Source organism: Passer montanus, unplaced genomic scaffold, assembly GCF_014805655.1.
Source record: "Passer montanus isolate IOZ18808 unplaced genomic scaffold, ASM1480565v1 scaffold45, whole genome shotgun sequence".
Lineage (NCBI taxonomy): Eukaryota > Metazoa > Chordata > Aves > Passeriformes > Passeridae > Passer > Passer montanus.
In genome coordinates this window covers 2790668-2934846 of record NW_024369373.1, presented here as the reverse complement: position 1 = coordinate 2934846, position 144179 = coordinate 2790668, and the positions used below count along the sequence as shown (strand labels likewise).

At 40.1% G+C, this 144179-nt stretch overlaps 1 long non-coding RNA gene across 1 annotated transcript; it reads right to left on the bottom strand.

The window, feature by feature from the left end:
- Window positions 1-61504: 61504 nt before the first annotated feature.
- LOC120508155 lies at window positions 61505-132931 on the bottom strand. The gene is made up of 3 exons (XR_005628942.1): window positions 132902-132931; window positions 130784-130836; window positions 61505-61851 (listed from the first exon to the last, which is right to left on the bottom strand). It is a non-coding gene; the product is annotated as an uncharacterized LOC120508155 (long non-coding RNA).
- Between the last annotated feature and the right edge of the window lie 11248 nt (window positions 132932-144179).

Here is a 144179-nt window from a genome sequence, read left to right as displayed (position 1 = left end):
CTCCACACAAAGGAATTCAAATTCTGTCCCCTCTGACTTCACTACCCCTATTCTCAAGATCTGGAGCTTCAGAAGGATCCAAAGCCATTCTGGCTTAGAATAAAGGAAATCTGAACAATTTGGTCAGCTTTTCTAAGAGAAATAAAATCAAGGAAATAAAGATGAATAGCATTTCCCCCTGGAGCTTTAGATGAAGATAAAGAGGGCTTGCATAGGCCAAAGGATGTGAGCATGAAAGGTGCTGGTATTTAAATGGATGTGAGAAGGTTTCCTAGGAAACCCAAAAATCAATAGTTTCCAAAGTTTTTGGGAAAACTTGGAAAAGAGAGAGAGGAATATAAAAGTAAATATATATTAACAAATTGAAAAAATAAATCATTTTATTCACCCAGCCTTAAAAGCAAAACCCTGAGAGCCAGAAAACCTAATCTCCAGTGTTGACTTTGTACAATGTCCTTGGTGCATGATGTTGGTGAAGTTGCTGCCTCTCTCTGAGCCACAGATCCCCTCACACATGTGTTTCAGATGTCATTGAGGTGAAAGCTCCCTCTTCTTACTCATATTTCATATTTTGAGGGGTTCCAATTTCTGCTGCAGCCTGAAGCTGTTAAGTTATAATATAAAGGCAAAGCCAAATAGAAACTATAAAATATTGTTGGTTGGTTTGGTTTGATTCTTCAACAGATTCAAAAGTGATAGTCTTCATAATTGCTGTTTTCAGAGACAGATCTTGGGTTTGTGCACATCATAAATTTTTGCATTTTCATATAATATACTTTTATCAGAACACTATTTTAACTTGAAAACACATTGAGGAGGGAGTTTCAATGTACTACTCTTAGGACATGCAAATCTTAAAATCCTTTTGTGCAATATTTCCAGAAGTGTTTTGTGGATAGAACTACACAGGAATAAAGTGCTGCACATAGGATATTTTAGAAATCTTTCTTTCCTGAAAAAGCATGTAGTTGATTCCTTTGTACTACCATACACCAAAGAGGGGGGAAAAAGAAACAAATGACATTCTTCTGAACAATTTGTTTTAGGAGAAGATCTGTCTTTGTCAAATGAATGCACCCCAGTCTATAATTGTCAATTTTAAGGAATGACTGAGAGATGCCACTTATTTAAATTGAAACAAGTACTTTGCTCTGGAAAGCAGACCACAAGTAGGGACAGATTTGCAAATCAGCTGCCAAACCAATGCAGGCAAAAGACAACAGCCTTTCCACTTCACATATCCGAACAGACAACTCTGACAGTTTCTATGTGCAGTTATGTGAACTGCACACGTAATCATGGCAATTGCATGCAGAAATTGGATGCAAACTACACAGTTAATTTGGTTTTTAAAAGAGGCAGTAACCTTGCAACACTACACAGAGGAGTCACGCAGTAATTACAACGTGCTCTTCAAACCTCTTAGAGTAAAAACCAGTGTTTCCATGCAGTTGTGCTAAAATATTTTCCAGCTGTCAATGCGCCTGCACATTGATACAGAGATACTTTATTTTATTTTTTTATATCACCAGGAGAGATGGATGATTTCAATTGCTTGACAGAATGCTTGTATGATATTTCTTAATGAAGGGTATCAACAGCAGCTTGTATTGCTGGTCTAAGGGGTGCAGAGCTCTCACCAGATCCATAAATGCATTAGAGGACACAGCAAAGAGTCAATGGAGTCAGAGCATTTTGCTAGGAAGGCCTCAGCTGAGACTGGGCATTTTGCCTGGGATGGCAAACTGAGGATTAAGGGCTCTACAGGACATGTGAACTCCACTCAAAGGCAAACACAAGCATGATTAAAATTTAGCAAACCATGATGTTTGAGCCCTTGGGCAAAATCCAGTAGACACAGCTGTATTTATAGGCTGATACAAAGGAGAACTGTTAGACCTAACAGCAATTCAGCAACTCAAAGAACAGAGAGGATCTTGAGACGTTTCTGAGCTCCGAGTCTCGATCTAAGGTGCCACATCATTCTCCCAAGTACTCCCTCCAACAGCTTTGACCTTACATTTACTGTGTGGGACCCTTTTTCCTATAGATCAATGCATTAGCAATTATAATTAGACCTACAGGAAGAAACAGCATCATTCTTTCAAAGACCAGGTGCCTATATCTCTATTTATGTCATTTTGAGATGTTGGCTGAGGGCTGCACTTCAAGGCCTGTGCTGATAATGAGAACAAAAGAAATTTGGAAACAATAAGATTAATGGAAAGGAAGGCATTCTCTGGAATGACTGCAGAGAATCACATACAATGAAACACTCCACCAGTAGCAGAGGCACTGAAATAAGTGGAAATTTGAAGTGTCTCCCAAGCAAATCAGAACTGCTGCTGCCAGTTTTCTGCAGCAGGAAGCCTGTAACTTCTGGGGAAAAGTCTCTGGGGGAAACAAAAACAATGGAGACACGCTAGTTATGAAACCTTCCCCTTAGTTTCTCCAATTGAATCAACTTTATTGCTCTAAGCAAAAGCAAGAAACACACTTGGGAATAGTCATGGACAGTACCTCCGTGACAGCAGATTATGAGCTACCTCTACCCTAAAGAAAAACCATTTTCAAAATAGTCACCTTGTTCTTATTTGATGGGAATAGAGCAACCTCAGTGCTGCTTGTACAAAGAACCAAAGATCTCTTAGTTCCACCCTTCAGATACACTTGCACATCATCTTGCTGCTCAGGTGGTGCAGAGCCATGCTCTTCTTGGGTCATGTGGCTTCACTTCTAAATAGGAAAAGTGCTTTTGGGCTGGTCAAAAAGGATACCAACATCCCCTTTCTGAAAACTTGAAATCCCACTGAAATTTGGTGTTTGAAATTCCATTGAGTAGCATGGGCTGGATAGGAACCCATCTGATCTCTGTTTCACCTCTACACAGCATCCCTTGATAAACTCAACACTTAAACAGTCAACTGTCCTGAGAAATTGGGTATTTAAGGAAGAAGTATATGAAGCAGTAATTCATTACTTACAATTAAACAAGAAAGTCTCTGCATTAAACCCTGGTCCATTCTTTTGACTCTCTTTTACACCTGTTCCTCCTACATGTGGGATTTTCCACGACTGAGAACAAGTGCTTGGCAAGCTTGTGCTCTGCCCTGAAGAGTAAATGACCACAAGATAACTGGGAAAAACCACATTCCCAGCAGCCTAAGCAACACATCTGCCTTGCATGTTCTCTCCACAAAGCAATCCTGGCACTTCTCTGACTGAGGAATACTGTTAGGAAAAGGACTGTAATTCTGAAGTGATACTAACACTCTGCAGCATATCAGCGCACTGCAGGGCCTGAGCACAGCTCCAGGTAAAGAGCAGAGTGAAGGAGTCATCCTGGCAGTATCTCTGCCTCCTGCTGAGCCTCAGACAGGAGTAGGCATTCACCTGTGCTGGAGTGGCACTGGAAGGCAGCTTTTTCCCTGAGATAGAGAGCTGAGAAACACTGGATTACATGGTTGTCATCACTGCTTATTGGCTTTTGTTCTTTTCACATCGCCAGGCAGCAGCGAGTGGGTGCCACAGTGCTGTGCTTGGATGGCTGAGGAGAAGCTCATTGTTTGTTATTGCAGAAAGGCATTAAAAACAGCAAAAACAAACCAAAAAAAAAAGGGGGTAAAAGAAAAAGAGGTAGAGCAGCTTTCCTGTTGGAGCACCAGAAGCCAGGTGCATACCTACTGACAATTATGACAAACAAATACTGGAAATATTTTTCACTTAATCAAAGTAATAATATTTAGGAACAGATTCAAATTACCTTTCTGGTACCACCCACAATTCCCTTGGAACTGGTGCTGTGTTCACAGAATAAAACCTTTTTCTACACCAGTAAAAATATGCAAAAGTATCAGCAGCAAAGGTCATGTTCTTGCATTCCTGTTTACATAGATTAGCACATGTGCCAGTAGAAGCTTTAATTCTTGTAATGAGGTTTTTCACAGGGTAAAAAAAATCCAGACAAAAATATGATTGGCAAAATCTACCCTTAATATACTAGGAAAATACCTGTGATATTTGATTATGTGGCATTAACTAACTAGGGCTTATCTTGGTATTATTCTCTACTTGTGGCAGGTGAAAATCTCAGGCTAAAGACTTCACACAAAACCAGAAAAAATTTTTAAGAATACACAACATTCTGCATACTGCAAATACTTTGGGTATTCTAGAGCAGAACTCGTATGCTGGCAGAAACAGATTCAGAGGAAACAACAGTATTCATGAAACTACACCAAGTAATTAAAACTAAACAGTCAGAATCCAAATGGGGGCAGAAACAGATTCAGAGGAAACAACAGTATTCATGAAACTACACCAAGTAATTAGAACTAAACTTAACAGTCAGAACCCAAATGGGGAAAAAAAAAGGCAAGGTAAGGTTTATACCTTTATCAAACAGTAAGGGTGGGAACTCATGCCTCTTCCACCTGAAACTTTCACCAAAGCTCCTTCCTGTGCCAGGGGAAGATTGGGGATTTTATGTGTATTTGACAGCAGCCTTGGGCAGTGAGAGGTTGATCCAATCATCCAGAGTGATCTGGGAGGCACTAAGTGTGGAGACTTTGCTTTTATCCCTGGTGGAAGCCCTCCTGGATGTGAGGACTCTGTTCCACACTGTGGTCAGTGTAAAATCTGGCTCAGTTACAAGTGAGATATTTTCTTATCTGCATCAGGGCTGCCACACCACCAGCTCAATTCTCCAAGTTCCTGCACTGCCCTAAAGCCCTACTGAGGATTCAAGGATGGCTCTCAGCAGTCCTCACCACTCTAAAAGGATGACACATTGCTCTAACACCCATAATTCTAACTGCATCTTGTGCACAAGCACTTTATCATGCAACATTTACAGGGTCTCATTCTGCATTTGCTTCTTATTTTATTGTATTCATCTGTGTGCTGTTTTTAAAATACTTTTTAAAAGATTCAGAGGCTGACTTCTGTGTAAGGCAAACAGAGCCAAAGAAACTCCCTGTCCAGTTTCAGTGAGAGACAGAAAGCCACAAAAACAAAAACAAACAAACAAAAAAACCCCACAACAAAACCAAACCAATTGCAAGTCCAAACATATCATGACAGACAAGTCAGCTGGTGCACAGTCCTAGCTCTGCCCACTTCAGGAGAGCAGCAGCAGTGAGACGAGGTGAGCCACTGTCCCCACTCTGTTGCAACCTATTTTATGGAACCCTGCAACAGCTGATGTTTTTTAAAGTATTGCTTAAATCAAGAGACTGCCCAAGAACCCAAGCTTAGGTGATTTTTGTGTTGACTTTTGCTTAAGCCAGAATTTTTAGTCCACGTGGCTGTAAAGAAAAACTAGAAACTGTTAGGGGAATGCTATTATGTAAAAAGAGCCAATATTTTTTTTTTTTTTTGAAATCTCAATATCATTATTCATTATATTCCTGGTCCGTGATTTTTTATTTGTTAGAGGTAAGCAAATACAAATAGAATAATTAACAAAGAAATCTTTTAAAACATGCTCCTAAAGCTCTCTGAAACTTTAATATAACACAGTGTGCTGAAGCTGGCAAAGAATGGCCTCAGTGAAATTGCAATTTCAATACAATTAGGAAGGCTGGAAAGGAAGCAAGGGTGGAGCAATAGGATCTCTCCTTCTTTTCAGAATGATTCCATCTTCAGATTGCTCTGCCTGTGAGCTCTCCTGCAAAGACAATGCTTGTAATAAGCCAAAGCTCCCTGGACAGTAATTGCCTTTTTTTTTTCTTTTTTTGTTTTGTTTTTACCTGCCCCTCATTGACTGCACAGAAACCTGTGCAGTGGAGTACTCCTCAAGGCTTGGGGATCAAAGTGTTAAATACAATTAAAATAGAATATGCAATTCACTACAAGGGGCACACTTAAAACACATTGTAAGAGATTGAAAGATAAACTTGCTCTTTCCCCTGGCTGGTATCTTTTTCACTCACAACACCAAGTTAAATTGGTTGAAAACAGTGCTCCTTTCTCCTCTAAAAATACACAGAGCATAATAAAAAATGTAACTTGCAATCAGCCCCTTGATGTTTTTAAGGTAGTGGCAGGACCTGATACTGCCCAGAGCAGCAATGAGTTTCTGAGTCCCACACATGGCAAGAGAAACTGGAACAAGGGTTGCATGGAAAAATCCATCAGCAGAAACCTATGTGGAGACAAAACCTTTTGGTTTTTGACAGATCTCCAGAGGTCCAAGCACAGCATGTTAATGTTTATGGTAGAAGTCAGTCAGTCTCCAAGCTTATGTTATTTTGTTTTGCTAAAAGAATATGAGATGTTACAATAATTACTGGTATTTTTACTAAGCAGCTCTTCTTAGGAGCTTCTCTCAAGTGTAGCTGGTTTTAATTTGTGGAATGAGGGTGGGCATAGCTTCACATTTATAAAGCTCTAATTGAGAGCATTTCCCTCACAGAGAACAATAACATGACATTTATTTCTTAGAAGTTTTTAAAGTGGATATTTTTATTTTCATTGGCAAATTTCTGGAGTGGTTGGGTTTTTTTTTTCTTTTTTTTCCCCTCCTTTCTAAGTCCTCTGCTTTTCCAGTGTGACTAAATCCAAAATATTTGTACCATTAAGATGACAGATGACACGGCCCAAAGGCAAACACACAGGATCGTCTGTCAGGTGCTTGGCTCTGCTGTGGTTTACTGAGTGCTTTGCCAGCAAGTCTTAGCACCTTTGTGTGCTTCTATTTCCTTACCTGTAAAATTGAGATAATGACACATACCCTCTTTGTTATAAGCTTTGGCATCTCTTCTTTATAAAAATGCTACGCAGCACTAAAATACAAATATAAATGCTGAGATAACCCTATCCCACTACATGTGAAGGAGAGTTGGTCGGGGGAGGAATAGTAACCTTTGTCTCAAGGGATCTGGGGTTGGTTTTGGTTTCTAGTCTCTATTCATTTCTTTTTACCTTCCAGAATTGCCTGAAACATCTGCTGAATTGGCACAATGCGAATGGAGAGATTCCACCTCATCCTAATTTTGTCCTGATGCAAAACTGTCAATGTCTGGTGTTTTCAAAGGCAACAATTTTTTTCAGAGTGCCAGGAATAATCTCCTGCTCTTTGACTCAATCTGTAAGCCCACAGGGTTATGTATTTATTTACTTATTTATTTTGATGTCTCCAAACTAGCAATGCATGTTGCTCTACCAGACTGCATGCTGTAAAACAGTGGAAGCAAATAAACTGCAATTGTTAATGTTAATTGGTCTTACTTTACCATGTCATTTCCAATTTTTTTCAAAATGGAGATTAAAAAGAGTTGGAGAAAAAGCTGTGATTTTGTCATAAGCAATCCAGTTAGCGAAGTGAACTGAAGGGATTTGATTGTTCAAGCTCTGCACAACCAACGAACCGCACAAATTCATATTAATCTGTCTGTCCACACCCCCTCAGCCTTGTCTGCACACACTGAGGCTCCTACACTGGAGGCCTCTGGGTGTGCAGACCCACGTGCAGAAGGGCCACACTGCCCTGCACACTTTGTACCTCTCATCCATGGCACAAACCTCTGAAGGTGTAGAAGCTCAAAAGTCCATCAGCACATAACCCAGCGAGGCCTCAGGTGACCTGCTCAAACGGTGAAGACAATTTTGACTTTTCACTTGTGGTTGATGTGAGGTTTGCTTGTGGAAAACTTCCAATAATAAAACCTAGGAAATACAGTATCTTGCAGATTTGAGAACTTCCTATGACCTAAAAACCAGCTAAGCTCACCTGCCCTCCAGGACCGAGGCAGAGCTGCATCCCCACAGCACTCACTGAGTGTGGTCCCCAAACTGAATTTAAAAGACCCAAAGGAGAATGTTCCAGCCTAAATAACCTCATTCATTCAAGATGTTTTCATTAATATCCTGCTTCAATTTTCCAGTTGATAGTTTCATTGGTATTATTCTTAGCAATCCCTCAATAAAACCTTGTATTGTTTTTTTCTAACACCATGGTGTTTATGCCTCTCACATTCCTACTCACAGTCGTATCCTCGTGCCCTCAGTTTCAGCAGTTCTCAGAAACTGAGCCACTGTCACTTGGGTGCACATAAACACATCCACACATGGACACATCAACTTGGTGATTTTCTCTGAATTCTCACTCAGCCTCATCTGAGGCTCCCACTCTTGAGGGAGGTTATCATTCTGATCAAAAATTCCTGTCCCCTGCCCATCCTATTTGAGAGATTGTCGTTGCCAAGTCATTGCACCAGAAATTTTTATTTCATTTTCTGTCATTTAGCACCTCAGGTCAGCAAAATGTTCTTCTCAATTTCTCCCTCACAATGATGTTTCCCTCATGTATTGGCTTCTCATTTTCCAAACTGCACAGCACTGGACTGTCTCCTGTCCATATGTCCATCCTCTGTAGCTGTTTGGACACACCTGGCCAGCTCCACTGTCCTCTCCATCTCCCAAGAGACTGACACCCAAAGATATTGTTAGCACAGCCTGCTTTTGGGTCATTACCAGTAGCTAAGAATCAATGTAAATCCCCTCTTGGTGCCAACCTCTGCTAAACACCTCTCAAAAACACCACACATTGCTGTTAATAATTATCCTTCAACCAGTTTGCAGTCCTTGCAACACAATGTTTATACCCCCAACCAATGTGTAAACTTGTTTTGCAAGCAAGAATGTCATGAGAAACCACATCAAATGCATTACTAAAACCATCAGTAAATCCAGCAAATTGCCTTTTATCCAGTGATTTTGCAATTCTGTTTTCCAAAAGAACTTTGGAAAATCTATTTTCTATTCTTATTTTTGCTACTAAGGCTCATTTTTTCCTTCTTCTGTAGGAAAATTTCCATAGTGTTCCCTTTTTCCATTCCTACATTCCTGCTGAGATATTCCCAAGACCTTTCATTAATTGCTTAGGAAGACAATATTTGCCATAGTTTACCCTGTTTCATGAAAGCTGGTGATGAAGTTGGTGTTTGTTGCAGCTGTGGAGCAGATGTGGGCCCTGATCTCTCAGATTTTTTTTGTTCCCTCTGTGTAACAAAAGTACAAATTTTTAGGGAAATATATATGCCAACAGTTAGTAAATTGTGCCACCTGAAAAGCCTAAATATTTGTCTTTTTAGGAGTACAGGATTTACCTATAATACCTCAGTGAGCCCAGAACAGGACACCAGCTTCCCTAGATTTGTATAAGGCTTCTGTCACAGATGAAAGTCAGATATCACAAGGGCACCCTGAGTTTTCTAAGTAGCAGGCACCTCAATAATACTGACAGGAGACTGAATTATTCACAGCTGGAACACATTTGGCCCCATATGCAGATCAGGAGGCTGCAAAATCCCCAAATGACAATGTGAGGGCAGAAGCAGAACAATCACAGACTGCCCGCTCATAGCATTCAAGGCCACACATTTTGTACTATTTGATGGAAAAACAAAACTTGTCAGTACAAAAGAAATGAGGTCTAGAAATAAACAAAAAAAAATTATATACTTTGTTAGAGAAGATTCAAGCTCCCAAACCCACTAACAACAAAATTTACTGCACCTTTGAAATATACATAATTCTGTCTAGAAATCAAGTGCAGGGAAATGGAAAAAGAATATGCACAGACGGCACGATCATATGGCCAACATATGGAAATAAAACAGAATAGCTACTGCTTTTTAAGCTCCACAAGAGCGATGAATTGAAGATGAGTGAGAGACCCCTTTCTCACCCTGTTTATTTCACCAAATACCCAAGGCTTCCCCAACCCTCATGGCACAAGTAGCACCTTCCCTGTCCTTCAGATATCTGCCACTTTTAACTCATAAGAAGTCTAAGACTGTTCCATAAGTATTCTATTTTCCTAAGCAAAATCACACAAAGTACCAGATGAAAGGCAACAGAAGTATTGGTGTGCAGTCTCCTAAAAAAAATCCCCCCAACAAGCTCTCCATCAGCACTGGGCCCATCCTTAGAGCTAGATGGAGAGAGCAGCATGTGAGCATCACTGTGCTCACACACACCCCACGTGTTTATTAATCACACACAAGTAAAAGCCTGCTAAAATCGCAACATATCTGAAGCCCAGGCGAAATGTTTTAATTAAAGGAAACATATTTTCCTCATTAATACAGTGCAAGATATATCAACAACCATGACATACTCCCGTGGCATGTTATTTTCTTCTCTGTGTGCGAACATCTGTACATTTCCCCAGAAGCTGAATTTGACACATGTGATGCAGGAACAGAAATGTCTTTTCAGTGGAAGTCTAAAGCAAACAGATGTGTCAAGCATCTGCCAACAAGTTATGAGGAAGTTACTCCCGCCCTGGGACACAACCACCTATGCTGCCCTCCTTAGAGGAAAGCCCAGGTTTTGTGGAAAATTCAATTCCATACTATGAGTTGGGGATGGAAGGGAACTTTGGAGATAGCCCAGTCCAACTCCTCTGTTCAAGCAGGGTCAGTTACAGCAGGTTGCTCTGGAGTGTCCAATGCTGTTCTGAGACCCTCCAATGGTGGAAACTCCATGCACACCCTGGGGTAACTCATTACAGTTTTTGAACACCCTCATGTTGGAAAAACGACTCTGTATTTAAACTGCATTTCCCGTATTTCAGCCTTCCCAGCACGGAGAAGAGTGGCTCTGCCTCCTTTACTCTCCACCATCTGATATTGATACAAGCTGGCAAAATATCCCTTCAGCCTTCTTTTCTGCAGTTTGGACAGTCTCAGCTCTCTTTGCCTCTCCCCAAATGTCAGATTCTTCTGCCTCTTAATCCTCTCTGACCCTTCCCTGGACTGGCTGCAGTACCACCAACCCTTTCCTGTACTGGGAGCCAGCCTGGACACAGATCCTGGATGTGTCTCACCAGCACTGAGCAGAGGGTAAGAATCCCTTCTCAGCCTGATGGCCATGCTCCTCATGCAGCCCAGGATGCTGTTGGCCTTTGCTGCAGAGACACAGAGCTGGCTCAGGGTCAGCATGTCACCCGCCCACAGCCCCGTGTCCTTCTGTGAGAATCCATCTTTTAGGTAGCTCTGGTTTATAGGGACATTGTTTCCAAATCTGCATACCTAAGCTCAGGCACATAAATCCATATTGGGCATCAAAATAAAAGCAGGTTTCTATTCCGAGGCACTGCACACCTACAGCTCCCAATGGAGAAAAGTGGAAGTGTTATGATTAAAGCCTTATTTCATGTTTCCAGGTTGCCTGCAGCAAAGCCTTCATCATCAAATTGTGTATAAACGGAGTCTCTGTAAGATGCTACATTTCAACTAAGCTCTAACAAGAACCACTCAAGAGAAAAGTGCATTTCCTTCCAGTTTATTCCTTTGGTTTCAATTGTGATAAGTTACAAACCTATTGTAAGATAGATACCACACAACACAGGGGCACGCAGCTCTAAACTAATTCATCCTAAACCAGTGATCTATATGGAAGGTTAGATAATGCTGCATTATGCATGAGAATATCAGTTTCTTTATGAACAGCCCCCCACTGCCATGTGCTGAGAGGGCTGAATTAGACAGGATGAACATGATAAAGCAAAGGCATTGTACTTAGGATATCTTTTAAAAAGCACTTGCCTGTCCCTGCACTTTCAGTAGGTACCTGCATCCATTCCCTTATTAACCAGCACAGACCTCCATAAGTCCTAAAATCTCATGTTAAAGTGAATAGCAAAGGAGAGGAAAAATAAGATCTTACTGCTAAAGCCAAATTTCTGGCCCCTGGGGTGCCTACTTGCACAAGATAGTTGCAGAATGTAAATGTAGAAAGGAGCACTACAGAAATGCTTATGGATGAGGAAATAATATCATGAATTTTGTTATGTCAAGAGGGACCCTATTTATAAACAGACAAAAAGCTTCTTGGTATGTAAGTGATGGGAGGCAAGACATTGTTCATTGTACAAATGAGTGCAAAATATGATAAAAAGGAACTGTAGGGCTCTCAGGAAGAATAATGCATGTGCCATTATCATTTTGACACTGAGGACAGTAGTGCATCCATCACTACTGACTTGCAGAGAACCTGTTCCTATCCTTTGTGAATCCTGTGAGAGGTTAAGTACCTGCTATGTTTTTGGGGTAGGTCTTTGCAAGATCCTGGAGCTCCTCAGCAGCAGCACGATCAAAGCCAGGGCTTGAGTATAATAAGGCAGATTTGGTGGAGAGGCACAGGAGTCATGATTTGAATGTGCCAGATCTTGGCCTGTGTGTGCCAGAGACAATGTGAGACAATTTCACATTGCCTTGAAAGTAGCAGCAGCTTAAGGAGGGTACAGGCAGCTGTTTGCACTGCTGACACACCGGGCAGAGACTCTGCAGGTGAGATGCCTGTCTTGTGATTTGTAGCATTTTCCCCTTTCTCTCCTTAAATAAATGCAATAGCCAATCTATTCTATATTAATTTTCTTACCATTTCCTTCTGTACTTAACCCCCCATTGGACAGCACCCTGGAAAGGTGAGCATTCAAGCAAAGCTTCCAGCCTAGGGGTTGGATCCCAGGGTGAAAAGCTGCACTGATTGCCAGCTTTCAAGACATGACAGAAAGCTGCTAGGCTTGATAGACAATGTCCAATGTGAGTTTAGGCTCCAGAGGCTTAAAAATCCCAACCAGCTGAGAGTAGAAGGGTGAGCTGGCTCAGTGCTGCCACAGCATTCACTCAGAACTGGGGCAGTGGTGCTTTTCTGTACCAGCCTGTGCAGCCACACAAAGCTCCAGGAGGTTTAAGGAAAGCTAAGGCCAGTTGTGTTCCATTGATACCAGGTTCAAGATAGATTTTGGTGCCTATTCCTTCCCTCTGCCAAGGAGCAGATGCTTTTGGAGGCTGAAAACACTTTCAGATGGAGAAAATCTCCAAGAAAATATCAAAGTCAAAGTATCTGCAGGATTATGGTCCCTTCACATCTGCTGTACAATACATACACACATCAGGTTTAACTTTCCCAAGGACATTGATGGGACTTGGAAACCAAATCCCATTCAGAAGGCACACTCCACACACAGTGCTACAGCAGCCACTGCAGACATCTGTAAACAAGGGACAGTGCCTGAGACGCTGACTGTGCAATGCTAAATATATTTGTTGTTCTCTGTCATTGCTTTAATAGGAGCCACTATAAAGACATCCAGTCACTGGCTTTTTCCTGTTGCACTTTCCTAACCTTGTCAATCTTTGAGTTTGGGATTATAGCAGTGAGTAGTTTATCTCCTCTGAAGGAGTGACAAAATGCCGTGGCTCTCAGACCTCTTATCTCATAGACCCTTATCTTTGTTAGTTCCAATTGTGCCTGGGAAAAGGATGAGGAGCAGATGAACACCCAGGAATTTAGCACATTATTAGTATTTTGCTTAACCTAGGGGCAAGGAACAAAACAAGTGAGCTGAGTGCTGTGAAGTAGCGCTTAACTTTGTCTCCCGATCTCTGAATCTCGCACATTAAAGGATGGTGCTGCCGTTTGATACCTGCTGCTGCTAAGAGAATGCATAATGATAAAACCACCAGCTAAGCTCTTACATCATTTTACAATCAGGCATCTCAAAAACTGTTTATCTGATCAGCACCAAATTCTGTCAGAGCGTTGACATGTGCATTTCTAAATAATTTCAGTATGTCAACCAGAATAGACACACAGAATCAGAGAGTTAATTATCTTTGACAACTTTGCCAGCTAATTTCCTATTTATATGTACCAAACTAGGGGCCTCTTTTATCCTTCCTTGTCACAAAGAGTTTATCAATCAAATCAAGGCCTAAAATTGGCTGCCAAGGCAGTCTGCCATACCAAAGGGGAGTTTATCTGTTTGAAATCTTTCCGACTACCTAATGACAGCAACATTGACATGAAACATAATAGGCATTGTTTTTATTGTTCCTCCTCTCTCCCTGCCCCCTCCCTTTTCCCACTCACCACTGCCTGTTTGGGCGAAGGTGCAGCTCTGACTGGTCCCTGCCCTGCCCTCCTGCTGTTCCCGATTCCCAAACGTGCCCGTGTGTGGATGCAGCTGTCAGGACCAGGTCTGGGCTGCACACAGCTCACCTCCGGATTGGAGCTGACAGAACCTGCCCGTGTCAACTCCATCCTTGTCTCTGCCAATTCCAGCGCGTTTGGTGGGGAATATGAGCAATGTTAAAAGCCACCCACTCCTGCTGACAGGCATTAGATGGCACAGCTTTGGGTGCATGTTGTCACTACTTTTCCCTGACAGGCAGTTATGTTTTACTTTAATAGCCATATATCTCCTCTCCAGTTCCCTTTAACGGGGTGGAATTTTACAAGGGTACCAAGAGGTTGGCACTTTGTGCATGCTGGTGTTATCCCTCTTCAGGGAACTCCTCCTCACACACACCATACAGAAACATGCTGCATCCCACAGCAAAGGCAACAGGAAAAAATCCATGGTTCTTGCTGGTACTTTGCTAGGATTTTCTTTCTCATCCTGGCTGGGGAAAGGCCAAGAAGTTGGTAGTTGAGTCCTAATGGTCAGCTGAACCCACACAGGCAAGTTGTGCTGGAGGTGGAAAGATTCTTCACACATGATGCCCCTGATCAATCATGCCACTCTTACTAAATTAAAATATAAAGTAAAATATAGAACTCTTCAAACATTTTGAATTGTTGCTTAGACAGTCACTACTCCTAGACCAGGCTACACAGGAAAAATGATTAATTATGTGAGAAAAAGATAAAAAATGGTGCTGTTTGTATTCTTGGAAATGGGGCCTCTTTTTCTCACCAATATAGCGATGCCAACCTGAGGTGGAAGATACCTTCATGATGTGTAAAAGTAGACAAAATATCTTCTCTAATGATCTCCATGGCCTCTGAGTATCTCAAGGCTGTTCTCCCCAAAATGAGCCACAGAGCTAGAATCACATGCTTTTAAAAATCCACTAAACTCTTAAATCTGGAGACATTTTCTGTCTTTAGAAACTGGCTGCCTTACTAATTCCAAACTTTTTATCCCAAAAGCAACTTATTCCATCAGTTTCACAACATGGTGGCACTGTCCAAGCCAGTACCCCTGGCTGGAAGAGGAGCAGCTGAGCTTGTATTCTTTCTTTCTGTAGTTAAAGTAGGCATCCAAGATATGCACCCTGCCCCTTACAGGATGAGATCTCACGGAAGGTACAAAGCATCTGCAATGAAATGACTCATTGCAATGAGGTCTTGAAATCAGATTTTATGTTATTTTATTACTTACTGTCTAAAAAAAGAGGTGAGGGGGGGGAAATGACTGGCAGATTCTTTAATGTCACCCAAAAGCCTCAAGGGCCCAATTAATCAGGAAATATGTTTGGCTTTTGGACTTCAGTTGCCCATTCCCTGGGGCTCCTGCAGTGCAGGGGCTGGACATATGTTCCTTGCTCACGCTCTAAGAAATTATATTTGCATGGGGAGTGATACCTGCTAGTCCAGAATTAAGATGTCAAGACCTTCTCTCATTCAAATGCCAGCACTCTCAGCTGGAATGTGTCTGGAGAGGGCCCACAGCCCAGTGAACAGCTTGGTTCATAACCTTCACCTTCCCACGAGAGTCTGAGGGAAGATCCAGCTGTTTGGGTAACACAGTGGAATAGGAAATTAGAGAGCATGTGTTCTTACACTCTCCTCGGTTCTCACTAAAGTGACTCACCACAAATAACCCAGGTAACCACAAAAAAAGATTTCATGAACTCATGAAACTGGTACCGATTCCTCTCCAGGCCTGCTGAGTCAGTGGAGAAACCTTAACCACATTTAAAATCAATGGCAAAACTATATCAGGAAGGGTATTTCTTTCTCCCTGGGTATACAAGCCTGGGTTGGCTTTATGCTGCTAAAGCTGTGCTGGTTTCTTTGGAAACAATCAACATCAACTCTAAACTTTATGAATTTTTCTCATCTGCATTGCTTGTCCAGAAGATTTGGAACCTTTCAATGGTGCCAACAAAATCAAGTTATTTTAAGACTATTAAAAGGCTGTCTTTTATTCATAGAAAGTATTCAGGCAGCCTAGAGGAACTTTCTACAACTTATTCTGGGACACAGAAATAAACTTTTCATCTGGCAGCTGTTCCAAGGATCCTACACTTCAGAAGGTAAAACAGCAACTGCTGCACTGCTTTGATCTACTGAGCCACCACAGAAAATCCCTGTTCCAAGATCCCAGGGCCTGCAGTATGGCATGGTTTTGGGAAGAGCAGCTCTGGAACAGATCCACACAGAGACAGGTGTACTCAAAAACATTCAGTGTGTTCCAGGAAACTTCCAGCAATGGATCTCACACTCCAGCAGCAGAAAAAATGGTTCATGACACAGCTGGGGAGTGACAGTGTGGGTTAATGTTAATAATGGCTATTGTCTTTATTTCCTTGTCCCTGAAAGATAAAAACTCAAGAACATTCCTAAATATGGGGTGAAATGATTGTGTCCAGACCCCAGAGAACAATCCTTGGTGATCAATCCTGCTGTCCTGGTTGCCTGGAGTGCTGTGAAGGACTCCTTAGAATTAGTGAAGGATTGCTAAGGTTTCACCAAACACACAAAAAAAGTCACAGGCAGGAAACACTGAACAGCAAAGTCCTCATCTTTTCACTGCATTAATAAAATCACAGTTGCAATAGTGAAAGGTCTCACATACCCAAGAACTAGCTCCCACCAAGGAACTCTCATAAAAAGGAGGAGAAGCTCTGGCTTCTGCCTTTGCCAGGGCTCCCAGCACACAGTGTTGGTGATGCAGATCCTTATCCAGTGGAAGATGGGCAGAGATCAGCAATTCATTTCACATTAGCTGGTATTGAACATCAGTCATTACAACCAGCACAGCCCAGATTTGAGCCAGTGACCTGAGGGTGAAAGGCTGCAGCTTCCCAGGCCAGTGATCATTAGGTTTTGACACAACCAATTATTCAAAAACAGTCACTCAGAGCTCAATTAAAATTTCAGTAACTTAACCTTTTCTTTGCTTCTCCCTTTGCCTCTTGCACATCCTGTCCCCCAGTTTAAATAAACTGAACACTTTGTCACTGCACTATATAATTCTGTATTCAAACTGTCAGGACCTACTGTGGTCACCTCTGTCACTGTCTCTGCCAATCCCAACGTGCTTGCTCAGGCCTCTGAAGAGTATTAAATGTTCCCCCTGACAGACACTTTGATAACATCACCAAGCACACACATTGAGGCAAATTCCTTCTGACAGCATTCACTCAACAAGCTGAAAACTAAGGAGGGACACGGATTTGTTTTAGTTACTTTGTCTGTGTGATAGATGTTATAATTAACTCTCTGTCTAATACCAAAAAGCTATTGTTAAGTTTCACTGCCTTTGAAGATTCACATTTGTAGCGGCAAACCTCTCAAATGAACACATTTAGCAATGACTGCATTTTTCAGTGATTTCTTAATGTTGCCAAACAGCAGCACTGAATATTTATAGAGTTCCTGTTAAAAAATTACACATAACATTGCTTGTTTTTGCTTTGATCTAGAATTTATTGCCTATGAAGTAAAAAAAAAACCAAAACAACAGACACCCCCCTTTCTCTTGTACACCTCCACTGCCTGTTGGCTGCTTAAGACTCTGTAGAGGCAGGTCAACTCAGACTCCAAATCCAATTAAATTAATGCAACCTCTTGGACAACATGGAATCATTATTGCTGCAACCATTCTAACATTTATCACATCCACACCGTCATCCATCAGAAACTAAACGCTTAAGTCTCCTACTCTGCGTTCACCATAATGGAGGCAGTATTTCTTTTTTCTCCAGCAAGAGCAAATTATTACAAACAGACTCTGCAGCACTGTGCCCACCAACAGGGTCTGCACTGCATTTAACATGGGTGCTCCTGCCCGAGCAAACATCCCTGCAGCCCTTGGGGAGTGGTGAAGAACCAGGACTGACACCAGGTCCTGGGGATGCCACCAAAGGTGAGGTGCACGGCTGGGTAAATCACCAGCTGCAGGGACTGCTGAAGCCACAAGGACTCACCACAGCAGTGGGAACCTGTCAGGAAGGAAGTGCAAAAAAGCTGCTAATAACAGGGTAGAAGGTTATGTCAAAATAGGTCTCTGTTCAACTTCCATCGATTTTGAGTCCCTTAAACACAACTACCAACGTGTAATTTGCAGTACCACAGATGCCACTTTTGGATTTGGCCCAGGAGGTAACTTTCTGACACCATCATGGGTTTCCCAGTTATGAGAATACACTCTTTTCACTCTCTTTCTGAGACGCTGCTCTGAGGAGAATATCTCTGATGGAAAAAGCTAAAATATCCACTCTTCAAACACTGATACTGCACTTTCTGAATTACTGTTTCTCCCATTTCTCCTTGAAATGTGGATGAAGTAATTCATTTTGGATTTCTACCTGCCAGGAAGATGATAATGAACTAAGAGTGCTCTATGGTTGCCTGCTGCCCCAAGCAGCACACGTGGCTCCAGAGGATGTGCCTCATTCCTCTTTCAATATTCTACACAACCCAGCACAAGCAAAGCACCCACCAACCTCAGCACTCCTGGCTCCAGGCTGCTGAATTCACTGGTCCTGGGATGTGACAAAAGCACCTATGCAGCTTCAGTTCTGTGATTTTGAAAATCAAGATAAAAAAACAAATTGCAATTGGCATTTTTACTTCCCGCTCCCCGATTTGTCCCTTTCACTACCATTGTGGATCATTCCCACAATGAACTTCACAATACCCTCATCTTCATTAGCTCTGCAGGCTGAGCTGTTTAATGGCTACAGACACAAACAAAGGCACCACCAGTGTGCCTCGGGGCTGTCTGGCATTTTAAACAATCTGACCACAAGCTGGACATGTTTCCTATAGAGCTACTGGAGAGTGGGAGCAGAAAGGATAATTTTTCTGTACCAAGTCCACATAATAAGTTATTTAAAATTACCTTTCTTCTTTTATCATAATGTTTTTTTTTTAATCTTGAGATTGATTTTACATGAAAATCTGCCACTACCCTATAAGGAGTAAGCAATATAATGGTTTGGTTTAATAATTATTGTAGTTCTCTAGACTACCTCAAGCACAGACAACAGCCCTGCTCTGACGAAATATAGCCAAAGATTGATTACAGAGTTGGTATCCTCATGTCCTATGCTCCAGGTAGGTGAGGTATTCTCTTTTTGATTCTAAATGTGGCATTGGAGTTGTGTGTACCTCATTGCCATAGTAAATACTGTGTTCGCATTTCCACTGATAAACATTTCTTTTGGGGTTTATTCTGTAACTTGCTCATAAGAATATACTTGAAGTTTGGTGGAGAAGTTGAAGACAGCATTATTTTAAAGAATAATAATAATAATAAAATATTTCAGCTCCTTTAAACTACAAGAGTATTAAGAAAACAGAAGTTAAGCAGTTTATGAAGCTTAAATGTTCTGGGGTATTGGTATAATACTTCAAGAAAGTTCTTCTCTCAATGTACACTTCTGCAAAATGCATAACAAAACCTGCTTAAATTCAAGTTTACCCAGGAGACCAGAATGTCTCCGAATTGCTTGTCTGCTTTATCATGCAAATGTTTTCTTTATCCTATAAACATTCTTATGGATAAATAAAACACTTTAAAATTATATATTATACTTTAAATATATGTGCAATGTTAGAGAGAATAAAGCCTGTGGATTAGAATTTCTGGGCTAGTGTAAAGTGAGGAACTTCATTCAGTCCTATAACATTTGTTCAGATGTACAGCAGCATCTCTAAGATAGGACTTTGAAATTTTTTAAAGATTATGGCCATGATAGACATGTTCAATATATCCTTTCTAGGATGAAAATTATGGGTATGCATTGCATTTAGTCTGACTTTGCTGCATTAAAACTTGGTGTTCTCAACAGGCCTCAGAAACAGCTGGAGCTGTGACCAACAGCTGGCTCTGCTGCCCTGCAGTTTTACTCACAGGGATGTCTCCTGGGCCAGGGAGATTCCTTGCTTGGAGCCCAGGGATCTACAGCCCGGAGATCCAGGAGGGTCAGAATTCAAGGAAATGCTACCCAAAGGTCTGGTTGTGGCATGGAAACCTCCCTTAGCACTTGTTCACTCAATATTTGGTCATTCCCTGAGGCTCTCACTGCTGGAGGTGCCTGGAAGGAGCTGTTCTGCTGCTGGACCTCCTGCTTTCACCTTTGCACATAAAGAGAGAATTTTATTTTATTTTATTTTTGCTGAAGAGCTATCACTTGCTTTTAAAGTTATCATTGAGTATATTTTTTTATTACCAGATCTCATTTAAACTAGTGAATGCAACGGCCAATTTGTGACTTTATTTCTTCCTGCACATCCTTGCCCCCCTGAACCAAACTGCATCAGACTGGGGCGGGTGGGGGGAAGTGTTCCAACATTTGTAACATTATTCATCTTATTGTTTCTTTCCTTTCTAATATATATCTTAGCTGAAAGAAGCTGTGATTCTTGCTAGCTCTGGGACTGTTTTTAATTCTCTCCCATTTTCAAACAGATATTAATGCCTGTAATGCTGGCCAGTGTTGCACCCTTCCTCTGGATGTTGGCAGAGCTGCCTCTCAATTCCTAAAGATTATCATTACCTGCTAGATAAGGGGAGGTTTCTTTGTTTGTTATCACTGGCTGGTATAAGGAAAGATTACAAAGGATTTACTGAACAAGCTGCCCACGGGCTGAGAAATTACCTGACATGATGCTCAGGATGAATTCAAGAGAAGCCCTCTTAAAGTCTACGATTATTTTGGGTTCTTACAAAGGATTTACTGAACAAGCTGCCCACGGGCTGAGAAATTACCTCACATGATGCTCAGGATGCTCAGGATGAATTCAAGAGGAGCCCTGTTAAAGTCTATGATTATTTTGGGTTACATGGTACTATTTGCTCTTACAGTGACAATGTGACCAGCCCAAGATCTGCAGATATTTTGTTCTGCCTTTGACTCAACCTTTCTTGAGAGGAATTAAAAGTCTTGCTGCAGCATTTGTGGGTGATACCACCCAAATGTAAGAAAACCCACTTTGTTCCCTGAGTTTCAAATGGGTGGTAAAGAAGATGCTGCTGCACAGGTTAATGATTGAACTTCCTCAGTCCTGAGCAGCTTTTTAGCACACTCAATTTCAAATTAAAACCATTTCCTACCAATTTCTCTCAGTGAATGAAAAGATCAAAGACATCTGCTTGAACTCTTTATATAGATGGCATGTGCATTAATTTGTTGTCTTGTCTATTAGCTCTACATTAAAAAAAAAAAAAAAAGACCATGAATCCATAATGAGATTAAATGGTATTTTCCTACTTGGGAAATAGAGCATGTATTACAGAAAAAAAGACAGAAGACATTCTATATTTGACCCTTATGTCAAAGGACACCAACCAAACGGAGTGGATCTGTATAATTAATCCCCACTATCATAAGTAGGTTTAAACAAAAGTAAGAGATTTCATAAACGATTGAAAGCATAGCTCTACATTTCCTTTTCCTTGTGATAACACCATTAATTTAAAACAACCTAGATCTCATCAGCTACTCTATAACAATTATTTGTGGAAAATTATATCTTAATTTTGACCATGGAAAGAACTTATTTTAAAAACAGATTTTATTTTAAATGCCAGCACCAACTTCAAGACAATGCACACATACTGATAAACAGGATGAAAATAAGGTGAGGGTTCTCCTTGGGTTCTGTAGCTCTTGAGGAACCAAGAATAAGCTTTGTATCGTCGGAATTTGGACAGAGCTTTAGGGAAACAACAGACCAGAGCAAGACTGATGAACCCAAAAGATTGCACTCTCAGCCCCAAGGTACATAACTGCAAAGGCAATTCCTACCCATGGAATAAGGGACAAAATTGCATCTTTTCTAAGTAATTCTGTTTTATGCCAATGAGACAAATGGCATCTTGCTTTCTGCCTGCCAAGAAGGATCACTTTACTCACTCCCATTTCTCTATTCTGTTTTGTAGAGTCTGTCCTCATTGAATGTGCTCATTGCTACACAGGTATAATAATTATATAATTATATATCAAGTTAATACTTATGCATCTATAACTATTAGCTGAGTTCATTTTTAGAAGATCTTCATAATACTCAGCTGCTTCCTTTCTGTCCACTCTTCCCATGTGGATCCCTCTGCTCTCTCCTCCAGGTGTCCCAGGAGAGAAACTTCACAACTTAAACATACTCTCTATGCAAAAAATAGAGTAAATTCATACACTACAAACACCTGGCAGTTAACAGCTTAAGTACAGTTCTGGAGATGCAGGATTTTTCACCTCCAAATACAGACTTTTTTCCCTGTCTGCTAACTGCAGCTCTAAAGGCAAAGGGCATGGAAAATAGATTCCAAACTAGCTGGAAAGTCACATACAGCAGATAAGCACCTTGGAGACTGTAAAGCAGCTCAGATGCTTATTTATTTGCTTGAAATAGTCCAAGCAGCTTCTCACTAAGGAATTCTTTTAGCTCACTGCAACCCTTGGAACCAAAGTTGTTTATTTTTAATGTTAATAACCAACAGCAATCAACAACACAGCTCACCATCCCAAGTCCAGTATGATCCAAATACAACAATGAAACTGGAGTTTGGGAACATCTCAAATCTCATCCTCAGCTGCTACAAGTCAGAATTGTTCTATTTATTGCAAGAGTGTTGGTTTTTATCACCTGAGAATCTGACTATGTAACCCCATATTCACCAAAGAAATCTAACATTATATCAGGCAACCAGTTAAGCAGCTCTTTGTTTTTCTCTCTGATACCCTGTCTCTTCAATTGCTGGAAGCAATTAAGTGCCCACCACTTGTTTGAACAACCAAACCAAAATAATTACAAATGCATGTTACACTACAACAATTGCATATTAATAAAGGCTTGGGGCCAATTAATCATTACCATCAATATCTAATTTGCATAAAACTATTCTCTTTAAAGACTCCATGTTTGGGGTGACAGGGTTACCTCATTGATTATGCAAATTCCTCATCAAGCTTTGCAGAAACAGTCAAAAGACATAAAAAGGCTTGTCTGTTCCAGCCAGCACCCTACTGCTACCAGGCAAGACAGAATTGGGGGGGGAAAGGAGAGGAAGAAGGGGAGAAGCAGCAATGTAGACAAGTTTTAAAAAGCTAGGCTACAGTTCAGGTTTAGGAATATAAAACAAAAAAAAAAAGAATCCAGAGTGCACCAGCTAAGAAGGCACTGGGGGACTTAATTCTTGTCATCTCACAAACTCCAATTAAACAGCTTAAAACCAGTGTTACACTTTTCCATTTTACCTAGAGTTTCCTTACAGGTACATCCTAAAAGGAGATATATGCCTCTTAACCAAAGTCCTAAAGATGAACCCACCAATAACATGATGTATTCCCCTTGAGACTTGGAATATTCATTTGCTCAAAGATTTTCCTGAAAAAATACTGGCTTCTTAAGTTAGCAAATTTCTCCTTGAATCTTAGGAAGAATTCTCACAGTAACTGTGGGCGACAATTATAATAGCAATATTTTTCCACTTGCACAACTGGGCTGTGAATTAAACAGGCCACGAGCTCAAACCATTCCTGCCTGGCTCTGCAGCCAAAGGCTGTTGTCCTGTCACCCCAAAGTCCTGGCCATGGCACAGCTCAGTGTCACCAGTCAGCTGCTGGTACAAAGCAAAAGGAGCAAAGGACAGCCTGCATCTGCATCCTGAGCAGAAATAACAGTGTTTCTTGACTCCACTTATGGGATGATACAAGGAAATTAAGACTGGACATTTTCCCCAGGCCTGTGCAAAGTGGGAGCACTGCATTTTATCCTTTCAGGAATGTTTTTTCCTTCAGTGACCAGGAACTAATAGTAAATATAAAAGCAGGTCTCCTGAAGGATAATTAAACCCCCTTTTTATGGTAAAAGAAAGGCACAGCTTCATCTTTCCTCTGAGTGAGAAAACAACATGAAAAAAAAAAAAAGCCTTCAGAATGCTGAGATTCTCTATGGCTACAGGCTTTTAGGGCTGCAGTGGGGTGGGCAGCAAGATGGAGAACAGCTAGACCAGGTTTTGCACTATCCAAAGTACACATACGCACAGAAGAGGCCAAATATTTGGAAATTCAAAATAGAGTAAAAGCAACAAGGCCACCGTGTAGGGAAAGCAGAAGACTTCCCATGGCAAGTACTGCAAAAAAAAAAACCCCAGTGCAGCATATATTATACCTGCAACATACTTCATGCCCTATTCTCCATGGAGGGCTTTTCAACACCAAAATGGGGGACAAGGTGAAGAGAAGGGAGTTTAAAGTGCAAGCTGCACTCTCTGCTCCAAAAAGCACACTATGCTGATTCAAAAAAAACATTTTCAAAAATGCCTGTGGGTAAATTTGAGCTGCCCACAGCTCCCCAGGGGCAGTCAAACTTGCTGTCGAGCCATTTATGTGGATTTCAGTCAAATTCTAATTTTAGTGTTCATTAAACATGGGTAATTCCCAAGCCAATCCCTGCATCACCTACTACACATAATACCTCTACAATATAGGTCATCCTAGCTTAGAAAACATATACAGACATCAAAGTGCAACCATTTCATTATAAGTATTAACTTTATAAATAATTATGAACTTCTTAATTCCTTACAAGATGCTGTATAATCACAAATGGTTTGGGTTTTTTTTTAAAACCCTTACAATAGGAAGAGGGTGGGAGGTTATGGAATATAGGAGTGTGTGTATATATATATATATATGTACGTATATTTACAAACCACCCACTCACAGGTATTAGAGAAAGAAGAGAGGTCTAAATATGAATCTACTTCAGGCAGAAGGGGAGATGTTTCCTTGAGACATCTCGAAGACAAAGCCTGGATTCTGCTGCAATGTAAAGAAAGCCTCTAGCCTGCTGTACTAATGTGAGGTGCCCTCAGCTCCCTCACTCCTCCAAGGCGTTCTCCTGTGCAGAAATGTCCCAGTCAGCCATGGTGCTGCTGGTTTCAGGTACTTTTGAGCCACTGGGGTCAAAGCAGGGACATGGTAGCAAAGCTGTGAGTACCCTGCACCAAAGCTGACAGCTGATGGAAGCTCTCCAGAGAGGTGTATGAGGTACAGCCACATCCTTCCTTCCCCTTTTCCTTCACCGTCTCCAGCCCTGGGACACTGAGGGTGCAGGGCAAACCTTCCACTCTGTGTCTACACCAGAATGTGGCGTTTCTTTTGTGTGTCACACAGGAAGAACATGGTTTTGCTCACTTTTTTGGATGCTGCAACAGGGGTATAGATACATCTGTGCTCTCAGCAGCTCTCTGGAACTTGCGTGACCAGGCTGAGCCTTGTTACGGCAGAGGGAATTGTTTCACGTCTCCACAGAAACGAAATAGGAAGGAGATACTTCAGCACTGTACTAGATTACGCCAGAACTCATAAAATAATTAAAACTAGACAATTATGTCAGACCAAAGACATAACACAAAGCAGGGAAGATGTTGTAACAGTGGATGGAGGGACTCTACTGAAATGAACCCTACAAGAGGATACACTTCCCAAAGCACGCTGATATATACTCCAATATTAAACACTGTAATTTTATCAAAAGCATGGAAATCCCTGGTGAACTTCAGAGAACTACAAAGATACTGTCTTGGAGCCAGACTAGGGCTGAGCTGGGAAGAGATGGATCTCAGAGCAATCATGAAATTCAGTCCACTTTTTGACAGCTTGCAAGGGGGCCTGACTGGGTCTCACCAAAGGAGGGCTCTTGGTCACAGGAGCCAGGCTGGCCCTGACACAGCCCAGAGTTACTCTGGTCACACACCACTGACTGCTTCAGATGACCCCAAGAAGCCTCCTCCAAAACAACTCTCCATGAGAATCATTGATTATTTCCTCTGAGCAACATCTGCTATTAATCCAATAGCAGCATTTTAAAAATGCGCCCTTGCCCAACATTAATGTGAGAGAGTGGATTAAATATAGTTTGACTGCTTGCATTTTAACAGCTCCATAGCTAATGTTGTTTATGGGCTGTTGGGTTTCTTTTTATTAATTTATATTGATTTTAAGTGCTCAGAAAAGCAAATCCTGATGGAATGAGCTGGAGCCAGGCACAGCACTGATCAGCAGTAGGCACACATCCCTGCACTGCTGCCAGGGGAGCTCATTTGCAGCGAGCACACACCTGCTCCTCCACTGCCAGGGCCCCTCAATGTGAGCTTGTTTCTCCAGCCAAAGCAGACCTTAGTTTTCCACAAGGTGAGCCAACAGCATCCTAGAGACCAGGCTGGGGTTACCCTGCTTCTCCTGGTCTCAGTCTAACTTAAGAGTGCTTTTAATGCTGCTTGCAAAACTCAACATAGAAACACTCTGGTCTCTATTTCAGGAAAAAAACAAAACAAAACAAAACAAAACACCCAACCAATGGTAATCACAATAATATGGCAGAAATTGAACAAAAATACTAAAGTCCTAAGCAATTCACAAAATCTCTGCACTGAACTGGCCACAAAGTAATAGCAATTTGCACAGGAACTCCAGAGCTGCACAGTTCATGGCCAACTGCTTTCTATCACCTAGAAACAAACCCAGACCCTTGTTCCATCCTTTCCCTCAACACTTTTGCTCAGCTGGTGACTTATACAATCACACAACCTCGCCATTCCTAAGCAATTCAGGGTAAATGAGGCTAATCACTGCTGCTCAGTACAGCTGACTCTTATCCCTTCTCCAATCTTACTTAGGAAATTGCAGTGGGATTGATTATTTGGGATGGGATTTCAACCCCTCACACTCCTTGCTAGGTCACATGTCGTGGTTTATTTATATCTACCTCAGTCATCCTAAGGACAAGTGGAAATTTGTCAGGGCATTTGGACACAGTAAGAGTCGAGGCAAATGTAAAGGGCATTTTTAGATTTCTTCCTGCCCTGGACCTTCACTTGCCCTGGATCTGGCTGCTTTTGTGAAGTTATTGGCTAAACCAACCTTGCCACTTATAGTAGTACAAAGAATGTAAACAGTAAGTTGTGATTGATACTAAGAGCATTGCTAATTAGCTCAGAAGGACACAATTAGTAAAGAAGGAGCCAGTGGGTAAAATGGAGGGAGAAGGAAATGCAGCTATTTATAAATCCTAAGTATGCATAAATAAAACAGATAACAAATAAGAGTGGAAAGAGGAAGAGAATTGAAAGCCACAGATAAAAATGAGAAACTAAGAACCATGTAAGAGTGATAAAAGAGGTAAAGGTTTTAAGGGCACCAGAATTAATAGCAATAAGAATTTATTTTTAGTGTGTTAAAAACATATGGAATCTTAAGAATGAAATGAAAATATGCCAAAAGGCAGATATGTTCACTAACAGTAACAAGCTTTGTTTAAGGCTGCAAGAGGCACAAACATTGGCAAATTGACAAATATTTACAAAATATCACTTGCAAAGTGAAACAAACATCTAAGTTGGGCAAAGTCAAATGTGCTGAAATGTCTCTTCCACACAAGAGGAGGCAGGAAGATTTTAGGCAGCTCTCCTCACACGGGGAATGCCGTGATCTTTTCAGGCTATAAAGCCTGCACAGAAACTCTGCTTCTTTATTAATCTGTGTGGAAGCTCCCACCATCCAAGCCATGTGCTAATGGGAATGCCATCACTGCTGCAAGGTGCACTTGAGCCAATGCTAACAGAACATAGGAAAAATAAACACACAGGGAAATCCAGAATATGTTTCTGATCAAGTTGTGTGATTGCACAGAGCTTCTTCTGTCTCCTGGTTTCCCAGTTTGTAAAATGAGGAAATAAGCATCCCTCTCTGGCAAGTTTTTTAAATTAAGGAACACATGAGATGCCCTAGGACTGGCACTTTAAGAGTGTTATGCACGATGCTACACAATATCTAAATCACTTTTCTCAGGGAAGAAGGATTTACCCATCACATAAAAGCACCACACATGTTTCACAGCACTTCAAGGACAAAAAAAAAAAAAAAGCAGAAGAAAAAATCCACCAAATCCATTTAGATTTTCCATAAAAATCAGAAGGGTGTATGCCTGGCAGCTCCTGACAGCCAGTAGGCACTGAGAACCTACAGCCCTTTAAAAGCTCAGCTTAAATATTCCTTGGTTTTGACCCAATAAATTCTGCAAAGAAATGAGTAAATACCTCACTTCTGTTCCTATCATCTCAGCTTCCCTCTCTTCCTGGCAGCCCAATAGTGAATTCATTAAATTTCATTAAAATATACATCTGGTTCCTGCTTTTACAAGGCTATGAAAGCTGCAGGTCTTTGCAGACCAAAATCAGCTGTTCTCTGTTTAACAGAGCCCTTCTGGCATAGGGACTCTAGATTTGAGTCAAAGATCCCCCTTACTCAGCTGACAGTCAGCAGGTTCCTGGGGTATGAGCACTAGTTCAGCTAAAGATTGTGGAAGATTAAGCTTGGCTTGATGATGATGAAGTTTGGAGCACTGGTACTAGAAAACTACAACTCCCATAAGACATCCTGGCAGTCAGGGTAGAAGCAGATTACATGTCAAAGGGACCCAAAACTTAATTTGGTTCTAAAACCACAAACTCATGAAGTCCAAGTAGAAACAAGATCCTTCATATGGTTTCCCCAATGGAGAATGAATACTTTTGTGATGATAATGAATTTTCCTCTTAGAAAATTCCATAAATCATGTTTTCTATTAAAAAATAAATTTCAGAAAAATCTGTGGCAGAAAGTTCCAACAGTAATTGGATCCCTAGCAGGATGCTCCATGCCCTTGCCTGGTCTGTATTCACTCTCAAACACACATTGCTGGATTGAGTTGCATTGACACTGACAAATATTCCTTTTGGCAGATCCAAAATACATCATTTTGACTTGGGAGAGTCTCTGCTAAGATAGGTTCACAGGCACTTGACATTTCATCCCAAGGCTACAAGGAAGCGTGTGCTTCCTCCTTTCTTCCTCTGAAACCAAACGGCCAGGGCTCTTATCTTGGATGTGGAAATCGAGATTTAATTCCCACCCCCACATGAGCGTCAGTAAAAAATTCTTCTAAGTGACTGCTCACTGCTGGACACTCCCAGGCTATGGTCTGTCAGAACCCCCTTTTTAATACTGATAAAACAACTCTATATAGTAGAAAGAGCAAGTGTGCAGTGCCTAAAACTGCACTGCAGTTTGTAAGGCATGTACAGACCACGCTGAGAAGTGAGGGTGAAACACGATAACACTGAAATCTCACTGTCCTTCACTCCTGTAATGCAAAGTTGAGAAGCTTAGGAAATTATTCTTACCCTGAAAATGTAAAGATTATTATCACCCTTTTAAAAAATAAGCCCTTAACCTTGTTTGTAAAGGCTAAAAAAATCACTACAACCCCACTATACAGACAGACACACTGCCACCACCAGCAAATTCCAAATCCCAGCTTCTCCTTGGACTTAGATAAAGGTCGTGCCTTTGTCGCCCTGATTCAAAAGTTTCTGTACCTCAACAGTGGCTATTTTCCACCTCCTGTGACCTTGAGAAACGCTGTTCCCTCCAGACATGCCAATAGTTGTAAAACAGGGAGTGCAGTAGGAAATGGATATGGATAGAGTGAAAGTGATTCTGTTGTCCTTTCACACACCCTCCGTGAGATGTTGAATGTGTTTGAATGTGATCCATCAAGACATTGATCCCTTGGGGAAGTGGAGATGTGTAAGGAAACTTCAAGTGCTTTCTAACCAGATCTACCTCCAGCAGAATGTACTGAGCAGTACAGTAAGAAGATACATACATTATCGATAGTCCCATGTCATGGGACAAGTCACAGCAGAGGTGAGGGGAAATCAGATGTGTTCTGGGGCTCTGGAGGTTATACAGTCACTCAAAACAATTTCTCCTTGAAAAGTCACGAGCAAACTGCTCTGTTGTGGTCTCTTTAGCTACCCTGTGCTAAACTCAGCCGGAAGAAAAGGATAGAACAATGCATTTTAATAAAACATTTTACAGGAAACACTGCAAAGAGGGTATTCTATTTTGAAGCTGCCAAATTCCATAATTAAAACAAAAATGTATGATTAGTTATAAAAACGTTCTGCTTATGTTTAAGACCCAAAGAATTAAATCAAAATCCTTAAAAGCCATCACTAAATGAAGGAAATGCAGGAGCTGGCCCTAGCAGTGAAGTCTGTCACCAACACAGGCTTTATCCAGCTTAAGCCACTTCATTCTTTGATCAGAGAAGAGTGGCTTGTGTGGGTTTATTTTAGAAGGCTGGCAAGTGTCTCAGCAAGGACAGCTGTGTGCTCGGGGCTCATCTCAGGAGTAATCCCACTTCCCCCTTCCCCCTCTTGCCAAAGCCCAGGGCTTGGGGTCACAGAGGTCCTGCCAAGTGCCAGGTCACATTCTGGCCAGCAGGAGATGTCACAGGTTTTGGGTTTGCTCGCAAGTCCACTGCAAGAAGCAGCATCCAGGCCAAGGAGAGAGTGCTACAATTTCCTCATTTCCTCCAGTCCCAGCTCCCAAGACCAAGAGATGCCTCCTTCAGGCTGTGTGGCCTGTCAAACTGGGAAGAAGCTCGAGAAAGCACCTTCCAAAGGCACTGCCTCTGCCTTGTTCTCACCCTAGAACCCAGGTGCACACGGCTCCTGTGAGCCCAGAGCTGCCAGAGGCACTGCTGCCACACTCCCAGCAAAACCAGCTTGAAAGAGGGAGTTTCTCCCTGGACACCAGGTCAGGCTAAAGCCTCAGCAATCCATTCCACTGGCACAGAACATCTCAGAGCATGGCCTGCATTGGATTAGCCCAAACACTGAGTAGTAAGGTGCAGAATTAGACTTAATTGTCATTGATTGTATTACAGGACCAAGGAGTGAAGCCTTCTAAACCTTGCTTATCCACAGTGATCTGCTCTGTGGACTGAGAGGAATAAAGAGCCCTCAGATCTAACCACAAGAATCAATAGCAAACCCTTTCAGATCCTAATGGTGACAGCTTAGGACATCTCCACCCAGGCAGAAGTGCTTGCAGGATCATGCCTCTGTTTAGCTTTTGTTTTCTAAGGAGGGATTTATTGAACATGAAGCTGAACATCTTATATAGATGCTTTTCATGTTTACTTTCACAAGGTCTGACTTTTTGCAGGGGTTATTGTTGGTGATACAGGTCTTCAGTGATGGCATTTTGGATTTAAGTCAGATCTAAATTTGATTGGCTAATTTATCAGCTCTCTTTCTAAAGAACCTGGGACAAAGGAGCCCCTAACCATAAAAAATGTGACACTGCTCTTTGATTACCAGCTGGGATCTCCAAGCTCTTTTGGCCTACAAAGCGACAGTTTTTCAAAATATACAGCAACTAATATTTCATCTCAGCTGGCAAGGCTCCATAAAATGGTTTGGACCCTACAGTGCACTTAAACCCTTTGATAAACAGACTCTATAGATGGAGCAGATGGTGGTTCAGGAGTTCAAAATGCTCAAGTTTCCAGCTGAACATAAAATAACCTGTAGGCAGAAGCAGAATAACATCTGAACAGGTTGGAACTATGTCTGTGATCGTCTGTTCTACTTGTTAAATGCTGAGGGAGAGCTGGTCTGAAACAGGGATATGGGATTGGTTGGGATCATCTATTTCTATGAGAGAAAACATCCACTCCTCTACAGTCACAGAGCAGCTGCACCATTGAGTAGCCCCTTTTACAAGCCAGCCTGGTTCCATCATGACAGCATTTGGCTGTCATGCTCCCATCACTTCATTTGGAAGGCTGTAGGTAAATCTAATTGCTCCAAGGGACAGACATTTAATCTACCTTTTAAGAGTATTTACAACGACACTGAAGATTTAACCTCTCCTCATTACCTTTCAAAAGGAGATGTCTGCAGGAAGACAGGTCACAGCCATGTGTAAGAAAGCCAAGAGCTGACTGGCTTTTGAGCTGAGATGCAAAGATAGAAAAGAAGCCAAATTCTGCAGGCTGCCAGCGCTGAGTGTGCACGATGTGAGCCACAGCTCCCCATGGAGCCCACAGATCCAAAGCTTCCACGAGGACAAAGTTCAAACACATTTCACGTTGGGGAGAGGTCTGCAAGATTCACCTCAACCACACTCCTCCAGTGTTTTCCTTTTCCAGGATATAAATGATCCCTTGGAAAACATGACTAGCTGGGCAAAACGGGAGGTGCTGAGCTGGCCATGCCTCTGTGCAAGCCAAATTCCCCTCCTGGGATTCTGCTGCCCCAGAACAAGCTTCTCCTGCAGGAAACTGCCAAGTGTAGCTCCAGGAGCTGCCAATTTCCAACCAGAAGAGCTGAAAACCTTGCACAGGTCTGGACAATTTGATCCTAAAATCCCTCACTCTTTTGAGTTGTCTCTGTTAAGTCGATGGATCTGCTTACCTGGGAGCATATCAGTTACAGGAAGAAAGAACACCAATGCTGAATGTAACTTAGTGACAGCGGTTGCAAAGGGGAAGGAAAACAAAGAACTTCTCATATGCCAAATATTAAACCTTCCATTTGCATGCTTTTCTTCCTTACAGAGCTGGATTTTGACTAGCAGTGACAGCAGTTATAGTGCCCAACAGAAAAGCAGGCGTTCTGGCACCACATCACCCTAATATAAAAAATATTAACTCAGGCTTAGTAACTGTACAATTTCCTGGTGTTCTTTTAAAAATTGGGAGAAATAAAAGGATCTGTGTCAAACATGCACATCTAATGAGTCCCATGACCTAATCTGGAAAAGACTCATCAGGATACTGAAAAAAGCCAGACATCAGGCACTACACAGAGATCTCTCCTTATTGTTGAATTCCAAGGCATATAGCAAGGTACCCCAAAATAATTACCAAACCATTTGTTACTTTTGAAAACAGAAGCTTCCCAGGATATTCTGGTGTCTGTCATACATCTGATATCCTCAATTAATTCAGTGAAACCCAGAACATCATCATCCAAGTACCAGATCCTCTCTCTGCTACAGCTCAGGCCATCAGCCTGAGGAATACAGGAGTGAACCTTTGAAAAATTAAAAAAACAAACCTCTTGTTTCTGGTAGTCCTTCTTTCTCTCCTTGAATTAGCTAATATGAAAGCAGGCTTTTTGTTTTCCCTAAGCTCAGGCCATCAGCCTGAGGAATACAGGAGTGAACCTTTGAAAAATTAAAAAAAACAAACCTCTTGTTTCTGTTAGTCCTTCTTTCTCTCCTTGAATTAGCAAATATGAAAGTAAGCTTTTTGTTTTCCTTATTTAAAAAAAAAGGCAGGAAAAATGAATATTTCCAGAAATTAAATAGCAAGTTGTGTTATTTTTAGGGGGTTAGATGACAGGAGGCATCACATTTGAAAGTACTCACTTGATCAAAGAGCCCTAAAAGGATTCAGCAGTACTGAGAACTATATATCAAATAGGATTATGACAGAATTAAGGGACTGAGCCATTTATAACTTAGGGCAGTCTCCCTCTTTGAAGCCTGCCTTGGTAATTGATCCATTTTTCTATAAACCAGAACCATAGCATTGCATTAAAAATCTGTATCTATTCCAGAACTATTAGCTTTCCACAAGATAATCAGGGGAAAAGGTAACATTTGTATGTGACACTAGAATTTTCACTTGAAAAAGGAAATAGTCATGACATCTAAACAGAGAGAACATTTTTCTATCAGCATTACCGTGTCCAACAAATTCTCTTCTGCAGCATGTCAAAGCACCAGTTGTGCATTAAGGAAACATAAATCACAAAAGAAGTGGAAATTATTGTTTTGTGTTAGACAAATTGAAAAGGATATGAGTGCATCAGTGGCACTTATTTTACTTCTTGGGATGCACAAAAAGTGCTGAGAGGAAATCTAAGGCACACACAAATCAGTTCAGGTGCTCTTACTCTTGCCTTTGTTTGTGGGAACACTCAGCTCAGGAGAAATCCTGGCCCTGTTGAGGTCAAGAGCAAAAATCCCAAAACCACCAAAAACTAAAAATGGACTACAAGAAGCAACAATTCCTTGTTTGGCATTAAGGTATCCCTATATTCATTAATTTATTAGATGCATTAGTGTAACTGAAGAGGAGGAAATATTCCAGCTACAGACTCCAAAACCCATCACATTTATTTAAAGCTCTTTGTTCAGTCAAGCCAGGGTTTTATGGACTTAGTGCTGCCATGTGTCTCTATCATCCCACAGCAGGCAGGCCCCACCTTTTCAGATGATGCAGATATAAATAGGACCAACAAGTTGGCATGTCTGAAATTCAGAGAATATTTTCACCACTTAATATAACTGCTGGAAAAAAGTTAATGGGCTGACTTGTGCAGGCACTTTGCCTCATAGTTTGGTGGCTCTGACCTCCCATCATGGCCTGTGACAGGAACCTCATAAACCAAAATTCAGAGTGAGTAACAAAAATCTGCTCCTTTCCCTCTGCATGTGGCTTCATCTTAAGGAGCACCACTGCAACTAAATCCTGCCCAGATGCATGTCTGCTTACATGCACACATAAACAGGGCAGACAGGACCACACAGCTCTTTTACTGATTAATTCATTCACAGTCACCTAAATTTCCACTTTTATCAACACACACCTTGGTATGATTTAGCTCATTTAATAGGGAGTGTCTCACAGCTCTGTTATCCAAAGAGAGCAGAGGCTGTGTTGGAGCAGGAGATTCTCCCCTGCTATTAATAGAAGGTGCACCTGGCAAAATCTTAGCTGCTTCTGCACATGTATTGCATGTGTGCACACAACAAATGGAAAAACCTTTACTGTAAGAGTCCTTGTGAGGTGGCAAGGATGTACATAGACTAATTCATAGGTGAATGGCAACTGCAGATCATCTACAGCTTTAGATCCCACCTTTTCCACACTTAACTGTTGTATGTATGCTATTTACTGAGTCAAACTGCTCACCTGCCATCAAAAATTTTAAGGGTTTTATCTGCTGATTTAAGCAGGTGTAGAAACAAGATGTTAGGGGCTGCCCAGTGTGCAGCCAGATTGAGATGGGGAACTTCACAACAGGCAAAAACGTGCCTCACTCCCCAGGTTTTCTTCCATAATTAAAAAATTCTGCCTTTGAGGTGAGCAAAAAAATACACATACACATTTTAAATCTATTTAAATACAAGGAATTCTGTGGCTCCTCTGATGGATTATATACACCCATTTAGAAAAACAAACAGGAAATTTTGAATCTGAATAATCCTTCTTTCTAATGTTGGAAAAAATAGCTTTTGCTCAAAAACCATAAAAAATTGTAAGCATTCTTAATCTATGTCCAGTTATTATTCACTTAGCTTCCCAGCCAAGTTCATCCTGAAAGTCAGCAAAACCCACTCAACTTCATATTCTTACTCTTCAGACTAATGTTTCCCTCCTGCCTACTGCAGAGGTAAACAAACACCATTTGACCTTGTACTGATTTCTCTGATGAATTTCCCATTTAAGCCCCACTCTGAGGGGTTTAAGGGGGATATATGAGATCCATGGCATTCATGCAGGCCCTTTACACAGGGTTGGATTTCTCCCTTACCACACACTACCACGCAAAATTATGAAAACAATCCTTTCCTAACCATTCACTTCAGCCCCAATTACCATAGACCCCATCACAGCCAGCTGAGTTACCCCAGCAGATCCAATCTCCACCATGATCAACCCAAACTCTGCATTACATGTTGTCTGTGTTCCTCCCATTTAAAAATATTTACATAAGCTTGGATTTCAGCAACATTTACAGTTACAAAACAGCAATTTCTGTCAGGACAGCTCATCCCAGATCATGAACTGCTGCTCAAAATGTCACTGAAATTGCACGGCCATGGTTAGTTTGTTAATTCTGTGTTCTGCTTGTTTCTCTTAAAATCAAATGAAACTTGACTTGCTTATTTATTTATTTTTGCTAGAAGCCTTTCATAACAACACTGCTTTTATGGGGAAGAAACAAGAGTTGGTCTAACTTTTTGTGAACTTCTTACCTCATAGCTTTAGATTGCAAACCCACCATGTGAGCTGAAGTCCACAAACCCTACACCTGAAAAACTGTGTGGGACAGTTGACAACTCATTCCCACACTAGAGCACATCCAGGGATGCAGGGACACTGCACATGGACATGGTGGCAGGCCTTTCACTCCATTTCTCCAGTGAAAGAAAGGATTTAGGGGGAAATCCCAGCCCCAGAACACAATAAATGAGAGGACTGCCTTCAGCTTCAGTGCACTCAGCTCTAAGTCTCCTGAGTGAGATTAGCCCACATTTAATGGGCCAGCGTTAAGTTTCGAGCACTGGTGTTCAACAGGAGCAGTGTAAAACTGTGAGCTTTCCAGAGAGAGCTGATTCCATGGCAAAACTGATGCAAACTGCAGGGAAATGTTGTTATTACACTACACACAATTACACTATCACCCAGAGACTCCAATTAACAGTATAGTCTCATTGTACAGTCCTGGCTTCAAAGGGAGTTTGATTTAAACAGACAAGGCAGGTAACTGAAGCCTTAGGATATACACTGTACAACTGAGAAATGAGGCAAAAGTAATTAAGTGACTTGACCAGGATCATACAGGAAATCTTTGGCTGAGCCAGACCCTGATTCCCATTATGCTCAGCCCTTGCCTGCAGCCATAATTACAGCAGCATTCTTCTGCTCTGACCTCAGCCGAGCTGCAAATGCACGCACACGTCAAAGGCATGGCCCCATCCCTTCATCCCTGCTCCACGGCGCTGCCAAGCAAGACAGAGTCCCAAGAAAAGAGAAAAATGGCTTTCAAGTGCATTTCCACACCTGCTGGTGTGTAATCCACGAGGCTCTTTGCCTCTCCACCCCAGCAGAGGCACAGCATCCCTCCAATAACCTCACACAGCTTTGGGTCCCTTCCCCAGCCCAGCCAGGCTTTCAGCAGCCACCAGCTAATCCAGCAGTTTGAGTGTGTTAAAAGCACTGTGTTTCATGTGCTATAGATCCCAGAATATATGATTATTTTTATTTCTTCAAAAATTACATTTCCACAGGAAGTCTACTAAAAATTATTAGTGGTGGTTTGGGCAAATGCAGCCTTGAAAACATTAATTGACACTCGAAGCTGCCAACATTGTAAATTATCAGGATCTGCTGTAATTCCAAGGAAAAAAAAGAAAAGGAATAAAATGGTGAATTTCAATAACTTTACTTCCTTTTTTTCTTTTAAAAATTACTTTAGGATATACCTAATATATTTCTTGCCCCAGTTTCAACTTCTGGTGCTGTCTGTAAGGATGCCAAAAAAGCTTAATTGAAGGATATAAATACTTTTCTCCCTTTTCTCTCATCCTTTCTGTAACTGCTACCAAAGGAAAAGCTCTCCAATACAGTCTATTGTTAAAATTAAAATGAAACAGTTCGCCCTAAACTCTGGGAATACCAGACCATCAGCTACTAGAAACTGCCACAGTTCCACTAGCACTTACTGCAGCTGAGCTCTTCCCCAAAACCTCTGAAAGATACAACAAAACCAGACCTGCCAGCAGAAGGTCAATTGTCATGTGGAGAGCTTGTCTGTACAAACAGCACAGGCACAGTGCCTCTCCTATGAGCTCTTTCCTTTTTCTTACTGATTTTTGTAGTGACAGATAGGATACAAGTGCCTGGATCAGCAGGTTGACAGAGATCCACCAGCAGATAAGTGGGTTTAGCTTATCTCCTGTTAATCCAGCATTACTTAACTCACAAATTAATTCTGATATAGTTGATTGAAACAGAAGCACATTGTCTTGTGTGGGGATCTCTATGCCTTTTAATGCAGTATTTCCTCCTCTGGTGAGCACCCACTGAAAAATGAAGTCCTGTTACATCACAGGACAGTGTTACAGCCCAGGTAGTGAGGAAAAAAGCTTTGAACACTGTAAAAAAGCAGTGCTGGGTTAACCATGATCATCAATATACCTTTTCTCCACATCTCCACTGACAGAAAACTATGATTAAAACTGTAGATGACATCATCTCCTCCGGGCTGGGGCTGAGCACACACTAATTTGCCCAGTTCGGTGGGGAGTAGGGAAACAAAAAGTTTTTGCCAAAGCTTTTCCCACTGAGCTACAATTTCCCATATATCCCTGGTCTCTGGGCTGTGCAAACTTCAGCACCTCACCCATAAACCACCTATGATCCCAGGTGGAAATTCTGTGCACACTGTCCTGCACTGGCCTTCTTCCAGGCCCATGGGCATAGTGCACTTACCTGCAACCATAGGAAAACATACACATCAAAAATACACATATCAAGGACTTACATTAAGAAGACAAGCCACCTAGGAGAAGCATTACATTTTTAAGCAAGTTATTCATTATGAATGAAAGGCAAAGACTGCAGATTAATTATCCCACTGGCTCCTGCACCGCTGCTTAGCGAGATGTGACTCCTGCAGAAAGGCGACACTGCAGCATAATTGTCTTAAAAGCTCTCTGTAGCTTAGTGAGATTTAGCCTGTTAGTGTGATAAATCTGCATCAAGCAGAAGCACACAGGGCACCAGCAGAGCTCAGGTGGTGTGTGCTGCCTCACCACCACCTTTTCTGAGGTGCTGTCACCATGGCACAGACACAGAGAGATCCGACGGTGATGTTAATTTTGCAAGGTGAAGGCCCTTTGTATGATTGATTATGTTGCTGATTTAACCTTAGCATTCAGACTTAGCATATTTCAGGGCTATCCTTTACTTAAGCTTCTGAAAGCAGGAACTGTATAAAAATGTTCACATTTTCTAAGCAGGCAATTTTTCTAAGATTTATAGTGACATTCCCGTTTGTTTATCGATCTGTTCACAACGAAACGGAAATGAACACATTGCTTCCCCACACCCGTGGCCAGTGCCAGGTTAACACTTTGACATGCCATCAGGTGAGCTCAAAGCACAAATTCCTTCAAAACTAAAACCAAGATTGCCTCCAAACCTTTTAGATTAACATTACTTGCAAAAGAATCACTAGTGATCTTCTTTTTGAGGGAGATATTTACTACTTTCTGATTCTACTGAGTGTCAGAGGAGAGGCTATCATCTCCTCCCTGAAAACCCAGCCACTTCACTGCTGGGCTGCTGGGTTTGGCTTGAGAAAAGAGCATGACTTTTATTTTGTTTTAGTACTGCCATTATGAGCGTTTCATAATTGCCACGAACTCCCTGAAATCAGTTGTTTCTACAATTAGTGACTGATTACACACAGCACTAAACATTGCAGGCAACAGTTCATTAACTCCTGGTACCAGACAGCATGAAAGGACTCAGGTTTAATTCAATCAGCTTTGTCCAGAGAACTGCACACACAGCGTGTTGGGGATGGGGGGAGGGGTGTGTATGTGTGTGAGCAGAAATATTCCTGAACATCAAGAAAGCTCCCAATCCTGACCTGAATTAAATGCATCTGGATTTTGAGGTGGCCTAACCAAACCTTCAGATCTAGACAGCATTAAACACTTCAGATGAATTCTCCAAAATCAGAGAGATTCTCCAGCCTTGGCTGACCTGTGGGTTTCCCTGTAGACCAACTGTGACACCGCTTCACATTCACCTGTAAAAAGACAACTGAGGACTAAGGGTCAAATGATCTCCTACAAGGAATTATTTCACAGCCTGTCTTTTTGAAGAGCATCTATAAATGCACCATAATTAATCCAGGTATTATTTGTCTCCTTTAGGTTATGATCTGGATTCATCACATAATGGCACGTGATTTATAGCACACAACCTCTGCTACCAACCTGGGAAGCAGAGGAAAGCTCTGCATCCACACAGCCTTTCAGTTATCGACCTGGGTGTTAGTAGGGCCAAAAAGATAGCGACAGCCGCCAGTAAAAAAAGCAATCAAACAACATCCATTGACAGAACTCACCAGTCCCCATGGACTGGCTGCAACTTCTCAGTTTCAATGTCCAAATATAGTAGGGTAATCACAGGGCTGATGTATCCGCTGTCCAGTCTCCACTTATCAGCACTTTTTTTTTTTCCTCTTTTCTTTTTTGCCATGGAGATTAAAGGACTAATTCCAGAGAGGAGTTCAGTGATGGAAATGAAAGCAGGAGTAATAATACAAACAATAGTCAGGAAAGTTTTGTTTTTAAAGAACAGAAAAGAAATGCCTTGTTTAAGCATCCTGAAGTCAGATGAAAAATTCCCATTGACCTCTCAGGAGGTTAAAATCAGGTTCTTAAAGACATTACTCAATGCCCCAGGAAATACTTCAATTCATTTATGATATAATCTCTTCCAAAAGAGAGCTTTAGCAGTAAAAACAGCTTATGTGTTGTCTAGGTAGAACTCAGTTATTCTGGCTGAAAATCAAATGTCATCTTCAAAAGTCCTAAGGAGCCTCTCTCAGGCTGCACTGAGTTACTACAGATGACTCTTTATCCAGAATAAAATCACAGTAACAAGCTTGTTCACCATAAAAATCAATACAGTCTTCCAAGAGCAAGAATTAGTGTTGATGAGCCTTTAAGACCTTAACATTGTGCACTGTCCAAAAGCGAGCCCTTCCAGGGCCCAAGGCAAATCTTAGACCCACTCATAAGGAAAAAATCAACCCCTTAAGCATGTGGTGTGGATGAAAAGTGTGATGGAAATGTCTTTCCTACAAGGATCTGCATTATGGATCCACGACCTGAGGCTGTTATCTTTCTCCTGGCATGAGCAGCCAGTCCCATTTCATGCCTTACATACCATGGACAGACCTAACAGACCTCAAACTAAATGCTGTAAGCAAAGTAATAAATAGATTTGTCAACTTTTCAGTGAAAGACATTCAAATGAATGAATCCCAAAACATCAAGTAGAGACAAACAAAGGTAGCACTGATAAGGCTGTCCCTTTTGTCTGTGGTACTTCTTCAGTGTGTATGCAGACAGGTTCTTAGACTGCTTTAAACCAGTGCTGTGGGGTACACATAACTAAAAGTCTCATTGTCTCTAAAGTGACTGTAGAGAAAACAAGGAGATGTCATGGACTTCAATGCCTGAGCAAAATCCTTGTGCACAAAATAACTTCTCAGAAAAGAGCTAATGTGATATAGAAGCAGAAGGAGAGGCATTTGGTTCCAAAATAGAGGGGAAGTAAATTAGTTCAGGAACATTAGTTAGAAACTCCAATTAAAAAAACTGCATTTGTTAAGAACTTGGCCTTAGACTTTAATTCTGGGCCTCTGTAGTACTATCTATTTTTCTTTTATTTTTTCAAGCTATCCCTCCATGAGTAATAGGCATCCAAAAGAGAGATAAAAGTATGTTGCAGATCGAGAAATTGTATGAGTATTTACTGTATGGAAGCTGCAGAAACACAGACTTATTTTCCAGGCTTTTCACTAATTACAACCTCTTACATAACCACGATTGCCTGCTAGGCCTGGACATATGTTATTATAAAGCTTTCCCCAACTCATCCAAGGCTATAAACCATGGTTAGCAAATAAACCTCTCACTGAAGTTTCATGTTGCCTCCCATGTAAGCAGAGGGTAGACGACCTCATTAAGAATGCACATGACCTCTGGCTGATGTGCTGGAGCTGCCACAGGCTGCAAAGGAAGGTGCAGACACGGCTGGATTTCTGCTTCCGTCCCAATCTTTAAACGTTGGCTACTGCTGCTTTAAATATTTATAGCAGATGCAGGAAGTGTGGCTTGAATATAATGGAAAGAGAGAGATGGTGAGAAACTCATTCTCTCCAACTTTTGTTTCACTTTAATCCCTGGTTGCTGGAAGTCAGGAATTTTGATACGATATGTTAGTGCTAACAGTGGCGGCTGTAGATTTAGTAGGCTCTGGGCCCCTTAGCATAGGGTTAAATGTCAAAAGCAGAGGAGGAAGCTGTCTGCAGTGAATGTGAATTAAGTTTTCCCTTTCTCAGCAAATCAGAAAAAAAAAATTGCCACCAAAAAAAGCAGAAACTTCTGTAGCACAGCATTGTAATACCTAATGTCTACTTCAGGACATCACAGGAACAGTCATCAGTGCTGAGCTGCTGCATTACCTGTGAAAGAAACCCCTGGTACTATGGGCGCTGCCTTTGTTTCAAGGTGTTCACTCTAAATCTCATCTTGCCTTTCTAAGAGTCCATCATTTATCCCCCTCCCATTCTGGCCTTGCCACATACGACATAAATAAAACATTATTAATTATATTAATCAATGATGATGTATCCTGTTCTTATAATCAATCCCATTCATTACAGCGTAATCTCACGTAATTATGAACGAGTCAAGCTGGTAGTTTAGAGCCAATAACAGTTATTAGCCAATAATGATACTCCCCCCTCCTTACAGAGAGAGCATCTTTATCCAGTGAGCTCAAGGTTCCATTGAAGAGGACCCAGCTGATCTCAGAGATGGAAGTGCAATGCCTGAGCATGAGAAAGGTCCCTCTGAGAGTGTAACACTGCTCAGATGGGCAGATGTCACTGCCTGCACTGTCTGGCATGGGAAACTGAGGCAGGAGAAGTTACCCGACAGAAACATGCTGACATGAGGCTGGCAATAAAACCAGATCTTTCTGCTCTAGCAATAGGACAAATTCTTATCCAAAAAGCTTTCTCTAAGAGCAAACATACCCTGACTAGGCTTGACTCCAACAAGGCTGTGTTACATTATGACGACCCTGGAGCTGAGGGAACAGTAAAAAGGGGGATTTTTATGACTTTTAGAAAAGAGGGAAGATGTCTTTACCCTAATTTGTCAGTGGATTTGACAGACTCAAGAACAAGTGGGTATTAGTGACACATCCTCAAGACAAGAACTCATAGTGCCAAGCTAATTTATCCCTGACTTTCTGGATCCAGGAGAAAGGGTATTTATCTCTGGGAGTTTTGGCAGACTGAAGCCCTGAGAGATGCCCATTATGAAAGGCCAGGAGGACCTCAGGGAAAACACTCCCTCTCCGTGGGCGCTGGAGAAGGCCCCATGACAGGATCTGCTGCTGAATTCTTCCAGATGTTGAAGATAGAGCTCAGACTTGATTGCACAGCTCACTCTTGCCTTCTGTTTTACAAGGATAAAAGGGGACTCACAGGAAGATCTGCAATTACAAGACCAAACTGTGCTTTGGGTGATGACAGAGTGAAGGCGGTTGCTGGGCGGAAAAGATTCAAAATTCACCTGTCAGGTAATGGTTTTCCATTTGATTTCTTTTTCTAGGCCAGAAAGAATTTTCTCACAAAACAAGCATTGGAAAATTACAGAATCAAAAGAAATATTTCTAATCAAGCCATCCTGCAAGCACTGGAGTTTACAGTGATTACCTTCTACCCTCCCCTGGGTCTCAAATGTGAGCTCCTGAAGGGATTCTCCTCTGTCTGGTGAGAGCCGAATGTACCCACACACCATTTTCCACAAAAGTTGAAAGCAATGAACCTTGAAACCCCTGTTATCTGTCACATTTTGTCAAATAGGCCCCAACACAGAAGTCACTGGGGAAGGGATACAACAGACATATGCAGACTAAAAGGAGTGATAAACAAGCCTTTAGGAAAACAAGATAAAAAGGAAACCAGAAAAATTATGAAAGTGTATAGCTGATAAAAGAAAAAGTCTGCATTCTGAAAATTCAAAGTTTCACAGTGCTGACTAGAATTATTAGACTGAAAAATTCCAGTCTTATTTTATAGCACCAAGTTTTCTAAGTTTGAATAAAGGAAAATTTTCTGAAACCCTAGTTTTGCTCAGACCCTCTCCACTTCGTGATTTTTGTGTCAAAAAAAAAAAAAAGCTGTGTCATTATGCAATGACAAGAAAATAAGCACATGAGGTTATAACTTCTCTTTGTTCTGCAATAGAAATTTCCAGAGAAGATGGAGCTGCTGGTTATTTCCATCCTCTAATTAAGACACGTAGCAATCCTGTTTGGCCTGACATACTCTCAAAAGGAGTACAGGCATGTGGTATGTTAGAGATAGTAACTGGAACAGCTTCTCTAAAAGCCTCTAAAATTATACCAAAAAGAACACTTTGATCCCTTCTGACCTACCAGTGAGTTCCCACATTAGCAAGAAAAGCCTGACTCTAAAACCACCTGGAGATCTTGGGTCACCTGGAGCCCTTGGCTCCTCTCAGTCTGGCCCTGGCTACAAGACACAGAAATCATCCAGCATAAGATGAGTTCACTTGTTTTCACCTTTTGGCCATTTTGCTGCATGCAACTGCTTGTACCAAGCCCAGGGAAGCTGGAACTTCACACAACTGGGTCACAAAGCTTCCACCTGAACTCAAAGCAGAGCTCCAGGGGTCAGGACTAAGATTGAAAAGGCTGATAATGTAAAAGTACAGAGAACATTCCTGCAACTGCTTAATGGTGTGAATAACCTCAGTAACACAGGGAAATCCTCTGTGTAGCATAAGAAGCTGCAGTTGAGTCCCTGCCTGGCATTTGCAACTCTTGGGCAGCATCTTGCATTGTTAATTTTAACTATACTTTTGCAAAGTGATACAAATTGCTGTTCTAGGCCATTTACCATTTCATGGTCAGTCTGAGCTATTTGGGACTCCTGCTCCGAGAGGTTTCTCATGGATTTCAAGGAGAGAACAGATCATACACAGGGTGCAGTGATGAGGCCTTGAAATGGCAAAATCAGCCAAGAGCTCCAGTGCAACAGCTGAAATTGCCTCTATCTGCACTTGTCAGGGGCTGAGGGAGACCTACATGAGACCTACATCCCCCCAGGCTGCTTCTGGGTTGATGGTGAAGGTAAGACACAGCCAAAACCTGCTGGGAATGGGCACAGATGGGACAAGGCATTGCACATGTGTGTGCTCCTGTAACACACGATCCTGCCCAAAGAAGTGCTGCTGGAAAGGAATTTGTCTCCCTTCTCTTCTCACATTAAATAATCTATATTAATTACCAGGGAGACACCATGCACAGCTCCAGCCATAGGAAGGTGCTCCACACACTGCAGAGTCTGACTTTCTGAAAATACTTGTGACAGATGTGCCCTGCCAAAGAGCAAGGCCCTTAGACCCTGACCAGGTACCAAAACAAAAACAATGAGCTTAGTTACAAATAGAACCACAGAGGAAAACAGCAGTAATAGAGTTAAGCTGGAGATTCTTAAACTTCCACTTTTATTTTCTTTGGGGTTTGGATAAAGGAAAGCAGTAAGCCCAAGTTTACTGCAGTTCAAAAACCTGCAGTCCTGTGAGCAGGTGAGCACTGACATTTTCTTCCAGGTGACAATGTATCCAAGTATTTATGTGGTCAATATAAAATTTCTATATTTTAGGACCTGGCCCAAATTCTCATCCTTACATCAGTCAGCATAATTAATAAAACTTGTGTTCTTGTCTGTACAGCAGAGTTTTCTTTAAGTCTTTGTGTATAACCCCAGCACAACAGATGCAAGGTCCTTTGTAGAACCTTTGCCAACAGGGAACAGTTTTGTTTATCTCCTCACCTCAGTGATTGTCCCACATTTTTTATTCTCTCCCTAAATTTCCCTCTGCACTAGTTTCTGCTTTAACCTTTGGCACTGCATTAGTTCTTGGCAGATTCACTTTTCAGAATGAAACAAAGAGAAAATAATTTACTTGAGGGACAACAGGAAATAGTTGGTCCTTTTATAAAACTTCTTCTTCTAGTGCAGTTTCGGGGTGAGGCTTTTGTTCAGTTTGGTTTTAATACTAACCAAAGCTACTTCAGGAAGTTAGTTTCACCTTGAAAACGTAAAAAACCCTATGCTTCTACACAATAACTATTTCATTTAAAAAAATCTCTAAGCAGAGAGATTGCTACACCAACCCTCCACCCCCCATATGAAAGTATATAATAAAGTTTTCTCTTTGGGAGAAACACAGTTTTGGAATAAAATTTTATAAAGGTCTTCACTGTGCCCCTAACCCAAATGACTCAAATGTTATAAGACCCTTATACAACCAGAGTAAACCACCATGACTGGCAAGAGCAGCACTAAAAGCTGGAAAAACAAGTTTGGACAGTACTAAGCCTAAAACCCCCATTATACAAGGTACAGACAGCAACTCAGAAGCTACAGGAGCACCACTCTACTGCTCTGGGAGCTGCAGCAAGAAAAGGGGTTCTGACAAGGAAGACTCTGGTTAATCATCTTACCTGAGCACACATCCAGAGGAAAATAACAACTTTAAGGAGAGTTTGATAGGTGCCCTTCCACAGGGCATTCTACAGAGATTAGCAGAGATAACTCTTCCTGCCCTTCCCTGTGAGCAGGGCAGGAAAAGGCCCTGGAGATTAGGGCACAGTGTTTGCTTTGGTGGACCATAAAACAAACCTCTTGGAAAACACCTAGAAATCTTAACTTCTAGCTCACTTGGGTACACAGACTCAGAGGTGGAAAAAATAATTAAGGAAGGAGCTTGGAAATGTGGGAATGAAGGAGAACTCTACACTTTCTACCATGATCATTCAATCTTCTGTTCTTTGAGCATTTGAGATTGGCAATATTGCTTCCCTGATGGGCAGAACTGCTCATTAATATATGTGATACATCTGCTTCTCCATGTTGTACAGAGCAAGCAAAATCAATTCTGATTGTAAGTTTGAGCTTGCAGTGTAATAGAGACTATATCTGACAGTACTGAGCCCTATTTCCCCATTTCATAAAAAACATATGCTGTGAGATGATTAAGATGTGCTCCCCTCTTTCATTCCTACCTGCTGAAGTTTCATGTGGAAACAGGGAGTTTTTCAACTCAAAATTCCGCACCTGATATCCTGGCTTTGCTCTGCAACTGGCACTTATAAATTATCACTGATCTGAGCAGTGTGCAGGTACCTCTGCCTCACTCAGGACACTGAACTGGTGCTGTGGTGTGTCACCCTGCACTGACACCTGCTCCATGGAGTGCTGCTGCTGGGTCACACAGCCACCCACACCTCACAGGGCAAACACTTCACAACACAGCAGCTCTCTTCCTAGCTGGTAAATTAATGTTCCAGTTACTCCAGTATCCAGCAAAGTATGAGATGACACTTCTGCAGATGCCTTGGCTGCTCAGACACCTCAAGTCTGCTGCTGTAACCATTGAACTGGATGGCATTCACAGGGACAAAAAAAGAGAAGAACATCTTTAGTAATACTGCTGCATCAGTTATCTGGTGCTTGTAAACCTGCCTCCCCGACCTCTTGACAACAAGGGAAATCAGACATTTCCACAGCAGTGGAAGAACTTCTACAATTCTGTTTTATGCAGAACTCCACTTCAGGCCCTAAGGACCTGCTTTTTCATTTTATGGCTGGCCTTTTCTCTTCACCCTGACCTGCCTCTGTATTCCCAAGTTGCTCAGCCTTTATCTCCATGTAAAGAGGGCAAAAGCCTGCTATTCCATGTGCTATTCTGACAGGGAATTCCTGTCACAGGAACACTCCAGCACTGCTACAACCTGACAATGAGATCTCCCTGAAAAGTTATTTCTGAGCACTCATGCCATATTTAAATGCACTAAGTGGTGTGTTAGCTGCAGGAGGAGAGAAAAGGAATAAAGGTTAATAATTACATTTTTAAGATCCTGCAGCCTACAGGTTATCATCTGTGTTAGAGGTTGCAAAATCTTTTAGGAGTCAGTTGCTGTTACTCAGATAAAAACCTGAACACATGTATGTAAAGCCACAAGATCAAACACATCACACACTGCTCCTGGCATGTCAAAACCAAAATAAAGCCCCTAGAACTTACAGACCACACATATACAAAGATTTGAGTGAACCTCTTCATGCCTAATATTTTAAAAGCAAAAGCACCTTAAAAAGATCCCTGCAATTTTTGCATGGAAATTTAGTTTACCTGTTTATTTACCTACACAACCATCTTTCTGCTGTTTGGAATGTTGGTCTACACTACCAGTGTTCATAGATTTAAAGCTTTTTAAAATTTCACAAATTAAATACTTATCTGGGAAGGAAACTTAATTTAAATAATAATACTTTACAAAAGGATGTGGAGTAACAGTCAGGCACTGATTTTCTTTTCCACTTCAGCAGGGTGTTATGTGCTTTTTTGCCTCTGGTTCTTACTATTGCTGCAGTGCCACAATTGCTTCCAGAGCTGCTCTACATTTGCAACACAGCCCAAACCTAAGGCAAAACCAGCACCAACCCTTCTGCTCACTCCAGCAGGCTCTGGATCATGGAGGCTTATGCAGAATCCATCTCCTGACTATGGGATCAAGCTGGGACACCATAAATCTTCACAAGCCTGCACTGGATTCACACCTGTGCTCATTTAACGCTGCAGCTTCTGGTGGTGAATCCCAAACAAAGCACCAGGCTCCACAGTCAGCACCTCAGGATCTGGTAAAAACGTCAAGACCTGGTGTCATAAGTCATTCTTTTTACACAAACAGAATCCTAAACACCAGCTGATTGTTAAAAGGCCACTTACCAAGGTTTATTAAGTACATACAACATAAATCCATTTGGCATGTAATTAATTCAAAATTACATGAGCACTAAATGTGCAATTAACTCTGCGAGGAATGTTTAGGCCTTTAACTGGCATTTACAAAGGAAGCTACAAGTTTATTAGCTAGCAATTTATTGCTAAAATACTGGCAATTCCTGAGTATGTTGATTGAAATCTAACTTACTATCACTATATCATTATAGGGCAATTAAGGGTCTAAACAACACTTCCAAGTAAATTAAGAAACAATGCAAGTTTCATGCATTAATAAGAATGCTGTTAACCACACAACCAACAGGTCTTTTATCAAAGCCCAACAAGTGTGCTTTTCCTCAGCTGTGGAACCTGTCAGCCATACCCCAGCACTTTACCAACTTGTTTCCAACCTCCAAGAGGATATTAGGGATCTGCTGGCAAAATCCCACCACTGTTGCCAGACAAGTATTCCATAGGACACTGCACAGCAGATTTTGGCCAAACAGCCATGATTTAGGGCCTCTTTTGTCAGAACTACAGCACGAATAAAGCTCAGCTCAGATGCTGAAAAATAGCAGAGCAAACCAGAGGAAGGGTGTCACCAATCCCTTTGTCTGGGAAGTTTTCCTCTTGGGCCCAGACTAAAAAAAATGTTTGCAGCAGGGCAGAGGACAGGGACACATGTACCGCCCAGTCTGACTTTCAGGCCCTGAGCCTGGTGGGGAGACACATTTTATGTATCAGACACATTTTATGTATCAGCACTTCACTATGACATGGCACAGAAGTGCCCTCAGAGCCTGCACAACAGAGAAGTCTTTGGGGTTTTGTTTAAGAATCATCAACAACAAAACTCCAGCTCAAAAAGCAAACACTAGTTTACAAATCAGCTAAATCTGGCAAAAGTTTGGATTCAGGCCCATGCTTTGTGGCCTGGAGTTCTTTTTATGATGAACTAAATACTGAATCTGAGAATCCACAAATTTCTTGAAAATATGTACTTAATATGAACTTGGAGTCTAACCCCATAGTCCAAGTCTATTACTCAAGTCTATATACTCTCCTGGCTGGACATCCAGTTTATGATTACTCTTTTATCTCTGGAAAGCATAATCTGTCAATAGCAATGTCAACAGACAGCCATCTGCAGCACATATTTTTCTTCCACTTATAACCTCCACCCTGTGATTCTCCTCATGCAAACTCATAAGCAGCTCCCACGTGCCAGGACTTGGAGCCCTGCACCCATTCCCTGCTGCAGTCACTGCACATCCTGGGTCTCACACTGAGAAGGAAATTCCAGCCAAATGTACAGATGACAGCAGAGAAAGCTCCTCCATTGTCTGGGCTGAGCAATGTTTTGCCATCTAAGATTTCAGCAGCACTGGGCTTCTCACTCTTTGGTTTGTTCTTTCCCCATCATGAAATTCCGTGTTATCAGTGAAAATTAATGCCTCCGCATTTTGTGGTAGAGCAAAAGGTTAGGAGGTGCCACAGAAAAAGGGAAGAGACAAACTGTTCAAGATTATCTTTTAAAGCTGGGGGTCAGGATCTTTTGGAGGATTGAGACATTAAAAAAAATCAAATAAAGAGGAAAAAAACCTACTCCAACTGATAAATAAGACAAGTCATATGTCCCTAAAATACAGCCAAATTCCTTGGCACTCTCCTTTCCCTCACTGAGATCCCTCCAGCCAGAAGAGGCAACATCTCTCTCCCTGCCCTGCAGTGAACCAAACAGCTTCAGGTGCCAGGGCTGAAACAGCCAGACTTAGTAATTTCATATTCAATCTCCCCTCCCACAGAAAACCATTATTAAATCCAACACTTAGGAAAATCTAGGCAAAAGAAGGAAACATGTTTATTGATTTTTATTAATCTCTTCTTAATTTCAGTATTCTGGGGAAGGTTTATTTGTTTTTTAAGGAGCTTCATTTTTTGCCATGCTCAGGGAATGTAGAGTTAAATGTAACTTATAGAATTCCAGGGCCCCAGCAACTGTTAGTGTTTCTCTTTAGAAAAATCTGAATGCAAATGTTACAGGTGACATTACTTTGAAGTTCTATTCTTAGCTTTCCAGTAGATGTTTAATGACATCAGAAAACATTATCCAAGGCAATACAATTAAGCCTTCTCTAAAATCCCTGAACAAAAGATGTCCAGTCCCAGCACACATCCCAGGATGCTGGGAGCTGTCAGGTCCCTGTGCTCACCCTCACATTGGTGGGGGCAGCTCAGAGCAGGCTCAGATTTTCACTTGTTTAAAGCTGACACCATCAGCTGTCACACTTCTGGTTGCTGGGCTCACACACAGATTCGTCCCTCTGCATTTTTACAGTAACAAACTCACAGTTACCAGGTTAATTTAATAACCAGACACTTCAGGTAATGGGAGTTAGCAGAGAGAAGCTGTGCTGGTACTCTCAGAATAGCAGGATTGTAGCCCTTCTGATGGCTCAAACCACAGACTGCTGTTCCTGGGACTCTGGTATGAAGATTATGAGCAGACCAATGGAAGACACAAACTGTGGTACTCTCCTAGAAATTTCTAGTCCCAGCTTAAACCATCTTGCTTATGTTGAATTTTCATCATAAAATTACATTAAAGAACATTGGATTAATCTTGGGGTGGTGCAGTTCTTTACTCAGGGTCTGCATCAGGCTTTGATACAGACAATACACCAGGACAAATAGCCTCTGCTGAGCTTTTGTTTTACATATTATTACTGCTAATTTACATGCAATCTTCATTCAGTCCTGGCCAGGCCCTATTTTCTCAATCTCCACCTGTTCCTGTGTCACAGGGCATTTGTCTCTGGGCTGGATTGATGGAACAGTGGGGGGAAAGTTGACGGGGTGCTTCCATGGAGATTCCTAAACCCCAGTAGATGCTGAAGAGGGGTTAATATGCACAAACATATTCACAAACAACAGCAAGAGAGCAGGATTTACTGGTGCCTGCCACCAAGTCCTGAGTTATGATGAGGACTGTGTCAGTTGAGCTATTTTCAATGTTCTTTTGTTTAGGGTTGATTAGAAGTGCAGTCTGAGCTCTGCAGCTCCCACTGGCAGCCTGATAAATACAGGCACAGCAGCTTTGTTGATTGTCCTCCTCTCCATTCCCTTTTACTCCCTCTCCTTAAAAATGCATTTCCAAAACTGCTCCATTCATTCTATAGTCAGGCCACCAAAGGAAATCAGAATTTACTGGAAGGCCTTTAGATTTCAGAAGGCTATTTAGGGGAAGTAAGAGGAAAATGAAAAATCCCTTGGGAAAATCTCATCTGAAAAAAACACCATAGTGCATTCAGAGAAAAAAAAAAATCAAATACAAACATTAGGCATGAATATACCAACATGCCACTAAATAAAAATAATCCTTAGAGCTTACACAGAGCTTTCTGACTCCACAAAGCAAACATTAACCAATTAGTTAAAGCTAAAACATAACGCTAAGGTCAGCTATGCACTAAGCTGCTGCACTGTAAATCTGAACTAAGGCCAGAGCCTTAAATCATCATGCTTTGGATTTCCAGCAGCATGGCTGACAGCACACCCTGGCCTCTGACTGAACACAAAAGATGTTCTAAACTTTCAAAATCCACTTTCTGTGCACATGGACATGCTGTGTCCCAATAGAACCTGACTACTTGGCTACTACATACATTCCTTCACCAGACATTTCTATATCCAGGACAGGTTTCCCACTGCCCCTTTTCTACTAAATTTTATAGTGATTAATACTTCTGGAAGTTGATCACACTCACACAAATTCTGAAGTAAATGCTGATGCTTTCAGAGCATCTACTGCATCACCCTTGTCCCCTCAGCAGCTCTTTAGAGGAAGCAATTTCTTTGAATCTCAAAGCTTAGCAGAGCCAGTAAAAGAAAAAATCTCCAAAGCAGCTTACTGAACTTCCAAGTTCTCCAGCTCTAAAACAAACACGCTTCTATCTCTTTAAATCTGCTTCCTCATAACCACAAACATGTATGTTTTTCATAAAGCCCTGGAAATTGTACTGGGCCCAAGGGAAGGTACCAAGTGGAAACCCTGATATCTTGAGATTAGAACTCTACTAGTCCTGAGGTACAATGTGCTGTTTGTAACAATTATAATAATACACCTGTACTACCATTGTCAGTGTGGAGTAGCCACATGGGGTCTCATTAGTATTGTATTAGGACTGCATGGGGAAACGGATAATGGCCCATAATGAAAAATGCCAAATTTTCTATATAATAAAAATGAACTTGATTAATGAAAATCACTTTCAGGGAAAGAGTTACAGCGTTGTTAGAAATAAAAAATGATGTATTAATCCGACACTCTTACAGATGGTCCCAACCTCCTGACAACTGCTATTCATTTGAGATGCTATTAGCATGCATAATTATGCTAATTAAGTTGTAATTAAGCACCAATTCTTCAGAGGGCTTTTTTTGTCTATCATTTAATACAACTCAGCTTCAAAGAGTGCTTAAAGCTTTACACTGTGTTTCATGAGAAAGGGGTTCCCAAGTTTCTTAGCAAAGATTCAGCAGCTGAGCTATGGAACAGGGCCTGTAATCTTTGTTTTGGTTAAAGGGAAAACAGCAAATTGAAGCAGGGTCTGCCAATTGTTGATAAAATAATTAACATTTTCTGCTAAAATAGCACAGTTCAGACTAGGACAATTATGAAAAGGAGAAAAATGGTATAATTATCAATGGAGCCAACGCCAGTGGACTATTATGGCTGCTACCCCCTAATTTGAAAAAAATAATTCATTGAAAAGTAGATTCCCGTAAATAATAATAATGGTCCTGATTCAGATACTCTTACACATAGTGTGTACAGTCCCTCATTCCAAGACTTCTCCTGCAGGCCTAATTTAAATAACAGGGCAAATTGCATCAGCTCAATTTAAATTGATCTGAAAATCAATTTAATTAAACCAGGGCCGATCTCAGTGTGAACACTCCTGCTTCATTTTAACTTACACCTGTTTCCAATTGATCAAGGATTTGATCCAGTAGAGGAGTTCGGATAAAGCCACTCTTATTCCAGGATTTCCACTATTTTAATGTACCTTTCCTGTTTGAATAAGGTTAAATCAGATGTAAAAATAACAATCTTTTTTGACAGCTCATTACTAATATTATTATTCACACATTTGTGAAAATGAGAGAGTTGTCTTAAAAGCCAGCAGAAACCCAAGCCCCTGTTTGCCAGTGCTGGCAAATCCCTCCCTCCTTTCTGGAACAGGATTGGGTAGTACTGTGAAAGCCATATTCTCATAATTCCACATCTCCCTCTTTCTAGCACAGTAGATCTATACTCCTATTTGGGCAAAACTCTACTGTCACATTAAGCCAAAGAAATATTTTTATTTTTAACTGATTCAGCCATTTTCTTGTCTTAGGAGCAGAGCTGAAATGGCAAATAGCTACTTTATATTTTTTTAGAGAAAAAAAAAGTCTCATGATAAAAATATTAAACTATGTACTGTACGTGCAAGTTGACATTGTGAGTATCCAGGCTTGGCCAATTTCCTGGGACCCAAACATTTGGCTCTAATTCTCATTTAAACAGCCTACAGGACCAAATAATTTTTCTTTCCTTTTACTTCAGACCCCATCCCAAACATTAAATGCCTTCCCAATAAAACCTAAAGCAATGTAGTATTATTTGTCTCACATGGAATACTAAGCAACAAATATAAAAGCATATAAATATTTTTTAAAAAGTAAATGGAAAACATGCACTGTAAAATCAAAAGTCTCTGCACTAATCTTTGGATAAACACAAATGGTTGCTGTTAAGAAAATGGCCCAGAGGGGATTATCTAAAATACTGTTACACTGCTGACAACTTGGCTGTCTCTTTTTTATTATTTTATTGTATTCTTATTTAGAGCTCTATTCTATCATCTGCTGCAATTTCAGATTGGTCTTTACTTCTCAGTTAATTCAAGTTTTCAAACCCTGGCAGGGTCAACTGGCTCAGATTTCAAATAAAGGTGTAAAAAGTAGAAAAGGGTGCTTTTTAAACTGGGATGTTTTTAACATTTGGGGTCTTCAGGAATAAAGAAGCAAATTGGAGGCTGAGGGTTTGACTCTTTGAAAACAAACAATGACATTTTAAAAGCAAGCTGCACTGCTTTGAGCACAACTGATAAACTCCACTCAGCCAGATGCCAACCAGAAATCCTTTGAACAATGTCTGGAGCCAGATGATCAGATTCCTGCATCAACCAGTTCAGAATTAAAATGTGCATGATTTCCACATGCATTTTGCCCTTCCCACACATGCAGTTTTTGTTGGGTCATGCATAGGCTGAACTTCATTTCATTTCACAGCCTCGTGTGTGAATGTCCAACATCAGACCTGGGCACTTAAAAGCATTTATGGCTACAGGGAAAGCCATGGAAACATCAGAATATGGGCACATTGGGCAGTTCAGCCCAATTATTCCCTATTTTGCTAAAGAAAACACAACTTCAAAAATTCCCACTGATTCATGCTATACTAAATGCAAGGATGAGCTGAGTGAAGCAATTAAGTCTGTAACCCTGTTCTCAGTATCTTCCAAATATTTCTCACTGTAAGGCCCAATTAAAATTTACAGCATGCTTACAAATGCCATCCCTCCAGTGGGAAATCCAGCACCAGAATCCTTCAAAGTCTTTATCCTGCTGGGAAAAAAAGTCTCAGACTCTGTCCCAAAATGTTTTGTTCATTTGTTCCCCATATAGAGCTTTTCATGGATTTGCACTGCTGGCAGCTTGTCTGCACCTCAAGAAACGTGTGTTATTTACAGCAATGGCTTCAGTAAATAACTGACATCACCTACAAAAAAAGACATCCAATACAAGATTTATGCCCAAACGGAATAGAATATATAATATAGCACAGAATGCTTGAAAGCTTTTAATTCAAAATACTTTCTGCATTTGTTTTCAGTCTGCTGTGTGTCAGCTATATTGAAAACTCCCCAAACTACAAGAAGCTAGTTCAAAGACAACAAATGCAGATTTTTCTTTCAATACAGATTGTATTAAAGGACTTGTGTGTTCTCTGAATGTCAACCAACCATTGAGTATTGGCAAAAAGCAATTTCTTTAATAGCAAGGTTAATTGAAATACCATTGAAAGCTGATTTCTATTGTACAATCGAAATTAGTGGCTTTACCTGAAAAATCCAATTGGCATTGAAAAAGGTTGCTAGATGATCATAAAATGATGAGAAGAATGGTAACTGAATAAATAAAGTCATGGACAGGGACACAGAACATATAAGCAGTTCCATCATTATATGACTTTCCTTCTCAAAAGCTCTTTTCAACTCATTAAACATTTTGGAATTTTTAAAATGCTAGAAGACCAGAAAAAATTTTGATTCCCAAGCACTGGGAAAGAAGATCTCTGAAATTCAGCAATCTTAGTGAAGAAAATGCAGTGGACTCATGGCTGCATGTAAAGGCTGCCTTGTCTTTTCCTTCATGGTAAGTAGTGTTTTTCTTGTTGTTGGAATGAATCAAATATTATCTATACACCCCTTTACACTATAATAATAGTTTCCAAAAGCAAGATCTAAAACAACAGTACAAATTTGGAGCTTGTAATGAAGCCTGAAACAGATAGTTTTCCTCCAAAATTTTGCTTACATATATAAAAACACAGACTCTAACAAGCACCTGATCCAAATCCCAAAGTCAATGGCAGCCTTTCCATTGCCCTTACTGAGACTTCGAGCAGATCCATAGAATCCATTTGCTCCTGGTTTAGGCAAGAACAGAAAAGACTCTTGATCCACTGTAGAACTCTTATCCTCGGACTCGATCAAAAAATTAAGTAGCATACAAAAACCCTCTACACCAAAATTCATGTCCAAGTCTAATTCATATCTCAAAAAGAAGGAAAAATGGGATTCTATGTAATCCATTTACCCATCTTCAATACAAGAATCTTCTATTGACTGCACTGATAAAAACCAAAACCACAATTCAATTGGCTTCCTTTGAAAAACGAACAGAAAACAACCCAGAGGCTGCTTCCTTCCTTCCCCACAGTGCAAGAAAAACAGTGAGAAATGATCTTTTGTTCTGTAGCAAACTCTAAAAGCATCACAGCCCATATTGTGACACTTCCACATCAGACCCCAGGAACAGCAAACTCCTGGGAAGGATGAGAGTTGAGAGTGAAATTCTGTAACTACTCCTTCCACTGAAATTTGCCCCATGTCAAAAACATGGTGAGATTAAAAGTGATTCAATGTTAGAAACAAAGGAGTGGGATGCTTTTCAGTGATTTATTTGGGGGTACCCTGACTCCTGCAGAAGACACATGGCCTGTTTTTCACAAATAAATGCTGCTGTCCCTAATGTCAGATCTATCTCGGGAGTGGCATTTGGCTCTTTCTTATGGGAGAGAATTTTTTCCAGTAATGCACTGAGTTTATCATGAAACACAGAACAGGGGACATTAATATTCACTTTGAGAAAAACACCAGCTCTGATGATGTTTTTCTTTTTATTCCTACCACTGTTCAATAAGATTAACTCTCATCCACTGAAAAGTTTGTTCACAGTTAAACCAGAACAAATTTTACTCAGCAGAGCAATATGCCCTGAATACAAATAAAGCCCTTACACTTTTTTGATTAATGTTATTTCATTCTCCCAGGATACTGGGGAGTATCACATACTCAACTGGGAAAGTCCCATACAGAATGGAACTCATGGTTACTGTAAAATTAAGAAATGTACATACTGGGGGAAAAAGTCTGATACTGATACAACTTCAGTCATCAGGATCCCTGAGAACCATAGGAAATTATCACCATTTCTTTCATCAAATTTTAATGGTTTTAACCTATAAAAAGATAAATATTGATTTTTGCAAAATAAAATAACATCTTGGTGGTATCTTTTCTCTTAAAGGATGTTCACTTACACAAGTGCTTTATTTTGTAATTAAATCCTGGTGGTAAAGCACATTGTGATCCTCAGAGAAGGATTCCCACATAAATTCAACAAACTAAGTATTTGGTTTCCTTTTTTTTAGATCACCCAAAACATTATAATCCTTAGCAATACAAAGCCATAGCAGCTCTGCTAAGTTTCCAAGCAGACAGACATCTAGATTCTTATTTATTCAGTTATATTTGCACACCACACAGGAAAAAGAAACCACATTAAACACTACTAAGGGATCTTGACAAAGAAAAGGAGTCAGTTGAGTGAGCCACACAGAAAGCTCCTAACCATGCCTTCCACTTGACCTAGAATTAAGAGAACTGCCTAGTTTAAGAGTAAAGTTTCCTTGCTGCAAAAATAGAAAAAGGGGGGGAAAAAAGGAAAAAAAGTCTATGCTTCTTTTCTTAGTCACTCCTTCAAGGAAAATCCTGAAGCCAGAATAAAGTTTGCACTGGGTTTTAGTTACAGTTAATGTATAAGCCAACAATGTTTACTCAATATTATATAGGCTTTGCAACACACCACGGCAGTAAATTAGCTTGATATATTAGCTCTGTGCTGAGAAAATGAGACTGTCCCTGAGATCTGTAAAGCACTGCAAGTATTTCCCCCATGGTACAAAGATGAGTTCAGGTCACAGCAATAAAATCTAGGCCAACGTGCTGTGCTGCACACAGAAGAAAAACAAGCTCCAGGATCCTTGCTGCCTTCACGTACACATGTGGAAAACATCCACCGACCACCACGCTGGCAACACTTGCCAACTCCAAGGACAGGATTTTTTCCTTCTGTTCAACCCCATGCCCATCTCAAAAGAGTTCTCCATGGGGAAAAACAGCTGTACCCTTTCTGTTCTTTCCTCTTCCTTCTGATCTCCCCTAAAGATAGTTTTCCACTGAAAGGAAAAAAAAAAATAAATCGGTCTTTGATGGGAAAGAAGGATTAAGGACATTAAGTTCATTTCAAGCATATTTTCTTTTGTTGGCTGTGTCTTTTCACCTGAAGTTGCTTAGAACAGACTTGTTCTACTCATCATCAATTACTCCAGACACACCTTGCTTAAAGGTAAAAAACAAAAGGAGGCTGAGGGATCAGGATCTTCACATCATGGCACGTGCCCTATGAACCCAACTGTAACACAGGGATACCCTCTGGAAGTGATAAAGACACTCAGCTTTTTCCAGGTCCTGTTCTTCTGCAGACCCGTTTGCAAAATCAGAAAGTGACATTTCCTCCATGCACAAGAGCACCAAGAAGCTCAAAAGAGAGGTAAAGTGGTCTGAATTACTGAGCAGACAATATTCTGTAACAGCCAAGTTCTCTTAGAAAAGCTACAATTTGAAGGATGTCCCTATTTGCCAACAAAGACCCTTGTGCTACCTTCCTTTTCCATGCTCATAGTTTGCCATTTAGGTGTGAAGTGATGAACGAAGAAACAGCTCCCAGTTCATTTAAAATCTAAGACCTTGAACAGCCACTTCTCCCTAAAGTTTAACCAGAAGAAGGAAAACATTATAACCAATTCAAACACCAGTCATGCGATGTCCACAATTGTACAGCAATAACAGAGCAAACAAAAAGAGATACCTGGAAGGACATACAAGCACTACCAAGAGGTAAACTACATATTTTGCCAGACTGACATATTTTCCATAGGTAGAATATCTCAGACTCTACGCCAACTAAGTACAGAATAAAACTATTTGACTGCTGGCTTGAGAATTTTTAATTGCTCCTCCAAATCAGATGGCATAAATCCGCAGTAGAACATGGGGTAGGTGAATCCTACACTTGACAGCTGATGAGTGTTTTATTGCATTCTGAAGTGCTGTATTTATTATCTCACAAGCCTGGTGTCCTGAGGGGGAAAAGTGTGAGCTATACTGGTATTTAAGAGTACCACTGAAGCACACAGCCTTTGCAGTGACGCTGCTCCCTTCAGCAGGGGCACACAACATTTTGATTGCATCAACGTTAGCAGGGTTGTAATAGCTCCCATTTGACTACAGAACTCAAAACCTTTGTCTGTTTAACAAACAAATGTTCCTGGATTCTTCAAATTTCATGTAGCATGAACCTAGTAAATGCCAGCAGAGTATTATCCAGGTACAGAAATGTCACTGAAGCTTGGTAAGTGATTTAAACAGATGATGAACCACTTAGGTCAAAAGGATCTACCCATTTGGTCATACTTTAAATCATGGGGTTTTTTACATCTCATTTAAAGTTACTCAGTTTGCACTTCCTGCTCCACATTCTTTATTCATTTATTCAAAAATAAATAGTGTGATTTGTTGGAAAGCAGATGCTGAAGTGTGAATATCGGAGCCGGTTTAGTGCAGATATTTTTTAAACTGTGAAAACAAACCCTGACTTTTTCTAGTAAGAAAACTCAAGTGTGGAGCTGAAAATAGAAATAATGTAAAACAAAACTTGTTTATGTTTTTTAAAATTTTCTAGCAAGAAAGTATTTATGAAAAATGTCTTCACTGTGGAAAAAAAACATTGCGACCAAATAACAGTAAGACATAGTTAGCACAAGTTGGTTATGCTGTCCTGTACTGAAGTCAGGATTCATTAATTGTTTTTCCACTATCCACATCTGGTACAGCCACAGTAGGAATTCCAGGAGTCACATGGAGGTTTTGGAAATAGCAGAGGGCTGTAACAAACAGTACAAGACCAGGATTTTCCTGGGTGCAGCTTTGGTTTCCACTGGAGTCCATGGGTGGTAGGGACACTCCCGCTCCCTTTGGATGAATAGCTCTGAAACAGAAGCCAAGACGACTCTGACTCAGATATATCTGAGTATTGGATACATGTGCATCTTGTTAATGATAGCAAATAAGTCTTGGTGGCTCAAGCTAAAACCATGTGTCGTCAGGATTTACCAGCATATGAAACAGTTTCATCTTGCACTATAATTTGGAACACCATTCTTTTCATAGACTGACCCTGAGCACCACTCTCGTTTGGGTACTATTTGTACACCTGTCTCAGTAAAAATTTATTGCCTAGTCATTATTTTAAACCATCAGCACAGCTCAGTAAGAGAGTTAAAATCCATTAGCACAATATAAATATACCAGTGCTAACAGCCTCCTATCTTTTCCATCAGTAGAGAAGATATCAGATCTACTGTTAAAGGCAAATTGGGGTTATTGAGGAAAATTAAGCTCCTGCCCTGAAACAGGACTTAAATACCAAAGGAAATAAATTTAGAGCTCAAGGAGGAGACAGAAAGGGGCGACTAGAACATGAGCTAAACATCCCAGAAATGGTCACCTGAAACGGCACTGGTGTTGTATTTTTTTTTCTGGCAAGGCTTACCATGACAGCACTAAGTCAGTAGGTGCCAAATGCTCTCCCTTAAAACTCATGCATGGAAAGCTGCTATTTCCTTGGGTGTTACAAGCTGATCCCAACCAAGTCTGTCTCACAAATCAAAGGGTCAAGCAGAGGTAAGCAGTTACCTTTTTATTGCAGTTCTAGGATATTTAGTATTTTAGTTGATCACCATGTTGTAGGGTCCACAGAACTTACTTCTGCAAATAAATTAATCTGTTTTCTCAGTTTACTACACTTCATTTCTTCAAAAATATATGGAAAAAAGATAGTTTTGTACAGAATTGGTATGAGAGAGGAGCAAGTCTTCTCAAATACTGCAGTTGCCATTCACTTTTGAAATTAATACACATGGAGTGAGAACAGGAAATTGCCAGTTGTATTTTCACATGTATTATTTTTGTATGAAAATGAGCCACAAACTGACTCTGCTTTAAAGGGCACCGTGTACCCACACAGGACATTGGTATGACACATTCTGCCTTCACACTTGAAATTATTCCAGTAACCTTTTTGCATAGGCAAATGCACAGACTGACCTCCTCAGTGATATGTATAGAGAAAACCAGGTCAAATTCTGCACTTCTTGCAATTAATGACAAAATTGCAGAAGACATCAATGACTGTCCAACAGCCCTTGTTTTGCTTATTAGAGGATTCATCGCTATAGAATCAACAGAAAAAAAAAAAAAGTCCTGCTGCCATTGAAAGTGATGCAATTGGAAAACATTCAATCAAAATTGCAGAAGACATCAATGACTGTCCAACAGCCCTTGTTTTGCTTATTAGAGGATTCATTGCTATAGAATCAACAAAAAAAAAAAAGTCCTGCTGCCATTGAAATTGATGCAATTGGAAAACATTCAATATACTCCAGACATCCTGGCCCTTCCCACAGTACCACTCTCCTCCCACTCATTTTTTTTTCTTCACATAGAGAAATCCACACAACTCCAACAGCATCATTAGAGATGTCTCAACATCTACTTAGGAACAAAGGGATCTCTATTCATTAAATATCAGGATACATAAGTACATTTATGGTTTGGTTTTCCCTGAGCTGTGAGCATCCATAGGAAAATCTTTTCTTTAACTTGTCTGTCAGTGGGTGAGTTGGACACTCCCAGGTTACACTCCAGATCTTGTGCTCTGCTCTCTACAATCACGGTGAAACCTCACCAAGAGCCCAGCTCCAGAAGAGAAAACCTGATCACCCCTTTCACATCTTTCATTTGCAGCAGCCATGGCAAGTGTGAAGTCAAGGGATGCAGACTCCAACTCCCAGCCCAGGGCAGGTCTGGAGGACAGAAGAAAGATGATGTGCATCTCCATTAATTGCAGCATAGCTCTATGCACTTATATCACATTTATATTGCACTGGTATCCACCTGAAGTATTTTAGAGAGGTGTAATTGGAAATAGGTTTCCCATTTGCTTAATAGTCTTTTCTGTTCTATAGTTACTTTGAAGTGTTCATAAAAGCTGAGATTTACAGAATATTAATATTATTATATAATCACATAATCAGTCCCTGATTCTACATTTTTCCTTTCCTATATAAAGAACAGTGATAATTTATCAAATTACTGTTTCTTCCATGTTTACAACTAATTTTAAATATAACATCCAGGGCAAGATTCACTTTTTTTAACCTATTTTTGTCTGCTTTATGTACTTTTTTCAATATGTATTTTAAGTCATGCTACCAAAGAGTATATTTGAGAAGACAGACACTGCAAGGGCAGAGGCCACTTAAAAAAATGACATTAAGTTTAACATCTTTTTGAGGAGACCTGCTTAATTAAAAATGGCCTTAGTTCCATGAGGTTGCATAAAATAACATTTCAATGGAGTACTTGTGGAAACTTTCCCTGACTGTGACAGTGCTGCCAAAATCTAATTAGAGACTCATCTAGTCATATATATCAATGTTATTGTCTGTCAGGCAGCCACAATGTATCATGGTTAAGTGGATTTTTAACTGTCTAAATCAGTCTGTCTAAACAACATAAAATGGGAAACAAATCAAAAGACCAGTTAAAATCATGGAAATGACAGGTATTTATTATAAAATGCCATTTGTTGTATTAATGGGTTTAATGGCAGGGAGATGGAGCCAGGTGTGTCAGAGCAGTGATTTTCTGCACAAGGAGATGATGTTGCTGCTCATGTGAGAGACAACACTCTCAGCCTTTACAGCTAATGGCACTCAATAGGCTTTGCTGTGTCTCACCAACACCCCAGAGTGGTTTGAAGGGGCAGGAGTTGTCACAGTACTGGGCCTTCAAAGTGATACAACACATGGCCTTAGAAATCACCATGGATGCACAGTGCCAGCCAGCCTGCTCCTCAGCCACAGAAAAAGCCAATTTTTTCCCTGCAAAAATCCATGTCCCAGGCATCTTCAAGCACCACAAATCACACTCTGTGAATGGCACAGCTAGGCCAGGAAGGGGCAAGAACAGTGCTTTTATTTTAAACTTAGTCTTGATTTTCCAATCTTTAATTTTTAACTCATATTTCCTTTTTAAAGTTAAGCTTTAATCACCCCCTGAGCTGTTCAAAATGTAATCATGTTGTTCTGTGGCCTTGAAGTCACCTCTAAGGGCGACTCTCCAGCACCTCCACCACAGCAGCAGAGATGAAGCTGCTGAGGAGCTGACAGAATGAACTCCTAAGCTGCTCCTTGGCTCCACAGATACAAGAGTGACCAGCATCACCTCGCAGCAGAGGCTGCTGCCTTTGGAGAGTGAGCAGAGGAGCCCAGGCCAGCACAGGTTCTTTCCAGAACACACTGCCTGGCACTGCTCTTCTCCTCGACCCGTCCAAAACACTGGGCTTTGTTGTTTGTTTTGTTGGGTCTTTTTCTCCCTCTCAATTCAGCATTTATTTCTCCACTATCTTTGTGCTTTTTTATTTGTTCATTTTGTTCATCCTTGAGGTTGAGGACCACTTCTACTGCTTGAAGAGTGCTAAGGGCAAAGCAGATTTACAAAATCACAGAAAATACTGAGTTGGAAGGGACACATAAGGTCATTGAGTCCAATTCCTGGTCCAACCCCAATCCCACCCTGTCCGTGGGAGTGTTGTCCACACTCCTGGAGCTCAGGCACCCTTGGGGCCCTGACAATTTCCTGGGGAGCCTGTTCAGTGCCCCAGCATTCACTGGGAGAAGAATCTTTATCTAACATCCAACCAAAACCTCCTCTGACACAACTTCAGCCCATTCCCTCAGCCCTGTCCTACAGAGCAGAGATCAGGGCCTGCCCTTCTTCTTCCCTTCAGCAAGGAAGGTGTAACTGTGATGAGTCTCCCCTCAGTCTTAATTCAGTCTTTAATTTATGCCTGTAACACCCTGCAGCAGCACATTATGATTTTATGGTAATTTTCCACCACATGTATGTTGTTGGCAGAACTATTTTTTTCCTCTCTTTATAAATAAGAATTAGAAATTAAGAGTTTCAGTATTGAAAGCTTTTTAATAATGGGATTCTTATATATCCACAAGTGAGACAAGCATTCACTGACCATTGCTACTCTAAGGGATGATTTATCTTCAATATAGATCAACAAATGCCATTGACTTAGAAGTAAAAAAGAACCATCTGCAGGAGAAAACCATGCTCAACCTGCCACCAGACTCTGAAGCTGCCACTCACTGACACTGTGTTTCACTCAAACAGTCACAGCAAGGAAGGATTTTGGTTCCTGAAACTGAAAACTAAGTGGTTATCATGGCTGGAAAGCTTGTATTTTAAAGGAACATTCATTCTTATTCAATGACATGTCATGAATTTTGCATGAGGCACAGCACTTGGTGTCAGAAATTATATCAGCTCCAGCAAGGGGGACAATGATACATATGTTTGTACAAAACACATAATATGTTTTATTTAAAGTATGCCATAAATATTTTTGCCCTGAAGCAGGGTTTAAAATGAGCTCCGTAAGGTGCCATAAGAAAATGTATGTTCAGAAAGTAGAAAGAGGTGCATCTATTCCTAAATGTCTAACTTCATCTGAAAAAAAATGCTGGATATTCCCTGATAAAGCTGCCACTCCATTCTGAGATGGCTGATGCCAACAGTAAAACACGCAAGGCCACACTCCCTGTCATGGCTCACAATTTATGCACCAAACCTTTCCTCTCTCAAGAACCTGAAAACAGCAGAACACCGCGAGAAGCAGCAAATCACAGCACTGATTGCAGCTGCTTGGCATTCAGTACTATCCAGCTTGAGATAAATAAAATCATGAGCCTGGTCTCCAAGCAAAGAGGATCTTGAAAGCTGCAGGGGTGACCACGTTGGCAGTGCCACCCCCTGCCCACACAGGTAAGCCCTTGGCAGGCTGATGATGCTCTCCAGTGTCTCCACAGGATGGCTCCTGGCAGGAATGCACCTCCCGTGTCACACTGCCTTGGAGCACCTACTGCAGCTGGATTTATGTCCTGAGTCAGGCAGATAATGCAGAATGTGGATCCTGAAACTGCTCTCAGTCACAGGGCACAGAATGTGGGGACAGTTTGTGTCAGTACTGCAGGTTTGTTCAGCAGAAATTATTGAAAAGAGTAGCTCAGCCACTGAGGCATCACATCTACTGAGGGCACTCAGCTGTCTCTGGGTGGCTCAGTGTTTGAGCAAGGAGACTGAGCTGCTTTCCTCAGCTCCAGGGTGGGATCTGGATTCGTAGGGATGTACACACTCAGATGCACACATACCATGAGCAAAGCAGGAAACAAAGCCAAAATAGCTCAAGGCTGGAGTTGCACTCCATTTAGCACTAAGTCACTCTCAATAAATCAGAATTGTCTGTCTCCTTTCTCAAAAAACAGTTTTACATTACTCCACTATCCTGTTCCAGCAACCAATCCTGCTGCAGCAAACTGCAAAAGGCAGACCAGAAAGAGCCCAGGCTAAAAAATTAATGTTAACACTGAATGTGCAAAAGCAAAACACCTCCACAATAGGATGTGACAGGGATAATATTTGGGAAATATTGCTGTGTTCACAGTTGTAAATGAGGCCAGACTTAGCACTGTGGCCACCCAGCTCTTTTTAGGTGTCCATTTGCCAACACATTGATCCAAGCTTCACAAACTGAGTAAAATCAACCAGAGCCACAGGCCTCATGCTGCTGATCTCTCCCACATCTGTCACTGAGGGAGGTCCACGTGTCACTTAAGATTTCAAGCTACCAAAACAGGACCAGAAATCAATGATGGATTCTGAAAGGCTATGTATGGTCTTCCATTTTCCATTAACAAAAATGTTTAGAAATGCTCTCACATCATACCTGTTTCCAGCCAATATGTGTTTGGCTGAGCAATAATTATCTGGTTAGGCATTAGAAATAGCAGCATTTTGTTCATGGTGATTTAGGATTGACAAATGCTATCACCAGGAATGAAAATTATTGCTGGTAGATGGAAGGTGAACCTGAGGCTGTCCTGACACAAGATCACAAGAAGTCACTGATGTCAGAAGAAGCTGCAACTTGCATAAAGGAAAATTACAAATTTACAAATTAAAGAAAAAAAAAACTCTTAAAAATGCAGCAAATGGCTGACAAGTTCCAGAGTTCCTTATCAATCAAAAAAGAACTATATACAGAAAAAAGAGGGAAAGAATTCAGAGTTCCATGCTCAACCTTGCCTACAGAGAAAATCATATGACAGGTCTGCCCAATTTGACAGAAGGAGAATTCCATTTTTAAAACACAGGAGATGGTAGAAGGAAGGAACACACCCCATTGTGACACGCAGCATTCCCATTGATTCTGAACCATCCTCCCTTGAATCAATGGCAGTTGTCCCACTGACCTCCATGGAGGTTGGACTGGACCCACGGGGGAATCAATCCCACAGGTAGTAAAACAAATGAAGGCCATGGATTTCTTCATGAGCTAGTCACCAATAGAATTAAGCCAGTCAAATAGAATCAGATAATTATTTAAAATTCAAAATAAAGTTGTCTTTCTCTCTTGCCTGCACTTGTCTGCCTCAGATATATAGACATTCAGGATCTGAGCCAGCCTCATTCCATGCAAGAAATCTAAATACTCCAATCCCTGAATTTTGTGTTAGCTAACCTAACAACATTTGGTCTAGGTGGAGACTAACTGAATAAAATAAATATTCACAACGTTGGGAATTGGAGCTCAGACAGGTCTTTAAAAAATCCAACTTGTATTTGTATTTTTGATGTGCAACCTAATTAGACCAGAGCATCTTTAATTAAGTGTGTCAGCCCCAGTGGAAGCCACAGAGTTCAACACTAATAAAGCTGATAAGGTTTTTATTTTTCTGACTTAGTTTATTTAATGCCTCATCCATGTTAAGCCAATCTGTAACATATGGGCAGTTCTCCCACTATGGATTTATCATTTGGGTGTTTCTTTTTGTGAATTAATGCAATCAAACTCCTGCCAGTGTTAATTATTTTTCTTCGAGAGCAAATCCCAGAATTGAAAAAAAACACACACACACACCTGTTATTTTTCCATAGCACTGCAACTGAAAAATAATTTCAAAAATGCTGGGAAAACCCAGAATGTTTCTGGGATTGTATAAAAGAGATTTGGAAAACATTCGGGAGTATTTATATTTCTGGCCTTGTAAGATAAGTGGTAGAGGTGTTACAAAACCCAACTCAGTATCCACACAGCAAGGAACAATTATTTCACTCTTTAAACATCTCTCCCTTCGCTTCACTTTACTTCAAAGAAGAGAGTGGGAGGAAGCTAGCTAGTTGTTTCGAGTTTTAAAGAAACGTGGCAAATCACTTATGTTCTAGAACACTAAACCCAAAACCTTCTTTCTTTTCAAAAGATGTGCTTTAGCTCAACCACAAGAAAAGAACTTTAAAAGGAATATCACAAGTGAAATTGTACAGCTTATGTTACACTTCAGACTAGGCAGTCCTTGCTGCCTTTAAATCTCTGAAAGGATCTTCCAGCCAGACACCCCTGGGCAACATCATGGTGGGTTTGGATACTCACCTGGAGCCAGCAGCTCTTGGAAATCTCAGACTCTCCCTCTCCTGTCTCAGCCGTAAGATTGGGAACATTAAGTGCTAAATCTGAAACATGATTTCACTGTTTGGATTTCAACAAAGCAACTGATCATTTTCATGGCTCATTTGTGAAGATTAATTGGTTAATATCTACACAATGTTTTGGAGGTGGAAAGTACTAAACCATAGTTCTCAGTCCTGATAATCCTCAATTGCAGTTTCATCCTCTCAGCTCTGGCCTCTCCATCACTATTTTAAATCTCTGCTGTTTCATACCTCCTCCCCTTGCAGGCCAGCTAATTACCATCATACATAACAAAGGAAACATCCCTTTATAAGGGCAGATGAACTAATAAGACTTTTAATTTCTAATTTTTGGCATTCCTTGATTACTAGAGCCACAGAACACTGACTGCAGAATTGCTGCTTTTGTTCTCCAGGCACATTACTGCTGCTGCTTGGGAGACACAGAGGTGTTCATTGCAATCCTTGCAAAATTTTACTGACTCCTACATCTCATTTGGCTCCAGTATTTTGTGTCCAAATAATGCCAACTCAATATTTCCATATTGCCAGCACTAGGCAGGTGCTGCTCTGCATGGAAAGCCACTCCTGAACTTGCTTTGAGACTTTCATAGTCTTACTCAAATTCCTTCTGAATGCTCTGCTCTCCTGTGAGAGCTGCAGGAAGTCAAAAAGCAGATCACCTTATTTTTTCATCATCACTGCAGGTTTTGCTGAGGAAATTCTATACCTTCCTTGCTTGCCACTTGTCTATCCATGACTTCCACCATTTTCATCCCAGATGGCCCTCATATGTGGTTAAATTCATCTGTACATCCTGTTTAGTCATAGAAGTCTGGAATAATATTTTAATTCCTTGTAGCAATAACCTTGTTCTCACAGGGGTTGGTAAAGCATCCCCTACATCCTTCTAGGGCTGTAAAACAATCTTTATCTTATAAATGTCTGTGGCAAAGCCTACAAGTCCATGATCTGCCTGGACATAAAGTTTAACCAAATCACATAGGATTTTATTTCCATTCTCGACCTTCTCAAGAATCTACCAAACAGGTAGTATTGACCCATAGCATGGCAGCAATTTATTTAGGTTTGCTGCTGGTAATGACCATTCTCTATTTCCCCTTTTACACTTTGACAGCCTGTAAATAAAGCAAAAAATAAAAAAAGTCTACATAAACCCAGGTCTGTCCACTGATATTTATAAACCCCAGAGCAACCTCCAAAACTGACTTCCATCATTGCTGAGAGAAGCACAGCATCCTGGTACTTAATTTATGACTTTTTTACTATTTCAATTGCTGTTTATCAGAACACTTTACTTTCATTACTTAAACTGAAGAGATTCCCAAGGGAAAAAAAGTCTTGTTTTCAGGCACCGGATTTTTCTAGGTGCACACACTGCTGCTGTGAGCAAGAGCTGTAGAAACTTCCCATCTCCTCTGAAATCTGGATTCTCAACAAGGAGAGGCTTCGGCTCACAAGGGTTATTTGCTGATACTGTTTTAACAGCAGGGATATTACCACACCTCTTATTATTTATCTCAGGGATTCTAAAGCAAAGCAGCTGAAAAAATAACTACAAATACAAGGTTAGAAAAACAGAACAAGGAGAGCAAAACCACTGTCTTAAACTGTGGTTTAACTGTTTCCACAACCTTTGCAATCTCCTGCTTCGTACATGTCAAAGATACTGGGAAAACAGAAGTTATTTTATTTTGCTCTGCCACTTTTACCCATAAAATGAGAAGGTTATTTTACAAATAGAAGAGGTCTTGATTAGCTACACAATGGCAGTAAAAGCTGATACATATTCCTTTATGCATTTATAAAGTCTGGGTCAATTTCAGATTTAGGTATTATAAACACTTTTATAAACTTTTTCTTAAAACCAGTATGATACAGGATACAAAGTTCACTGAAGGACAGGAAGGGCTACAGAACCTGACTTCACATATTTGAAGTGTTCCTTTAGAGCTCCTGAAAAGCAGTGAATCAAACACACTTTAGAATCTGCCCCTCTTGAACCATGTAAGAGATCTTTCAGGAATCCAACTACAAATCACCCAGACAATCATCTGGGCAAGTGTTTTTTTAAAACCTTCTTGTATGTCTGACCTGCCCCCTCTCTCAGCCTTCCCCAGACACAAAGGTAAGTCTGAAACCCACTAAAACACAAGGTAGTAGAGTCTTCTCTGTAGGTGAGTGTAACGAACATTGGGAGCCAGAAATCTCTGAAAAAAAATCAAGTAATCAAAGTTACCACATTTCTGAAAATAACTTGTGATTGAAGCAGAGATACAGGGGGAACAAAATAAGAAAAAAAGAGGGAAAAGCCCTGCAAACCCTCATGTAGTAGCTTGCTAACACAAAGCCAATATAACAACAAACAAAAGAAGAATCCATTTGGAAAAACTGGTCCAGTGGGGAAATACCCCACAGGGGGAGGGCTTATAAAACTGCCTGATAAAGGCACAGGCTTCTCTTCTCAGGACCTGAGAACAATTTATTCTGCATGAAGTTGTTCCTTTTAGACATTCTATTTATTAAAATACTCCATCAAATTAAGACTTTTCTAACAACAAAGCACAGAAAGTCAATACTGATGTTACTAAAAAAACAGGAAGTGAGATGGAACACAGCAAGCACATTCACTTCCCCAATGACTCCCATAACTGCTGGGCGAAATTTGCCACCCAGGATGATTCTTAAAGCTTTAGCTCCAAGACTCCCACTACAATTGAGAATTCCAGCTTTTCTCTGCCAGTGAAATATGCTCCAACCTTGAGTGGTTCAAGATGAAACCTCATAAATATTGAAGCATAGCAAAATTCTCCAAACAAAAAAAAATATTGGTTTAAATCCAGGTTTATAATGTTATTGGTGAATAAACTAAAGCTTTTACAGTTTAAACCACCACTTGCTCTTCTGATATTCCTCCCTCCACTTGAAATCCTTGCAGTAACAGAAAGGAAGGAGGGCACACCAGCTTTTGCAAGTATTATAGAGTCCCTAGATGTGCTATTTCAGCTTGCTGAGAAGAAACACAACTGGCCTCATGCAGGGACCTCACAAGTCATGTGTGCAAGGAAAAAAAGCTGAAATAAACACACCCCCAAACTGTTCACAACTGCAGAGAGCAAAGCAGGGGAGCCTGTCAAACCCCACAGCACATCTTGATCTATCTGAGGAAACAGCACAAGTCCAGGGGAAAATACAAAACCACTCAATCTCATCACTGTCCTGTAAACTGGGGTCCAGACAGCTCTTGAACAGCATATTGGGCTTCCTCCTAAGGCCTTGCTGCCCAATGCTTCTGAGCACTGGAATATTTTTGTGGTGTTCTCAAATCAAAGGTTGCCATTCACCATATGGGCTGAGCCAGCAGAGTCCCTCGAAGGCTGAATAAAGGCCTGGTTTATGTGGCATGGAAATAAGTGTCTCTGAGAACTGAGGTCTCCTGGGCTCTATCAGACCCCGTCTCCTGCTGGATCTCAGGGTAGGAGAGTCTGAGATTTCATTTCTTGACACCCCACCAGAGTTTGAGGCAGAAAAAGCTTCCCTCTACCTACATTACACTTTGATAGCTTTGCATCCATTAATCAGAGCAGGATATGGCTACCCAGACTATTTGTTTATTTGTCTAAGAGTTATTTGTTTGCCAGCACACACACGTCCACAGCACCACCCTTTTTCACCACGTGGCCATGTGTTTAGGCTTCCTGCATTTTCACCCTGACAGCCCATAGCTCACCAGTTAAGGACCACATTAGTTTGAAGACACCATTCATCTAACATTAGTGCTTCCATTAGTGTGGACAGTTCAAACTGGGCAAAATGCACATCTCATGCATAATTTAATGGACTTCATAGAGTGAGTCAAAAATTCTGGTACAACAGCAAAAAAACCCAGGCTATTTCTTCAGAGACTCATCACTGGGAGATACCAAAACCAAGGCAATTGCTCCATGAGATTCACGTTTGTGTCTGCACACAGCAGCACCAAGTGCGTTGGTCTAAGATGCTCCACCAATATCCTGTTTCTGAATCAAAAAGCCACCCCCTCCTCTCTCATCAAAATCTCCTATTTTTCCTTCAGAAAGTCCTCATTATCCAAGTTTCTCCAGAGCTTCTTTTTTTGGATCCCAATGGTTTGTGTCTAGTCAATATAGAATAAAAAATTCTTCAGGGAAGAGTATTTTACTTTATGATACATTTTTGCTTGTTTATTAAAAAAAAAACAACAAACAATCTAAACTCCCACACACTATCATAAACCACAAAAATAAATACATCAAGAACTGAATCCCATGCAGACTTTTCCTCCCACATGAGAAGCATGACAGGCAACCGACAAACCTGAGCAGGGACAGCATTTATTATTTAACCAGAATCAGCATCTCTGTTGATTTTACCCCTAAAATGATTACATTTAACAGCCTGGCAGAGCAGGACTGCACTAAGACAAACAGAGCACTCCTTAGTGGGGACAGGCTGAGCCATATCCCTCAGACCTGCAGTGTCACAGGCTCTGCCTTGACACACAGGGCAGGCTGGGAGCCACCATGGGAAGAGCTGCTGGGATCAGGATCCTCACCTGTTCTGCCCTGCAGTGTGATCTTACAAAACTCTCAAGTTCCCATTGCGTTCCTCCCTGCAAAGCTTTGCCTGCACCGCTCTGGAGGTGGCACCCAAAGTGACAAGCTCCAGGCACTGCTGGGACATCAGTGTCACCAGAACTACAACTGCCTCCAGTCCCTCCTTGGACTGGCCTGATTGCTTCTTCTGCTTCCTTGCCTTTCACAATTCTATCAGGGCTCCTCATGCACTAAGGAAGTTATTAGGAAATTGTTTCTAAAAAGCTCGAGTATCCTTAGCTATAACAGGACAGTAATTTCTGACCTTTCTCTGAGATGATTCACACACTGCGGCCCAATTCTTGCGTTACTTTCCTAAATTAGCCATTTGGAAAGGTGGGCTGGTCACCATTTGATCCCTCTCACTGCTACCGGAAAATCAGCCAAATATAGCAGGAGGAAGTCACTGATAGACTGTGACACAAAGGTGTAATTTCACAAATTGACATTGACTTACCCCATTTATCATACCCACTTTTCCCCTTCAAAAACAGTCCTATAAATCTCCTTGTGCTGCTTGTCTGAAGCTGCACTGAATTAATATGACCACATCCTTTTCACCTCGTCCCTTTCCACTCTGCTCTGGTCTCTGGCCTGATCGTCAACCAAAATCTCACCTATGGGACTGAATTTCTCCTTTTAAACCTCATAATGGAAGAGTTTTCAAGCTGTAATGATCAGTTTACAGTCCAAGTCTCAATGTGATTTTAGCATAGAAACCTCCCCCTGCATGGTCCCTGTAGGTGCCTGAATAATATCACACTTTCCCTTTCTGCTTTTGTGCTCTCTGATATCCCTCCTCTCTCTAAGCAGAGCACTCACCTCAGTATCACAGTTTTCTCTGGGTTAACAAGAGACAACTGGATTTTCCTTTTTTGAAAGGTACTTTTAGACCCTTAGGAAAAAGCTTTGGTGAGATCTGAGTGTTAGAGAAAGACGTGCCGCATAAATTTTAAAATCAAATAAACATGAGTTGTCATCTCTTAAAAAAAAAAAAAAATCAAGACAGTTCAATTTCCGAGTCTAAGCTCCAAGACAGGACAAAGAAATGACTGAATACCTGACAGCATGAAAAAGAAAAGTATAGTGTTTTCAATAGTGAAAGTATTAGGAGAATGAGAGAATGATAGCAGAGCATGTCACAGGCTAAAGGAGGTCAAGAGAGAAAAGAAACAGCTGTGATCTATAATCAAATTATAGAAGCTGGGATGCTGGATGGATAATGTATAAGTACACGTAATATACTGTGCACATTCAGAGCCCATAGATTTTTTTTCCTTATTTAAATCACTTTACAATAAAGCAATATTCTTCTCACCCATCCATGGAGAAGGTTCATAAGGCTAATGTGAGTGATCAGTTATGAGACCACTGGCCTTAAGTTTAAATGAGTGTGACTTAGATAATGATTTCTTTCCAGCTTCAAAGTCAAGACTCTTCAAAACAGCCAGCAGAAACAGGACAATAGATCTGTTTTGAAGACAGAAAACAAGAATCACTGTTCATGCACTTTTTTTGCAGTCTCCCAGCTGCCAGACCCATTCATATGAACAACGTTTGAAGTAAACTACCAGCCCCAGATCAAGTGCACTGAATGTCAAAAGTGACTGGCTGAGGCAGACAAGTAACGCTTGGTGCCTGAACCCGAGTCACAGCAGGGTTTAAAAGAGATGAACTGGGATGGTGGTGGATGAAAAAAACATGAGCTTTCCTTCCTGAAGCCATCAAATGTCTCTGGAACCCTTGGAATCAATATTTCTTCATGTATGTGTGCAGATGGACAAGTGAAACCCATCCTCAGCAAATGAAAGTCCTTGTAGGAAAGATGTATGATGTCCTCTTCTGGGCCAGCCAGGTCTTGGTACCCCTGCAGTTAATTTACAAGAACTCCAAGAGCTCCACAGGATATTTTTGTGGATTAAGTCAGTCAAAATTAATACAGGACCATAGAAATTGATCCAAAAGAAGTGCAGTTTGGGAGGAAAGTACCCTGAATTTATTAGCCAATGGTCAAGGAAGCTTTTTTACACGTTTACAATCACTTCCTGGGACACTGAAGAGCAAGGCCAAGAATTTCCTGATATAGGGCAAAACTTAAATTTCAACCTGTGTCCTTCCAAAAGAAATGAGGCTATTCTGAAGTGTCAGGTCCTGTGCCTTGGGGTAGTAGCCCTGGATAGGAATCCTGCCCAAGTATGTCAGACATTAGAACAAGAAATTACAAGCACTTTGTCTTCTAGTGACTTATTATGCTCCATGAAAGCAGTGAAACACTCATGTTCTCTGTCCCAGACACTCTAGTTCAGCATGTTTTATTGAAATGCTACAGTGTTTTCTTTCTGTGATTTATGACCTTACATATTCCCACATGCACTGAAAGACACTCAAAGCACACAGGCAGTCTCCTGGTTAATAAAAACCAGATCCCATTTCAGTCAATGTGTTACCTGAGCCATCTCCAGCTGAGGAACAACAGCAAGACCAAGGGAAGAGCCAAAAGGTGACCCCTGTAACCTGAAGGTTAGGTGACCACCTCGCCATCTCATCTTCTCAGAGCTCACCAAAACCTTGCAACAGGCTGCCACTGCTGAGACTCAATTAGAATTAAAAATTTTAGAAGTATCACTGAAGCTTTGATTTAAGCTCATCTTACAATCCAAGGTTAGACCACCAGATAAACATTAAATCAATGCATAACATTTCCTTGTGTAGCTCACAAGTGCAAAACCAAATATCAACGAAAAAAAGAAATAGCATGAACTAGTGGGAGATTGTCTATATTTAAAAAAAAAATTATGAGTTACAAGAGCAAAATAATAATACCTTAATTTCTATTATCTCTAAGGATTACTAAAGGCTCAGAATACTTTTTTAACCAAAATAAAAATCTACCCAAAAATGCATTCTATGAATAGTACTCTTATTTTTACAATTGCAAATAAAAAAAAGAACATGAGGGATAAAGAAATAAGAGAAGTCATTAAAACAGAAGTGTAAGGCCTCTTTTTCTTTCAGAATTGTGTTATTTCAGATTATTTACAGTGTCTTCCCTGATAGAGAACATTGTTGTAGAGGACCACAACATGGTAAAACTCTGAGCTTAAGGTTACCAGGGAATTAAGTGTCTTCTAGTGAAAAGATCCTTAAAAAACAAAGAGAGACTTAGCTACTTACTCACTTTGCTAATAAGTAAAATGAGTTGCCATTAGATTATTATTGAGGATATTGTAGAAGGGTTTTTCTAAGTTTGTGTCATGGAATATTTAAAGAAAATGAGATGTTTCCAAGGAAATGCTCCTGGGCCTGTTCTGAACAAAGCCCACACCAAAATGAGCTCATACTCAACACTGCCCTGCCCTGGGCACAACCTCCTGAGTTAATCATCTCCACCAGAGAAAGGGGCCCTGCAAATGCACCACTGTGGGCTGAGAGAGGAGCACAGAGGGACACAGGCCATGCCCGAGGCCCAAAACACACCCCACCAGATCCTACCAGGGAATTACAGTAAAGGAATTCCTGCCAGAGGCTCTTGCTGTTGCCTTTGTTTGTGGTTGAAGTTTTTTGGTTATTTTTTTATCCTTGCCCCCCTCCCTCCTTTCTGATAAACATCCAGACACAGCAACCACCTCATCTAATTGCCCAGGCATTTCTATTGCTTCATCCCTGCATGATCTCAGCACCTTCAACTCAAACTTCATTCTCACAGCTCCCAAATTGCAAAGGAGTATCATGATGCTACCCCACAGCTGAGAAACTCAGACTAAAGAGTTGAATTATTTGCCTGTGGCCAAAGATCACAGCTGTGAAAGAGCTGATAATTCAACACTGGACCACAGGGACATGCCTCACTATCACTGTCAGTTTCTCCTGGGTAAGTCAGCAAGGTGCTGAGCATCTTCTGAGACTCAGTGAGAGGGAAGGCTTTCAAGATGGACTCCAAATGCATGAAACTCAGAAAGCAAACATTTCTTTAGTTCATTTTTAGATAAGAAAAAGGTATTTCCACTTTTCCATGAGACTATAATTAGCTGAAACTTTGTATGTAACACAGAAGACTCTTACCTATGATTTCCTTCAGTCATACACATGCCATTTCATACACATTCAATGAAAGAAACTTCAATGAGCCTGGGTTGCTTTTCTGACTTTAAATTAAAAGAACAGACATGGACATATACAAATTTCATCTTACTGCATACAGGTTTATGTTCAGAAAACAAGGCATCCAGAGGACTGATGGTGAAAGCCAAAAATGAAGATTGTTTAGGATTTAAAACTCTTCCAGCAGCTCAGCACCATGGGGCACTTTTCAAAGCTAATGTTACACAGATTTTCTATTTAAGTTCAGCTCACGGCCCTTCTACTGAAGTCAAACAAGGAGGAGATGTGACAGGGATGTGACTTGAGAGCACCCATCTGAGGAGGGGTGCACAGACTGGATCACATCCTCACTGGCTGCTCACTGCTCCCGACTTAGGAACAACACCCAGAATGAAACAATAACCAAGAGCTAGGAAATATCTTGTTTGAGGACCATCCTGCTCATCTCCCAGTGGCTTCACTGAAGATTTAAAATACCTTCCCTAGGATGTTCAGAGGGCAGAACTCCCAAAGATTTCTCTGGCTGTGTTGCTACTCCCACATGGAGCACAAGCACACGACATGGACACACTTCAGCACTGTCCTACACACTGAGGATCACCCATATTTTATTCTCCCTGCACAAACGTGACCAAACCATTTTGGTTCAGTGGTAGACACAGACGCTCTCCATTACACCAGTTTCAGAAGGTAGCGAATTCAGGGGTGTCAGCACAATTGCAGCTGTTTAACATTGGTGTACAGAATAACACAGGAAGCCTTATAAAGTCCACATTGCATTGCAGGGTCACTTCTCCACAAACATTATCACATATTATATTATAGTTAACTTTCAGTTTGTTGGGTTTTTTTTGTTTTTTGGGTTTTTTTGGGGTTTTTTTGGTTTTTGTTTTTTTTTTACAGTAAGTCACACAGAGAAAATAATATTTCATTTATGGATACCCTAAAAGGGTGAATTTCTTCCCTGGTTCCCAGAATTTGTACCAGTCACACAGCAGATCTACACGATAGATAAATTTGGCCTCTCTTGCTTGACAGTGAGGTAAATTGCACCAACTATAGTAAGTTGCACAGTTTGTCCTAATCTATGTTTTATTCCTTCACATACACCTCAATTTGAGGGGAAGAGAAATAGATATCAGATGTGACAAGTGTATGTTTTTTTCCCCCGATATCTGACTGTTCATTTTGCCTTGGAAGGGCTGGAGCACCTTTCAAAAGTTTTAGCCCTCTGTTTCTGAGGAACTTATCCTTGTGGCATGTCTGTCAGTTTTCACAGTGCTCAAGCAAGTCTTTGCAATTTTCACATAATGGCAGTTGTTGACAGGTTGTTAGGGCTGACAGTGAATATGTTTGAAAAACTGTCAAGCTGGTGAAAAAAAAATTAGAGGAGAGAGAAGGAGCCTCCTTACATTTGTAACAGCATGTTAAACTGTAAATGCAGTCTCAAAATGCATAGGCCTACTTCCAGTCATGTTACTTGCTCTACAATGACAGCATATGTGAATATATGATCCTTAAAAATTAATGTCAGATTGTCATTTTATAGGTCATGGTCACATTACTACAAAACTGTTTACCTTTAGAGAATTGATTTTACCTTTAATGCTCAATAATGGCTGTTTCAAGCAAAGAAATTGCTAGAAATAAGGTGCCAATGCTAGTGGCTTTTAATTAGCTTTATAGTGCTTTTGTCAGAGGTATTGCTGGCCTGAGAGCCCCTGGCAATGTGCAGAACCTGGCTCCTGTCCAAGGCCTTTTGCAGCACTGTACAGAGGGCTATGGAATGTCTCCCAAAGCCCCCCAGAGAGGTGAGTGACCAGCAGCACCTGTGGCTGAGGCTCAGCCTTGAACCCTCTTCCACAGCCACCAGTGTCAGCTCCGTGGAGTCTCTGTGCCTAAAATTGTGAGAGCCCTCAGAAATGAACCTCTGTGGGTGGATCTTTATTTACACTGCCCACCAGTGAACTCCAAAATGGTCCCTTGAGAAAAGCAGGCTAAGTAGAGAAGCACCATGAATCTGACATCATAGAAATTACTTTGCCTCATTATTTTAAGACAGATTGAGCTCATTTTGGTGATGCTGAAATACGTGGTTAGTAACTGATATTAATGAGGAATCTCTTCTCTCACATGTCAGACAGCCTGATTCTTCTTTGATAAAGAAGTTATATAATTCAACTTATTTCTGGGAAGAATGAACTTACCTATCTCTCCTTTACATAAGGGATTTCTTAAAATAATTTTGGTCCAGATTTTAAATACTTTTTCTTACAGTCTTTTTATAGCTCTGCTTTGCTTATCATGTCAAGGGTAACAATATGAGTCCTGAGCACCTACAGTGTGAGACAGGCCTGCTTTGTCTAATATTGGAAGAGACTAAAATAACTGAGAAGAATAAAGGGCAAGCTAGCATAATCACAGCCATGAAATTATTATAATTATGATAGAGTACTATGGACTGTTTTCACAGCAACAAAACTGGTCTAAAAAAGAGTTTGATATGGTCAACTATCAAGAGTTGCATAGAGGCAGCATTGCAGTAGACAGCAGCTGAGTTACATGACCAGCAGAAAAATAAAGTTGTTAAAAATAGGCAAAAGAGCTGTACTGGATAAATCCATGAAAAAAGATGGCAAAGGTGATACAGAAGGATTCATGGATGATCTCTCTCCCAGGGCTACCTGCAGCATCAAGAATATGCTGGGCCTTGAAAATATACTAAAAAATAAAAGAATAATATAATATTGAGGATAACCAAAACAGAACGGTAAAGAGGAAGACTAAAAATGAATCATGCAAGAAAGTCTAGATAACATGATTAGAAAACACCAGACTCTGTAGTACAGTGAGGAAGGAGATTCCATGAGGTTCAGTGTAGATTGAGATCTAGACTGAACACAAACCTTGATGTGTCACAGAAGCTTCTTCCAGCTCCTGCTGAAGTCAAGAGAAGAACTCCCATTTATTTGAAGAGAAGCAGGATTAGGTCCTAATCCTTCTGCCTCACTATCCAGTAAAGTGAGGATAATAATTGTATTGACAGGTAATTCTGTCTCACAGGAGTATTCTGAGGATTACGTAGCGTCTGCAGTGTGCTGTGAAATGCTAAGTGCTAAATATGATTATACAGGGATTTCCATCCAAAGATCTCAAAGCACTTTCCAAACATTAATAATTGAAGCTTTATAATACCCTTAGGACTGCACATGTAAAGAAGGCAAACAAGATTCAGGGCTCAGCAAAGCGGACAAGGATTATTAGACTTATTTTATAGTGGATAAACTACACCACAGTGAGATTAAGTGACTTGCCCAAAGTAACAGAACAAATCAGTGACACTTCAGAAAACAAGCACAGAAGGTCAGACTCCTTCACACTTTGCTCAGAAAAGATGCACATGGGGTGAGGAGGTCAATCAGCTTTTGGAAGGACTTGGAAGGATCAGACCATTGAAGAGATGTGGAACACCTGGAGAAGACTGAGGAGAGCACAAGAAAAACAAACAAGGTTTGTTTATTTTTAGGTAAGTGAGCAAGAACCAGTAGAAGAAAATACAATGCCTTAAAGCAGCAAAAAGTAGAGCCTACTGGCAGGAGGCACAGCCTCTGCTAAGAACATCAATTCTTTGGCTTACAGATTTAACAAAGACGACAGAGAACATGTGTCAGAACTCAGATTAATTTCCCAGGGGATGAACAAATACAGAAGGAAATTGAAATCATGTTAGAACAAGAAATCAAGAAATCAGAATGACTGAAGACTGGTTGGATGAATGGTACACACTCCTCTCATGTTCTAGAACAAAAGGCAAAGTATTGACAAAATTCTTCAAAATAATTTTGGTATCAGAGTATTACACAACCTCATCTAACACAGAAATGGACTTGAATCTCAGGGTGGCAAGCAGAGCTAGAAGAAATCACAGCAGTCTTGGCAGATAAGAACAAACATAAATGTAAACAAAGACTGCTTGTGAGAACATTCAAGAACTCAGTTTTGGTGCATGATGACAAAAAAAAGATCTTGTCTAGCAATCACGACTGAATATTAAAAAAAAATACTACTCTGGAAGAGTACTTGGGCTTTGAACAAGGCCAACAAACCATCTTAAAAAGCGGCGATATTCCATGACATTAAAAGTGATCTTCATCTGCCAGCCAGCAAGACTTTGCAGCAGGGGATAGTGCTGCAATATTCAGATAAGGAATTGCAGCGGGTGCTCAAAGTGAAATTTGGTTGTCAGGATCAGCATTTGGAGATGAAATAATTTCCCTCACCATGCGTGGTTTTACAAATTTCTCAAGAGCTTCTGAGCAAGAGGGAGCATTGGACACTTTTGGAGGGAGCAGTAAGTGGAGCCCACTGTCAGTGGTTACTTAACAGTACTAATCTCATTTCAGTGCAACAGTGAAAAGGATGTTTTCATTGCCTTGGTGCAACACAGAAAATGTGTTTTGCACACTGGGAATTAATACAAATCCAAGATCTCTCTCTTTAGTTACTAGAAAGGTTGAAAGGAAATACCACAGATCTATACAAGCACAGATTGTGTATATAAATAAAATGAAAATTAAGAAAAATACATTACAGTAAACTCAGGGGGAGAACAGAAGTGTTACACAGTTATGTGTCTACACAGTGGCCTATAAAATCACAGAAAAAAGTTTTAAGTACTTGCTGAAAAAGCAATACTGAACTAAAATTGATATACATAAAAGTGAGACTCCAGAAGTATTCTTGCCATCACTTTGGTTTTAGATTCTGGTAAAAGAAAAAGGCATTTCCTTGCTTATTTTATTGCAGGAAAGAAGCCTTGAAATAAATACAGGAGACCAGCTCCTGTAAAAATGTAAAGCATTGTCTTTAAATCCAGTTTCTCTTCTGTACCAACTTCTCAGCTTTACTTTTGTTAAATCAGTTTCTTCTGTGACATACCATGCAATGCTGGGCACTTAGCTTGAAAAGATAACATCTAATAATTACTTAAAGTGTGCTATGAATATGCATCGTTCATACTGACCAAAAGGATAAACTTCAGAGAAGTATTTTCACCTCTTTACTGGAATTAAATTAAATCTGAGCAATAGGATTTGATACAGACCTGAACCTCATGACCAGCTTTGTTACAAATACACTATAAATATTTTTAGTTAAAAGTGAACTGAAATAAAGAATTTAGTTTAAAAACCTTGCAGTGGTATTGGGAAAGTCCTAGAGATCTGTAGCAAACACTTGAAACTGCTCTAAAAACAGTCTCAAGACGTCTGAAGAGCTGAATCAACTTGCCTTTAGGTCCGTGTGAGTGTTTTTGTTTATTTTCAAGGAATCATTGTGAAAAACACAGATAGAAAGGAAGCTTATAAACAAAAAGATGAAATCTCCTTTTAATCCTGATTTCCCAAGTTTCTACACTTCCAACTGAGTTAATTAAGGTTTTGCCACTGACTTCATTAGCAAGAGGATCAATATTTTCAAATATAAAATGATAAACTATAACTCAAGGGTTTTTTTCCTAAATAATACTTAACATTTCCAGCATTCAAAAATTTTTCTGGACACAGTCTGTTGATGAGGGCTGTGACCTCTTTGAGGTACAAAGACTGTTCAGACTCTAAACAGGCTGCTCTAAAGTAGGTTTGGATAAAACCCAACTCCCTGTAAGTGAAGAAATGTACCAAATATCACATCTTCAGTCTTTTATTTTATTAACATATTAGATTTGCCAGATTAAAAAATTTTGCCAGCATCACAAGCAGGGAATTTTACCCATTATTATCCCTTCTTACAACCAATGCAAACAGCATGGAGTATTCTTTTTGTATAAGCACAGTGAACAGAACAACCAAAGGAGAATAAATAACAACAGTCCCTGATTTGTACTGGATTTCTGTCCTTGGGACTGGATTCCAAAGGATTTGGCTTCAGAATTTTAAAGCTACAGGCTTTCTGTATTTTCCACAATAATTTGGAAAACAAGTCTGTTCACATTGAACAAAGTTTAATTGCTACCAGCAAAAAACTAGAATGTCTGACCTGGGATAACTCCTGCTATTTAGAGAAAATGAAACAAAATTATTCAGTTAAATGCAAATATTTGTACTACTAAATGAGTAACAACAGCAGGGTGTTCACCTTCCTAATATATTTGTTCCTTGATATTTCTGCTGTACATGTAATGTTTGACTTCACTAACTTGTTTATGTCTCAAGAAGATGCACAAACATTGTGTTTCACACACAGATTCCTAGTTCTGATAACCTAAGACAGTAACATTAAGACAGTTTCTAAAAATTATATAAAATAAGCAGCTTTTTGCCTTTCTAAAATAAGCAATTTTTTTTGCTTTTCATTGCCATTAACAAGGAACCTGCGATCTAATAAATGTCACAATCAGTTTCATTTAATTAAAATAATAAATATTGTACAGTAATGCAGATTGACATTTATATCTTCATTTACGTGAGGTTGGATTTATGGTCAATGCTTTATTTGATGGAGGCCACAAATAATGGCCATTAAAGTGCCACACGATGGACACAAGATCACATTAATGAAATTAGACAAGGCAAGGCATTGATATATGGAGCCCTCCTGCTAGAAAATAAAGTCATGTCCAAAGCAGATGTTTTCCTTGGCTGCAGTTTAGGTTTGCTGAATTTTTAGTGGGCAGTTTAACTTCATCTACACAAAGGTGGAAAGGAAGAGAACTCCTGTGAAAATTGTATAACAACTAATACAGCACGTGAGCTCTGCTTCCCTTGTCTAACACATTCATGCAAGAATGATTGTTAAGTGTAAAGAATTGTTTAATAGAATACTGATTATTACATTTCAGCTAAGCAGCCTGGTATAAAGTTTTTTGTACTTATTGGTGCAATAAACACCTCATCTCTCCCTTTTGCAAACTAAAAACACATCCAGGGAGATAAGTACAGAAACATTCAGGTTCTTGACCCTTTTTCTTTATTAAAATACTATCAAGAGTTTTGAAATATTGGTGTAAGGTTACTATAGGGCAAGCAGAAGGGATAAGAGGGAAAAACATTTCCACAAAGGAGGATTCTCCTCTTACCTCTGCAGCTGCACCATCACCAATTTTTCTAGCCCATCCTGGATGCACTGGGAGCATTTCTTTGCTTCTCACTCCAGAGTTTTCCATGAAAGATAGTACTGCAGTATCTATCCTCACAGTGCTTGCTTAAAAAATCAGGCTAGTCCATAGCTCTGCTGCAGTGAATAAATAATCTCAAGTAGCAGAACATTGTGAAAAATGAAACAAACTTGCCTTGTGGGCAAATTATCTAACTGGATGCTGTGTGTGAAGTTCAGATAAACATTCAGTTACATGGAACAGCATCTCAAAGTTTGATATTTATCTTTGTGGATTTATTTTCACCTCAGGATCTTCATGTGCCATGCTAATATGATGCCAAACAGGTTCAAGAGAAAAAAAAAAACAAAACAAAAAAAAACCACAACAAGTAAATCATTTTGTGAGGCAACACAGACAATAAAACGAAAAAAAAAAAAAAAAAAAAAAACAAACAAAAAACAAAAACAAGTAAATAATTTTGTGAGGCAACACAGACAATAAAACATGCCAAAACAATGAAAGCCATTATAATTTTTTGCTTCTGAACTAGACAAATAGCTTTTTAAAGCTCTGCCTTCCAAAGAATGGCTCAGCTTGGTCATTTATGCTAAACTAGGCATTACAAGCCTAAGGGTCTGGTCTAAATAACAATACCTTCATTAATCAATTTATAACAGCTGAGATCCTATTTCTGGCTCTAGAGAGGAATGCAATATAGCCGGCTGAAATTTGGCCTCACATTCCTCAGGCTCAGGTGAAATGACACTGCAAATAATTTAGACATCTCTGGACAATTTATTCAATAAATTGTCCAGCTTCTTGATCTATTTATCGCAAGGGATGGCGCTGATTTAACTAACAACTTTACCTGCCTTATTCCAGAATAATTTCTGCATTCTGCTTCAAATTCTCCCTTGAACAAAATTAATTTCCTTATACAGATAAATCCATGCTTATGTTTCTTGAGAAACCAGGCACAGATAAATCTGAGGCCTTAGGCACTTTCACTTGCACACCACAAGAATCATGCAGTGATGAAATACTGTTGGCTCAACCTGTGACTTTGAGCCATTGTCAGATGCCATCCCAGGGCTGAAGAGGATGCAATCTCATTCCAAAATCCTGCTGGGTGGGTTAAATATACAGACAAAGGTGTGCTCCTTGTCCAGCACAATTTGCTTTACCTTTCAGAGCCACAGGACTCACAGAGGGGTGCACACCTGGGCAACACAGGCTTTATTCAGATCAAACCCCTATGCAGTACCCACATCTCTGACAGCAAATTCAGCAGCTTTTCCCTGTTACCAGAACTTTCTAAGGCTGTTCTCAGCCTCCACACTGTGAGGCTGAATTGAACAATTCCTGTTCACATGCATTTCTGCATTATGCACAGGCACTAAAATCCCAGAATTGCAGAAAATGCACAAAAGCTGCATAGGCATGAGACACACAATTTAAAGCAAAGGTGAAACTGGAAAACCAAAATCACACGGATCTTAATGACTGAAGGAATGAATGGTTTTGGTCAGCTCCCTAGGTAAGCTCAGGTGGGCTCTCTCCTGCTTCTGTCACTTCACAGGTAACCTTCACTAAACAAGTTTCATTTGGCACACAAAACCCATATCTCGTTTCAACAGTGAGCAATGTGTAATCACCATGTACAGTAGTCATCTCAATATACTCATTTTCTGCATACATATAATTCTGATTAAATTAAGAAACCAGCATATCAGCTTCAGTAAGAAGCGCCCCAGACACCTGCAATTGCTGCTCTTTTGTTTGTACACATTTCTCACATGACATCCTGCTAAGCCAACCCTTCAAGAAAGGGCTTCACAACACTTTATCAGCTCTTGCAGATGAGTCATTAAAAAATCAAAGGTTTGTTGTCAGAAAGACAGGCATCACTCATTCCTTTATAGACAGTAACTTCTGGGGGTGGGGGGGAAATCAACACCCTGTCTGCCTTAGGTTTCTGTACGTGTGACCTCAGTCAAATATGGATACACGAAACCAAATTACAGTCTTGCTGAAATCAAAAGAAGTTTTGCCATTGTAGTGCTGAGTTTACCAAATTTCAACTCAGTCATGTTACAAATCAGGCTACCAAAAACACAAGATGCCGTTAAACAAACCCAATTGCCTTTACAAGCTACACTGCTGCTCATTTCCTCTTTTACCATGTGAAAGTTAGGGCAGCATTCCTCCTGTCTGGCTGCTCAGCATGAATAATAGATGCGTAATTTTTTAACTGTCAACAAAGTATCTCTAAGAGGTGCACTCCATCCTTTTAAATATCTACAGCAAACTGTTTATTTGGCGTTACACACAGCTCACATTTTCCAACCAGCAAAGAAATTACTAAAAAAGACCTACATGTTAAATCACAGAAACAATTTTAATCACACCTTATTATCCTTATGTAATATTTAATTATCTCCTCTCCTACTCCCTTGCTTCAGTGACAATTTGCTCAATGATGTGTCAAGGAGATGGAAAAAAAGCCAAAACAAATGAGGTCAAATCTTTGCAATAATACACTGATGTTTATTTACTGAGGGCCAAAGCCTCCGTGGCTGCAAATGGTGCAACTCCTGTGCAGGCAGCTGAGCTCTGCTGATTTACACCAGCTGGGGACTGAAACACAACTGCTGAGAAAGAGATTACACTGCTGTAATCTTCAATGTAAACCAGGCAATATTTCAGACACAAAAAGCAAAGACCTTAAAGGAGAGCTGAGACTGTACTGATAGGGTGACAAACACTCCCCTAGACAGCAGAGGACAACTTCTCCAGTGGTGTAAATGGCCACACTTCCCCTGGAGCTCAGCTCAGGACCACCCACTGCTTGTGTGGCTGTGGTCTCCAATACCTCCTTTGGAACAATTAGTCCCATCTTCTCTCTAATAATCCCTTTTGGCAGTGCCTCTTCCCTGCTCTTGTCCTCAGCAGGTCAGATGCTCTGGCAGCCTCACCCCTCACTGCCATTCCCTCTCCAGTGCCACACGCTCCAATGACCAACCCTCTCAGTTCTGCCAAGGACCATTCATTCCTGTGGCCCTGCTCTAAATCAGGCCTGTGAAAGGACACCCTTCAGAAATACAGCATTATCACTGTTGCAGACTTAGAGCCCAACTGCATGAAAAGCTGAGGAGGAAAGGCCAAGTGGGCAGTGGGAACAGGAGTCACACATGGTGGTGGGAAAGGAGCCTCTGAAATCAGATCAGCCAGAACAACATTATTTAAGTGTCAACAGTAATTCACCTTATTTCTTTGGGTTACGGCTGGCTATCAGGGCCTCAAACTTTTGAGATTACAATCCAAGAGCTACCTGATATTTAGAGGGTAATACTTCCTTCACAGATCAGGATTAGGCATAGCAGCCACTTTCAACATTGAAAGCTTTACTGCCTATACACAGACATGTAAGCAATCAGTAGGTACTTAGAGCACAACGATTTGACATTGGCCCCAAAGTGGTTGGTGGCAGAGCTGGGCTAAAAACGCCCCAGTTCCTACCTAGATGACAGCAAACATGCCAAAAAAAGTATCCCAGCTCCCCGTGCAATGGGCAGCACTTACCCCTCATGCACTGCAAAGAATTCACCTCTGTGTGCGCTCAGGATGCGACATCACACTCCTGGTTTGGAAGGATCTTTTGATTTCCCTCCAGTATTACTGCCAACAGTAACAATGGTGGCAGAGAACATGGGGATTTGGGAGAGGAGTTGCATGCATTTGTTCTGAGCAAGGGAAGAAGTCCCTATGGAAAAAAAAAAAAAAAGCCACCCACTTCCCACACATTAGAGTTTTCATTATTGATAGCACCTCAAGGGCTGAAAAACTGATGGGAGACATTGGGGAAAATTAGGACAGGTTGAAAAAAAATGAAGGAATAGACAGCCCCAAGAGTGAGGATACCATTACCGTAAGTTGACAGACCATTAAAAAAAGGTCAGTACCTACTTTAAATATATGAACAAATTAACAGAATACACCATGTTCAGCTACATGTTCAGAAGCACTAATGAGAATAGCTTGCAGTTCAGTTTACTTAGCTCTTTAAATAAACATGGGCTATTGGAAATGTTATACAACAACGCCAGCACCATAAGTGTAGCTCCAACTCCTGTCATTCCTGCAGATGAGTTACAAATCTACAAGAACTTGTCTGCTCCATGCTTGCAGCCACCACTACACTTAAATTAGTAACTACATAGGCCTCTTCCAAGGCATATCAGAGACCAGCTGTGCAAGGACCTGTCACCTTCTTGTCAGTGAAAGTTTTCTGTCCAAAGAACTTTCGTCATCCCCCATTCCTCAAGTAGCTGGATGTCACTTGAAGAGACAGCTGAAGTCACTTGCAATGAATGGTCTCAAATCAGAGCTCACTGCCCTTGTCACAGAAAGTCTCACCCCGCAGCTAAAACTGTCACTGATCATGTTTAGATATGTACACTGAGGTATCAGATTAGAAAAGAGTATGCACGAGATGGGAGTTTAAAAGAGGCCAAGTTGCAAGGAAAATCTTAATAGGGAGAATCGAAGGCTTGAAGAGTTAGCCCTTTTCCAAACCAAATTTATATTTCCCATCAAATCCAATAAAAAATATCTAGCTTCTAAAAACGGCATGTGTCCAACCAACATATTCAAGAAGGAGCTAAAACTTTAAGTGGTACTTTGGCCAGAGAGCATGCAGATTGCTGAGATATTATGGCATCTCTGCAGCAAGTTACTTCATTAATAGGAAAATACCCAAAAGGCATATCTTGGCTTCAAGACTAATGCTCAAAATGGTAGGCACATGTGCTATAGTTAAAAAAATATATTAAAAATGTACTAAATTGGTATATTCTTAAAAATAAAAAAAAAAAATCCCACAACTTAAATATTATTATACTTGCTGTTTGTTTCTGACCCTCTTGCTTATATCAGCAATAGGAGCTTTGCCTCCTGGTTATGGCAAGAGATGCAGCAATCCAGGCTCCACAGTTGTTCTCCCAGCTCAGGTACTGACTTTTGGGTGACTTCCTTAGATTCTCACTAACTTCTAGGAAATCCAGTTTATCCACTGGCAAACCCAGCTGCCAGGCCTTGCCAAGGAGCACTTGAGGACACATTTCTAAGGCTGACCTCTACACTAAAAATAGCCAAGTACAAGTTGGGTTGCAGCTGTTAGTAGAAAGACAAAGGACATGGAAACATCCAGAAGATGGTCATGATGTTCTACATAATTTCATTTCACACTTATAAGATCTTGTCACACCGGTGCATCATAGGAACTGGATCCTAGGGAATGCTCTTCAGGTTTGCCCATGTTACACTGCAACCTCTGGTGCAATCTGGGCCAGCCCAGAGGCTCCAGAAAATGGGTTTCTCTGCTGTGCTTCTCCTCAGAAGGCAAATTTTAGTGGGAGAGTTGGATAAGGGCATGGGGATTGAAGACATTCACAGCAGAATGCATGAGTGCTTTTTCCTCTCTACGAAGACACCTCCAAAAAAGCTGGAGATGGAGCAGAGACCCTTGACAAATCTCAAAGTCTGCTGCTGCCTGGAATTGAGAAGATGTACCTGAGCTTTCACTTCTGACTGTCCAGTTCTCTTCCAAGGCTTTAAAGTTCCTGAATATAGTATTTAGGCTCATCTCTGTCCTAGAAGTTGATTTAGCCAGTGTCTTGTTCTCCTTATATAACGGAAAATAATCTTCAGTCAGAAGCATCATAAGCTTCTTTCCTTTTACCCACTCATTGTTGGCATGAAAGCAAGATCATTTGTTCCAACTATGTATTTACAACAAGCATTTGCTTTGGTTTTGCTTGAAAACACAGCAAGAGAAATTTTACTCCAAATTTCATATGTCAAAATTCCCTCCCATAAATAAAGCTTGACAGAGTGAAGGGTATCTATTCCAACCTTTTTTTTAAAGTATATTTATGTTATTCTTGCCTGAAAACACAGCAGAGAAAATTTATTTAAAATTGAATATGAAGGAGTCTCTATCTCAGAACAGAGACCCCATTTTAGCTCAGGAAATTTTATTCCTCACCCTCCATGCTCCCAGGAATCACAAGCAGGTACAAAAGTACAGCCCAAACTGACACTGCAACCAAATTTACAGATTTTGCTACAGAGAAGTCCCTGAAATATCCCTGCACACTAATGACCACCAGGAGCTACCACAGTCCACTTTGCTCTGAAGAAGTCCTGGGGAGATATTGTGACATAAATGGCATTTGTGTTGTGATCCAGCAGTAGGGTGCAATCACTGCATTGTGTTTGTGTTGTGAGTTCAGACTATTATTGTATCACTCCACTCAATCAAATCCCATGCAACACAAAATACCTAAAATAAGTCAATTTTATATTAAATATTAAATCTTCCTCATCCAGAATATCTAAAAACCTGTCCAGAGTATTGAGCCAAACAGGAGCTTCTGGATCCTCAGCCCTTTTAAAAATTAGGCCACTGCTTTAGAAATCTAAACATAGGCTAAAGGATCTAACTGTAGGCTCCTATTTTTGAAAGTTCTTGGTCTTTAATTTTCATAGCATGGTAAACAAAGCATCTTTTTTCTTCCCTGCTAGAAAGTACTCAGGATTCAGAAGTTTATTGGAAACATAGCTGACATCCAAATCAACACAGATTGCAAAAACAACAGGGCTGACAAGACAGAACACTTTCAAAACATCACACTGATCATTAGAACAGCAGAGCAAAACATTAATATCATAAGCTTTTGCAGTCAAGGACTCTGCTCTAGCTGAGTATAGCTCTTTAAGCAAGGGAAACCTGGGAAAATAGACTTTGAAGATAAATAGATGCATTTGCTTTCCAGCAAACAAATACAGGATCAACAAAATTGAACATGATGACTATTCCATAGGCAACAGTGATGCTGCCATGCAGATTTTCAAAAATGTCACTATAGCAAATAAGCCTCTGTTTTGCTCTTGGGAGCAACAGAATGTGAGAATGTAGAGTAGATATTAAAGGACGTTTTGGCAAAAAATAATAGACAAAAAATAAAGAAACTCTCCCCATCATTAAGTCCAACTTTCAGTTGACAGTCAGACCGGGGGGCAGGGGATGGAGAGGTGGGGGTGTAGCTTCAACAATATATTTTTTAAAACATCTTCCAACAGAGAAAATATTATTTTAGCACTGTGGAAGAGAGAAACAAAGCCTCAAAAATAGTAATTCACTTCTAATAGAGGAAAGTCCTATTTACAAAAGATGTTTAAGGAGTAAACCCAGTGCTGTTGCCCCTAAACTCAAACCTTTACTGGATGAAAGCCTCATTTGTCTGATCCAGAATGAAATAAATCATAGCCTTTTACTGATGAGACTGGAGATACGTGGTGAGGGTTTTCTGGACACTGGAGGATTTTTCTTTGGTAGTTCCACACGTGAAATAACTCCCTACAAATATGAACTCCATACATTTTAGTGACACAAACCTTACACAAACATACTTACTAATGATCTCGACAGGAGCTACGTGCACAGAGAATCAATAGTGTTGACACTGAATTACTGGTGTGCAGATGTACCACTTTGATACATGAATACAAGAAAATGTGTCAGCTTGATCTTCCAACCTGATAACTTCTACTGGAGGTACTGGGCCCTCTACTATTTATATTATTTCCTTATTGCATTCTGTTTTGGAGCAATGACTTTGACCTGGCAAACACCTTTTTCTTGCCAAAGTATGTGTATTTACAACAGGAAAACTAAAGAGCATCGTTCCCCTATTGTCTATACAAGAAAGCTTATAAAGCAGTAAAACATATCTTTATTATCATGTCACAGATTGAGATCTTATAGTTAAATATCTATGTTTGTTGGTATTTCCATTATAACCCCAACCATAAAAGTGTGTTTTGAGTGAGATTTACAAGTCAAAGGCTCTGATTTTCCTCACTTGAAGTGATATAAATTAGGAGTTAGTGCTCACATGGCATGCACAGGGAGAGATTCAAGGATCTGGGGAAAGCAAAAAAAAAAAACCACAACAAAAAAGGAACAGAGACTGCTTTGCACACATGATGCTCAATTTGCAGGCATCCACATTTGTAAGAGCAAGCCCATTTCAGCCCCATTCAGCTCACTTCTGTTGCAAAAACCTCTGCATGGTCTGTGCATCATCTTTTGCATAAAAATGAATACACTGTGCTAACACAGTCTTACCTGTTTCTAAAGAAAAGTGTAATAATATTGGTATGAGTGAGACTGTCATTTTGTTGAACAGCTCAGCTTAGAACATTGTGTTTTCAATGAAAGGCAAATCTGATCCAGTGAAACAAACCTGGGACTATAAAGACAGGAATTTCCAGATCTTCATCCCACTGCTGCCAGTGATTTGATGAGTCACTTTATGAGAGTTCACTTACCATTTAGATTATCACACACTCACCAATTTTTACCTGGGGATCTTGCTTTTCATATTGGGGGTGTTGTGAAGATTCAATAACATTTCCACGTGTTAAGCATTAGAGAAGTGCTAAGCAGTCATAGCGTCTGATTTAATGCTCCCTTTTCGGGGAGCTGGGATAGAGTTACAATTTTCATGCTAAGCTTACCTCATATTGCTTGACTTGGTAGAGGAAAGGTCTCTCTCTAGATACATATCACACAACACATATTCCAAAACCAGAACCAGGGACTTTCAGGCCAAAAACCCCAAAAACTTGAGCCACGACACACATTCGGATGAACTTAAAAACAAAATCCACCCCACGCACAAGTGTTCCATCCCTGCCTTATTAAAATTCATTCATTTTTCCTGCTTTTTTTTTCATTTTTGCTGCCTTAGTTTTTCTGTCCATCTCCATCCTTCAGCAGACTCACTGGCTCACCGAGGTCACTCTGCTGTGTGTGACATCACACGTCACAATCCCCATGGTAACCCCCATGTTGTCACAAACAGTGTCAGAGGAGGAGGGGGAATAGTTAGAAAAGAGCATTTACACACAAATATCTTGGTATTCAAAAAGGCTGGGAAAGAAAATGCACAGAAAAAGCCCATGACAGCTTAATGAGGTTTTGGTAACACGCTGTAGTTTTCCAACTGTGTTCAAGTGTGATCTTGGTTCTTAAGATCTGATTTTCCTTACTTTTATGGACTTAAAAGAACTACATCCATTTTGCTCAGCACAGCAATCTGAAAGTTCCCATGTCTGATTTTATTATTTAATGTGTAGGAAGAATTGCATTTCAACGCCTGCCGAAGAAACTGCCTTTTATAAAGACAGTCTACAGAGATATGTTTGGAATTTTAAATCCTGGTGTTTTGCTTTTTCTTTAATCTTTTATTAATGGTTTGTGTTCCCATTACTCCAAACTGAGCATTAGGTTCCTGGGGAAAAGCACCAATCAAATGTGTAGAGTAACTGGAATGTATTTGAAAATAAAGGAGGGTTAGCTGATCAAAATCAGTATTTCTGAGATTTAGGCCTGTGATGGACATCATGTATTGAACAAAAATAAAGTCAGAAAAAGGAGAATCATTTTGACAGCAGCAAGTCTGGAGGTAGAGAGAAACTGGCACCCATTTTCCTTTAATTCTGATTGATCAGTCTCAAGAGGTTACACCAGAACCAAATTCAAATACCATTTACTTTTTTTTGTGTGACAGAGCTGGGGAGAAATTAATTCTGCTGCCTGATCTGACCACAGCCCCAACTGAGATCCCCGTGCAGCTCACTCCTGCAAAGGGCTTGTGTGATTTGAGTTGTGAGAGATGATGGCCATGATTTGCTTATTTCAACTCAGCCTATGTGAAAAAGAAAACCAAAACTTTTTCTGGCAACACCAACAGCTAAACCTTGACTTTTTATCCTTACTCTTGAAACCTAAACAATTCTCACTGGGTTATAACTGCATGTCCAATGATTCTAGGAAAAAGTATATTAAAGCAGAACTGTGTGGCAGAAAAAGGCCACCGTGACACAGGCACCTCCCCTCCCTCAAGCACAAACACAGCCCTGGCTGATCACACCTCACAGCACCAGGGTCCTCACCACACAAATTGGTAGCAACTAGATCTACCCTACAGGGATGTTTAGTAGGGTTTCCTAGAACTGTATATATTCACCTACTATTACCAGTATCCTTCCTTCTCCACAGATATTATTATTATTCTTCAACTACTTTATAGCACTTAATAGCAGGTTTTATCACTGTTAAGGAATCCTGGATTAAAAATTATCTACAAGGGTCCTTCTAACCTGGCCAGTGACAGGGCTCATTGTGTCCTGATTATAGAGTCACTTGTTTTAAATAATGTTTGCCAAATATTAACTTGTTTCTTTTGCTCAGGAGGTGTGTGAATACCACAATGTACTGCACGTGCAAGCCTTAATTGCCCAAGAGAAAGAAAATAAAAACTATGGCCTTTCTGCGATACTCAATATTTGAATATTTGGTTTTTAATCAAAACAGGTGTGTGAATACCACAATGTACTGCACGTGCAAGCCTTAATTGTCCAGGAGAAAGGCCATAGTTTTATTTTCTTTCTGTGATAGTCAAATTTTGAATATTTGATTTTTAATCAAAACGTGGATTGCAAGTTCAGTATTCACTGCCTACCACATCTTATTTATGGATCTTCTCTTAAAATCCATGTATGTTTTAAAGTAACATATTCTACAGCCAAGTATCAGCTTGATCCACAGAGAATTGAGAGCTCCTAAACAGCAATATATGAAATGGTTTTAAAACATTTTAAATGAAGCAATGGAAGTGTTTCACAGACAATGTAAAACCAGAGTGTAAAAACAAGAGTGTGCTGCTCAGCTAATTGAACTTCTCCCAGTCACCACACATATAACACTGCCAGCTTCTCAGACACAAGGGACCAGCTGAAAAAAACTATGATCATCAGATAAAATCTAAAATAGAAAGTAAAGTTAAAACTATGGGGATAAAATTATGTCTCCTATTATCCTAGCTGACCTCTTGTTTTAACTCTTTCACTCAAAATACCAAGTGTCAAAAGCAGCACTGAAGCAGTAATTCAATATTAATAATCAAATGAAATATTCTCTGTTACATGCAACCAAAAAATGAGTGATTAAACATGACAATGCAAATACTAACAAAACTCAAACTCTGACAAACATACAACAGGCAAAAATGGAGCATGTTGCTACAGAAATGGCCTCTAGTCATCTCAGCAAAATTCTACAGGAACCATTTGCAGCTTGAAAATAGACTCCTCAAACAATCAGAGTGCATTTCTAAAAAAATATTATTAAAAGCAGATATGCTCATAATTTTTTTTTTTCATTTGGTAGCAGGATCAGCTCTGCAAGTCTTCTGCCACAGAAATAAGCTCATTTTTCAGTGGTTTAAAAACGATGCACACCAAGTGCTGCAATCCCACCCAGAACATGAAACACGATACAGGAGGCACCAGAAGCACAGTGAGCTCCAGCTATTCTATTTCATTTCCATATTTCTATTTCATTTCCACTGGTGAGTCACCTGCTCCCTCCTGAGCCTCCCTTCACTGCACAGGTGCTGCTGGTTTGCCTTTGAATCTCCACCGAACTCAAACTTCTCACTAGGGTTTGGTCCCAAGGTCTGGACTTTGTCTACTTGTGTCCATCTCAGAGTGCCACACAACCTTTTTCTGCTTAATGTGTAAAAAGCCTCCAAACATTTCCTTTCAGATCCCCAATCAGAGAACAGATTGCTTTAATGTGATATTAAACATCCCAAAAGCAGATTTTAAAGCAAAGTCTGCACCAAGTATTGTATTAATTACCAGGGTGCTTCCAAGGCCCTGATGAACCCTTCAGTGGGGTACATCACATTTAAGGCAAATTATTTTGCTGCTGGGATACCGATTTTATTCTGTGTTTGCCTGCATTGCACTGCACAGGAAAACCCAAACACTGCAGACCCAGAGCTCTGAAATTACAGTTTCTATCCTCACAGGTGCAGAAAGCACTTCCAGGGGAAATGCATCTGTCCCTTGGGCAAAAAAAGAGGATTCTCAGGAACCAAGACACAAGACAACACAAGTCAGCTGGTCAGGGGGAGCAGGTTAGAGGGTCAAGGGAGGAACTCTGACCCCCACAGAGTTTTCTATCAAAATAATGATTTTTTTTTTTTTTTTTAAACTTTCAGTACAATTTTTAGTGACACAGCTGAACAGACAATGAGAGTAGTTTATGCAAGAATAGGTGCTCTTATTTCACCTGTTTTCTTTTTATCCTTCATTTTCAGTCAACCACCTGGAACTCTCCCCTCTTTATCCCAGATAAAAACCCATAATATAATTCTGCAATTGAGCAATTCATTTTAAAATTTGTCTGAAATTTTTCACACCCAGATGTTGGGACAGGTTGGAATGAATGCCATTCCCCTTGTCCTCAGAGGATGATCATGTCACATGCAGGCTCAGACTTGTATTATTTAAGAACATTAATTGGAAATATCATCTACTAATAGTTGAACCTCTCCTCTTAAAAATCCATTGCATGCATGAACTTTCCAAAACTGATAGCATTTGTATGAACATTCCAGCAAAACAAAAACAAAGCAATCTCACACAGTTTTATACTACTTCATTTAAAAACAAACCTGAATACTCACTGTAACTTTCTGCAGTATTTCTCCATTGTTTTATTTCCAGAAATTAACTGAGAACTCCTTGTATGAAGCTATCCCTTAGGACTGGTTTTAAAAACACCTTCTCCTTTGAAGTGTCACATTGTGTGGTACAATTTCTTTTTCCAGTTGAGAGGGTGAATAAAATGAGGCCTTTCAAAACATGTAGGCAAACTGACCCCAATATGTGATTGGAAACAGTCAAGGAAAGCCACGTGCAGGTGAAACAATATATGGTATTCTTGAGTAGTATTTTAGTTCACTCTAAGAACCTGACAGTGGTTATCAGTAATCTCATCCTCACCTGAAAAAAAGGAACCTTTGGTGAAAAGAGTTGCCCAAGAGCACATGTCACCAGCTAATTTCACCTCCTCAATCCATCACCTGTGCTCTATCCACCTGCCAACAAAACTTTGTGCAATAAGAGATACTCCTCATCCCACTTAAACAACAAAATCACATCATGCCTGACATTTCTGAAAAGCACTGCAGTTGAACAGTAACTTCTGCTATTGCAAAAGACAGAACATTTTCAGATTGCCCCCTGACTTATTGCTTTAATCACCTGTGATATTTCTGCAATTCCAGGCAGCTTATCTGCAGTACATGGGACACAAACCTCTGCCCCTTTATTGTCCCACTTGGCTGAAGATTAGGGATGGGCTTCCCCCTTCCTCTTTGCTTGCTTAAACCAATATTGCTCCTTACAATTCTCTAATTCTGCTGCGTATTGAGCAGTCCTTGAGTGACCTATGCCAAACAAGAGCAGTCCTTTCTATGAATTCACAGTTGTAATTACAAAGCAAACACTACCATCTGCTGGCCTGTTTAAAAAGCCTGTTCCATTAAAAAAGAAAAGCCAATATAGTGTTCCTTCTGGCCTAAAACCTTACAGAACTCCAGCTTGTTTTCCTAGAACTGAAGAAACCTCAAATACATGAACTGAAAAAGCATGATCTTCTGTGTTTTCCTCTTTCCCTTCTGCCCCCATCGAAAAGAACTCAATTAAATCCTGTCCTGAAATACTGGGATAGCCCTCACCTTGCACAAGTTCACTCTGTAGAGTTTTACTCACACAATGGAATGAGTTACAAAGGTGAGAGAAGGTGCCTGATGTGACAAGTTCTTGTCCCTCTAGATCACGATTAAAGCAGGGCTCTGAGGCACAGGTTTCTCTTCGACAGCTGGGGCTGAGCTGGAACACTATTCCCAAATCCCCCCAAATCACTCAGGATTTCAGGCTGCACACTCCACTCTGAACTTTGCTGGTGGTCTCTACTGTGGTTAGAAAATAAACCCCAAAATAAACATATTTAATACAAGTGTCATTTCCTACAAGGGTATATGATCCAGTTTGTCTGGGTTCAGTCCTGTTGCCTCATTCACACTATGTATCTCCAGTTGGGGGCTGAGAAATCTGACAAACTTCTTCCACCTCAAAAAGCAACCTTTGCTGCACAGAGTTTTGCAATTTACTTCCAACTAAAGACTTTATTCTTTCAAGTATACAATGTATGTAAAAGTCAACACCACCTGTCAGTACCCAGGGAACAGCTTTACAAAGAAAATCTCCTTATATAAAACCCAATTGTTTCTCTTCTTTAAGCCATTAACTATTTTCATACCCTTTACATCAGCTGGGAACTATATATCACAGACAAAGACAATCTCATTTGTTTTAATGACTAAGTAAATTCAAAATGGAAATGACTAAGTAATTTGTTCTTGTGCTTTTTAAATTTTGTTTTCTTCTCTCCCCATCCCCCTCACCATCATTCCCCAGTCCCTCCAGAAAAAAAAGGAAAAATAATTTTAGTCAAGGGCTAGAATTCTGGCAAACTATCTTATCTCCACGGAATTAAACATAAATCAGGCTTAAGCAAATCAAAGATTTGGCTTCAAAATTCCTTTAACTTCCTAGTACTAGGTTAAGATACTTTTTTTATTGGCATTATTCATTATAAGCCTTTCAAGTTGATCTTTCAAACAGTAATATCTTCCATAATGGGCAACAGATAAAAGAACATGTAATGGACAAATAATTGTAGTGGTTGCTGTTAAAGCAATAGTTGTTTCAGGTGCTGTGCAAGCAGATACTGGTCAGTCCCTGATGGATGTTCCACTTTGCCATTTAACTGGGGCACACGAATTGGCAGGTCATTATCAGTCATCTGCCATTCCCACACTTGAGTTAATCCTAATCTGCATTCGGCAGTGGGTGACTCCAATTGGATTATCATTTGTTTTCAGCACTTCTACATCCCCAAGTGCTTTAGAAGACAATCCAAGTTGTAATAAAACAGATGCATTTTTTATTTCATTATCTAAAGTTTCAAAAATTTTGGACACTGATTCAGTTTTGTTAGGCTGTGTTTCCTTTTGCTTCTCAAGGTCTCAGGCATGATTGCCAATACATCCAAGCATGTGGAACAGCAGATACTTCATGCTTTCATTATTTTCAGGCTGCTTGGCACACCTTTAATTTAGGTGCACAGCATTTCGATCCTGCAGAAAAGTCCATGCAGAACATGCCAACAGTAGATTTTAATTCAACAATGACACAAGAGGTATAGGGTATCTGAGAAAACTGCTCTGCTATGATATGAAACACATGTCAGCTGGTTCTGGGGAAACAAGCAGTGGTCCAGGACTCCTCCTGGAAGTCAGACAACTTGAACAGAATATGATGCACTTACAACTTTGCCTGCTCTGAGCCTGTTACCATGAGCTGCACCATTCCATGGCACTGGGAATATGGTTCTGCACAGGGAATACAGTCTTTCATACAACATGGACTTAAGCACACCAGTTCATCTGATTCATAGCCTAACAACAATTATGTACAGCTTGGTACAATTAAAAAAAAAAACCAAAAAAACCAAAACAACAAAAACAAACAAAAAAACCCTGAATGAGGCTTTAATCCAGTCAGTATAAATTCATGCAGAACTAAGCAGCATTCATTGGAGCCTAACACAACTTGCAGTTCTTAACATATTGCTGTGCAGCCACAAACACCGTTCACTCTGCAAACAGGAAGGTACAACAAACATTTGTATTGCTTTCTAATAAAAATCAGACTATTTCACTGGTGTTCATATACTTTAATAGAGAGAAATCCAGGCCCAAAAGCCAAAGCTAGGAAAACAAAGTGTTAAATGACAGAATGACCAGGATACAACTGTATCACCCCGAAATACAAGATGGACATTACTTTGACTTGTCGAGGAAATCTATCAAAGATGAGTTTTTGAACAGATGTACAACAGAGAGAACAGATAACTGCTGGCATGTTTAACCAGAGCCATGTGGTAAAAACCTAACAGCACGGACACACTGCGAAAAGAGGGGTCATTTCTGAGCTGCAAAATGGATTTATTTTGATTAAGAAATACAAGAAGGTAATACAGAGAGCACTGACCAGAGTTTCAGATCATACAGCAATAGAAAAGGAACTCATAAGCCCCCTAGGGACATAAGGCAACCCACCCACACACAGCTTATATTTCAAGTCTTCATTTTAAGGCCATGACTTGACCTCTGTTCAGAGACATATTAAGGTCTTGGCACAGTATCAGATGCCTAGAATAGTGAAGTATCGTAAACAGATTTAGTGTATGGAATTTTACACTGGCCAAAATTAATTGGCTAAGAGGTCAAATTACAGCCGTTAATATTTTGCAGTAGGAGCCAAAGCCCTTCGATTGCCCTGCAGTCTATTAACTGTTTCCTTCGGTGATTTTTATTGTCTCTAGTTACTTTGGGAAAAAGTCACAATTTTGAGGTTTTCCAAAAGTGACAGCAAGTATTAAAATGTAGTTCAGCTTTGTGCAAATCCTGCCTTCAGCCAGCTGCAGAAGTCACCAATAAAGTCAGGGCCTGAAAGAAAGTGCAAGGAAGGGAGGTCTGGGGCTTACAACAACCTAAAATCCCAGAGACTCCAAGTTAAAGCTGTTCTTGCAGCACCAACAGCTTCTAACATGAATTTAGGTAAATCATTCAGGTACTACCAGCACACTCTGCTGATACTAAGGGCCAGCATCAAAGCTCTTACAAGACCAACTATAAAATCAAAAATCAGCGTCTGTGGCCATCCAGTGTGGACCTGAATGGTGTGATCTGTTTCCAGACAGGTCAGTCTCTGCTGTGGTCCACTCCCAGTTCAAACCTACCCACTCTTGGTACCCCTTCTCTCCTGCCTGCAAATACATACCAGGGTGGATGGAACAGCTGCCTGCTGACCAACTCCTCTGGCAGCTGAACCCCTCCCTACACATCTGGGACACAGCTCAGCACTAGTCTGGAGTAACAAGAGCCACATCTACATGGTTGGCTTTAGTGGTCCCAAGGCTGAAGAGGGATGGAGGACTGACTTCATGGCCAACCTCAATTTCCATGTAAAAGGATGAGGAAATGCTTTCTGGCTCCACTGAAGCCAATGGCAGCAGTCCCATCCTCAGGATTTTTGCTTACAGTAATACAGCTGTATCACCAGCTCACTTCCCTCAGAATTTATGTACTATTGCTAGAGGTGGGGTATATTTGAGCCAAATTCCAAAATTTAGGCTTGAATGTACTGTCAACTGCAGATTTTTATTATCAGTGACCCCCTACCTAAACTTTGTGCCCGTATTTCATACCTGAGTAATGAATTGTTGGAGCCACTTCAGCAATTGCATCTGTGCTTGGATTAAGCCCATAAAATCAGAGTACTCAGGTTTATAGATTTGAAAGTCTGTGTATTCAATCAAATCTTAATTATTTCTAAATTCTGATTTGACTAATATGCTGCTTTAGAGCCATCAAGTTTCATGAAATTTACCCAGGAAACTGACCTCAAAGCCAGGATGACTCAGCTGACCAGCACACCTTCTGATGTGGCCAAAGAGCTCCTCCAGGATGAGATATCAAAATGACTGGGACGTGAACAAATACATCAGCACCTCAGAGTTCTGTTGTGGTCTCTTAGAGGGGAGTGGACATCTATCTATTCTTGCCCACATCTTTCCTCTCTAAGGATTTTTGAGGGAAAAAAAAATCAAAAAATAGTCCAATTCCCAAAAGCCATTCAATAAAACTCCTTCCCTACCAGCTTAGCTGACATGAAGATGTTGTACTATAGCCATACCCACAGTCTTTTCTGATGGTGCTTATTACAGAAGTCATATTTCACAGGACAAACAACTACCAATTTTTACTCAAAATACATCAAAAGATTTTGAGCCACATGCAGGATTCCAAAGAAGCTGGAAATACATCTAAATATTAACCTAGACCTGAAGTTTAGCTGTCTTCACTCCTTTTCCCAGGTGCTGAGGAAAGCACAGAGTATTTGCAATGCCAGACCCTTGACCTCTCTTCCATAATGGCACCACTATCTACAGCTAAGCAGGGCTATACTAAAAAATAAACGAAGAAAATCCCATCCCAAACCTAATTCTTGCTCTCTTTATTAGTAGGAAGGACAACAGCAGCATTTTTGCTGTGGAAGGGAGGCTGCCTGGCTCCACCAGCTCCCAGGCAATGAGCAGATTGCGTCAGTGCACCCCTCCCCTCCAGTTCAGCATTGCCTAACCTCGTTTCTGCCTCCCAGTTGGCATCACACAATCATCACCTCACAATTATAGAACCACCATGTGGTAGCCATAGCATCACTTGCGTGGAAAGTGTAATTGGGAAAGTGTCACTCTATTGCTGCTTGACTTGGAAGTGAGAACAGACACATCCTTTGTGAAAGAAAAGACAAGACAGTCTTCTTCTACTTCTCAATTCATCTTTTCCTCCTACATATTCAGGTTTTTTTCTACCATAAGCCAGGCAGAAAGACTGCAAGATGACCAAGGATATAACCAAAACTTAATGAATAAATAAAGCCCTAAAAGGCCTGAAATGAGGTGTTTCTTGAGCAGATCTTACCAGTCTCAAGGGTACTGGTATCATCTTACCTATCTATTCCAAATTCAAGGGCCCAGTTCCCTTATGCAGGTTCATACTTTGCTTAGTCAATTCTTGACTAAGTTAAAGCAACTATCACAATGAACATAACCTTGAACTGCTTATAGGGCCTACCCTTGCTTTGCCAGTCATTAGTGATTTTGACTTCTTTAAAAACATGACTCCATCGATTTGATAGTGCTCTGCAGAAAGACTTAGGTGGAGATGCTTCAAGGTTTTTTGTTTCAGTTCTCAATATTGAAGAGATTGAGTGCTAGGAATGTTAGATCCTAAATCAAGAACTGAAGTCAAATCCTTTTGTTTTAAACCTTTCACAAATCTTAATACCTCATAATGGAAAATACTGTATTGACAGACTAGTCCAGGTGGCTGCCACACTCAGATCAAAGATGAATGCAAACTCACAACAAGAAAAACAACTTCTCAGTACTAGAGAATTTGACTTCTCTTTTGCCCTTCCCATTAATACACATAAAAAAATTCTTCTCCCATAGGCAATGATGCACCCAGCCCTTACTTCCCAAGGCCAGAAGGTGGAGTTGTAATGTCAAGGGCCATTACAGAACATCCAGAAGTCACACATTGCACTGAGCCCTAGCTGCTCTCTACTAGAAAAATATATAACAATTTGGTAATTATCAAAAGAGAAGCCACTGCCCTGTATTGATGCTTTGTGCATGCTCATCTACAGGCACCACTGTACAACTGCATAAGAGCCAAAACCAGAGGGAGCATTTAAAGCCAGAAAGGAACCTAAAAAAGGGCAAGCAAAACCCACAAATAACTACAAGTACATTCGGTTTTTCCCCTATCTTTTATTTTTTTTCTAACCCAGAGCACTTTCATAACATCTGCAAGGGACTGTTTAAGTTAGTCATTCACTTCTAAATTCATATTAACAACATGCAAAGGGAATGTTGCTATATTTCACGTAGACCACTGGATAACCATGTATATACATATATCTGTTGAAACACACAGCCAAGTAAGTCAGCCAGAAAACTATGCACTCAATGGAAAATCTGAAACAAAATCATCCTGTGATTACATCTCAACAGTGCCCCTTTAAGCCAAAACAAACATTTAGCACCAGTCCATCAGTAGTTAGCAGGATATATTTAAGCTGACTCCCATATACTGGCAGCAGTGGGATTGGGGGTGGGATGTTAAATATGCCAACCCTTCCCAAGCTGATTTCCTATCCTGGACAAATGAAAATGAAAGCACATAACGTCCCTGAGAAGTCCCAGAGCCCTGAGCTCACAAATGAAAGCTGAGTGCTCAGGTCAGGCTTGGCAGGGAAGGAAGTCCCTGACATTCAGGGAGCTGCTGCTGCAGCACCAGGTCAGTGGCGTTAACACAGGCACTGCTCGACTGCACATCCTTGCCTTTGGAATAAAAAATACTTCAAAAAACACCACACAAACACAGCACCACCACCCCAAAATCCAAACTACCTAGAAGTTCTTAAGGAGTGCTCTAAGTCCTTAGATTTAGCTCTTACAAGGCTGAGGTAAGGACTGAGAGTTAAAGACCCTAAGTCACTCAACTGTCAGATCATTTATCCAGATGGATGAAGACACACAGTAAAAACTCACCAGTGTTATTACAATGGTCACTTTAAATCAAATCAGTTTTGGAAATCTCTTTTCTAATTTTTGAAAACCCAAGTGAACAGAATTGAAGGAATAGTATTTTTTGAAGAAGAAACAGGTTTTTTGGGCTGGCTCAGATAACACCTTCAAAGCTCACTGTAACTGCAGTTTTGAGCACAGCCTGACCTTCCAGTAACACAGCAAAGCTTCAGCATTCCACGAGTTGACAATCTGAGAAAAATCTTACAGGAAGTCAATGAAAACTTTTTCAGAAATACTTATTTTGACACAGAAAATTTATATCTCTGCACCAAGTGTTCTGTACTGTGTACCTGGCCTAAAGCTTGTGGAGCACTTTGGAAATGCTAGAGTCAGAATTTTTACAGCAGGGTGATACATTTACTGCCCTGCTGGGAAAAATCAAAGCATACTGCCAGTCAATTTGAAATTTTAGTCACAGTTCCAGTAAGGAGTGCCACCACGAGAGTTTTGGGATTGGGAAGCTGAAGTGAGAAGAGCTGGAATTGGAGACTTAAGGAAAGTGTGGCATTTGCTTTTGAAAACCTGAACTGAAAAAGAATGGATGAGAAGATGAGCCTGAGCACTCTAAAGATCAAATAGCACAACCAGAGCCAACATATACAAATAGAAATTATAATAGATAATAAAATCATCAGGAAAAACATGGTAACATGGCTGGCAAAGAAAAATCTTACTAATGAAAGGCATCTAAAAAGTAAAACATAATTCATTTTAAGATAACTCATACTCATGAATCCCAGAAATCTGAACATGGGTAGCTTTATTCAGAATTACACTGGATTCTTTGAGAGTTCTGCTGAACTGGAGCTTGTGAAAAAAAGTATAATAAAATGAATCCTTCAAGAAAATATAAGTTCAAGGAAGAAAGGTAATGCACCAAATGAAGTTACTTGAGAAATCAGACAAGTCTAACAAGGTCCTGAATACAGGAATGTAGAGGAGGAAGAGAGATATAAGAACCTCAAGCACTACAAAGGACAGAATTCTATGTGCTGAATGAGCAGGGGGGAAGAAGAAGCTACTGCAGCTACAGGAACAAGAAAGTGGGGAGGAAACAATAACACAAAACAGTGTTTCAACTTGGGGGAGAGCAGGGGGAAGACCTTACAGAGGGGAATCCAGGAGGAGTATGAAAAATAAATTAAAAGTTTACTGGTTTGTAATGACTTCAGTACATAACTTGGAGAAGATGTAGCTCTACAACCAGTTAAATGTTCCTTATAAATACAGTCTTCATTCACCAAATTCTTCTTTCATTAAAAGACATTTAACATATTCTGGGTTTTAATTATGTTCAAAGCACTGCAATTCACCGATTACTATATTTAATAAATGTCACAAAATATTTTAAAACAGAGGGTAGCATAAAAATAAATGTCAGAAATGGAGAGGGGTTGATTTTTTTTTAACTTCTTTTTGAAGTGATCTATCTTTGCCCAAGTTTTATCAAATGTTTAAGTGTTTAATCAAAATATCTTTTGTCATATCTTTCAATTATTATTTTACAGAGAAAACTATGATAAAAATCAACTAGATCAGCACACTCGCAAACTGTTTCTTATTAGGGTATTTCCTACACTTAAAATAGCTATTATAATAGACATCACAGAACATTAATTACCTCAGGCATTAAATCTCTATTATTCTCTGATGGAAATAATTGTAAATTATAAAAATACATTTGAGATTCATTTTGAAATGTGTGGGAGGCAGACTGTCTTTGTCTTTAAAAGAAAAATACCTAAGATATGTCTGTTGTATTGGCTTAGCCACCCACATTGCTTCCAATATTTAGCCTATCTACATGACTTAATTTCTCTTTTTTCTTTGAGTTTTTTCCTCTCTTCCTGATGATCTAAAGAACTGGCATGCTGAAAAAGACGCTGAAAGTAATTTTGAGGCCCTGTACAGGGCATCACATTGAATTAATCTGTTTGCAACAAATCCACCACTCAAGTTTATCAGCACAGTTGGAAGCGCTTCCCAATCCCAGATTTTTACTGGGACAGAATTACGTTTGCAAGATAACAGAATTGTTTCAGTCCAAGGCTTCTTCAAACTGACCTCATGCAAAGCACATACAGAGAACAAAACACGGAGCACTTGAACAGAAAACAACATTTGCTTCTAAGAAACCCTACAGCAAATGAAGCAGGTGCAGAGACTACTGTCTGAGAGAAAGACAAAAGAATCTGTTAATATTTAACTCCTAAACAAATGCCAAGATTACTGTGGAAAGGCTCACAATTCATACTGCATTGAATCAAGCAGCTGGGGAAATATTTAAAAGCCTGTAAGGTAATATAGCCATTAGGGCTATTTAAATTCCCTTGAAGGAATTTAGCAAAATACTGAAACTGCTTCAAACAAAATACACAAACACCCCCACTGACAGAGCATAATGGGATGGACAGGAATGTTACATGGTGGGTAAAGGACCTTTAAAGCTGAAGCCTGCTAAGGACAAGTTTGACAACCTGGATGACAGCTCTGAAGGGAGAGTATATCCAAAGAAGGCTGAGTATATCCAAATGAGGTTTAGATTCCTATCACCCTTCTGAAGAGCAGCAAGCACTCAGGTTGTGAACAAATCTGTCCAAGGATGCTCTGAGCTATAACCCAGTTTCACATGAACAGCAACTGATCTTTATAAGGTGTGAGGGGCAGCAGACACTGTCTGCCAGGGGCAGAGCTACTGAGTTACAAGGATGTGAGACCTGTCTTACTATTCTGCTGAGATATCTATCAACACCAGCCACCAGCCCATGCTACCTCTCTTTTAATCAGTGACAGATCTGGACATAATCTGCATAACCTGAACAGAACTTTCCATCTGTTGTGCTGTTTAACAGGTTTCAAATAGGAAATCACTAACGTTTTGACTTCATCTGATATTCAGTGCCCCACACAACAACAGAAAGAATTGATCATTCTAGAAGCTGCAGATTTTCACCACTCAAAACCCAAATAAATTTGTAGTGCATCTCATTAATAGTCTAGGAGAAAGCATAATTGTTTTATTAAAACTGTTGGGGCAGTATAAAACTAATGAGGATTTTTATCCCCTAAATTAGAAAAGAGATCAAAGTAGCAGTCTAACATAGCCAGTTTCCATGCTTCTGTGTGCTCTCTTTTGAATGCAGCCTTCTCTGTTCCTGCTCACACTGCCTTCCTCCCCTACCCCAACACCTCAGGCTCCAGCACGTCCTGGATCTTTCTCCACTGCAACACCCTCAGCTCCCATCCCCAGCTTGTCTCCACCACAATATCTGCTCCACAAGTTTAGTCTAGTTTTGGTGGATCTTCCAGATGGAGTGGAACTGGCTGGGACTAGACCAGACCTATTTGTGCAGACTGGCCAAACAGCACTTCTTGGCTGCCAGGCAAACCAAACACCAGAGCAGCCTTTCAGCTACTGCAGCCCTGCCAGATGCATCAGGGGACTACAGCTCCCAACCTGCTGCCAGCAGCAGCCCAGGCTTGATGGAAAAACTCAACATGCTCAAGACCAGTTGCACTTTTCATCAGGGAGCCCTGTTGATAAACAGAAAGAGAAATTCATAGGAATGCTTGCTGTAATCATTGCTACCTCAAGAAACCAACATGAATTCAACAAAAGTCATTTAGCACCTATTCTGACAGTCTGAAATTCCTTTGTCTAATGATGATAAAACTTCATCAAGAGTTACAGCACTTATTCTCCATGTACACGTAACAAACATTTAAAATCTGAGTATTTATTGGTCAGAGATACTCTAAATGCCACAAATCACAGGAGCAACTTCTCAAAAGTGAGTTCAACTGGAAATATTTGCCACTAATTTTTTTGAACACAATGTTATATTTAAATGAGTAAGGAAAGAATCATGATTAAGAGCTTCACACCAGTAGCATGAAGCTGCTGCCTTTTTGGTCAACTAAAACCAGGTGGTCAGAAGAAGTGGGACACAGGAGGCAGAGCAGTGGATTTAGTAGTGTTAACTAGAAGCAACGCAGTTGCATGTAATATTAGGAAAGTGGAATTTCCACCAACCCCTTTGTAGAAATTATTAGCCACTGAGGTATTGGCTCCAGCAAGAGGCAGCTCCCAGGGCTTAACAGCTCCCAGGTAACACTGGCCACAAGAGCTCTCAAACAGAATGGATGCTCTGTGCCTTTCTCTTGTGTCCTTACTTTACCATTCCTATACCAATAGACAACCCTTGAGTTAAAGATCATGTACTGTGCTGTTGTATAAAGTGTTAAATGAACAGAAACGTACTAATCTCTTGAGTAAGAACGTTTATGGTCTTGAGACACTTTTGTACAAGTTTTCATCTGGATGGGAGATCCTTGCCAGTGACATGGAGGTTACACAACATCTGCTCTGACAAGTTCTAGTTTCACTAACAAGACTTGTCCCCAGGACTCAACAAGGACAGCAAATCAGTCAAGCTGCCTATATATTTTTGTAGAGAGCCTATACAAAAAGTTAATCATAAATCGTGGTGAAATACTTATATATGTAAAGATGGAAGCTCCAAAAAAGGCTCTACAAAATTAGATGTTAGTATTTTAATGATCTGTCTTTAAATAATACATCATCTTTTGAACAAGCTAATACTTTATAGATGAGAATCTTTAAACCAAGTGTAATTGAGCTACAGTGTTTCCATAGTGGTGGCCCCTCATCCTGAATCTCTTTTAACACTCATTGATTTCTGTCAGACACTCATTGGAAGAATTAATTTATTTATGAACTTGTCATTACAAGTCATTGATTAAGATGTCCTGCCTTAAAGATTTAATTATGCCCTCAGATAAAAGATTTGCTAATTATTGTCTTTTATCTAATTGAAGTTTTGTATTACAAATAAAGTTCAAAGGTTTAAGACAGTTGCCCTTTCAAACATTTGGGCAAAGATGAGAATTTAATCATAGGGCAGACCATGTTCTCACCAACAACATCAGGCATACTCCAGGAGCCATTCTGGTAACAGAATTGATGACTATTCAATGTGCAGACATCCAAGAAAATCTTTTAACCTCTTTTTGTCTTTCACATGTTTTCACAGCATGGCTCTTTGTTTTGGATCCATCAGGTAATTTGACAGTCTGGTCCAGAGTGAAATAACTTAAAGACTGGGAACTTCCACACTTCTTTTTCTTCCAATTTTACTTACTCTTTCATACTGACAATGGGAACAGTTCCTAAGAATAGGGGTTTTCAGGTCCTCAAAAAAGACAGCAATAATCTCACTTAAATGTTTTTCTTATAGGAGGACTACTGCAGGAAAACATCAAGGTTTAGATATCAATATAATTAAAATTCAGACAAAAAAATTACATCTAGAGTTTCCTCTGTGTCATTAAACAAACTCACGAGCTTGGTAAATTTCAAAGTAGCACAAATCAAGAAGCAGAAACATCCACAGAAGAGGAAAAGCTAATTCAGAAACAACTTCATTTTCAAGCCCCTAGAAAGCACAGAAATTCATGGGAAGCACAAACCTGAAGCATAAATCTGTCCTCCCTGTGTTCATAATTGTCCAGGTTTGCACACAGCTGCAAGCACATGGTTCTAGAGGGCTGGCCCAAGGGAAGACCTTGTCCCCAGCAGCATTTATAGGGGCAGGGAGCCTCAGGCTCAGCAGACACTGGCACCACACAGACAGGAAGGTTTTGTGGCACCCTGACACTGACCCCAACAGATACATGAGTGCTCTGAAGCCATAAGCTGCTTCAAGTAGGTACTTGGTCACAATAAACGTACACTAGGCTACTACCTAATCAAGCTGCTTGACATTTCTACATATAATTAAAACAAATATAATCAATTACTCAATCCATGTACATACAAATGAGCTATAAGATTTGAAAGTCTCCTTGATTTATGATATAATTAATAAGAATAGAATATTTAATATTTCAGTGAGATGGACCAGCTCTGCAGGACTGCAAGTTTACTGTGTTCTACTTAGTGAATTACCTCCTAAATATCTGAACTACAAGATCAAGACAGATTTATTTTTTTTTAAAAGTACTTGGCCCACAGACTATTGGATGCTGGATTATCCAGATACAGCAACTTACTGGGTGAGACCACTATTAGTGAGTGGAGAATTTTTCCTATGTGTTACAAACCATTTCATGTCTGCAGCAGCGGAACCAAAGAGCTTACAAGAGCCCCAAGCCTAAACACTCTCACAGAGTTCATTTTCCTCTTTCTGCAAGGTTTTCTGTTTATCAGTAACCTCACACTGCTCCCGGCATTCAGTGCCATGCACAGGGATGTTTCTGGTGCACTGCTCACACTAGAATTGCCAATTCCTGTTAATACTACTCAATAGATGTTTCTAAAGTACAGTTTGTTTGGTTTTTTTCCCTTACAGTTGTAGAATTATAGAAGTGTACCTGCCTACAATTTTTCAAAATCATTTCCAGAGGAAATGCATTCCTGCAAAAGCCATGAACTGCTGCTTTGCACCTAAGCTTTCCCAGATTGAAAGCACAGTTTAATATCATCAGTGTGATGGGACTAAATGGAATTCCAAAAGTGAGGATGGTCACGGTCCAAATCTTAGCTTTGATCTCCTGCCCCTGGACACATTTCCAGGCCCATCAACTCACATCATCTTCAGCAGGAATTCAGTGAACTTTGCACTTCACTGACACCTTAACCAAACAAAGTTTTTTTAAAAAAGGCAGAAAAAGCAGCATGGGTAGGCACACATTTCTTCAATTTTCACAGCTACAACTTATGCAAGTCTCAAGAGCATTTAATCAAACACCTTTCCAAAGTCATTTTATCACTCTAGGGAAAAAAAAAAAAAAAAAAAAAAAAAAAAAAAAAAAAAAAAAAAGTGGTACAAATAAACCTGTTCTAACTATTTAACAAGCTCAATTTTTTCCATCTCAGCTCAATTTTCACCCAAGGGAAGGAAATGGCAAGACTACACCAGAGGACCGAGCAGTTCAGGCACCCAGCTCCTTTCACTGCCTGGTGTGTGCAATTCCTTTGTGCAGAACATGGCCAGGGCTCAGCACTGCATCCTAAAGAGGAAACCTGCAGGAATTTTGCCACAGAGAAACAACACCTCATACAATCTTTAAACTTGTGCCTAGATAATTTCCAACAGACAGAAAAATTTCATTTTCTCAGCAATGTCTTCCTCAAAAGCTGACTGAGGGACTCACTGCCTTTGAAGCTGGAAGTGTAAAACCAAAACTCTGTGAGTTTAAAATAAAATTCTTATACCTATATGGAACACACATGTTCTCAGTATGCTCCAGAGCATTATCCAAGAGGAATTTCACACCACAAGATGCTCCAGAGCACTGTGCATAATCAAGAACACCAGTAAAATTGGATTTGTGCATTGGCCATTCCCTTAGTTCTTCATTTATGAGCAACCATATAAAAAAAATTGAGGATATAAAAGCAAGTTTTCATCCCCTACATTAAATGATGATTCACCATTATTTTTTAAAAAATTAAACAGTGGTTTATCAGAAGAGATATGTAAAAGGATTTGCTAAGACCTGAAAAGAATCCATGGCAATTTACTGTAAGACATTTGTCTTTGCACAAAGAGACACTCGTGATTTGTATATGTTCCTCTAGAAACACACCAAACTGAGTGAGGCCAACACAGTAATTTCTGTTCAAATAATATTTCAAATTTAAAAATTATTCAGTTCACTGCAGTACTTTTTTTTGGTCTCCAAAACCCACATTACAACAAAGTTTCCCCACTGGCAGCACTCACTAATATTGCTGATCCCAGAGCAGGGTAATTCAGAGACCTTACCAACACAAACTTCAGAGTTTCTGAACAGCTAAACATATAAACAATATCAAAAATTACCTGTAGCTTATCAGAGAACAGTACTAATAAAAAAACATTTAATGAGAAAGCAAAACTAACCAGAATTTGAACAGCTCAAAACTGCCTAGGAAAAAAAAAACATACAAAAAGAAGCAATTCCAACCAATGCAATTTTTTCTTTAGATATTGACCTTGCTGAGTGACTGGTGCAGCTCACCAGAAGCAAATGCATTATTGCTCAGGCACCTTTGTGAAATCTTTATGTCTCACTCCCACTGAAGTGAGCACAAAATCTGCTTCTATTGTATCAGAATCCACATTCAAATATTCTCACATTTCATATTCTAAAAGTTTCTGCCCAGCTACACTTTTCTCTGTTGAAACTCAAAAATTGGAAAGGACACACAGCTAAGTATGCCTTTAAAAGTTTTCTGACCTCAATGCTTTTATGTTACTTTACATAGTCATTTTATAATTTCTGAAGAGAATGCAAGTTAAGGATGAGGACCCTGCATGACAGATCCTGCTCTCAGAATAGAAAGTGGAAAAGGAAAGTGAAGTGTCCTCATATGGGAGAGAAGCTTGCATCTTGTCAGATTTTTATGTGCTTTATTTATTTTCATAAGTAAGCTGTAGTATCTGGTATTATTTATAGGCATTTCTATAGAGCTCATAATCACAGTATCTGAGTGCCTCTCGCTATTTACGATATGCCATTTATCTCTAGAGGGTAGAACTCTCCTCCTTTCTGCTTTCAAGATGTCTTTTCATAGAGATAAGATGCAGGTGATTAATGCCTTCTGCACTTGGCATCTTGTGACATGGCTGTTTGGGGAAATGCAAGTCTTTAATCACACTCTAAAGCACAGGATTTGGGCTCAGCTCAATCTTTTTTGGACTGTACCTTTTTCTCCAAATATAGAGTCAATTTCAAAAAAAAAAGTAGGAAGAGAACAGGAAATTCCACTGGAAAATCAGCAAATGTACTTTTTCTCTCCTGAGAAACTACACATGACAAAGTATCTTCCTTAAAGAAATACAAGCCTCAAAGATGTCTCTTGTGTTTGGTAGATTCTTCTCCAGTGGGACTTCATTTTAAACATGACAGAGTTTTCCAGTATCCCAGGGAACTTTTTTGTTCAGCCTGAGAAGGTCAGAATGCTTCCTGAGAGGCTGAGAGGTGAAAAAATGAGGGATCTTTCATGTGACTGATACTAAGCAGTATTTTTCCTAACTGCCATGAGCTCACACATCCAGTGAGAGATACCTTGACAATGAACTCAGCATCTTCAGCCCCTCTGAAGAAAGGGCTGAGATTTGTCTTTTTACACAAAACATCCAGAAAAATCAAATCAGCTGATAAACAGCAACTCTTTGATGATAACAACACTTCAAAAGTACATTTAGGAGAAAGAATAAGCAAACACCAATAAACCAGAGTGGTTATTAAGAGGACAAGATTACTCATAGCTCAGGACTGCTCTGTCAAAGAGCATGGGTTTCAACTTCTGAAAAAATGAAAGATTTTTAGCAGAATAAATAAAAGTATAAACATTATTTTGGTCATTAAGTAAAAGTTTTCTAATCCTAATTCACACCCTTAAGGATGTAAAAGGTCTTTAGTAGACCCCATTACCAAAGACAAGAGAAAAATCAAAGAAAACCATCAATAAGGGTAACTTAGATTTTAAGCTCTTCAGCTTTCCTTGATTATGTATCATCAGTGTCTGACACACTGACCCTAAAGAGAACTGAAATACAAAACCAGCCATTTCCTCACTGAAGTAACCACTGAAAATCTTCTATGAACTTTCCCTTCAGCATTTAAGTGAATTTGTATGAACTTTGCTGACACACAAATATTTCCATGATTGAGATTTCTGAAGGAAGGGCAACTGCCAAAGGACAAAATTCATGAGTACATAAATTAATTCTAAAGATATCTCTAAAGAGCTCCAAAAGACACACTATGAACAGGCAGTTTCAGAAGCTTAGCACATCTTCAGGAAGCATCATCAGAACTATATTCTGAGTGAGGTGGTGTCAGCTGAGACAGATATCTTATAGAAGTAACGTGTGACTCATTTACTAGATGCCAGATACTTCCACATTTTCTAGTCTGCTAAAAACAGGAGCACGATTCTGTTACATGATAGATACAGAAATGCTGGTTATAAAAGAGCTCAAATCTCAGATATCTGTTAGCACAAGGCAGTTAATCCTTCCCATGTCAAAACAGCCCTTTTTACAAATTATTTCCATAATGAAGATTGTGGGGTCCTTTGGCAATCAGTTCAAGGGTTAGGGTTATTTATGCTTCTTGCTCTAGAAAATCCTCAGGAATACCACTGTATTTGAACATATCATTAATGCAAAATACTGAAATCACACTAGGATGGAGTTGGGAAAATTGACAGTAGAATCAGCTCAGTATTCCTCATTTGGAATTTGTTTTCTCAGCAGAGAAAACCATCTGGATAAAGAACAAGGCAAAGACAAAAGATACTGAAAGATGCAGGATAATTTCTAAATAACCATAACTGATTTAAGTGGTGAATACAGCCTAATTTCAGAAGAGTACACATTATGCCATCCCCATTTAGTTCAGAGAAAACGTGTGAAACAAGAAAAGTACAGCAGGCAGCAAAAATAACTCAGGTTTTAGACAAGATGAAGGTGAGTATTTGCTGAATTGGCCTTTGTAGCTCATAAAAGGATGAGTGAAAGAAAGGAGAAGCAGGATTCAGTCTCCAATAAAGACTGGAAAGGGAAGTGCTGGACTCATGTAATGAACTGTTTCTCAGTTGCTGTTTTGCCACCAGCTGAAGCCAGGGAGAGCATTTCCTAAACTGTGCTGGCTCACAATGAGAGGCTGAAGTCAGCAATAATGTAAGCAGCATAAATCAGATCACAAAGCAAAAGAACACACACAGGGCCTGATCTCCCTGTTTATCCCAGCACACAGCAGGAGGGAATGCAGTGAAACCAAAGCAGAGCTGAGCACAGAAGTTCTGAGAGAAGAATTAGACATCCAAGCTTGGGCTACCTGGTTTTGGAGGATGCTTTGTGGGGGGGTGGGGGTATGCCTTAAAAGAACAAAATTACAGGCATCCAGTTTAAGTATCCCAGCAAAGAGTGAGGTGCTGTGGGCTCATCTGATGTAAATCAGACACAGATGCCAGCTGGGCACTGCTTCCTTCCCATGGCACAGATCCCCAGAAGAATTCTGCCAGATCCAGCACTGGAGCCTGCATTTTTGTGATGCTGAGCCCAGAGGCAGCAGCAGCAGTGGTGTTTTCATGCAAGACAACACAAGCTAAGCCATCAAGTGAAAGCTTTCTAGACAATGCATTGCAACCCAAGAAGCCTTGCTGGAGTGTTTATGGAAAGCACCAGAAATAAGACAATGACAGCAATTTTTGTTGCCCTCTTGCCGATGTGCTGCTAAAATATGATGGACTTGGCCTGAGCTAATGCCTTTTCCTGTGAAAGCTCCTTGTCACAGACAGAATGGTAGTTCTTGGTGGAATTCCTGCTATGCAACACCAGTCACAACTCAGGAATACTTTTACATGATGCTTGCAAGCACTAATTTTTTTTTTTTATATCTTGATAGTGAGGTGGAACAAAGAGGGGGTAGGTGGGCAGTACAGAGGTTGGTACATTTTATTAATGCGTATTACAATGTTTCGAGATGTTTTATGGTTATCTTACTAAGATTCTCATTATCATCACATTCACATGCTCTATAGGCCAAAAAAACCACTTCAATTTGATAATAAAAGACATATTAATTGGATAAAAATTCTCAAAAACTCATGTAACGTTGCTATAGAGCATCCAAGGACTGAAAAAAAATAATAGTGGAAAAAGTGCAAATGCTTTGTTTAGTCATGTTCTCCACTTCAAATAATCCCCTGACAACAATACACTCTACCACACATTTAAAGCATGCTAAGAACACCAACTGGTGCTCTTGAACAATCCAGTAGACTGGAGAATGAATTCTCTGCTGAGAACACATGAAACATCCTTCAATTAGTGCATCATCATGGACAGTTTAAGTACCACTTGAGCAGTGAAAGATATGTACACTGAATAATGCCAGACTGACTCAACAACAGGTTGAGTGTACTCATGGTGTACTTCTCAAATACCTAAAAAAAAAATTAAAAAATAAAAAAAATTAAAAAAAAAACAACCAAACCATCTGAAGCTGAGATACCTGAGACACTCAGTAGCATAGATGCTAAGAATACTATAGAAACAAATGATAAAACATCACCCTGACAGCAATATTTGAGTTTCTTTCATAAACTTATTTCCAGACATTTCACCAAAGCTTGGCTCAAATGCAGGTACACAATTATCTATTTTAGCACAGGCACAATTATAAAGTGTCAAACACCTCAGTCTTGGTAAACACTTTAAGTAAGAAAAAAAGCAAAAGATAGATATGTTTATTTACTCAGTCCTAGAAACAAGTTAAATTCAGGAAATTCCTTGCTAACTGACAGGATAAAATATGGTTTATCCTTGAATGATGTCAACATTTTTATCATTCCATCTTTTGGCTATCCAGTATTATATTCTGATCTCAAGGGACCCATATCTGAGATTAAGTCTTTTTATGTGTTTTCTCTCAGTGTCTAACCAGTCTTCCCAAGGTAATATAGATTAAACCTGAGAAGCATTAACTACACAGTAAAACTTTATTTTATGTACAGCCATGTAAATGAGCCATGTCTACTCTCTTCCAGAACTGGTATCTCTGAATATATTTTAAAATTATATCTGAATTAAGGAAAGTTCTCATAACCAGGTGAGAGGAAAATATACTACCTTCTTACTATAAAATTTTAAATTATTATTATTATTATTATGTATCTGATATATCAGATTATCAAAAAACAACACAGCTGCACACTACAGCTGCTGAACACTCAGATACTGTGGATTCACATATGCACATTTATGGGGCACCATCCTACACCAGCTGCAGGTAGCTCCATGCTAGGTATAAAAAAGAACTCTGATGGACAGGAGGAATCCTGTCTCTTTTAATGAATTTTCTAAGCCTAAATTCATGCTCATTTTGGAGAGGAACTCATGGCAGCATGGGCCAGTTTCCAAATCCACATCAGGAAATACACACCATTACTAAGATCTGTTGCTGTATGGGTTACTGGAGGTCACAGATTAACCTTTATCCTTTATCAATGAACAAGATACCATTAACTTCAGCAGGATTCCAGCATTGCTAAATGTTACATTTAAAGATCATAAAATTTATCATGGCCAGAAATACTTTTTTTGACATGTGTCATGGTTTTAAAGTCTTCTGATAGAGCAAACACAGCTCACTACTAAAAACTGACGTTCATTAACAAAAGCTTTCTCTTCCATAGCCTCTCACCATCTTTTATCCATTGCATGTTAACCTGATAATCCTAAGTATCTGTCAAAGTCTGGCCCAGAGGAAAGAGTCTGGCAGTTAAAAGAATTAAGGTTCTTAGAATTGTCTAGAAATAGACTTCTCATTAAAGGAAAAAAAAATCCATATTTTAAAAGTTAATTTTCATCTTTTTTAACTGGTGCAATTTGCAGCTAATCCATTGGAAATTATAACTAGCTCTACAAGTTGAAACACCAAAAAGCTGTATTCTGCCAAGCTACTGGGCTATTAATCCAGTATAATCCACAGACTTAAAATAACATCTTCAGAAGGATTGTGGCTATATCCATCTGTTCAAACACTGAATATTTTATTATGTCTTACAGAAACACCAACGCATTATAGAAATGTCATCTAGAGATGCTTTAAATCTTTTTATATCTGACTAGCTAAAGACGTCTAGTTCCAGAATAATGGAGTTAACAGGTAAATGAACACCCTACTTCCATTCCATAGGCCACTGGAAGTCAGTATTTCAGAGAGGATAAAAGAAACACTGGCAAGTTCCAAAAGAGCACAAAACCTACAATCCACCCTTCTCACCAGGAACATCAGCAGTATGTGGCTGCAAACCATGAGTTAAATAACACAGGTGTGACCCAGCCTGTCACAGGGGCAGTGCTTGCAGGGAGGTTTCCTTAAACCACCCCCTGAACAGTCCTAGGAGTTAATGAGATCCCTAACAATGAGATCCTGATAACACTATTGCAACATGAAAAGCAGATACTGCACGCTCTGTTGGGTAAACCTCTGGTTCCTTATGCACATTTGCAAATTAAAGATTTGTAACAGTCTACCAAACATATCAGAGGATTAATTCCTTCTTCATGGACTTCTACCCTTCCTTGTTACACCAGACAAAGCCAGCAGGGAACATGCTTAAAACCAACATAAATATAGCAAATCAAAGCCAAAACAACCTACCAGAAGAGAATTTTATATCTTCAATTAATTTAAGAAAATGGCCAAAGCTACTTATCCCAGGGAAACAACTCTCAGTCTCTCGCAGAGTCATACATCATCACTTTCAAAGGTGCACGTCTGGACCCAAGGAAACACTTTTTAAGTTGGGAGACTTCTTGGAATCTGAGTAGAGCCTGATACTAATGAAACCTCATTCCTAGAGGAGCTATCACAAACATGGGCATTAAATTCCATCCAAAGAACAGAGAAATCTAATGTACTTGCATATTAGATAGTTCTTTTTATTATACCTCAGCTGTCATTGTAAGATCAATGAGAGGCAGAACCAAATAATTTATACCCCAATAGCAAAAAAAGAGCGTACTAAAACAGGCATCAGTATAACTGCAATGTAGCCAAACAAACTCAAGGGCAAAAGAGGTCAGTTCCCAAAGATTTACACCCATGTTATCAACCATTTGCTGTCAGAAACTAGAAAAATTTGAGCGTAATGGCAATGCAAAATGCTTTTTTTTTAAATAAATGCTACTAAAACCACAGAAATCAGTAGAAAATTATAACTAGTTTAAACCAAGCTGTAGAGTTTTATGGTAAGGATATAATTTTCTGCTAAATTTTATAGATGTACCCAGAAATAAAACACCAGGCCTCTATTGAGTTTTATAGGGCTTTTCTGTAAGAATTACAAACAGTGGTATTCAAACAATACTTGTGGATCAGCATGCCAGCAGCCCCATAAGTTAAAACTGCATTGCATAAACCAGACACTGAATAATCTGGGATAATGAACAAATTCATAAAGAATCAGTGGCTGTTTGTCAGTAATCTGTGAATAGACAGAGTGGTAAATTCACTGAATAAATAAATAAAGAAAAACAACCCTCTTGGATGGGAATAGTTCACCCAGCTTTACTGCTTTGCCTTTAAGGGGCTGCCTAAAGGGCTTATAACTCCACAGCATTCCTGCCAGGTAATTTGTGCAGCATTTTTTAGCAACGGTTAAATTAAAAAGCCCTTATGGGAAAACTCAATGAACTTAATAGAGATGAAATCAATATGGTTCTGTAGAAATTACTCCAATACCTTTAGTTAGATCCTCTCTCCCCATCCCAGCCCCTTTACAGAGCACACTGTGGTCAGGACAGCAGAGAATCCTAAAGGGGTTGATTCCAACCACAGGGAGTATCCTGAGGGAAAGCACATCTGAGCCCCTGTGACAGCTTGGTTTGCACCTGGAAGGAGAGGACAGCATCAGACTGAGGGGTCAGGATGTGGATGTAGCTTGGCTGGGAACCAAATCATGCCAAGAACCTCTCCAGTAGCTTAGTACATGGGAAGCCTAAATGCTTGAAGCTTAAATGCTCTTCAACTTCCCATTTGGGACAGTGTCCTTTCTCTGCAAGTAGAATTAATATGGGAATTCAATCTCAGCTCAGGGAGCACAGCCAATCTCATATTCTTCCAGAAAAGCTGGCCTTCCTGGCCAAATTTGGTAAAATACTGCCTTTTGCCACTTCCTTATGCTAATACCTCCTTCATTTAATAGGTAGCTAAATATGGAAAAGTCGAAGATATGGAAAACAGGACAAAGCCTGCTTTTCATTCACAGGTGAATAAACATATCCTGAAAATCCCAAGTGAGGCTTAAACAATGAAAGTAACCACAGGGTTACATCATTGATGGGGCTTCATGAACACGGGGAGATTCTAATAAAACTCCCTTTAGGAATAAAAACCTCACAATAAAGATGTCTGTGGTGGCAAGAATAACATTTTAGTTATGTTTCACCTTATTTTGATCTTAGCTCAAATTAAAGAATACAGAACAAACCCACCACCACCCCCTATGTTCAGTTTCCACAGGCCTAAAAGAAGTCACACAGTAAATCCAACAGATGGAACAATGATGCTACATCCAAGAACTCAAAATTTGAACTATAATCATGCTTTTCTCTCTTCCTGGGATACCATATGAAAACACACAATAAAGTCTGCAAAGTACACTGGTTAGCAGGGGAAGTACAGCAGAACCATAGACACAGGAGCGGCAGATAAGATCAGAAGTCTCCACCTGAAAATTTGTGTTTCACAGGTAAATGAACACCCTACTTCATGGGAAAATTTGATTTTTGTGCAATAGCTTTTACACTTTCTCCCTATTAGCTTTTAAAGCTTCATTTTAGTATCCAAGTTCACCTAAGTGGGTGACCAATGGAATAAAATGTAACTGAAATCAACATGCTCTTAAGAGCTGTTTGGATTTTGTAGCTTTGTTTAGTACTGAACACGGTCATTAAAGTGCAGTTACCACAATAATAAATGTAGATACCATTAATTACAATACTAGATTTAAAATGCAACTTGAATCTCTCCAGTGGTTTTTAAGGGGGTGTAATACCACAGTCAATTGAAATTTAATCAAAACTAGCAGTTTAATTTAGTCTACATTTACAGCTAAAAAACCTCCAAACTTTACAGCCATTCTATAACTCTATTCTATACTCATTTTAGGTACAGGTGAAATAGGACTATTTCCTCTGATAAATAACTTTATTTGTATTTTTGCCAATCCATGCTTACATGTCAGCTTAGCCTAGAGTGGAAAAATGCACACACTTCCCTTTTCTTAAGGGATGTACGTGCATTTTTCCACTTAGGGGTGAAAGAACTGAACAAATAAATCCCACTGATAATTACAGCATGTAATCTTATCTGAGGTTCAATCTCTTGCACTTAAAAAATCTCCCTTGTGACATGTAAAAGGGTAAACAGATACAATGGAAGATTTCTGGAGTCTATTCTGCTGTCCTACATCACTGAAGCCAATAGCAACAGGACTGGTCTCAGAAAATTGCCTTAAGCCCCTGAGCATAAAGCTTTGACTTTTAAAGGACTCCATGAAGACTGACTTGTCCTTCTGCCCTTTTGAAATTCCCAGCCTGCATATCCCTGTTTGTGAGAAGGATTATTTTTACTTTTGTACAGCACTCACACTTAGAGGCCCCAGCAGAGATCAGGGCCCTGTTGAGCAGACACTGAGCAAGCACATGGAAGGTCTGAGCTCTGGAAAAGAGACAGGAGAGAGTGGGAGGGGAGGCAGAGGCACAAGGAAGTGATTTGCTCAAGATCACAGAACACATAATTAGGGGCCAAGACCTTCTGGTTCTTCATGAGGTTAAGGAACCAAAGATCCCAACACACAGTGAACTCCTAGCCCAGAAAAATCATACTTTCCTTTTCAAGTTTATATGGCAAAGAGCCCCTCACCTGTCTGTAAAAACACAATGTACTGAGTATTTTCAGACACCAGACACTGGTCTAGAATAATCACAATTCTGATCCACCATGCAAGTGCTCATATTCCATCCAGCCCTCAAACTGAAGGCAGATTTCAGGATTACGTACTGACCAAAGTATTTCTGCATGCATGCCCACTAATTAGCAAATTAGCCCACCTTTGCCTCACCTTCACCACATAATACCCAGTTCTCTTCAGGCACTATGAATATTTACACTAATTTGCTATTTTCCTGGAAGGGACACTTGCACCAGCTCTCAAAACGCAGATGTTCCCAATAAAATTATAGTTTTGCTATTGATTTGAATGGGAAGAGAATTGAGACAATGCAAAGAAAGGAGCCTGGGATTTCAGCCTCACAGGTACTCTACAATTTGACTGCCCCAAATGACTTTTCTCAGTACCTCTTTTGCCAAAGAAAGCACAAAACGTGTTTCAAGGGAGAAGTATACATTGGGTAGCGCCAAATAAATGCTTTGCTCTGAAATTTGACCATGAAAACACCCAAACCAGTGATAGCAGATGTACTTAATAATCTGCTGTGTAAATTATTATAGCTTCTCCTAAGAGATTTTGAAGTTCCAAAGGTAGGAGAAGTGGAAAAATCTCTATCAGACTGGCTTCAATCTGTGGCCTTGGTTGGCTTTCTGTAAAGGACCATTCAGGCTCAGCTGGGATTTCAAAAGCTGCACAAGCAAGTCCAGGCTTCCTTCAAAGTTATTTTCTTTACCAGAATGGTCAACTAACTGATATTTCTGAATAATTTAGAACTTTAACTCTTATGCACACTTCCCAGAGAATCTGGCATGTGGTTAAAATTAAGATTTTTGTGCCTTGCTACAGTGCTCATTTTAGCAGAGGACTAGACCAGAAATAGATCTACATCTCCATGGCACAATTGGCTGATTAAATGCAAAGTAAAAGGTGCTCGTAGCCAATGAGGAAGATTAATCAAGTGTGTCAGTCATTCATTAACAGGCACCCAAAGGGTTCCTGTTCTACTGCTACATTAAAGCACTTTCCCAAATGCAAGAACCATAGCATGACTCAGTTCTCTCCCAGAAATTCTAAGATTTCCAGTAAAAAATGTCCAGGGCGTGTTTTTTCTCAAAACCATGTATCTGTTCCACCTTCATCATGTTATCAGTCAGGGAGTCAAGTGCACAGAAGACATGAGAGGTGTGGTGTAGCTGTGTCACAGAAAATTTACCAGGGCTGTGTGTAATTCAGGGTGAAAGACATAAAGAAGTTCACTTTAAAATTACACATGAGGAGAAAAACTTTGAGCAGTAGGGCAGAGTGTGTGTATGTGCATATGGAGGGATCATGACTGGGAACTGACTTGGGGGCCCAACTACAACTTCTCCTGCTTCCTTACATTTCTCAGACATGGAATTTAGACTCACCTTCTCATGGCTCCACATGATATCAATATGGCTTCACCAGTACGTGCTATTTAAACATCATCTCTAATGCATCAATGCCACCAACTATCCCCCTGCTCAGGAAAATCCTGTCATGACAGGGATTGCTGCATCACCAGAAGTAGAGGGAGAAAACCCTTCACAGGATGACTCACTCAAGGTGCAGCACCAAACATTTTAAATAATCTGAGCTGCACAGATTTCAGCTGGCACTGAGGGCAGCCAGCTCAGCATGGCCAGGATCACTGCCTGAGATGGTGCTTGGGTATCACCTGGTAGCCTTTGAAGCCAGTTCCCATCACTCTCTCACTCAGAATCGTAACCAGTGAAGTCAGCACAGCCAAAGCATTGTAGGACGGACAGCTGAAAAGAAAATAAAGTTTCCTAGATTAAGACCTAGGAGAAGATCAGAATAAACATTAGAAAAGGAGCTCACCAGCAGAGAGTGAAAAGCTGACTTCCTAAATAAAGTCACATCCCTCTGATAAAACTAAAGACCAAAACCATACTTGATTTTTTTAATTTTCTATTTTTAAAAAACTAAACTGGTCTTGACTAACAGCTACATTCTACTTGCCTGAATTGCATCCCACCTGCACCAAAATTCCCCTTATGTCCAGTGAGCTTAGTCTGGCAATAACAGTAAAATTTTATTGAAATTTAGATATGAAAGAAAGATCCTCTCAGGTTTCCTTCCAAAATTTTTTTGGTAATCATCACTAGCATTATTTTTAAAAGGATTTTCAGTCTGGAACCTAAGCTGTTATTATATTGATATGAGAATCTCCAAGCAGAGTTTATTCAGTATAAACCCTTGGGCCACACAAGCTGAAGGGGCTCACAATCACTTGTCAGAGAGGAGGAAGAAGACACTATGACAAATGCTGTCAAACACCACACTCATAACACAGCAGAGATCACTTCTTTGATCAAGAGAATCACAGCCTGAAAACCTGTAAATACCAGCACTCTGCACTATCACTTAGAAATTGTGATAACAGTTTAACACTGAATTGCTACTGAACTGCTTTCTTATAATAGCTGCTGCACGTAAGAAAGCTGGCAACAGCTTTGAATTTTCATTCATGTGCAATTTCAGGAGATGAGATGAGAAATCTTCTCTTAAAAATACTTAAATATTTATTAGGTCAAAGTAATAGTATTGAGAGAGATTTGAAAAAGCCACACAAAATACAAGTGCAACATAAGTTTAAAACAACCACTGGGAAGATGAGAAACCTGCCTCAAATAAAGAGAGTTGAAAAAGAGAGATTTGAAAAAGCAAAAAGAGAGATTTGAAAAAGCCACACAAAATACAAGTGCAACATAAGTTTAAAACAACCACTGGGAAGATGAGAAACCTGCCTCAAATAAAGAGAGTTGGATGTTGTCTTAAATCCAGGAAAGATATTATGATGTTACAATAAAGGGAAGGACATCACCTTCTGGTGCTTCAGTTTCCTATTTCACTTCTTCCCCTGAGCTCAAGGGGTATCAGGATATACAAACCTTGCCTGTGATCTACTCAGCCACTCCATAACCAGCACGTTGGGAAACACCAAATTATAAAGGACATGAGACCTGCCCAAAAGAAACAAAATCCTCCCTACTCAGTAAGCCCTTGTGAAAACTTAATTCAAGAAATTGAGAAATTAACATAAAATGCCCTAGGAAAAGGAGAGGGAAAGGATTAGATGAAAAGTGCCTTCAACATTTGGCAGCAGCTCCTACCCTCACCTCATGGATCAGTGCTATTGATGATGCACTTGAATGAGAAGACAGAATCCCACCAAACATGACTGATGAGCAATGCACTCTGTGTTTGGAGAGCATGCACCCGTGTTTATGTGTTGGTTACCTGGAAACCATGTGCCAGTGGCTGTATTTCAATACCCACCTTGAACCTCACAGAGACATTTCCACCACATGAAAGATCATGTACAGTATTTCACTCTGGCTTCTGGTTCCACTCTTATGATGTCAAAGTCACATATTGACCTTGGCTGGAGAGCTTGCCTGTTCCAAGAGCACTACAGAAATTTGTCACAGGAAGCTGCTTTGATGCCACTGGAGTGTCCCCTTAGAACCACCACTCTGCTAAGAGTTTTCTAAGCTTTCAGTTGTAGAAAGAGTCAACTGAAAATAGCATTTTGCTGGTCACTGAGAGGGAGTTGAACAAGGTGACTGAAGTATTTCAAGGTTCATTAAGTTACAGGGACACGCACTGGAAGATCATAACTGGTGAGGCTGTAACACTGGATTATAGAACAATTCCCTCAAGTGCAAATCCTGCCTCTTTCCAAAGGGTTTTACAATGGCCACAAACCACCTCTCAATATTTCCTGGTTTCTTACTGCATTTATTTCTGGTTTTGGACACAGATAGACAAACTTGAGATGCAGACAAAGTTAAAAACAGTATAATACTAACAACAGCAAAAGAACAAGCCTCTGCTTGCACTAACTCCAATTATTATAATAACCACAAACCCCTCACAATTTTCACACTGGACTGAAAGTTTACAGCAACTCAAGTTCTGGCAGACAAGCAGTGGACGTGAATCTCAAAACAAGTGTCTCTACCCAGAGCTCCTCTTCCCTTGGCTTTCAGAAAACCTGATCTGGGGTTTATTGATTACAGAATTTCCCTGCCACACTCAAGATGCATCATTTATGGAGTGTCATGTGTAAGGAGAGAGGTTGTCCAAAGAGATTACTGATGCAAAATAGATTCTACAACTGCATCCACTTTTTTTTTTTAATACAGGGAATTTTGTTTGCTTGGAAAAACTGTGAACACAAACTAAAACTTATTCTGCCTGATACTTTACTTCTGAACATTTTCAACTCTTCATCTAGGCTTTATACAGTGTTAACATTACTAACAATGACAAAAAGCAGGACAATGAATGTGAGTCATGATTCCTCTTCATTTTTTTTCCTTTTTTTTTTTTTTTTGTAAATTTTTTTTTTTTTTTTTTTTAATACAGGGAATGTTATTTGCTTGGAAAAACTGTGAATGCAAACTAAAAGTTATTCTACCTGATACTCTCTTTTAACTACTTTCCTCATCATTGTTCTGTGAGCGATGGTCCCAGAAACTCTCACAATTAACTTTGCAAACTTTCTTTATACTCCAAAAACTCCAAATAACAAAATTGCTCCAAGCACTCTTACCCTAGAGGTGGTGTTGGTAGTGATGAAGAAATCTCATGATATCTAATTATGCATGTACATTTGCTGTGGCATTTTCAGACTTTTTTGACTGACTCTTTGTGGTATTTTGGAACTCATGCTTCTGGCCAAACTAAGGTGAAGAAATAAAAAAAGAGAATATTGCATCATCAAAGTACCTTTACATTTTTTGGAGAGTAGTTTAATTTTTTTCATCAAAGATGACAGAGAACATTAAAGTAATGAGAAATACAGTTCTCATCCAAAAAATGCCAATAATAAGTATCCATATCCCTTGTAGTGCAGGCTTTTAATGACTACATATAAAGACACAAATTGCCAAGAGTCCAGCTGCATCAGTCCTTGTTCCCAAGGTGACAACTACAGCCAGCCAGGACAGTCTAAGACTGTACTTCACATTTGGACACCACAGAAAGGGAAAAAAGGCCGTTCTTAAGCTCCTCAACCCCACCTTCTGTGATAATCTATAGCATCCCAAAGTTAGTCACTACACTACAGATACACAAGGTATTAAACCAAGCATTTTTACTTTATTTGGTGGTTGGCAGGGAACTGTCTGAGTTCTGGTTATCTTTGTTGAACTTTTGAAAGTGCTTATGCACACTTATCCCCTGAAGAGGTCACAGAAACCTGTGGTTTTGTCTTTGGTCCTTACAAGCTGAAATGACTCAGCAGTGTAAAAAGTACATTGGCAAACTTTACAGATCCTATGGTAGAGCACACTTATTTCAGATTTTTTTCCACTGGCCCACTTTGCAGCCATTCTGTCTCCAGCACTGCAGGAGATTGTTGTGACCTAAGGGCAGGACCCACCACTTCATTTTTCTGAATCTCCTGTCCCTCAGTCCAGCCTGCCCAGATCCCTCTGCAGAGCCTTCCTGCCCCCCAGCAGATCAGCACTCCCACCCAGCTTGGTGTCCTTCTGCAAATTGCCTGAGGGTGTTGATTCTTCTGTCCATGTGACTGACACAGACATTAAACCAAACTGGCCCCAATTCACCACCCCTCTCGGGGCCTGACCATTAAGCCAGCAAAGAGTGCACCTGTCCAAGCCATGGACGTCCAGTTTCTCATGAGAATGCTGAGGAATTATATCAAAGGGTTTCCTAAAGTCCAGACAGACACATCCACAGCCTTTCCCTCACCTCCTAAACAGGTGACCCTGTCACAGAAGGGGGTCAGCTGGCAAGCAGGACACGGCCCAAGCATGTGCAGGCTGGGCCTGATCCCCTGGGTGTCCTGTACCTGCTGTGTGATGGTTCTTGGCATGAGCTGCTCCCTGAGCTTTCCCAGCACTGCAGGCAGCTCAACAGACAGTAGTTTCCTGAATCCTTCTTCCTGCTCATGCTTGTAGGTGGGTATCACGTATATCAAAGGGTTTCCTAAAGTCCAGACAGACACATCCACAGCCTTTCCCTCACCTCCTAAACAGGTGACCCTGTCACAGAAGGGGGTCAGCTGGCAAGCAGGACATGGCCCAAGCATGTGCAGGCTGGGCCTGATCCCCTGGGTGTCCTGTACCTGCTGTGTGATGGTTCTTGGCATGAGCTGCTCCCTGAGCTTTCCCAGCACTGCAGGCAGCTCAACAGGCCAGTTGTTTCCTGAATCCTCCTTCCTGCTCATCCTTGTAGGTGGGTATCACATTTGCCAACCCCCAGTCACTTGGGAGCTCCCAGGATTGCTGATAAATGATTGAGAGTGACTCAGTGAGCTCTTCCATCAGCTTCCTCAGTATCCCCAGGGAGAATCCCATCCAGCCCCACAGTTCTGTGTGTACCTACATGCTGCAGGAGGCCAGTGACCATATCACTTTGAATTATGGGGCTTACATTCTGCTCCCCAAGACTGGGGTCCTGGAGAACAACTGGTGTTACCAGTAAAGACTGAGGCAAAGAAGGCAATAAGTACTTCAGCCTTTTCCTTATCCTTTATCACTGTGTTTTCCCCCTCATCCAATAAGCGGAAAGCGATTCTCCTTTTGTTGCTGACGTATTTAAACATTTTTTTATTGCCTTTGCAGCAGTTGCCAGATTAATTTCTAGCTGGTCTGTGGCCACTTCTTTTGGAGAGAAAGACAGGTGTACTTTAAAGAGGGCAAATATCACCAAATAGATCTAAGACAGGAAGTACAAAACTGAACTTTAGCTGCTGTCACTTCAGTATCACTACTGCAGCATCTAAAAGAAACTATAGCTGACCTTTGTACAGGCTGCTGCTACCCAAAATCAATCTGGCCAGTAAGTAAATTCTCTATGAAGAATATTACAGATATTTTAATAGTGTCAAATGAAGAGGACACCAGTGTTTCATCTCATAAAATAGAAGTACAAATAGCACCTTAAATATTTAATTTGGAATTTTCTGACTGTTTTTTTTCCAGACTTGCGAAGAATCTAAAATGCAGGGTGCCAAGGAGGCAGGATGCAGTTATCCAAGTTAAATTAAATTTTAAAATACAGTCCTGTGGCTCAGTTATTCCTTTATTATTGCCTGATAACACCTTTTACAGACAGATGCTTTACAAAGATGGTCAAGTCCTCTCTTGTCCTTACAAAGGACACAGTCTATACCCATGAGCTAAATAAAAGGCTCAGTGTAACTGAGGCTGGAGAGTTGGTGCCTTTACCAGATTATGCTCTGTTCCCACACTTTGGTACCCACTGTTTCCATACAAGTTGATCACAAACACAGTCCTTGCTGTCAGCAGCAAGTTCTAATCTCAATATGATTCAGGCATCAGCAGAGTCACTCTAAACTCTCCCTGCTTCGCTGGGTATTTCCTGTCAAAGCAGGACAGCAGAACTTCAGCACACATGGCCCAGCAGCCTCCCCTGGATGCACAGCTCTTGGTGCCCTAAACTCACAGCAGACCACACAAAGCTACATATTAGGCCATCAAAAGCTCAGGAATACAATTGCTGACATGTCTGTTCTCACTAAACTTCACCCACCAGAACAACCAGAGCAGCAGGGGAGTGGCTGCTTTAGAGGTGATAAGGCAGAAGGGTTGGAGCAGATTCACACACCAGTTTAAAGCCTCTGAGCGGATGGTATAAAAACCCAGGCAATAATGTGCTCACAATTCAGATTTTGCAAGAATAGCCAGCAGAACATTAAAAAAATTAGTTTTGATGAAGCTCTGCATAAGATTTGTGCAATTACCAGAGTGAGTGCCTCCACAGCTTCTGCCTAACAACTGAACCAACATCATTATCAATTTGCACTTGATACAAGAAAGCGATTTTCATGTACTTACATCTGCTCTCAGAAGGAAAAGAATATGGTTTGTGAAGTTGCCATTAGCATGGAAAAGCAGAAACATCTGCTGGGAGCTTTAAGAGGCTCATTGGGGTCACTCACTCAGCACCACAGGGCACAGCTGGTCACCCCTGCCTTTGGCAGCACTCAAGGGGTGGCTTCAAGAAAGGAGGGGGCAACTTGACCACACAACAGCAACAGTCCTTGCAAGTTTCTGTATTTGTAAAAAAACCCCAAAACCTATATTTATCTAGCTGAGGATAAGTAACCTACCTATGCTGATTCCTCCCTTTATTAACCTACAAACTGTACCACTGCTCAAATCATTAATCCTTTGGTACAGCACCTGACTGAAGTGGGATTTTAACAAGCAAGAGACAAAACTAATATTGAGTCACCTCCGTGTGCTGGGGCTGTGGCACCATCTAGAGGATTCGAGCTGGAAATTCCTTGCACCATGGGCAAAAGAATTGGAAACTGCACTCAAAACTCGTGGGGGAAAAAAGCCACCAAAAAAAATATTTATGATATTTGGATGCCTGGAGATAACAGAAGAGAATAACAAAACCTCATCAACAGTCAGAGATATTTCCCAATCTCCTCCACTCCATGTCATATGCTTGCTACAAGATGTTTTTCAGGTGAAGAAAGGCAAGTGCTTCCCTAGAGTTTTGTTTATAACCTAACAAGAATAATTTTATTCTGTTTTCCTTTATTTTCACTTTCTTTATCTTAATACAACTAAAGTCGAATTTCAAACAGGGAAAGGAAAGGGGTTTTTTAAAAAATAACAGTGATAATGGTTTTTATTATATTTCATAAAAGGATGTGCTGATAGCTGATTGCTCACTGCAGAACTATCAAAAGAGAAGAAAATGGACAGGCACAGCCCTGGAGTCCCTGGACACCCCAAACATCACTTGGAGTACTTTCAGCTTGTCACAATCTCCCCACATAACTTAATTTTGCTACAGAAACGAACACTTTTGCTCCTATAGCAAAAGGGATAGCAAAGTTCAATCCCTGTTGCTTCTATAAAACTCTGAATTAGTTTCTCAGATGCTGAAAGACTGGGAATTGAGAATATTCACAGTGTGACTACTCCACAGAGTTTGTGGACAAAAAATCCAAACTGTATTTTCCGCTCATTGCTGAATACGTGACTGACCAGCAGCTTGATTTACAGTGACAGCTCTGCATTAAAAATTCAAACTTTTGTACACCTGAATACAATTTGTATCTGTCAGTATTGTGTCAAAACAATCATGTAATACCAAATAATCATTTTTATTAGATATTTATAAGGACTGTGGGCTAAGAATGGATTCTAAGCTTTCAGCTACTATGCCACACTATCTGCTTCTACCCAATTTCCTTAGAGACTGCTGGGATAGAAATAAAGACATAGAGGAAAAAAACTGAAAGACCAGCTGTCTGGTCATCAGCAGCATTACAGCAGGTCATGGGTGAGTTCATTCCACTTCAGAGGCCAACAAAACTGAAAACTTCTGGAGATACCCTGCAGCATTGGCATAGGAGCTCATGTAATAGCTGGCAGACTTTTACAGTTCGTTGTAATCAAGATTATTCCTTATAAAAAGCAAAGTTCTTCCTGAATTAAATTGATCTGTGATATTTCATAATGGCTGGCAGCAAATAAAGATTGTTTACAGCACTTCAGTGTAGCTCAAATCCTTCAGTGCACCCCTCAGTGTGCTTCACTCCCTGCCCCTTCCTCATTACACAGGTTCAAGCAGCAAGGAACAAAAGCAAGTTTCATGCACTTACCAGCAAAATCCTCTTCCTAGTTTCCATGTAGAGAATTGCATCTTCTAGCAAAGCTTGAGGGGAAAAAAAAAAGAAAACAAGATAATAGTTTTGAGTATTTTCGGTCTTTCAGTTGACTGGTTTTTCCTCAGTCTTAACTATAAATGCAGAAATTAGTCTAAACAACACTCAAATGCAGGCACCTGAAGTTTAAGCTTCTCACTTTTTACTTTTCCAGCAAATGCATGAACTTAATTGCACATCTAAGCCTTTGCAAGATTCCAGACCAAGACTAAGAGGGATGTCTCTTTCTCAAGCATTATCACTTTTTTCCTTATACTGGCTTCAGTACTTTATATTGAAAGAGTACATTGCCTGGAATCTGAATCCTCAGCTCATTTTGAAGTAACCAAGAAAGTATTTTAATTTCTTAAGTGTCTAGCTGTGATACAAAGCCTATCTGCATGTCCGTAAAAGTCTGTGTGTTTCAGTCTTTCACACTGAGCATAAATAATGCTTCCAAGAATAATCCTGCATCATGCTAGCTGTCATTTTGGCTCCAGTTCAGTATTTTCTGCAAAGCTGAGCTGATATTTTTATTGGTTTTAAAAAGACATATAGGCATCTTGCATCTATGAAGGAAAGCAGCGGTCTTGAAAGAAGCCTTGAAAATTAAGAAATAGCAACAGTGCAGCAAAGTAAATAGAAAAATTTGTCCTTTTCTTTTTTCTAAATCCCTGGCACTGTCAGTCCAATCACTGAGGACAGGATCACCACTATCCCTTACAGTATGTGCTGACTTTAATTGGACTGTAATAGCAAGTCACTAACACCAACAGTAGGATCAGGTTTATATTGTATAATCTATAAGTTTTCATTTAATAGCATCTACAGGCTGTATTAAAACAAAATTGCCCAGCAGATGTTCCAGGCAGATTCAATAATCACACACCAGTGCTTCCAATTGCTCAAAAAAAAATGGAAAACTGTAAGTAAAGTTACCCCATTTCCAAAAATTCACACCTTCAGACTTCTCCCTGTAACTGAGCTGCACAGGTGAAGCAATGCGCTGGCTAAGCTGGGCACATGTGCAACATCTCACACAGCTCACACTCAGCTCTAAGGATGGGCTCTTGATTGCCTTCCACAGCATGGCATGGGATGCTGGATTAACTCCAAAAAATAGTAGCTTTTGAAATAAAGATACTGCTTTTCCTGATCATTTCTCCCTTTCCTCATAAACCAGATTTTCAATTTTAATTTTTCAGTTTTCAACTGCACAGTTATCTGAACACGGCAACATCAACACATGATTTATGCTGGCCCCTGCCAGTCTGAAGCTTAATAAATGCCTGAAATAATATTGTTGCAATAGATAAGGCAATCCCACACACTGAAGTTATTTTCTCTCCAACATAGGGCCAGCAACTGCATTAAATTATGTGCTGATACACAGCTGTGGTTTCAAATACAATTGTGTCCTGAAAGAGATGCAGATACGCAACTAGCTTGCTAACTTATTCTTAAAATGTCTACCTAAAAAAAAAAAAAAAAAGCACTGGTGGCTTCCCAAATTTGCCAACTCAAAAGCAGAGCAATTAAAAGCCACCTCAAGGATAAAAACCCAAGAAGCTTCATATACAACTTCAATAAAGCTAATCACCTTCTCTTAAAAAGACAAATAATGGTATTTTGAACACATCAGTGCTATTTATTGAGAATGGCAAAAGAGTTCTTCGTGTTTTGCGCACAAAATTTGTTCCCTTACTGTTTTGGTGAAAGGAAACAGAAGCACGTGGGTAACTTATTTACACCACAGCATCGTAAATGTGATCTACACCAACAGAAAAAGCCTAGATTTCTTCTGAAGATGATTTACACAATGATCATAGTCCAGCAAGACTGGAAAGCTGCTGCTGCTGCTGAAAGCTGTGCTCTGCACACCCACACAGCACGTAACACCTGGGGCAAACAGAGAGCAGGAAACATTTGTGTGCAGGGAAAAGACAAAGGCTTTTTTCTAACAACAGTATCTCAACTGGTATCTTTGGGATTTAGTCAATATCAGCCTCAGCTTTACATAAACTACCTGGAAAATCCCTCTGCTAGGACAGCTAAGGCAGCTGGGGTTGGTGTTACCTCACCTCAGAGGTCCTCAGCAGAGCCCAGCCACAGACTGTCCCCAGCCAAAACCACACCAAGGGCCCTGGGTGCCTCAAGGGCACTAATTAATAATCCAGCCCAGCCCAGCCCAGCCTGGCCCAAGCCAACCCACCCCCCTCAGCTCAGCCCAGCCCAGCCCACCCCACCCAGTCCAGCCCCACCTGGGCTGCCCCTGTCTCTGGGCTCTGTTGGGCCCCACTAACCCTCAGGGTCTGTCCTGGCTGCTCCTGGCCGGGAGTTGTTGGTCCCAGGGTGTCACTTGTGCTGCTCCACAGCAAGGACAAAGCAGCAGCAGTCAGGACATGGCAGTGGAGATGGGTCCACCCAAGAATGGGACAGGGAATGGGGTTATGGGGGCAGAAGGCAGAGCCCTGGGGCTGGTCTTGAGCATGACAACCCTGAAGCCTCCTCACAGGGCCATGGGGCATCCTCACAGGACACTGTGGTGTCCTCTTGTGGTGTCCTTGCCTCACAAAACCCCATGGAGGGATTGTTACACCGGTTGTTATGAGCACCAGGGGTAAAACATCCTGTGCCCTCTCCAAGGATCCCCGGTAGTAACTCCTGAGCACAACGCTACAGTGTGATCTCCTGACACATCCACCCACTACCATCCATGAAGGTGCTGTGAATTTCAACACCTGTGTCATCTGAAGACACAAACATTTGGTTTGTGGCCATTTCTTGGAGCTCTCCATGTGATGAAATTTTTCATTCAAAGTTAATGGAAAGCAGGAACACAGGAAAGCAGAGCCTTGACCGAAGTATTCACTGAAGAAATAAGTAAAAGTATCATAATATTCATGTAGTTTAAGGAGTTCCATACTGTTACCTATCCCCCTGGCTTAACTAATCTGTTTACCTCAGAACCAGATCTTGAATATCTCATTATAGAGAGGGAAAATGTGTGGCACTGAGCCATGCTTTTACAGGCACTCTTTGTCCAAAATTCTTCGTATACACAAAAACAATCACTAGCAATTCACTCCCACCTCTTCCTCTGAAAACTTATGATAGAACAAAAACACCAGACAATAATATCTACTAAATAGTGTTGATCTTCTACTGTGGGAGCTATTCCCTGGCCCTGCTAAATATTCACAACTTATTTAAATTGTGCCATGGTGTGTTGTTGCTGTAGGAGAAAGACCATGTTTCCATCAGCCCAGCTTTGGCATTGATCCCATTGATTGTCAGCCAAAAGTGAAACTGGTCACAGAGTCAGATTTTAGAAGTCAGGTTTCACAGGTTAATCTCTTTAAGTCTTTCATTTACAAAAGAGGCAGCTTTGTACAATTCACATTGCCCATAATTTAGTTCACCTCCTTCACTTTTACAAACCCCAAAAAATCTGTTGCACCACCAGCAGTTTAGCAATGGGAGGCAAAAACACCAAGAAGGAAACCTAAATGTTATTTAGTCTTGGTAAATTGTGAACAAATTTCGTGTGCAAAATTTGCCTGGACACTTTAAGTAAAATGTCCCTTTGTTCACAGAATAGATGATGCAGATCAAGAGGGAAGTGTGTACCCTGGCAAATGGAAACTGAAAAGCTGCTTTGTGCCTGCACTTGCTCATGTCAAGATATGGCTGCTCAGTAAGCTGAAATGCAGTCTGGTTTCAGAATGAGAACAGTTTCAGCCATTTCTCTATTCTGTTGCAGTAAATAGAATGTCTTGATCCAATGAACACTTGGAATAAGCTGCAGATGAGAAGTGAACAAAATCCACTTAGATAATACAAATGATCTTTTTTGAGTTTGCAGACTGATACATTTCTCAAGGTAAAATCAACACTGTAATTTAACAGACAAAATAACCCTATTTTCCTATGTTCTGTTACTTGGAACTGTTTCCATCTTGGCACAATATTGGTCATGTGTGCCTTCCCACTCAGGTGTAGAGCTGCAGTCCATCTTTACCTGGGGTTGTGCTATTTTACTGAGGCAAAACTCAGGTGCAGCTCTGCAGAGATAAGACAATAATGTGCTGCTTACAAAGGATGAATTCTCTCTGTCTCAATTTTCATTCACAAAGTAGGAAATACATTCCATTTTTTTCACATTAGACTGTTCACAGCAAGGTATCAGGTGACCCCATGTCCTGTCTAAACTTCATTATTCCCAAAACTGTAGAACATGTGGCCCAAGTGAAGCCAATGGACAAAACTAGTGCAGGAATTTTGGGTTTAGTTGATCATTTAGAAATGTTTCAACACCAGATGCCAGATATGAATACAAGACAGTCTGTAGTTGTGAGGTTGCATTCAAGGTACCAAGGAGTTGTATTCCACAAACAAAACCTCAAAGTGTGTAGTCAGAAGTTTTTTTTAGATCTCAAAATATACATAAGTAGAACCAGTCAAGCTAATTACTTCAAGCCTTTCTGTAGAAAATTTCATTTCATTTCTGTGTGAAACCTTTCAAAGAAGTGTACAATTTTAGTCATAGTAAAAATAGTCCAACCAGTGGTGCAGAAGTGAAGTTTCTTACGCTGGGTAGGTTCCCTGAATAGATGAGACCCTCTGTTCTACACTAACAATAACAGCTGCCTTTTACTAAGATTTTTTTGTAATAGTGTAGGTGTAATACTGTGCAGGTGAACAAGCAAATGAAAGATTCCTAATACAAACATTGCCTGTTATTTGATTTAATGCTCAAAGTAGATTTGTTCATTGAAACACTCTGCTCAGTGTAACTTGTTTATTCAGAAAATTCCATAAACTGCTGCTGCCCCTCACAGTTGAGAAAGATCACAACACAGCATTTCTAATGAAGGATTTATTTGCCTTTCTCTAATTTGGGTGGCAAATGCAAAGAGAATTTGTCCTAAAGTAAGCATAACTCAGCTTTAATCTAAGGATGTCACTAGTGTCAACTCATTTTCATGTAATTATTAGACCTTGGAGGATCATTTAACATTCACCATTTTTATTGAAAGTGCTATATTTGTTGAAGCAATCATTTAGACACAAGGTCATATAAACTTGACACTAATTCATTGCTGCTTTTAAGTGACTCACTGTTTAATGCTGTGATTATATAGATATTCTTATGCTAATGCAGTGCTTGGGAACACCTGTTTGTTTCCATAAAACATCAGTTTCAATCTCAGTGTAATAAACATAAGACACAAAGGATCTAGTGGGTCATTCTGTGCACTTCCCTACACTACACAATGCAGAATTATTTTTCAAGTGATGACATAGATTTTACATAATTCAAATAATTAGGGAAGTTATTGAATAGTCTGATATCTCAGGTGGTCTTTTATTTCTTTTACTCCTTTGCCTCTAATTCTTTACCTGGCACTCCCTATTTTTACATGGTTCTCTTTTCATAATCAGACTCTTCAATTTAAGTAGTATTATTCTGGTTTTGTATTCCTGTCCTGTCCATGTGGAAGACACAATACAAATGTATGCAAAGAGAAAATTGCCTTGCCAGCTTGTAATCTATTGTCTTTGTTACTAGGTCAAATAAATTTTTTATTAGTGAAACAAGCCTATTAATGCTAAACAGTTTTACACTTATAGGATCACTGTGAAGCCTGGTTTTAGTTTCACCCAGTAGCCTATTAATATAAAAAGATGATTAGACAAATCACTGATAAACAATGATTCATTAAATCATCATTAATTAATCTTGACTTATGTGGTCATATTTTAATAGCTAGGATCAATACACTGTGTACCACCAATTGTCAATATTTGGCCACTGATTGGAAGGGATTGTTCCAAGAGTGGTTTTCCTTGCCAAGTGCAAACACACCACGTCTGCCCTTTGATTGCTCTTGGTATTTCCCTGGGAATGTGTAATTTCTATCCCTGCATGTGCCAAATCCTACAGTGAGAGTGTGGGTTAGATTCTTGCAGCCAGGCTACAAACTCACCATTTTTCAAATGGTGAAGCTGAACTGGTTAAGTACTGCAGAATGGAATTTCACAGGATTTAAGAGCCTGATTAGGATCTTAGGGTTAGTGATTAGGATCTTTCAGAAGTTTCATTAAGTCATTCAATGTTTAATTTCCACTGATTCATATAAATTATACTTTAAAACACACAGATACCTGAAATCAACACAACTCCTTTCTGCTACAAAACAGGAAAAAACATAGCATTGATTTCCCACTTAGGATCTGCTGTATATGAAGAATATTGAGCTTAACTGAATGAGTATTAGAAAATTATTTGTTTGCAAGTATTTCAATAAGTACAACCCTTGATAAGTCTACAACAGCTTAGTATTCAGACGTTCTTCATCAGCTCACCATGAAAGCAAAGAGCACAGCAAAAGGCATTGATCCTCAAAATAATCTAACCTGTTTTAGATCAAAGAAACACAAAATTATGGTTACTCCAGTCAATATTTCTGTTAGAACAACAGCAGAATTGTATGTCCTTTAGAATTACTTTTATTCTTCAGAAACACAACTACCACAGAAAATGCATTTTGAAAATAAGTATATGAAAATATAACCATATATTCACCACATGTCTGGATTTTAACAATAGAGAGTTTAGAGTATTCAAGCTTGGAGACAAACAAGTCTAGATCTGAATAATGCTCTGGTTTCCATGGGTTCTCACAAAGGAAAACTGGACAAATATACATCTCAAGTAGCGAAATGAGCAAATCCATTTTAGCTCCAAAGAGATGCAAAAAACCTTTTTTTTTTTTTTTTTTACTATCATTATTTTTCTTTGGTGTGCTCTCATGGTTTCCTCATCCTGGGTGGGATCTGGGTCACAGATGTGCACTATTATCACTGCATGGTAACTGCAATTACTTTCCTTAAAACAACCTGTTTCTCATTCCTGTTAAATACAAACAAATGTTAAATTTTTAGTTCTGTCTCCAAAACAGACAAAAAAATGGGGGATGGACCATGGTGAAGCTGTGACCAGTACAAGGTGAATCAAGTAAAGTGGAAGTGACTGGTTTGGGCTGAGCCCAAAGTCTGCACCAGCAGACTGGGATACCAGTGGTATGCACAGAAGGCAAACAGAAGAGAAAGGAAGCTCTGGGGATCTCCTCACCTCCCAAAGTCCTGATCCCAGAGCCGAGGTGCTGCAGTAGGTGTGTGGCACCTCCCTTCCCTGGAATTATCTGTCATGTAGCTATGAAACCAGTGTGTGTGACAGTCTGGCACTGTCCTTAAATATTAACATTAGTCATCAGCTGAAATTAAGGTTAATTTCTTGGTTTAGTTTCTAATTTGGAGTATAAACCTAATGCATTTTTTAAATCATGTTTTTTGCTCATTCATTTGAACAGATGCACTTGATTCTCATTTTGCATTTGCCCTTCACTTATTTTTAGAGGTGACTTTTTGACTAGCAACAATTAAAGCACACTGACCTGAATATAAGTGGTGTAAAATGTGAAGCTTTTTTGCTAAAGGGAGATCAGTTGTTCAAAGGCTCAATTGTATTTTACTTACTAGAAGGTGGCAAATGAACCACCTGTGATTTATATTAAGTGGCTTTTGGATAAAAATGACAATACAGGAGTGCAGCTTCTTAACTCTCCAAAGCAGATATGACCCTTCTAAATTCATTGGATACTTTCATAAAATGTTTCATTTAAAATAGATAATGTGAAATAGCTTCCAACTGAATTGTTTCCAAAACTTCCCCAGGCTTTTAGAATTAGTAGGCGAAATCTGGCATGCTTAGAATTTATTCATAGTAGAAGTCTATTCAAATCTTTCCTGCTTTTTTAGTGTCTAAATGGGGTTCTCCATTTTGAATAAACTAGTTAGTGAACTGAAAGAAGTTCTCTGCACCTGCAGAAGTGGCTGCAGATGTCAAAAGTTTTTTATTGTATCAAGTGCTGGCTTCCAGGTGCTTCTCTTGTGATTTTTTTTTCATCTGCTTTGAATATTATTATAGATTCTTAAAAGCAAATCAGCTACTTACTAAAAGAGTTTAAATATAGTATAGTTAGGCTTTATACAGATTTTTTATCTGTAATCTCAGGTTTTATACAAAGTGCTTACATATTCTAACTGTTTGAGATATACATGTACATATTTGTAGATATATATATTGATACAAATGCCATTGCTTTTGTTTTTGTTTTCTCAAACAAAAAGTTTGAGAGGAGTAGATGATTAAAGATTATTGATCAGGAAGTAAGTTAAAATATTTTAAGTAAACATTTTAATACATTTTTCCAGCTAAGACATAGTTCCTGTTTGTCAGAACATGTGATTAGTCCTCCTAGGTAATTTCTTTAGAGACAATGATGTGGTTCTACTTGTTGAGCCAATATTACCTGTTGATATCTAACATCAAAACAACACTAAGTAATTTTATATAAAGTGTAACTGTCATGACTGAAATGTTTCTAATGTAGAGCTCCCAGCTGTGGTAGCATCAGTTTGTGTTAGAGAAAATCCTAATGCATATACCCAAATATTTTTTATCTTGGTATTCAAAAAAGCAGTAGAAAAGCAAAATGCTTATGTTTCTCTTTAAAGGATATTCAAGCTATTCTTGAATTAAATAATCCCCTTTAAAATTCTTACATTTGTTTGAGGAAAAATCAAAGCTCCTGGGAAGCTGTAGACCATGTGTATACACACATCTCTAAATGTGTCCCAATGAACCACAGCAACCACAATTACACAAAACAAAGGACACAAATGACATTCATGGTGGTAATGATGGACTGGATACTGAGCTTTGCATCTGAGGATGGGCAGAAACAGTGTCAAAGAGCAGAGCTGGAGCTGACCCTGTGCTTGAAAAAAACATCCAGTCATATCTGTCCTACAAATCACCTCAGGTTATGTAGATTATATATAAATTTATCAATTACTTTAAAGCTTCAGATTGCCTTCAGTTTTTTGCAAGAAGGGGGTTTTTTACCACGTATAGGAAGGAAGAACACCAAATATGTGAGGTGGCTATGAGGATGAAAGGAAAAATGAATCTGTTGAATACTGCTCAGGGAGCTTTGCTGCACATCATATGAATTGTGGCTGGGGTTATGAAACTGATAAATCACTGAAAGTCTCGGTGGAGATGGAGTCAGCAATTTCCTATTAGGACCATGTTATGTATTACTCAAAACTTACACAAAGGGGAGTATCAAAGCCTGGTGGTATATTTTTTTTTTAAATCTGAGTGTTTGCTCTGGCTTAGGAGAGCAGTTTGGAAAAGCTGCATTTCACTGGACAGTCTGGGAGAGTTGGTCCTGCTCCTGGGAGCTGCAAGTTCCTGAGCATTGAGATCTCAAAGGTTGGCAGACAAATCCCAGTGCGGGCAGTGGGGACCACAGAGGATTCAGCACCACTGCAGAGTGAGAGGAACCCAAGGCCACAGAGGTCCAGTGTGATGGAAACTCAGCCCAGCAATCCAGATGGGTTGGACTATTCAGAATTTTAAGAATATGTAAATCAACAGGACACTATGAGTGGCACTTACTGCAGGCACAGCTCTACTAGAAGAATTTCCTTACCACTGGAGGGAGTTTTAATTGTGCACTGGAAAATAACCATTTTGAGTTGCTTCCAATGAAGAAATATACTGGCATGAGGCAACATTTTTAAAAAATAAGATTTATTTGTTATCTTCTCTGCTTCTATTATGATAATTTAAAAAATTCAACCTGCATTATGATGCATTCATTTATTCTACTAATATCCTGGCACATCAGACGCCTACCAATTCAAAGCCCAGATTTTTCATTCCAGCACATACCCAAAACTGCTGCTGAATTCCAACTATTATTAATGTGTATTTGAACCTAATGGTTTTGTTTCTGTGGTTTATTTCTAGCAGCATTCAATTCAGTAGAGGTTTCACTGTGTAGGTTCAGAAAACTGGCAGAATTACAGTCCCTGTTACACTTTTCTGTTGTCAAAAATAATATTGCTGTTGCAATTTCCAGAATCACTGAAAAATGTCCTTCAGCCCCAAGAACACAGTAGTGTCTTGCAAAGAGAAAAGCTTGGTATCTGGCAATGTCCTTTCATTTTTGTCTGTCTGATACATGTGTTTGTTCCCTTCACAGACTTTAATCCAATATTTATTAAGCATCTGATGATTGCCGTAGCTTGATAAAGCCCTCAAAAAGACTCTTTTAGCCAGATCATTAAAATTAAACACATGTTAAATCAATCTTACTGAAAAGTAGTCTTTATGTGGAAAAATGGCCTTAAGCAGATGCGTGTAGCTCTCCAAGGGTCAAACACTGCTCACAAATGAGTTTCTTTCCCCGTTCCTATGAGAGGTGTAGATGCAGATAAGAGGGCAAAGTTTGGCCCCTTTATAATGATGTGTGTGGCAACAAAGGCTCTGCAAACACATGGGCTCAGCTGTGCTGCTGCCAGCTCCTCTTGCAGGGCCAGCTCTGGTTTCCTTGAAAGCACTGCAGCATTATACAATTTTGGCAACATCTTCACTAGGGAGCAGAAATTGAAATACTCCATTTCATTCCCTGGTAATTTGTTCCTATTCTCTGTTAGCAAAATCAAGCTGAACACGTGTAAACTTCTCATTTAGGTCTTTCAGTGGGAAATGGAAGTAACAATAGTCGAGTCTCCAATAGTCCCAGTGGAAACCCTTACTCAGCACATTGATCTGAACAAAGGTGACCCCCTGAAAAGGAATGGGATTGTCCAGACAAAATACAGGGAAATAAATGTGTAAGTTATTTGAACCCCATTAAAGTGTTACACCAAGTCATTTAAACTGTCATTCCTGTGAAGCAGCAGAGACTTTAACAGCTAACAATTAACTGGGGGACGTTGAGGAAAAAGTAGCATGAAAGAGATTATTTTTATAGATGAACATTTTATCAAGGGAATGTTGAGAATGTCAGGAATGGCTGTTGTTCATTGAACAGCAGTGCCTGGGTTGAGCTGGAACATGTCAGTAAGGCAACCTGCCAAAGAATAAATAATGTCACTGTCATGCATTTAGGGTCCTCAAAAAAAACCCAAAAAAAACTAAACCAGAAAGTTCATGGAGAGCTTTAGAAATAAAGCATCTTGGATTTTCCTTAGCATATTTTTCAAAATGCACAGTCCCTCGTGGGATGGCAGCTGATTCAGTCAAGGCAGTTGTTCTTTCGTGTTGTATTTTCCTCATCTGCCACTTAAATATTTTTAAATATTTCAATTAATGCACACATTCACTGCACTTGGTCTTCTATGAAGTTGTTTGGATTTTTAGACATACAGTCATCATTTAATCCACTTTACACAATGCATATGGAAATATTAAATGGTGTCTTTTCCAGATATACTTTCAAGATTTATGTAGATCTGTAGTCTTAAGTTTGTACATCATTTGACTGAAGTAACAATGGAATACAATAAGAGTGATTCACAAACTCTGCAAGTGATAAAGCATTGGTCAGATAATGAACTGCTAATTATTTTTCACTTGAGCAGATGTGTAGGAATTTATATTTTGTCTCTACATTTGTATTTTTCCAGGTCTGGCAAGGGCATTCTTGTGACAGAATCTTAGAAGAGAATGTAATGGTGAGAAAGGTGGTATTAAAATATTAAGTCAAAATGGACTCGGGTGGACTGTAGTCATTAAGGATGTTCACAGTTCATCTAGGAAGAATTAAGATGTTAAATGTGAAATTCTCCCACTGCCAATGAATGAATTATCCATCAGTCTGTGTACTTTGTCATATATTAATTGTACTTGCCAACACAATTTCATTGAGAAGTTCCTCTGGTTTACTAATGACACAAGGCTTTGTAGACACCAGACCTGTATGATGGGCATATATTGTTGTGTATCTGTATATAAAGCAGATTACTGTTAACTTCCTGAGAGATTTGTTGGATCTCATTGGTTTCTCTGAAGAAAATTCCTGATGGTAAGTCTTAATAATAATGAACTCAAAAAGGGCAGATTGATAAAATATCAAAAACTACTGAAAATGCAGTTAGGAATTAATCTTATTTTTAAGACATATTCAGTTAATAAACAGTGGCAGCAGCATTTTCAAAACTAGAGGGTTTCTCTAGGTAGAACAATCAACCCCAGCTCCACTATCTCAACTCAGCAGGACTCAAGTTCTAGGGTGGACCCACTGAAAAAGCTACAATTTTCCTGAATAGACTCATGTCATCCTTTTAATTATGTTTTTGTTTTTAAGTTACAATCTAGAGATTATCTAGGAAGATAATTCCCCTATTGATTTTTTTTTTCAGTTCTCTGGCAGCTAAATTAGAACAGCCAGGAGAATTCCAAGTTTGTGTTCTTTTTGCCTGGCACCTGAACAAATTAAATCTCTCAGTTTGGAGAAAAATTAGATCATAACAACAAGCTTCGCTGCAGGACTTCACAGTATCCATGGGAGAAAGGAAGACTGATGCTTGGAGAGAAAGCCTAGCATGTCCTAAGTTAATTAAGCATAACAGCAGAGATACATCATGTATTTGTTCAGATCACTGCACTGATTTGAAACTCTCTAAATTTCAGGACATGCATCTTTGGGGAAACAGTGGGACTAGAAACAGACCCCTATAAAATTGCAGCAATTTTATAGCAGGGAAGTAAAGACCACAGGGAGATCAGATGGTTCCTTGAGCTTTGCAGACAATTTGAGAGAAAAAAAGGTTAATTCTCCTTCAGGGTGCAACCGAGCAGAAAATCGGCCAGTCCAAACACACTCAATTTTGCCATCTCTGCAAATTATCCTTAAATAATAAAGAAAGCAGTCCAAATTTATTTCTGAAGAGTTTTCGCAGTTACATTGACCAGGATACACTATTTTTAAGAGCAACACTGATTAAAGTCAAAATTCTCCAAAGTGGATGAATAACAAGAGGGGGTGTGTGGATTGTACTTGCCCACGTCCTGCTTCAGACAGCTGCAACTCTCAGCTCTGCAGCTTGCTTTGGGTGCTGCTGTTATAAGGAATATTCTCCTTCTTCTCTAAAATTGTATGCCTGCCTTTGACCTGAGCACCCTTCTCATTGCCCTGCAATCATCTGCACCATTGATTTCAGTGAAATTGTTTCCATCTAAAGCAATTAAAATAATGCAGGAGAGATATATCACCTTGAGTCTAAGCCAACTGGTTCAGGAAGAACATCCTGACATCCCTCCCCTGCCTTGTTTTAAAAGATACTGTGCAAAACAACAATTGCACTGGGCCACTTGGGGAAGATGGGCACTCAGCATGAGTTACCAGCTGGCAATAAGTTTACAAAGGATTGTTCAAAGGCTCTGATTGCAAGCAGCAAAGTAGGTAAGCAGAGGTCCAGGCTAAGACAC